This window comes from Neodiprion fabricii, chromosome 3 (assembly GCF_021155785.1).
Source record: "Neodiprion fabricii isolate iyNeoFabr1 chromosome 3, iyNeoFabr1.1, whole genome shotgun sequence".
NCBI classification, from domain to species: Eukaryota; Metazoa; Arthropoda; class Insecta; order Hymenoptera; family Diprionidae; genus Neodiprion; species Neodiprion fabricii.
The window spans coordinates 28939676-29074142 of NC_060241.1; the positions used below are offsets into that span (position 1 = coordinate 28939676).

At 37.5% G+C, this 134467-nt stretch overlaps 7 protein-coding genes and 1 long non-coding RNA gene across 18 annotated transcripts; 5 read left to right on the forward strand and 3 right to left on the reverse strand.

Annotated features, from left to right (window-relative positions):
- Nucleotides 1–881: 881 nt before the first annotated feature.
- LOC124177334 (GPI transamidase component PIG-S) lies at nucleotides 882–16944 on the forward strand. Its single transcript, XM_046559632.1, has 10 exons — nucleotides 882–1036; nucleotides 1192–1290; nucleotides 12185–12415; nucleotides 13788–13985; nucleotides 14390–14608; nucleotides 14852–15040; nucleotides 15148–15286; nucleotides 15375–15522; nucleotides 15741–16087; nucleotides 16233–16944. The coding sequence occupies exons 2-10, from the start codon at nucleotides 1245–1247 to the stop codon at nucleotides 16393–16395; spliced, it is 1680 nt and encodes a 559-aa protein (XP_046415588.1). The 5' UTR covers nucleotides 882–1036; nucleotides 1192–1244; the 3' UTR covers nucleotides 16396–16944.
- LOC124177333 (protein I'm not dead yet-like) lies at nucleotides 3173–10319 on the reverse strand. Of its 2 annotated transcripts, none has more exons than XM_046559629.1 (10): nucleotides 9490–10319; nucleotides 8132–8222; nucleotides 7910–8027; nucleotides 7530–7795; nucleotides 5663–5777; nucleotides 5513–5577; nucleotides 5292–5417; nucleotides 4655–4984; nucleotides 4148–4526; nucleotides 3173–3968 (listed from the first exon to the last, which is right to left on the reverse strand). In XM_046559629.1, exons 2-10 carry the CDS (start codon nucleotides 8197–8199, stop codon nucleotides 3714–3716), a joined length of 1722 nt encoding a protein of 573 aa, XP_046415585.1. In that variant the 5' UTR covers nucleotides 8200–8222; nucleotides 9490–10319; the 3' UTR covers nucleotides 3173–3713. The 2 variants fall into 2 exon arrangements, with proteins under 2 accessions (XP_046415585.1, XP_046415587.1); XM_046559631.1 differs by lacking the exon at nucleotides 9490–10319 and adding an exon at nucleotides 9149–9229.
- Nucleotides 16945–16994: 50 nt separating the features above from the next.
- LOC124177342 (sex-lethal homolog) lies at nucleotides 16995–32207 on the reverse strand. Of its 5 annotated transcripts, XM_046559643.1 has the most exons (7): nucleotides 32076–32196; nucleotides 30095–30356; nucleotides 29555–29730; nucleotides 29278–29391; nucleotides 28012–28172; nucleotides 20576–20804; nucleotides 16995–20179 (listed from the first exon to the last, which is right to left on the reverse strand). In XM_046559643.1, coding segments are annotated over exons 1-7 (999 nt in total). In that variant the 5' UTR covers nucleotides 32132–32196; the 3' UTR covers nucleotides 16995–20178. The 5 variants fall into 5 exon arrangements, with proteins under 5 accessions (XP_046415599.1, XP_046415597.1, XP_046415601.1 ...); XM_046559641.1 differs by having other exon boundaries at nucleotides 16995–20804; nucleotides 32076–32198; XM_046559645.1 differs by lacking the exon at nucleotides 32076–32196 and adding an exon at nucleotides 30773–31219 and having other exon boundaries at nucleotides 16995–20804.
- A 2684-nt stretch (nucleotides 32208–34891) lies between these two features.
- On the forward strand, nucleotides 34892–76638 carry LOC124177335 (beta-1,4-glucuronyltransferase 1). Its single transcript, XM_046559633.1, has 6 exons — nucleotides 34892–35346; nucleotides 46502–46547; nucleotides 64703–66187; nucleotides 70784–71119; nucleotides 71326–71568; nucleotides 71687–76638. The coding sequence occupies exons 3-6, from the start codon at nucleotides 65435–65437 to the stop codon at nucleotides 71882–71884; spliced, it is 1530 nt and encodes a 509-aa protein (XP_046415589.1). The 5' UTR covers nucleotides 34892–35346; nucleotides 46502–46547; nucleotides 64703–65434; the 3' UTR covers nucleotides 71885–76638.
- Nucleotides 76639–82060: 5422 nt separating this feature from the next.
- Nucleotides 82061–85799, forward strand: LOC124177349 (protein obstructor-E-like). Its single transcript, XM_046559667.1, has 5 exons — nucleotides 82061–82215; nucleotides 84127–84432; nucleotides 84535–84729; nucleotides 84820–85018; nucleotides 85179–85799. The coding sequence occupies exons 1-5, from the start codon at nucleotides 82158–82160 to the stop codon at nucleotides 85231–85233; spliced, it is 813 nt and encodes a 270-aa protein (XP_046415623.1). The 5' UTR covers nucleotides 82061–82157; the 3' UTR covers nucleotides 85234–85799.
- A 3952-nt stretch (nucleotides 85800–89751) lies between these two features.
- Nucleotides 89752–97431, forward strand: LOC124177347 (1-acyl-sn-glycerol-3-phosphate acyltransferase alpha-like). 4 transcript variants are annotated; one of them, XM_046559659.1, is made up of 7 exons: nucleotides 89752–90027; nucleotides 93750–93937; nucleotides 94096–94229; nucleotides 95077–95258; nucleotides 95906–96080; nucleotides 96618–96844; nucleotides 96933–97431. In XM_046559659.1, the coding sequence occupies exons 2-6, from the start codon at nucleotides 93750–93752 to the stop codon at nucleotides 96812–96814; spliced, it is 876 nt and encodes a 291-aa protein (XP_046415615.1). In that variant the 5' UTR covers nucleotides 89752–90027; the 3' UTR covers nucleotides 96815–96844; nucleotides 96933–97431. The 4 variants fall into 4 exon arrangements, with proteins under 4 accessions (XP_046415615.1, XP_046415612.1, XP_046415611.1 ...); XM_046559656.1 differs by having other exon boundaries at nucleotides 89752–90075; nucleotides 96618–97430; XM_046559655.1 differs by having other exon boundaries at nucleotides 96618–97429.
- An 11171-nt stretch (nucleotides 97432–108602) lies between these two features.
- On the reverse strand, nucleotides 108603–109694 carry LOC124177358. The gene is made up of 3 exons (XR_006869594.1): nucleotides 109638–109694; nucleotides 109179–109441; nucleotides 108603–108654 (listed from the first exon to the last, which is right to left on the reverse strand). It is a non-coding gene; the product is annotated as an uncharacterized LOC124177358 (long non-coding RNA).
- Nucleotides 109695–116395: 6701 nt separating this feature from the next.
- LOC124177345 (1-acyl-sn-glycerol-3-phosphate acyltransferase beta) lies at nucleotides 116396–130060 on the forward strand. 3 transcript variants are annotated; one of them, XM_046559652.1, is made up of 7 exons: nucleotides 116401–116510; nucleotides 116591–116811; nucleotides 125370–125555; nucleotides 126202–126335; nucleotides 126780–126961; nucleotides 127117–127282; nucleotides 127562–130060. In XM_046559652.1, exons 2-7 carry the CDS (start codon nucleotides 116747–116749, stop codon nucleotides 127723–127725), a joined length of 897 nt encoding a protein of 298 aa, XP_046415608.1. In that variant the 5' UTR covers nucleotides 116401–116510; nucleotides 116591–116746; the 3' UTR covers nucleotides 127726–130060. The 3 variants fall into 3 exon arrangements, with proteins under 3 accessions (XP_046415610.1, XP_046415608.1, XP_046415609.1); XM_046559654.1 differs by lacking the exon at nucleotides 116591–116811 and having other exon boundaries at nucleotides 116396–116510; XM_046559653.1 differs by lacking the exons at nucleotides 116401–116510; nucleotides 116591–116811 and adding an exon at nucleotides 124589–124938.
- The last annotated feature ends 4407 nt before the right edge of the window (nucleotides 130061–134467 follow it).

Genomic DNA, 134467 nt, shown 5'->3' on the forward strand with positions numbered 1-134467 from the left:
GTTTTATTACGACTTAACGATCATTGATTGCGTCATTATTGGTGGCAACGTCTGTGTCGTATTCGTTAAACATTAAAATATTCACTTCTCGGTGAGATCGCATAATTAAATAATTGGTATGAAGACTACACAGCGAAGTTAGATACTCTGTCTAGGTCTAAAGTATATTTTCTCGCGAATCGCAAACAGAATATCCGTTTTCCTAGAATGGTACGTGTTGACATTGATATCCATTAGATTTGAATATAACTGCGGATTTCTATTATAATATGTTAAAAGACATCTGTACAGTTAATTGAACCATAATTCCGATGTGATTGACTTTGTTCCATACTATTAAAAAACAAATATTCGTTTCGATCTGACATTCTTAGCAAATAATACGTTGACCGAAATTATTATTATATATAGCAAATATTGATAAATTAGTTCATCAACGTGTTCTGTTTATGCTTGCGTTCGTTTTTCGCAATATGAATGCAATTACACCGAGTGAATTAAATAGTGCGTTGACAACATCACATGACGCATTATAACGTAAAAGTGCAATTGAGCTGCGACGAATCGAACCTTATTACAACAAGCGTTGTATATTCTGCAGTCAACGCACCAAGGCTTAATTTACCGCGTTCAGATTATATCACTCAGTCGGTACGTTTATTTGAGCTACAAGGTTTCACGGGCGACAACTTATCGATAAAGCAGACGTGATAGGCGCTGTCTTGAGATTTAATGATCTGAACGTATCATAAAATTTATATTAGAAAACTTCGTAATGTGACATACTAAAATGGCAATTAGCAATATTTCGAGGTGTTTTCATTTTGCACCACGGATGTGTTATAGGCAGACCTTTATAGGTATATCAGTATAGCACCGGCAGGCACCGGTTTGCAACACGAATGTGTGCCAACTCTTAGAATAAAAAGTCACCAAGTGCAGTCTGCTTACCTCTGCTTCATCAGTGGGTAACTAGGTTTACGGTGTTGTTGAGTGTTGTGTTAGGTTGTGTATTCGCATGATGGACTAGTCAATTGTACGTGAATCTAAGGAAAACACTCATTTAAGTATTTCTGGGCATAAATTAGAGCTCCTGAATATCTGCATTTCTATTTTAACGATAATTAACAAGTAAAAAAATGCCCATCTCTATCAATCGATTAGTTAAAATCTGATTACATACATTTATAGGTTATCTGTACACCGCTCCAAGTCGAAATCTATTCATTGAAGCTTTGATAACAATGAGTGATAATTCGGGATCCGTAGGATACGATACGCCTTCAGATGGTAAGATCATGCGTCTCATTTTCACCCTGCTTGTGAGAATCACTCGCTCTATAATTAATTGTACAGATATGGAACGTACCCTCAGCATAATTCAACTCCGATATAATCGCTCGACGGGCTTATTCTATTGCTCTACTACTGGCACCTAGAGCAGATTATAAACATGCAGAAAGCGTCGATGTCGAAAAAGTATTCGAGTCGGGGAGAGAACGGAACGTAATAAGACTAGATGCTCTTTCTTTCTACGTGTGCATTAGACAGAGAAAGGAACTAGTCTTACTACTTTTCTTTCTATGCCATTTTCTACTTACACGAAAGTGTATACCAGGAATTCTCCATTTTTCTATGCCCTAAGCATTGACACTATATAACCGCAATGCCTAAAATTCTAATTACTTACTGTACTGCTGATATGGCGCCAATTAAAGAAAATTGTAATAGTTCTCCAGGTCACTCCAACATATTAGCACCGTTGTAATTATATATAGAGCAGGCACATTTGATCAGATTGAACTAAACACAGTACTATAAAAACTATGGAACAGAAGAATTTTTTCAAACTCATGCAACAGTTTACGGAAGCAGAAGTAATTCTTACCAGTACTTTACGACTCCAACGCAACTCCACTTCGGTCACATGTTCACACCAATAATGATATTCTTCATAATATAGTGTTCACTTTTTTTCATTCACGGTAGAGTGGGTTATCTTGCATTAGGAAGGAAACTGTAACAAGTGGAAAAAATCTAGTACAAAATATTCTTTGTTTTAGTCTCTGTACTGAATTGTATATTATTACTGCATCATTAAATGAGATTAATGTAACATTACTTGTAGCCTTCATCTGACAATATTAAAAACTGGGCAGGCAGAATTGTGAATTGTGAAATCAAATACTTGCATTTTTTAGAAAAACACATGCATAAGCACCGAGTACACGGGTGCACTTTACTGTTTCCATTAGACAGAAGTAGCTGTTTCTAGACGGTTAACATTTATTCAATTTCATGATTTCTTGAACCTGAAACTTGAGTAATACTTGCAAACTAGTCTGTATACCAGCTTGTAACGTAAATCATTCACCTGGATTTCATTTCATTCTTTCAGTCTGCATCTGCCATTGATTGGAATAGTGGAAAATCCTATTCTACAACTTTTCTGAACGCATTTAACTGAGTCAACAAATTATTAGCATGTTATAAAAAAAAAACAATTTCAAGTATGAAAGAAAAGGCGTTGGTCTTTAAAATATTTACGAATTAAATTTTCTCCTTAATATCAATCCCTTTCTGTTTAGTTTATACGCAATAAATGATGATTGGTCTTTGTCCTTTGGTATTGATAATTTATTCTAATCATTTGGTTCTTACAATCTTTTTAAATCACGGTCTGGTAAGTTTCAATACTTATTATTTTCATTCAAAAATTTCTTAAATTTAATTTCTACCTGTTGTAACGAATACTAAAACTGTTATCTTTTTGTCATACGAGTGTCAAAATGAAGCTATTACATACGAAGTCGAACGTCTAGCTTAAATTTTTTTCAACGTTCGGTTACGTTACCGTTAAGAACTACATTGTACGTGATTTATATTAGGAAATCTTTCTCGGTTCTTTCACCATCGAAAAGTATATCATATAAATACCTTATAAACTGTGATGGGCGATTCGAAACTATAGTAGAGTTTCATGGAACGAAGAATTTAGTCTTTCTGGTGCAGACAAACATCTTGCGTATATGTACCTGTACTAATCTAGAGTTCGACTCGTATAAAAGGTGATAAACGCTACGTGTTTCCTACCCCAGTAGTTGGATTTATTTTAAGTGGATGTAGAAATACTTATTTCTAATTAGATACATTACGTCTACCAAAAAAGCTTTTTAGGTGCTTTGACATCCCAATTTACTCCTCCCTTTTTGAACAGATTTATTTCAAATCTAATCCAGAGACCGGTCAGGACAAGTCCGATCAGGTATTGAATACATAAATGTATTATCCTGGGGTTCCACGCTTAATAGAGTGAAGTAAAAATAATATATTGTGAACACGCACTGCGTACCTTCATACAACCGGAATTGTATATGTCATTCATGACTGTAATCGGATATTAGATATTGACGTTGGCGCTATGGTCTTACTAACTACACTAACTTGCTTTAAAATTCTAATTTGGATATACAAACAGGATAAACAAATTGCGAGGCTGTCGAACTAGATCGTTGAACCATACAATTTGCTTATGCAAACTTTTTGATGAAAACATAACGCAACGCGTCCCGACTTGGCTCACTGAGCGTGCGCGACAGAATAATCAGGTATTAACGTTTGTCAGAAAACTTAAATAGTCACAACAGTCGTCAGTCTACTCAAGCTTTTATGCAAAAAAAACTAATGTCTACCGTGTTTGTCCTCGATGGCAGTTACGATTCTGCCCAAGATGGGAATTCGTTGGCGTTGAAAATTACATTTCCCCAGGTCGGAAATGAAACAGTTACCACAATCAGCGTGATTAGAGTTGGTCCAATACCAGCTACTATGAAATCTTTGGTTTTTATATGCCCGGCAGCACTTACAATAGCATTTGGCGGTGTTCCAACTGGTAAGTGGAACGAAAACGAGCAACAAAAAGTAGCTGGTAGCATCAGATATAACGGATGCAGCTTTATCGCTACACACTGTGAACATGAAAAAGAAATGATTGTTTATCAAGCTTAAAGTTTAACCTGAGATAGAATTAAAAGTTAGTGAGTTACGTCATAATCTCATTCATCGGCAATAACTTTCCACAGTCCTGATAAATCGGTAGTGTTTTAAGATTGAAAGATAGAAATTTTCGTCACGATTCTTCACTTACCAATTCGGCAACTACAGGTAATACAATGTTGGCAATAGCAACGTTGGCGGTAAACTCTGTAACCGTCTGAATTATGAGACAAATCACAAATAAAGTAGCTACTGGGGGTAGAGACTCCAAGCCAGATAATGCGTTCCCTAGTAAATCCGAGAGTCCCGAGGATGTACTTCCCTGGGATATTGCAAAACCACCGCCAAGAACGAACAGCAAACCCCAATGCATTTTTGTTTGAATTAGTTTCCAAGTTATTAAACCCTGACTTGACTTTGTCGGATATTTGCTTGAATCCTTACTGAATGCATTGAGAAACTCCAATTTTGATGGAAGTATAAACATGAGGATTATGACTAACATTGCTGCGGTAGAATCTTTAACAGACCTGTAGTACGAAATTAAAGGAAACATTACTCACGTAATACTTATAATAGAATATCAAGTATACATAGCTGTATCAAAATATAAGGAAATGTAAGTTTCTGATTTTTAGAAATTTCCTTCGGCACTTACATCTCCGTGATATAATCGGGCCACCCTGTAACAAATCCGGGATTCCTGAAGAACCACAAAAGAATTACGAAAACGAATAAAACGGCAACAGATAATTCGTGCCACGTGATCGGCCCTAGGTCTCTGTATTTTTGTTCGATAATTCTTTTCGCAACTTTTTCACCCTCTGGACCAATATTTATTGCCTTAGAGTCTTTGCAGTTTGGTCGAAACATTCCCATGTACATTACTTGCAGCCACAACCAGACTAAGAATCCGGAAAGAAGCATAGGCGGAATCGCGTAACACATCCAATCAGAAAAATTGATTCCTGGGCTGTCTGGAAAACGGCTACAAACAAAATAGTTTTCCAATGAAACCTTGAATATTCACAAGGTTGAAGTTAGTTACGTGATAGCAACGAAACATCTGGAAGAAAATGCTCTATTTTGCAATTTAGAACAACTTTGAAAAATGCAAATTTACAAAATATGACCACGCCTCGCTTGCTTTACTACGGTTCACTGAATTTCAGACAGTTATAAATTTGCAAGAAACGATTTTCCTCAATAACTACTGTTAAAATAACGCTACCAACTTCAACCTGATGAGAATTCGCATTTGGCAATATAACATCAATGGAATAAGTTTCACTTACGATTCATAAATTCCTTTAAGCGTTAAATTGGAACCAGTGGCCACCATAGTACCGATACCACCGATGCTAGATGCATAAGCCGCGATGAAATAGTAAGTCATCGTAACATTCGTCGGTTTTTTTGCGCTGAACATGATTTTAATTAAATCCATTAATCGCTTATTAATTACTATAGTATTTGAAAAATCTTATTGATACGGATATTACTGAAAACTACTCACGGTTGACCGTCTTCATTGCCTTCGGTATCATTTGCGTCTTCGATAAACATTTTTCCCAAACCTTGCTACATTAGGTAAAAGTAGTTGAATTAGAATTTCATACGGATATCAGTTACTTATCGATATAACAACACATCAATCTGTACTTACAGATTCTAATTCCATTAGTACAGTTTCAATAATTGGAACCATCATGGCCGTAGTTGCAGTGTTTGAAATCCACAACGAAATGAACATAGTGACCAGAAAAATACCAAGAGTTAATCTTGAAAAAGTGAAATTGATTTAACTATAAAAAACATGGAAAATCAAATAATTGAAAGAGGTAATGTGCAGAATATCAGAAGCACTGTTTCTATAACAACTAAAATCGTTGTAAGTAGGGTGAAGTAGACAAGGCCCTTTGGGCGGACTTAGAAAGTAAATGAATGTATCCATTGTCTCATGCTTATTTATTCTTTTCTCTTCTCAAAGTTTTGAACCATTTGCACGGATTGTCAAAAAACAGAAAAACGTTACATGAATAAGGTGAACGAAAAATTAATTTCCTGCAAGTGCGCCGGAATAGCGTTACAAATAGTTGATTATGTTGTATTCCAAAATTTTATGGAAAAATGTAGAGGGCCTAGTTTTGATTTTTTGCGATTTTTGGAGCAAAACCGTTTTCGTCCGAGTATTGATTTGTAGGAAACTTTTAGCACTAATTGGACCCTCGGAAATTTGAAAACACCAACTACAATTTTGAAAGATGTACAGCTACGGAGATGCGACTATTCAAACTAATTCAATCCCAAAGAATGCAAAAAAGAGAACTAGAACTTCGTAGGATCAACATCTGCACAAATGCGATAAAATTTCTAACGAATTCAATTGTTTTTTGGTTTCTTTGCGACGTATTTTGAAATCTATCCAAATTAGGCGATAGAAATGCAAAGGGCTTAGCGTTAAATTTTCCGATCCCTTTCTGCAACAAACGTCGTGTCCCAAAACTGATTCTTACAAGCCTTTCACCACTAATTTGACCCTCAGGACCCTTTTTAAGACAAACAGAGTATCGCAAAAATCAATAGCTAAGAATATATGACTTAATTTTCGGTTTTTTGGCCGTATCATCTATAGCACTAATCCCAATGACACAGGAGTTGTCGTAGCCCCTTTCCGTACCATTTAGATCGACGAAACTCGGACCCAAGTGGTAACTCGTGACTAACTCTCGCGGCGTACCGATCGGAACTGACATTGCGACCGTTATATTACCATGTTTCGTGATGTTTATGTTTGGCCCGATTATCCGTTCACGAGCCTGGCTCGTCATATTCATGTTTGGGTCAAAATCTTCATCACAAGTCAGACTCGTTAAAGCACGGGAAACGGTTAATCGCTTGCTCACCCCCAACTTCTTTAATATCTCGTAATCCAAAATTATGATTCAGTTTCCTATATCGACCATTCGAAATGAAGAAACTGAGGATCGACTATTTCTATACGTCATAGGATCAACCTCTGAGAGAGAGAGAGAGAGTAAAATACCCATTTTGTCAGTGACTTCAGACCTCGTTCAATCACTTTCACACTATTAATTATATCTACGAAGCGTTCGGGGAATTAGAGTTATGTGGTTTTCAAATTATCATAATTGTCACGTAATCCGGAAAATCTACCGTATGTCCTATTACGATACATTCTACGCGTATAAGAAATCATATATCCAATCAAATGTCACAATTCACTTCAGAATTATTCTAACCATGCGGGGAAAAGACAACTGGTGGACACGAGGAGAAGGTGAAAAAAATTTCGAGACTGCAAGCATTCAATCACCTTGTTACGACGCAGAACGCTTCTTATCAATATTCGCTTATTATCTGGAAAGAAGTTCAATATCGTGGCTTACGATTAATATTGAGCCGAATGTAATACGGGCAACTTTTAACTACTACCGCCTGAAAATAAAACATTACTGTAACTGAATTGCGGTGCATTTGTGAATGTTGAAATATGATAAGATAATTATTACCTTCTATGGCTACACCCGACAAGCCGAATAATGGTGAATGCGACGCGCAAGTGAAGTCCCGAATGTTCAATTGCAGTAGCTATAACGATACTTGCTATGAACATCATCGTTGTATCGTTGAGGTAACACGTGGTTGTGTCGCTTGTGTTCAAAATTCCCATCAACGGGAAAAGCACAATGGGTATAAAGGAAGTTACCGGTAGAGGCAGTGCTTCGGTTACCCAGTACAATGCCATGATTGCAACGACATACATGCATTTGTATGCCTGCGTAAAAAAATTCTCATTTTTTAGTCGCTCTAATGTAATCGAAGACCTTGGAGAATGCTAGCATTATAGTTTAGGATTTCAAATTAATTAAATTTCAGAAATGGAACCTACCGTTGAATCTTGATATATAAGTATTGGACACAGAATTATTGGCCATAATATTACAATCCACGATCTCCAGTACATTCCGAAAAAACCAAGCAGAAGTCGTCCAAAACTTACATCTTTCCTGAAAGAAACAACAATGCATTGTAAAAAATGACGCCAGCAGATACAAGTAACATCAGTTACAATTGCAGAGTGTATTCCTTGAGGTAAATTCTGTAAACCAACCTTACAAATTCGGCATCACTTCTCGCGGCGGGATCCACCTGGACGGCATCCAGTTTTGTGGCACTCATAACGTAGTCTAATAAAGTTTACACTGGAAACAGAATTCACAAAGTTCATACAGTAGTTAAGTTCATACTTCTTCTTAAGCAAACAATGAAATAAAACGGTAGAAATGTTACTCACTTCCATTAAACATAACTGAACTATTCCGGAATTACATAAAAAAAATTCATTATTTTCAAATAAAGATCGACGCTTGGTGTTCTTGACTTCCATTTTATATCGATCTTAACGACGTATTAATCAAACTTACACTATAATAAATAAAAATGGAACTTTTAAAAACGATCCCACCATGTGTAAGAATGACAAGAGAATAAGGTTAAATCAGTATCGTAGATGTTGCGCAAGACACAAATTAAAAAAAAAAAATGAAAATCTCCCAAGAAACGCATGAATGTTACTGTAGAACTGTTCGACCGATTATCATCTGATAACGGAGGTTCTGAAAATTTTACTCGAATACTCCGAATTTTGACAAGAATTCGTATCTAGTATTCAAATGCATTTTCGACCGGTGAAGTTGAATCTCTGTTACTGTATCTCATACTTCAGTGTCTAACAAAATTAGCAGTGCGAAGAACGAAAAAAAATATCAATGTACACTGATAAACAAATTTTTAATCATAGGCTACCAGTTTATCTGAATCCTTAGTGTCGTATTAATAACATGATGTACAGCCAGGCTTTTCTGTATGTTATCCCCAAATTACATGGATTAAAAATAATGCAAAACTAAAATATTGCTTATTTGGCTTAAAATCCAGCTCGCTTGGTTAATAGAGTTTTAACCACTGTTGGGTAATACTTGAAATGGTTTCATTTAAAATAGGCATTTAAAATGTAAATGAAATTTTGTATTTAACATTTTAAATTTTCTCAAAGTAACCATTTACATTATGTTTTTGAAATCGTTTTCCACTTTTTACTTGTAATGGATATATTGAAGCATTTCACCCAGCAGTATCAAGTACAATAAGCTTGCCGTCATCTGCACCAGTGGAACGATTGTCTACCTACGGTTTTATGATCATGCAAACCAGAAGGAGGAGCATGAATGACGACACGGTCCAGAAGCAGTCGCTCCTCAAAGCGAATACTGCATACATAAAGTAAAAAGAAAAGAGAATCAGAAGGATAATCAACATGTTTGATTTTCGTGTAAAATTCGCATCTCCGAAAATAACGATCCGATCTAGTCGATCTGTGTACCGTTGTCCAGTGTTATGACATTATGAATGTTATGATCGCACGTGCACCATAGAAAAACACTCTACGAAGAAAACAGACCACCTTACCGTGAGGATGAAAATTCAAATTCTGTGATCGTTGACCATTCACTGTGAATCCTTTACGTTCCTCAATTTCGCACTCAATTGGCAATAATACTTTGTAAAATTCAGACCAACTGAAACGGATTTATCGCATCGGCGCTTAAGACCATTAACAGGCGCCGGTAGACTCTGTAATACTTTCGGGAGCAGCAGAAGCCGCTACCGATCAGGTCTCTACGTTGCAACAATATCCAACGATATCCATGTATCTCACTGGTCTTTAAGCTTCTGCCCAATAACGCCTCCCACCTTTATTTTTTGTACTCGCTCGCTTGATATGACACCAAAAATGTGGGACGGTGAATTTAACGCCGTTCAGGGTTAAATCCTGAAATAATGTAAATGTGTGCTTTGACATGATCCAAAGAGATTTCACATACGCTTTAACTAAGTAAAGAATCTGAGACACTGCGAGAACTTAAATTAATTCCAGTTTTGGCGTAATCATAACTTTTATAAACATGATCGGTATCGGTCTGAAACCCAATGGAGTAGCTGTTATTTGTAACTTATTTATATTTATGAATAATTTGAACAGTTACCTAACTTTATCTACGATAATGATCGGCCAAATTATGTAAATACGTATTCCAGATGCCACGAATGTTACGATGGCTCGTGATTTTATGAATAAGTAGAGTAAATACTACAAACAAGTATTAAGTGAGGATCTAACCCTCATGGGACTTGCATAAGGTGGGTTTTCAATCGATCAAAATGATCGCAGAGATTAACTTTCGAGTCTCATTTGATCCGCATGGTAACCATAACAGAATTTAAAGACGAGGAAAGAAAACTCATCTTGACCAACGCTATTTCACATTTTACCGATGGATTTTGATCGGAGATTCATATCATTGAGAAAAAATGATGTTGTTGATGTTGTTGTTACAATATCTAATAAACGTACCTAGGCGCATGTGTAATTACTTAATTATCAATATCCAACGGTATGTATCCGTTGGGGTCTCACATAGGTACTAGTATCGCCGTCGACGGCAAAGATATGAAAATGTTAACCGCACAAACAGATGCTCGAGTAGATACTCAAAGGTAGGATAACGATCAGAAAAGAATATGTTGAGTAGGTACCTTAATCTAAGAGACCAATTTAAAGGGATTAACTACCGGTGTTCCAAGTCTTACATTAGCAGCAATAAAAAATTGATTGAATCAGGAATAGTATCCACGATAAGAGCTGAATTTGTAACCATATGATGATTCTTTTTAAAACCAAAAGTTATGAGGAAGCATCTACAAGACCGTAGAGCCTCGCAGATGGGGCCGTGACTATATCGATGTCTGCCTTATGATTATTGGAATTAAACTTTCATTCCATGAACTCACATCAATATATTTACGTACGTGATGTGTACCAGAAAATTATTTTCATCTAGTCGTTTCCATCTAATCAACCGTTATATGTTAGTTTGAATTTCTATTGTTGCTGAAAGCTAGAAGTTCTGATTTGATTGAATCTTCTGAAAACCGATTGCAAGTTTGTCTCTATTTCATAGCGAGCATTTCAATTTTTCAATTACGGAACTTGCTAAGTTAACATTGAGAGGGACTATAAATTGTGGTGACGAACGTATCAATAATTCCCACCCATCGCTCAGCAAAAATCCAATCATTTATCGTCGGTACTCACGGAAATAATCTTACAGGATTCCCGGACATGAATATTACTCAAGTATTCTTCTACAAAGAATGAACAATCTAGACCTTTAAGGATTTTATTAATTCAATGACACGTATGCCTAAAATAGAGTCCCTCTAAGAGCTGTTTACAAGATCTATTATTTATATCTAGGGTACAGGAATGGACGTTCATTTCACGCATCGCATAAAATGAAGAAAATATCATTTGTGCAATAGATGTGTACGGGTGCTCGTTTTACACACAGGAACATCACTTTCCGCAATAATATCCAAAATAAGAGGTTGTAAAAAATTGCAAAATACGCATGCTGGGTTTTTTATAACCTCTCGATTACAAAAAAAAAGGGAAAAACATTATTTACACAGCTTCCAATAGTTATTAACTCTATTATACAATCTTGAAAGATAAATGATTATAATTTACGTATTAACAGTAAGAAATTTGACTGACTTCAGGCAGTTCTATGACGCACGCGATTAAACGTGAACCATGGACGATTCGTTTTGTCTTTTTCTTTTGCCTGACTCTACCACAAATATACACATATTCAGATAAACATCGCGGAATCAAGATCAAATGTGAAATTCTAATATCTTTCACGAATGCAGTATGAATACGATTAGATTACTTTAACAGGAATTGCACGTTGATGTTATCAGTAAATGCAGGGAAAACCACATAAAAAATATATCGTATTAAATTGGAGTAGATTTAGGTACAGCTTAAAAAATGTGTTAAAACATATCAACGATTACTCATTAGTATTAGGTATTTTTAATCCGAACTCCAATGCAAACTTGCAGCCATGCCGAGAAAACCCCATAAAGGCATAATACTGGATTCCCTTATATTTGTGCTTCAGTGTTGAATTTTTGTACCTTCTTTATAGTGAATTACGCGTATTGTAAATGCTTCAAAGGCAACAGACGTAAATAGAAGCTGCGGATTACAAATCTGTGCTGTTAGTTATTCTTCGTCATTAATTTTTACATGCAGCATCGTACAGAATCTACGCCAGTATTTCCTTCGCGATCCTGCTACTTGGCGTTGGCGTGCCGTTATGGTGGCACACGACGGCTGTACCGAGGGTGACACTTCCCTACGATGGAATCGCACAATTGAGCAACTTGGACATCAAGATCAGCACGAGAATTTTGGTAGCTGCCTTGACTGAAAATCGTGCCAAATTATTAGTCGAAGAAATAAATCGCGAGCTCAAGTCAGCCGGTAGGTATAATTTATCGTGTAGAAAAATCAATACCACAATGGGAATGATTTCACTGCCGAAAAACTATTCTGCATGCAATACTCAGCGAATGCAGGTGATAAACGAAATGAAACGGTTGAGCTGCGGTGAAAGCACGAAGTACGGTGTTTAACTTTTATCAATATTTAAACCAGCAAAAAAAAAAAAAACAATTGTCACTAGTTCATGAGCAATCTTAAATATCATCGGCGTACTGACAAACCAGATACCGTATCTAGACACATGATCGCGGTGAGCCTGAAGCAATTTCGAAGATGTCTAAACCTGATTACCCAAGTATAATGTAGCGAAGATCTAAATTTCGCGATAAGACGATTCATCAACAATTCTCAATGATTCTCAATGAGCTAACCATCCGTCTACTTATCGACATCAATAATAAACCTCATACTATGATACCTAGAGATTATATCACTGGACGAACACTATATCGACAAAACACACAACTAATACTCATGCAGACCTCGGATCTAAAATTGTTATAATTCAAGGAGAATGAAAAAAAACTTCCGTACATTCTCGACCTTATTTTTCAGGTAATAACGAGGACGATTTGTTAAACTCCATTCACAGTTCAATTCGATAATGCCTGCAATGTCCAAAACAAAGGAAATGTTTCATGCATAGTCTGTTCATAGAAATACTCACAGGAATGACAATGCTCACGAGTAATAATAGAGCTGTATGATATAATTATATATCTGAGTGCAACATGCAGTGTTTTTTCCATCGCTCTTAACTTTGAATGCAGTAATATCAGTAAATCACGTTTTTATGTTAGAAGCATGAGACAGTTTTAATTGCAATTTTTTGCTGGGCCCACTGTCGTTACGGTTGACTTTACGGTAACAGTATTTTACCATGTAGAGTGGCGATTGTCGGATTCAATCACCAGCCCGTGATTCCGAAGGAAAGCGTATAACCACGTTAACCGAATATCCTGCCAATCACTACCATGGGAGTAGAGTACAATTTTTCCTTGCGAATTCTCAAATCCTTGTCAGATATCTAAATAAGACTTGATGTACGATGTACGAACACCAAGTATTTTCGTTTTACATTCTGCATAAATATGTGCGAGCGAATCAAGTTAATCTATAAGTCGATTAAGGATTATTATTTGATAACAAGGAATTGACATTTTATCATGATAATTATTTGGGATGAAATCTGAAAAAAGTCATGTTACCTGATCATCACATTTCATCGTGAAAAAGTTTACAGATCGGTATTGAAATGATTTTCTATCCATAAAAGCTTACACTATTTCTTGTTTTTCATTTCTTTTTAAACCATAATGGTTTAATATCAATGATTGTTTTATATTTTCAGAACTCTACAATCTTCACATCTCACATGCCGTAATTTCAAGTAATTTAATATCCTCGGCAATTACTATACACGATCTTGAAAAAATAGCAATTAATTTCAACGTTCAAGTCGGCGAATTGCTTTTACTCGAAGTACCGAATCTGAGTGATGGTGTTCTCGCAGGATCTCACAGAACAATATTCTTCTCACCTGAAGCGAGTAAGTATGATGATTAAGAAAAGTAAAAAATTTCAAATATCCATAATCGCTGATCGTTGTGTAAGTGTGAACTTTAGAATATACTTTCAATTATCCTCTTACGGACGTTACATTGCTATTATGATCATGATCAAGAACTGTACATCTTTCATCGGTACAACAGTTAATTTATCTCAAACATTTATGATGTTTCCTCCTTCCTACTTCGTCTTGAGTACTACAAATGGTCGTGGACATGATCAAATATATAAATTATCTGTAGTTAGGATAAAAGCTACAATATTATTTGATCACGGCAATCAAAGTAGTAGGTATTGGTTTAGGTGTATGATTCTCGGGATATAAGAAAAATCAAGATGACGTACAAGTATAATTGAAGATGGTGATATTCTGATAACTTACAGGTGGGTTGAAACTAACTCAAGTACTATCTAACTGGATCTTACTAAACAAATCAGTGGCTTTGACAAGGAACGCGTTGGCTGAACCTACTCAATTCAGCTTGGATAAACAAAATAGAAGACGGTTTCCCGCTAGTTCAGCCTATGATGTTCTCCTTACTCTCGTCAACCCATATCCGGACAAACTGACAGTCGATTGGCATTTGCCCAATGTCATAAAAGGTAAATCAATAGTTAATGGTATAGGAATGTTCGACCGATTGGGATCAAACGTTTGTCAACAGCTCTGCCTTGTCGAGAATGAACCGACAATTACTATAAAAATCAGGAATCAAACTCGAATATCTGCAGTTTATGAAACCTAGAGTTTATCGTCAAGATTATATACCCAGTTAAACTCTGATATTCAACTTAAGTACATCGAAGGAACTGTAATAAACCAGAATCATTTATTATGCTGTCCAGAATACATCGAACCATTCCTGGATGAACTTTCGGTGGTGGCGAACTTCACGGTTAAATCGCAATGGCTGTACCTTGTACCATTGGATGTAACGCCAAAACAGATACCTGACAGTAGTGTGCTTGGCAGACACTATGCGTTACCAGAAGATGTGTTGCCACAGATTATAACACCACTAGAAAAGAAATTAGGCAAGTCCTTATTATTTGAGAATACACTGTTAATGAAAATTACTTTACACATTTCTTAATTACATTAGTTGATTATTGCTATATTAATTTACTTATACCGATTCTAGCATCACAAGTCAGCCTCAATCCATGTATCAATTTGGTGATGTATACACCTCCGTGTGACAAAGCACCGCTTCATATTTACACACGTAGTGGCCACCGATCAAAAACGTCAAGCAACGTTGAGGCTTTTCTCTCCCCGAGGTCGAGGATTGACATTTTTTTTAATTCTGGACAAACTGGCAATTAACGATCTTGTTAGAAACTTCAAATAACGTATTCATACTTCTAGGTGGGGTGGCGTTGTGATAGCTAATCCTCCAATCGAGTCTTGTATCGACGTGGAAGATAATCAAATGGTTACATTCAGTCCAGAAGCATCCAGTATTATGGGCGTATTCATTGCCCATCTCAGACTACTACTAGGAATCCCAGACAAGGTAAAACTGTAATCAGAACGTAAATTACACAATGGGAAAGGCGACTGCGACGTTTCGCCGCGACGGCGCCCCTGTGTTTTCGGTTATTGGGGTGGTGATACCGGTAACGTCTTTCCAGTCCACCGTAACCGAAACTACAGTGCTGCCCTATATGATCCGGTTTCCTGTCGCCATCCCCATTGAATTTATTTGTGGTAACATGTGAAAATTTTCTGAAGGAACCTATTCCTGGAGCAGCATTGGTCCGACTAGACAATTCAAAACCACGTGAATGGGAATTAGATGCTCTGCTTAGAATCCGAGCTGTAGAGCAACTGACCTCAGCTAAACTTACTTTACAATCTTTGGCTCAATTGTTGGAAGAAATTAGCAACATTGTGATCACAGATACAGTTGGCGATAGAATAAATGGGGCTCTAAAGTGGGTCGAAGATTCCGCCGACAAGCTGAGACACGGTAAACTAATGGAAGGTTTCGCTTCAAGTAAAGAAGCTTTTGTTACTGCCGAAGCTGCGTTTACCGACCCATCTCTTTTGGCTCTACTGTATTTTCCCGACGACCAGAAGTAAGTACGTCAAACGATGTTCGTTTTTATCAATCTTCATTCTTGTTTCCAATTATAGTTCAATTGGTTTAAAACCACGTGAGAGTCAATAAGTCGTAACGTACATACATATAATTTATTAAATTATATTTTTATGAAATTTCAGGTATGCAGTGTACATTCCACTATTTCTGCCTGTCATGATACCCGTACTACTGTCTCTGAGAAACATATGGAGGTATTTTTTCTCAAAAACCGAGGAAAATGAAACCAATAAGGGCGAATTGACTGAGGAAACCAAAGAGATTGATAAACCTAAGACTGACTAATATTTTTTGGATTTTTAAATAACGTTAAGTCAGTCATTCGGATAAAGATGCATGTCAGTTAGAAATTATTGACATACCTTTGTATAACTGGAAACAATGTTCATATTCAGAACTAAATAAGACAACTTCGGACTCCAGTTTATCTGCAGTTAAAAAATTTGAATGCAAAAATTCAACAGCCACTAAGACTGTACTTGCTTGGCAGTTGTGTGAATTCTAAATAGTCACAAAATCTATACGTTTTTTCCTTATTGTCTATTATTGTTCCCGTGTAACCAATATAAGGAGTATCCCACGTGAAATGGTACGGGTTTTGGCCGATAGTCAGCGAATGTGACATCCGGCTAGCATCTTATCCCTTAATATCCTGTGAAGGGTCTTCCATAGTTTTGAGTCCCAAATAATTCTCGACTTCCCGCAAATCGCGATTGTAGAATTTTCCTTAGGATCTACTCGCTTCACTTGAAAATTTTACTGAACATAATTCGAATTATGAAAAAAGTGTGATATAATTTTCTTGTTCGCCTACAATAAAGTACTGAAAAAAAACTTATTGCCGGTAAACAAAAAAAAAAAATCACACTTTTTTCGAAACTTGAACTATGTTTAATAAGTGAATCGAGTAGAGCCTAAGCAACATTCTTGAATCACGATTTTCGGGGACTCCAGAATTATTTGGGACTCAAAACTATAGAAGATTCTTCACAAGGTAGTAAGGAATAAGATTCTGGCCGGACGTCACGTTCGCTGACCATCGGCCGAAACCTATCGCGTTTCGTGTCGAATACCCCATAAGTTCGTTTAATTTACATGTGAAATGTGGTACATAATCGAGTATATATATGCTTATAACCTAATTTCAAGCGGATAAACACGTATTTCCATGCTACGAATTACATACCTACTCCGTTTTCATAAAATGATATTGAAGGGATAATAACTGGAAAATTATGATCAAATACCCGAATAAACCTTTTGTTAACCTTTGATATTATTTATCACTATGCTACCTCACTGCGAATAAACTAAAACTCCTAAGTCATTTAAGCATGTGAAAAATATAAACCTGATTTCTAATTTCTACTTTAATTTGTATTCAACTTCTTTTTCCTTTTTCCACCATTATAAACGCAAAACATTCAGAGAAACTACAGATAACACATATAATTTTCGAATGATTTGTGAATATAATTACTTAGTTTGAAGATTGATTTATTGAATCATGTTTGATATTGTACAGGTCTTTCAAAATTTTAGTTGGTGTCATAGAGTCAATACAAGTATTGGCTGCATTTTCTATTACTTTTTTTTTTTTGTTCACGTATTAAGATTTCCTGTATATCAAATATTTCAAATTGCACACAAGTGATTTAAATAACATTACATCTAATTGTACATAATATAATAGTTCATTTAAAAAGAAACATTTCTTTCATTTAATACGTAAAAAGTAAAAGCTACGCAAAACTTATACTATATTTAAAATTTATTCATTAACTTTTCATTTTATGAAATGAATTCAGTCTCCTTTTTCTAAGGTCTTAAAGTGGGACTTCTTTTATAAACTGATTTTTGAAATTATTTTTGATTGTTCTACCTATTGTGATTTACTTCAAGAATACTCCTACTTTGAAAAGAAGCAGGTTCAAGGCAATTGAATCATATGGTACTACCAAAAAAGTATTATAATGATGCTGCAAAAATCATGAGCAAAGTAAGCAAACCAAAATGGGTATTTCAGATCAACATACTAAAGGTTTTTGGTCAAACAATGGATGAACATAAATCCACAAAATTACTAAACAAATAGATGAGAACATAAATACAGGTATAATATGTATATTTTGTATGCCGGAGGTCACATGACTATCTTTCAATACATCGTAATATTATTTCCCAGGTAAACTAGGGCCAAGTAAAACAGCAATAGTTTGTTTGGACATACCAGAAATACATTTGATTAGAAATGTCCCTACTGAGATATTAACCTTCGCTGCTTTTCTATGTAATTATCCAGGAAATTATATCAGCTCTTTCATTGAAATCTACTGTACTTCCAACTGAACTTGTGAAATCAAATTCAAGTTCATCTAAGAATTCCAATTCAATGCAATTTTTTGTCTAAGCCTCTGACTCGAATATTGACAATTAATTATACAAATTCATATTTTGTGGAAATAATTTTCATTAATATTAAATTCTGAAATAACACGAATCAATACTTATCATGGCGAGTAAGAATTCATTATTATAAAAAAATGAACGGTTCGTTACATTTCATGGAAGGTATCAATGACAATGGTACATATTCTATTATACTGGAAAATGATGGAAACAAAGTAGAAGTGATCATTTTTACTCTCTAACTCATTCCATTTTCTCTATTAATCACTACCAATTGGGTGATTTTTGAAATATGATTTGAATCAGGCGTAAATGCCAGTTTTTGATAAATAGTTTGACTATATAATTCAATATAGTCTGGTAAAGACTCTGAACAGTAATCTGCAATATATAGATATCAATATTAAAAAAAAAGAGATCTCAAAGAGAGATTTAATGATTTTATTAATCAAGAAATTACTAGAGTAGAATTCATCAACCAAGTAGATAAGCTAATTTCTGGCACTATTGACGGGACATCAATTTTAAGATGAATTTTACATTTTTTCAATACGAGTTCGCTTCTTCAGGAGTACAAAATAGCAATGCGATTAATCAATATTTTTTTGATGTTTTTTTTATTTCATTTTTTATATCAATGTCACATCGCTGCATTGACGTAGCTTAGTTGACAAAGTGCCAATTTCATCTCCAAGTGTTTCATTAAATGAACTGCGCTTATTCCGCAACTGTAGTTGAGGAGCCTTTATTTACAATTATTATATACCAAATTTACGCTTCTTACAGTAATATACGGGGATAAGAATCCACCAGTAATTGTAATTTCGATTTATTCGCAAATTTACGACATGTGCCAAGAGATATTTGAACACATGCAGGATCATACTTTTTCTCAACTTCTCATTGTCGAACAAATTATTTTCAGTGAAACACACAGTCAGGCTTGTACAATGCTGTGTCATAGTTTTCACTTGTACATTTCGTTGTTACAGCCAAACTAAATTATAATAAACAAAGGAGACCAAGAGTCAATGCACAAATACATAACTCTCTGTGTAGAAACGGTACATTGTTTCATTTTCCTTGCACATTAGGTAAGCTTAGGTGAGAAAATCATGTCTAATTAATTGCGTGAATACAACTTTTATCTTTCATCTGAGAATAACATAGATTTAGCAAAGCTGAAAAACCGTCTGTCATTTCTGTTTATAATCTTTGCTAGTTAATAAATGATAACGAAACTAAAAGCATTTCATCCTCGCCACTATTCATTCATTATGCAGTTTGAAAGCCATCTAAGACGGAATATTATTCATGTTTGTGTCTGTTGGATAAATTGATTATTGGTCGGACAATCAAACGATCACTCAAAAAGTTGCGTGACTTGCAATAAATACGTAGTTATGATACTGTGAGGGTAAGTTTTCACTTTTTGCAGTTAGGATTAAAATTTTTTTATTAAAATATAGCAACAATTGATTCAAAAATAGCACTTACATGCACATATTCTTAGATCAAATGTTCGACACACTTTTATTGGACATGACATTTAGGAAAACAAAACTAAAATTTTAAGATTCATGTGAAATTTTCTATTAAAAGTAAACTAAGATTACTGTGTGTTTATTTTCCTTCCTCGTTACGCTGAGCTGTTAGAATTCTGTGTGAAATTGAAAAAAAAAAAAATATTATTAGGTATATTAAACCATGGATTATGAAGCAGCGAAAGCCGCACGATAATCGAACTTTACAACTAACTATGTAAATTATGGAACTGCACATGGCTATTCAATTTATGCATATACCCTTGGCCTACCTATCATGGTAACACCATCTTAAGCTAAATCGATTAAAATCCAATGCTCAAAGTCGGTGAAATTTAAAATGAAATGTACAACAAACAACATCTTCTTAATCAGTAAACACTAAAACTTGAAACAACTGTTGAATCATCTAAACCAGGACAATGATCTTAGGGTAATTGATTATTGTTGTAAATAGAATGCCATAGCAAACCTAAACTGATTACAGTAAATATTCTGTTATAGCAGATCACCAGAAATGAGGTTGCACGTAGCCTCCGCCCATTCCTATAGGATTGAACCGATGCGGGTGTATCTTTTCCATCCGCATGGCACCAGGACCCCCACCAATGAATCCTCCTGTATGGTGTCCGCCTCTCGGCGCAAAGCTCCCTCCTCTCCCCAGCACTCCTGGTCCGTTAGATCCAGTCATAGTAGCACCTGACCCGCTGCTGCTACCGCCTCGTCCGCCTCGACTTCCACCTGAAAGCCAAGGAACACACCCTACTCTTACAAAAAAAAAAAAAAATCAAATTCCAATTGCTATGTTACCCGTAACGTCAAACTTTCACTGAGACGAATCCAAGTCTTGAATAGATAGGCTTGAAACTAATTCCAAACAGTTTCGATCACATAAAATGATGTTCTTCACTCTTACACTACAGAAAAAGGAGATCAGCGCCCAATAAGCGTTGTGTGGATTCAACTTATTCAAAACAATTCGATGTGACAAAAGTGATTGGAATATTTGTTCAAGCCTATTGCTGTAGATGGGGGGAAAAAAGATGTAGGTAATTTTTAAACCGTTCTGTAAAAACATATAAATTAGTGCTAAACGTGTGCATTGATCACTTGATAGTTATTTGATGTTTACAGTTTTAAACCAATGGTCACATTCGAGCAGTTCATCATATAATACAATTGTTTTTCATTATACATTTTTTCTAAAATGCGTCAAAATATTCCTTGGTAAGTTTATTCATCATATAAAATGCTCGATGATTATGCTAGGTACACTATTGCAACCACACATTTTTCTTACCATTTGTCAAGTGTACACAAATACTAGCGTATCTATCTGATTCGGAATTTCAAATTATGGTATACATACTATACATAAATTTTCTAGCCTTGACAAAGACAGTGGCTTTTACAATATGAATGTTCCTTAATAATTAATGCTCTACAAAATTTCGTAATGTTAATCCTTCCAGAGATTTAAAAGCAACCCATTCTAATACTTAGAACAATATGTTTTATTATGACCTATCTGACATCAAATAATTTTTAGGAAATAAATTGTGGTTATAGTTTAAATTGTCATGAATTCATTATACAATTCAATATTATTGAAAAGTATATGTTTCACTCATTGGTTGAATTTGCAACAAGTTTTATTACCTATCAAATGTTACAACGAATTAAATAGACTCGTAATTCACAAAGCTGCTTTCTTCAAAATATTTGATATTTGATTTATCAATTTCAATAGGTTTATTACTCAAACACTGGAACAAGAATTACGAGATTTGGATGCAATGTGAACGTGTGAATAAACACGTGAACATTGTGTCAAACTTGGTATTCGATGTTAAATTTTAGCATCTAATTCTAACACATGTATCGCGTACTCAATCAACTATAAGTGATTTTTCAGTGGTGTCTACTGTGTAGAATAATCGGTGATCATTGCAAAACAGTGAACCACAAATCTTTATAAATTAATATTTATACTGTGTGTGATTCAAAATTGTTATTACTACAGAAAAGTTTTAAGAGAAAAAAAAACACAAAACCGTAGGTTATTGCGTCAATATGGCATTTATTGAACTCAGCAGTGATAAGAACATCGCATGCTGTATTGGTAAATAAATTCTAAACATATTTTTTGTAAGCTGAATAATTACGAACAAAAATAGTCAAGTTATGCTTTAAAAAAATGACACCACGTTGCAATCCAAAAGCGTCGGGACATCAGGTTCATAGAGAAAGCAATATTCTATTTGTAATAGTTTAATTAAAGAGAAATAAGTAACACGATACACGTCTTCTGTTAACATTGGGGAACGTTATAGATTTAAAAACGCGTTTCTAATTCATCTAGGCAAATATTCTCTGCCCTGGAAATTTTTTTGAAAAATTAATCTATGAGAAAGTAATACCGACAAAAATTGAGTATCTCATCAGATATCTTTAAGACCTACTATAACAAAACTGAAGCAATCGAAAATTGCCAGCACAAATAAGTACAATTCACAATTTTATTCAACACTCAACAACATGTACGTATATAAACAATTGCACAGACCATTTCTGGTATATTAATGTATTTATAATGAATTTATTGTTTACTTTAATATTTTAGTTCAGTTGAGTTCAAGTTTATAGAAGAAAAAGAAAATTTGAATATATTATTGGAGGCTATAAATGATATTATATCAGGCATTTCTCTAAATTTTTGTTATTTTTACTTCGCCAATTCTCTAAGCATTACAAGAATCTATCAGTTTGAAAAACTGTCCGTTTCAATTTAATCAACACCGAGTGTCACAGGCTCAAACATGGTTGGAACATCAAAGGTATCGAGAACATAACTCAGGAACAATTATACACAACTTTGATATATCCATGTTTTCAGTAACTGAGAACTCAGAGAAACAATTCTCGATACGAGAATAAATCTTTAGAAATACTCCGTAGTACACAGAATTTTGTTAATCGTTAATGTAGGGGCACCAATAAATGAAAAGACCCAGCAATACGTCACTGGTGAATAAAGTATGGTTCACACGGTTTCAACGTGACTTTTAGTAATAAAAATAATACTGAATTGAAACTGCCAATACCCTGAGGAAAAATATCAATGGGCGTGGACAAATAAGCAATCCGTACCGATGTTCTTTTAACAATAATATCTAATAAATACAAGTACTTCAAACTACGACTAAAATGCTGTAACCAGAAAATATCTTGAAGGTAAAACAAAAGATAAAATGTTAGAAGGAGTGCAAATACCGATAAGCATCCTTGATTAAAATTCCATAATCGTAGAGAGAAAACTCACGAAAGTGCCTAGTTCAATGATTAAACAGGCAACTCCTCTAAACCAATAATATATGTTTCACCTCAGTTGAATAAAACCTAAATGTTTTCAGATATTCAGAAGTAGTGGATAATTGAAACAAGTAAAATGAATGAATCTTACTTCACAGGTTCTGTGTTCTTAACATGGTGACAGTACGAGGACGTAACTGTTTAAAATGAAAAACTTTTTTTGAAAAGTAACTCTACGGCTGAATTAAAAAATGATTATAGGTTTCAATATTTCCCAAGTCGTTGATATTATACTAACCAAACGTCTAGATAATAGCAATGAAGTTCAGTGAATGCCATTTTACGTGACGAACAAATGATTGTGCAATAAACTGTTAAACTTCACTTTCGAGCCACTATATTTTTTCTCCCTAATGGAAATGAACAATTATCCTTATCACAGCCATTGTTAACACTACAAACTTTCAGGGTTGCTTCCATTCACCATATCAAGTTTTCAAAACCTCAATTATTTCATCCTTACATCACTACTTACGTTATTTTATTTTTATATTTGACACCATATTTACAAGAACTACTTCATTGGCAATCCTATGGAGAATGTGTTTTAACTAACAAAGATACAGAGGAGAAAAGTTTTATCCTGTTAGCGTTAATCGTTAATTCTCGTGGTTAATAATGTTGTAGAGTTTTTTTCGTGCATTTTACAGGATAAAAATTAAACGGGTATGATAATAGAAGCCTCCTTGTTAGTTAATACACGCAGAAAGAAACACTGCGACCACGTAAAATATTCCAAACACAACTTCCCATCGGATTATAAGATAAGCATGTCGAAACAAAACGTTTGACAAACTTATTAACTAAATCAGTTCTTCCCCAATAACACTAGACTCTTAGATCAAACTAGCCTAATCACGATGTATTTAATTTTGAGCACCAATTTTACTATTATACTGATTATGTTTAAGAATAGGTTAAATACGAGGAAACATTCGCAATATTAGATTCCTAGATATTTTTAGATAGTCTGAAGTAACTTCTACAAATCTAAAATTCTATGCGCCGACAAGGTGGACTTTACTGATTTAATTTTTCATTTACACAAAACAGTAACTGTGGTCATTTCTTGAGCTTCGTTTCCATGCAGCACGAAATGAAATTGATTGCATCAAAGTTGCTTGTAAGTGACTCAATGTGTAGTTGAAAGTAAAAATTTGTTCTTTGAGACAAAGAATTTAAATTTAACAACATCACCGTAACAAACTCATCCACCTTGAATGTCAGAAATCTTACAATTAGTGACAAGATAATATTTAAGATAAAACAGTAAAATATTATAACAATCAAAAATACTGTTCAGTAATCTAAGCAAGCAAGGCAATAGCCTCAGCTTGTGCGCTGTAAAGGTTGTCGATAAATTTTTATATTAAATACTTAAAATCCCATCAGATATCATGGTGAATTACTCTGGTTATTGATATAGAATAGTCTGATTATCTTTGAGCTCAATTAACATTAACTCGGAACATTTCATTATGATTTTGTAAGTAGAGATAGTATGAACAATAATTAGTAAAAAGGGCAGAATTGTGTTATAATATATATTTTGGAATATCATAAATATCTATCTTGATTTCCAATTTGTACCATACTGGTAGCAAATTTGGTACACTCGCAATGCTTTTGCCTTCGTTCGGTTTTCTGTAATTGTTATAATGTAATATCTCTTCTCAAACTGGCGATACCATAGGGTATTTCATCGTTTATCTGCTCTATTTGTTTTTGGACGTACCCTGTTCGCGCAGTATTATCAATCAAAATGGGTGACACTAGAATTTTCCAAATTCGCAAAGCAAATAAAATTACTTTACATGTGTAGAACTAATAGATTGAAGTCTATACAAAGAGAACAATTGAAAACGAACGCAAATCCATAAGCTATAGCCAAGATATTTTTACCTTCTTGTTTCAAAAAAAGAAAGAGTGTGTGACAAATTGTTGGAATTACATATTGGAAGGGACTGTAAGCAAGATGACAAGAGCAAAAAGGCTTTGACTTGAAATAAATCATATTTGTAACCATGAATGCATCACAAGATGGTCAAGTATTTACACGAATTAAAAATTTCCGAAATTAGTGGTAATTTTGATTGATACGCGCTCGATGCACTGCGTGGATTTGAATTTTTTTTTTTCTAACAGTGTTAGGTAAAAGATGACAGTTTACTCGTCAGTATATGCAAAACCAAATTTACAAGGGATACAACATGAGAATAAACACTGCGAACAATTGATCATGAACGTGTCGTTTCATATTATTTCAGGAATTAACAGCATTCTGATGAATGTACACTCCAAGGAGACATATTTCATGATTTGCAGCATTGTCCATTGCCTATTAAGTACAATGTGCATCTGGACAATAATCTAACACAAAATCCTTTAGATTTATTACAATCTATAACAGTGAAATTGAGGCAAACAAATGGCAAGCTGCATCAACATACATTTGTAATCATGAATTTACACTTTACTGGATATTGGTAAAGCAAAAAATGTGCGTCGTTAATCAACAACTGGGAAATGAACCATTAACTGTTCATTCTATTAACATCGTAACCATTCTGCTTGCCTGTCTCCTTGGAAACTAGCATTCTCGATAAAAATCTTTTCGAAATTCAAAAACAAATTTAAAATGATATCTGAAAGATACAAAAATTATTTTTAAATCTGAATTCAAATATTTATAGAAACATGTGAAGTTCAGTGCATGTATGTATTGTGAAACGCATTTTGGATTAGTGCAGAAGGCAATAATTACATTGACTGAGTGATAACTATAGTGTTTGAAATCCAGATAAAAATTTAAAGGTATTGATTACCAAAATTTTATACTCTATCCATAAGCTACTTCAATTAATACCAAGAGCAGTCACATTGAAATGACAAAATTCGACTTGTTTTCAAAAATCAAATGTTATAATTTATGCTGAGAGGAAAAAGCTCCAGTGTTTACACTTGACCGAAGTATGTAACAATAATTTGGTACATAGACATAGTGCGAAATACCCTAATCAACGACAAATAAGAATGTTGATCCATCTTGACAAAATTGATTTTTAGATATAAGCTACCACAGTTAATACTGATATGCCTTTTTCTTGGCGGCATACAAACATTCTCCTTCGGTAGGCATTAAACAGAAATGCTAATTTAGTTTCGAGTCGAGTAATCAACTGCAGTGCAGCAGGCAGCCATGCGCGTAAAAGATAAGCACCACTTAAATTATGATCGAAATAATGATCCAACCAATATGTATACCAAATAGAGAAGAAATATACTTTAATTCGACTAATATTATCAGAATGCTTTTGCTATTCAGTACGATAGAACATTATTTATCCTGAAGGAAGAGGTGGAAAGTAGAAGCCTATGTAGTAATCACGTAAGGTGTATTTCAGATATGGAAATAATTACAATACCAATTATATAATACCTAAGATAATATATGTATCGATATTGCATCATAATAGTAATGATAAACAAAAGCTGTTACAATAATTATATCATAACAAAGAAATACTAAATACAAACACAAAAAAAAAAAAAATATGAACAACTGCATACCATCTGAATGTTAGTCAAACAAAATTCTATGCATTTATCATGGTTCATGATGCACTCAACACAACACTTTTACTAATTATATATGGAGTTTCTTCTTCAAAATTTAGTGCTTAATCAACAAGAATTTTTGGGATATGCGTAGTACATAATGTTTGGACGAAATGTAGTTGCTCAATTGTTTTCGTCTTTTTCTTCTTTTAAACTTTCAAAGTCCTTACATACTTATATCTTCTCTTTATCAACCGTATTCACAATTAAGTAGTATAAAAAAAAAACAAAGAAAAAAAAAACTAGCCAATTAAAACTCAAAACAAAAAAACAAAGGAAAGCACTGGAGAGCTATAACCGGCAGCTGCATGAAAATGAACAATCCCAAAAAAACAAGTGAAGGGGGTTTATTCTAAAAGCGAGTGCGAGAAGCCATTAGAGTCGGACCTTGAGGCGGTCATCTTATCTGGTAAAACAGTTAATGGTTAGAAAACTGTTCATTCAAAATACACACACATTGTAACAATGCGGTGAGTCAACCTTCTACACATCCATAACTATGCAGGTCATATCATATGATTAAGATACAAGGGAACCATAAAGTTATTAAAAATGGAATTAACACAAATAATTCTTAAGCAAACTTTACAAAGAAACTAAGCACAATCACTTAAACAAAATGTAGTACCGGACAAGTTTATTGGCTAAAGATATTGAGTACGTAATGAAATATGAGAATTAAGAAATTTTCATTTACGACGCAATAGGTGTAACATGTTTGTATTCCGTACCTGATAGCAAAGTTAATTGTTTGTTGCCATTGTGACCGATCAAAATTGAAAATTTTGCAGTTTTGATGCTCCTTGTTAATTTGCATTGACCGTGCGCACATATGTTGATAATAAAACGGTATGGTGGAAATTTTAATTCTTTTTCTATTCTTCATTTTTTTTCTTTGCTCTCGGATGACGAAAATCAGACAAATAAATACCAAATACTGTTGAGATATTGCACTTACCCCGACTTTGGTTGTAGCCTGCCTGCCAGCCAGCATAATACGCGGCCTTTTGTTTCCCGTGTTCTTCAGCAATTTTGACACAGAGAGGTTCAGAGCCTCCTTCAGGTATCGTCCCATGTAGACCATTAATTGCTTCCTGAGCCTCTTCACGTTTGTCAAACCTAAGAAAATTAAATTTTACGTCAACACAGCATTCAAACCAAAGATAAATATTTTTTTCAACCTGAGCTCTCATTTGTTGCAAAGGATTATATAATTTACTTATGGATATGAAAGAAATCTATTTTCGCATTCGCTGTTCAACAAATTAATGATTCGCAAGAAAAATTACGTAATGTTGCATTTACTGCGATCTAATACACCTGTTTACATCAATGCGATCAAGATTTTATTTCGAATAGCTTTACTGTTCAGAGTACAAAACTCTAAAAATATATTCTGCAAACTTTGTGATACATTTGCAACACACAAAATTGCCTTTAGCTACCAATGATGCTGAAGCTAGCAGCCAAAGTTGGCAGACAAACGTGTTAAAGTTTTTGAAAATAGAAAAATGAAGTTCAGTTTTATTTTCATAATTAATATATAAAAGTATCAGGGATTCAAGATGTGTCGCACAATTTCGATTTTCGGACTTCACTACCTAATTCGAATGAACAAGAAAACGTTTGACTGATAATTCTGGCTGCTGACTTCAGCCTCGTTAGCTACCACCGTAACAAAGAATTATGTTCATAACTAGTACCACAATTGCAGTTGAGACTGTGATTAAATGTCAACTAAGCTTTTAAGAAACATTTAATGCAAGCAGAGATATGTCACTAATATTATACTTTTTCACAGGATTCGAACACACTTAATATTCGATAATTACGTGTAAAATCAGCTTTCAGAATACTTCACGAAAAATAGCGTGTATTTCCGAGAATAAAATCTACTTATGTTATTCAGTTTTGCCACCAACATTTGCCAAGACCATTAGTATATTCTACAATAACAAAGCTATGACTGCATCATCATGAATCTTGCTAGAGCCAAGAACTAAATTTAGGTGCAGTGCTCATTTCCGTTGAAGTTGAGTCAAGATAAATGCCTCACATTTTCAAAAAAACAATTGACAAAATACGAACACGGTGTGGAAAGTTTTGCTAGGCACCTTGCACAGTTACCGATTATCAAAGTTTTTGTAAACGATTTACTTTTTATTGGTTCACACTGAATTCAGATCCCATTAATCTGTAAAATAATTAACCGTGATGTATTTACCTGACAAATGCAACTCCACGTGGCAAGCCTGTAAGTTTGTCTTTCAGGATATTCTTTTGAACAATTTGCCCATATTTACTAAATATGTTGTCGATCTGACTCTCAGTTATGTTTCTGTAAAAAGACACGAGAAAAAGAGATTATTAAAATATTGAGATCACAAAGGTAATGCTGTTTCATCTCAAGAATAATGGTAAAATAAACTTGCATGAAATATAATGAAATCATATGTGCACTTGAAGAGTATCAATTTCAATGCAAATTTGAATATAAATACCTCGGAAGATTGGTCACATAGAGATTGGTCTCCTTAATCTCTTCGCCGGAAGGTCGGGCCAAGGAAACTTTGAGTCGTTTATTTTGAACTTGCAATCCGTTGAGCGTCGCAATTGCCGTTGCAGCATCATCCGCCTTTGCATAGTTGACAAATCCAAACCCATAACTGTACCCCGTCTACGATAAGAACAAAGGTACACTTATCAAACACGACTCATTTTGGAAACAACAGTAGTGGAAAACATTTGCCAATACAATAGTTAGAAATTACATTCATATAAATCAAAAATTTTATGGCTAATCTTCTTTCTCAAACAGCTTCTTCAATATCATTCCAGAATAAATTAACAGCAACGTACCAACCATATATTTCAGATTAGTTGTCTTTTATAGAATTGCGGATATAAGACACGCGATTGTTTAGTTACAACGATACACAGGCAAACTTGGGAAATTTCGGCTCATTTGTAGAATTGAAATATTTAACTTTAAATGTTGGATCGAATAAAATGATGCGTTAAGATACGTAGAGATGAATTACCTTGTAGTCCTTCATGACCCTACAAGACTCGACTGGTCCGATGGTAACGAACATACTGTAGAGTTCTTTTTCAGTCATGCTTTGGGGTAGATAATTGATAATGAGATTTGTTCGGGGTTCATCGGACTTGGGCTGATCAAAGTCGGTCATTTTGCGATAGCGTGCAAAATCACGCCCAGCTGCAGTCGAATATTCGGTAGGGTTTTGTAACGCCGATTGATGAAGCGAGGGCTGAGCGTCAACTGATGGCTGCGAGGTCCAACTGATATCGCCAATCGATACCATCAGCAAATACAAAAAATATAAACAAATGTGTTACTACCTCTGTTCCTCGCATAGCCATAATAGTTTTAAATGTTAAAACAAATATAAAATAAATATCTGACAACATGTTGCCCGAACCTGTGTGGGAAAACAAACGAAAATAATGATAACTGAACGAGGGAATCGAAAACTATCAGAAAAATTCAACTAAACAACAACTTCGGAGTAAAATTTACCCGACCTAGAGTAACGCGGAAACAAAATTAAAAATAAAATGTACACGTATATAATATATCGCCATGTACATAGAACTACCACTTGTAAAACTACGTAGAAATATATATATATATCAACCAAAATTGCGATGTCATTTTAGCGACAAAGTAAATCTGTCAGAACAAAGAAGTGACGTACCTTACGACGCTTGGGTGATAAGTCCCGGTGTTAAAAAGCAGGTAAAAATGCTTTTTATCACGTTAAATTAGCGTAATTAACAACCAGAATTATATAACACTGGCGATCGTAATTAAGGCTAGCCGTTGCACTGAACTGTTAACACCAAGACCCGCAGAGAGTCAGGAGCGAAGCGTCGAGTGAACCTTTCTCGCGGAGAGCCGACACAGAACTGCGAATAATTCGGCGACCAAAACTCAGCTGGTCGATCTTCTCCCCTATCCAGCCGCACACCCTCTTACGTTAAAATTTGGAATAACCAATTCAAAATTACAACCGCCAACGACGAACTGGTTCGTGTACGCGAGATACGAGCTGACAAAGCGAACAGAAATCCTAACAACTCATCGCCATGTCGACACTGGAGCAGAGCGGCAAGCCGGGGACTCGACTCGTTGCACGCCACGAAATCGTCGGCGTCTCCCCCGTCTCGCCCCTTCCTCCCTCCCTTGTTCCCCCCCACTCGCCAATCCCCCTTCCCCTCACAATGCCGCTTCCTCTCTGCGCCGTGCCTATCGTACGGTCGGCTGGTCGGTCGGTTGGGTCGGTTCGACGCGCCAAGCCAGCCAGCCGCCGTTTGTCGCTGCCGCGCACAACGGAATGAGCCACGGCAAGGCAGCAACGCGGGGAAACGCAACGCCCGCCGATGGCAATAAATAATCAATTTCAATCACCGGCTCGGTCAGCGTTAGCAGTACCGGAGACGCGTTACCCGGGTGCAATTTACGTATGCATGCATGCATGTATGTATGTATGTACCTATGGAGATATCGCGTACCTTGCGTTCCAAGTCGAACCTGTGAACATCGCAGGTCACCTCGCGGTGGTTAAATTTTTTTTTTCCCTACTTTACACTGCTCTGGTTATTAAACCGCAGCCGGTGAATACGTATTACGTACGACACTTTTTTTTTGTAATAGACTTATTTTATACACGATAACGGCGATAGGGACAACAGGAAACTGCCAGCGTGCTTTATCAATTGTTATTTTTTAACGAATGCGTTATTCGCAACGAAATAAATAAATATATAAACATTAAGAAAAATAAATGAATTATATAAAAAAAAAAAAATTGATAGCGAAGGTAATTTACAAATAAAAACCCACCCAATATTTACATTTCTCGTTGTCGACGCGAAATAATGCAGTAATGTAGATAAAATTGAAAATTATCTGACAAGCTATAAATTTTTATACTTTTTTTTAAACGCCTCTATTATCCACACAGGTAAAATAAGTGGCCAAATATCGATTTACATTACCTTGTATGTTGGTTTACGTAGTTGTCCGAATTCTGCTTTTGGTAGAATCCGTCCATTTTGAATTTCCGCTGCACATAATTATTTGCCGCAGTGTCGGATTCTTTTTGTTTTATCTGGCTTCCCAGGCGCAGTGCTGCATTCGGATTATCTGCGACTGCTCGGGAACCTCCGAATCTCTTCCAATGCAGTTCGCAGTCCCAGGGTCTCGTCTAAACGGCGTGGTGGTAGAATCAAACTGCATTTCGAGCATGTCGAAGTGCAGAGAATCCTTTTGTAGAACAATCTACCGCATACCAAGCGTGCTTATCTCATATTGATTGCCGCTCAGGCTGCACCGTTTGTCGCGCGACGCAGCATTTCCAGTCAATATCCAAATACCTGTAAACTTCGTCAATACGCATTGTGTATTTTCTATACTCGACACAACTCGCCCTCGTATCCCAGCTCACCTCGACAATGGTTAGTCATCGCCATTCATGAAAATTGCTTTTACTCCAATTTTTTTTCGATTGTACGTTCGCGGTGAACGCAAATATTCAATACGTGTAGGCTGATCTGTAGCGTAAATACCGTCTTCAATGATGTACGCAGTTGTTATGATACTTTCAATACCGCGTGTACACGGTAGTACCTAAGCGGATAAGCAATATCTTTCAATTGCCCTCGTACTGAGGAGATTCAGCGTACAAGCAGTGCCCTACAGGTGTACACAAAAGTCGTAAACAACCCAGCGAGATCGCTGACGGTACAACTGCAGCTAATTTCGGAACATATTGTTGGCCTAAATCTGTGCCCATCAGTGCCGTAGGGGGCTTGAGGATGTCCGTGATTTCGGCAATTGAATTATCAAGCTGGATTTACTGTTGTGGATGAAAAGTGCATACTTTAAATTCCATTCGTTATTCGCATATTCTGTTCAAGGGCGTTGCATTTGTAGGGCCGAGAATATATAAGCAATGCGATTCGCCTTTTGCATTTTTTTTCTGTCTGTCCTACGCGTGGTGAGAGAAACCGAATGAAACCTAAGAGAAACGTTTCTGTGCTACACGAGAGGGATGAAAAACAGATTCCTCTGGGTCAGACAAGGAACCCGGGGAGCTCGTACGAGGACTGGAAGAAACGTTGTCACGTTTGGTGACAGCGTTGCCGTATTTCAGTCCTATACCCTATATGCATTAACTGTGCCACCCGGCCCGCATGTTACTACGAAGTTGCGGCGATTTCGTTGGGGATTGATCACTGGGATTGATCGACAGGATCGAAGATATATGTATAATTTTATTACAGTACTGGGCGGAAGATGAAGTCACATTCAGCGTGGGCGTACAATTTAAATAAAATCGTTGTCCGTGTACAATTAAAAGTACCAATCAACTCTACTTTCGACACTGACGTTTCCATAAAAACTCGAAAGGATCAGAATATGACGCACAGTAAATACCATAGCTCGGCATCAGACTCCTATTACGATTCTCTAATTTTTCTATTAGCCGGATACGCACGAAATTATCTCGGCGTACTCGCTCCTCGAAAAGTTATCACGAACGGGACATACCGAATAATATTCCCGTGAAACTCCCAAGTCGAGATTTGCCACAACAGCGAAATTGAACGGTCTGTTATACCGACTAGTACGACACTTCTCTGTCGCATATAATCAAATCCCAGATCATGAATTCATGAAATCAGGCTTCTGCCTTTCAAGAATGTGGCTGCATAATTCTCCTCACCATCCCGAATATAGCATCCGATGTCAATTTGAAACCTTTTCAGCAGCAATTACGAAATGAATGCCGGTTCTTTTACCGCAGCTGACTGCAGCTAGGCCATGCAGCGTTACAGCATCACATTTCTTGAGAGGGCGCTACTTTGCGATATATCACGCTTGGTAATATGATTTATTCAGCGTTCCGATCAGTTTAGCTGCCACGGATCGTTCAGCAGGAATCGCTTGTACTGATTGCGGTAACGTAATATTTCTTCACATCGCCAACAGAGGGCGACAAAATCGTATACTCGCGCGCTACGTTTATTTACGCATATAACTTACGATGAGCGTGAATTCATTAAACTAAAATAGTGATCAAACGAAGCAGCATTGAAGCAGGTCTTGTGAATAAAGTAATGGGTGAAGATTGAAATTCAATGATTTGTATACTCTCACACTTGACGCTATTCAAAATGAATTAATAGCAGTTTTACAATACGATGATTTTCGGATGGACGTAAAACAACCAATTAATAATTTTCCACCCTACACTTCGTTTTTCAAAATTTTAAAAACAAAATGCAATAGGTAAAGTTTGATACAACAAATGACTCCGGCGGGAAGAATTTTTGCCGAGAAATATGCAGCGATGACAGATTTAAGGGGACAAATGTCAAATGGTCAACAGGAAACCTATGGCCAGATTCATGATTAATTCCTGGCTACGATAATGAAAAAATGCATAAGTTCCTCAAAAGCTTGGCCGAAGTACAATATTTGCCTAGCCGCTGGTAATGCTTAAATTCAAAAGTCAACCGCGTGCACAGATTTTTCCTTTGAACATCCAAGTGCATGGGCTGGATTGAAGAGAAGAATCAAAAAAATCTGGGTAATTTTTTTTTTTTTTAATTCCAAGGAAAAAATGACGCCACTATTGCACGGTTTTTAAATTCCCGTCTTCAATTACATTACAGACTCGAAAATTCGACTCATTGTCAGCTACGGCCGAGCTGCGCAAGAGTGACCTGCGCAGTATGCCGAAGCAGCCGGAACACGGATTGGCCCAATCACCCAGCATTCGATATAGAGGAACGCATACTTAGGGACCAGGGTAGGATCAGTCAGTCGCTGTCTTTTATGCAGCATCGTTATGCGCGGTGGTGGAGCCGGAGCTCTGACTCTGAAATTGGCCGAAATGTCAGCTCTGCATCTCGGATTAGTAAAGACACTGACAGTTGTGTAGTTGGCGCCCGTGCCGTGCTCCGTGAGGCGTTCAAAATCACGATAACAGTAACCCAGTTCCGAATTCTCGTATCTTATTGTACACATATTACCGTAGGACGTATGTACGTATCTACAAGCATATATTTGAAACGTAGCGCGAAATCAATCCTCGTCAATCAGTGAGTGGCATGTGAGCGAAACAATGAAGTTTTTCCAATTTTTTACCTTGTGATTCTAACGGGCCAATCAAAGCGTTTACTGACAAAAAAAAAATTTATTCATGGTACCGTCATTCGTACAACGACGTCGTCTTTCTTCTGCAGTGCGAATAAATCAAAGGTAAAAACTTCCTTTCCCACAACTCTTTACATCATCGAATGACGACCAGTTTTTGCGTTGATCGATAATACGGATTAAATGTACGTACCTGTTTTTAAGGCGAATCAGGACGTTATCGAAGAAAAAGTATTTAAACAATCTCTTACATTAGATGTATATGAAACGTATATATCGATATTATTTTACACCGATATTATTTATCATTGAAATAATTTTGATATTTTTTTCGTACTAACGAGAACTGAATTTTCCATGTAACAAAACTTGACCAGCGATATCAGATGATTGTGGTTTACGGTTTAACTTTTACGCCATCATAATATATAATTAACATATACTGGTAAATGAAATGATAATATTTTACAGAGGGCGAAATGGTGAGAATTGCACCAGCTATTATTAGTCTGGTCGAGAAGTGAGTTCACGGCGAAAAATCGTTAGAATGGTCTTAAAAATATGGCGATTAGTGCATTGGATTCAGAATTTAAAATGATGAAACCGGTATTTTTTAATTAATCCGCCATTAAAAATTTCAATTGTTATAAACAAAAAACGAAAAGAAAAAAAGGGAGTCTCCGTTTTATAGCTATAATTTCAAAAATATAAAAGATAAATGAATTTTGAAAAAAGATCCTAAAAGAGGAGGAAATTTCCGATGAAAAAGTCCCTACTCCCGGAATTCTAGCTTTATTATTTATAATTTTAATTTAACGTTGAATATAGGGCTCCGCGCGGCCGTTTCGGTGCCCAGGCGTCACCGCCTAGCGAAGCATGCAACACGAAACAATTTTTTTATAACATTCAATATTAATTTAAAAATTTGAATAAATTATAGTGTTATCTAGACACTTGAAGGAATGTAGTCTTACCAAAAAAAAATTTTTTAACTCGATTTTCGTTTAAGTTATTTAATTGTTAATTAACTCATTTTTCGTAGACTTGACTTTTCATAAAATCACTTGTAAAAGTTTAAAAAATGGGTCTATAAATTTTTTTTCTTTTGCGAGCTCTTCTTATATAAATAGTAAACAAGATTCAGTGGTAAAAGTTTATAAAAGTTTTTTCATTTGTTTATAATGATTTTTCAAAGTTATCAAAAATGGAAAAATCCGGCTAATGTTATGAAAAAAATTTTTTGGGGTAAAGTATTTTAAAATTCCAATAATAAATAGAGAAAAATTTTTTTTACAACTCTGATGCACATGGCTGTATTTGTAATTTTTTGAAGCAACGAAAAAAAAAATTTTTAATGGCGGATTAATTAAAAAATACCGGTTTCATCATTTTAAATTCTGAATCCAATGCACCAATCGCCATATTTTTATGACCATTCTAACGATTTTTCGCAGTGAACTCACTTCTCGACCAGACTATATGCAGTTTTCAATAGTACAATCGGTAGAGTTTTGACCCCGAGAGATCGATTTTTGCCACGGTATAACTCTTATCCAAAATGAAAGCTTATTGATCTTACCTGATGCACGGAACCACCGCGTTTCCGTATTCCGTTCACGTGAAAATAAAAAATCCCTCTCCCGCAATGGTTCGTAAATTTTCAGCCGATACACCTGCTGCATGTTCAATTTTTCACTGTCACGATTCGTTTCCGAAACGAACAAGTGAAAAGTCACAGCTGCTTATCGCACGGTTTTTCCCTTCCGCCAAATAGTTCACCGTGACGAGAAAATAAATTTCTTATCTCATACAACGTGATCATAGCCACATTACACAATTACATATACGCGGACTATTAACTGAAACGACAAAAATGTCGATATATGTTCAGAGTTAATTTTTTTCTCTGTAACACCACTTTGAACGCAAAAAAACACTGCATTTCAGTTTACCAAAAACTACCGTTGATATAATGATGCCGTATAATTACATACATATATTCCAGTATTAAGTTCAATAAAAACAAATACAACACGTCGAAGGGTAAGCCGGAAATAACGTGATGGTATATTTGTTGTAACGTGATCAGATGATATCGTCATCTTTGTCAAAAAGCGTGGGAGAATTTGGTTCTCTGTTAAATCTACACGGAAATTGAGGCACCAATTTTACCAGTTGCTTAAACCGCGGAATATTTACACTGAACACACATGCATTTAAAATAAACATTGAAACGCGCACGTGTCTGCTACTATAGATTTCTATGTAATCTATAAGATTATACACGCATCTATGCTTCTTTAAATTTTTAGAACGCGGTTATTTCAGCTGCGGCGTTCGTTCAAACAACGAATCACCGTGTGGATAAGGTTGAAGTTGATAACGTTAATTTCACGAAGCACTTTCAGGAAAATCGTTACATCGCAGCCTTAGGATTGTCTGAAATTCAGCTAGTAAGTCATAACAAAAAAAACATGTTCATATTTTGAAAAGTCAACTGCTTAAAATTCGTTTAAAAATTGTAAAATGATTTATTCTATGACGTTTCGTTACGTTAACGTTACTAACTTCAACATGATTCACGTGGATTCTATTATAGGAATTAGCCATGCTGTTTTTCGATTTTATCAAACTTATTAATATATTATTCAAAATTTTCATTCGGCGCCTAACCAAATGATAACCGCACTTCTTATACGGACAATAATAGGCCGATTGCCCGTTTTCATGCTTCTATAACCCCGCGATAGATCGCCGTGTGACTAATCTTATTCGAATGGCTCCCTTACACTACATATTTGGAAAGCGTAAATTAGCGGAAGCGGACAGTCGTAATCAGTCAATGCATATAACGTACAATTACGCGTCTCGACAACCCGATGAAAAGGAAGTCACAGTGCTCCCTCATCCTACGCCAATCAGAATGAATTTTTGTCAGCGTCCAACAGTAGGACATCCGGTGTCGTATCAAAAGGCCGGTGAAGAAGCGGCGTTACATTTGTACCGAGATCCCTGAAAGTTTAAACAGTGGTTCTTAACTTGAAATTTGCACGAGCGTTAATTATGTGCGGAATAATTTTGTGTACTCAGCTGGATTGACACGCGATATTCTTGTAACATGTTGAATATTTACATTGTTTTTAATATCGGTAGTCTGCCTTTGTGCAAACACAATTACTTACACGTGTGGAACATTTGACTGCACCTGCTGCTGAAAAGCGAAAACATCACGAGATTGAAGTTTGTAACGTTATCGTAACGAAATATTTGAGAAAAATTCACTATTCTCTTGTATTTACAACTACTGAAGGAACTAGGATTTCAAAATATGAGTACATCTTGATTTATTACGGTTTACTGAATTTCAAACATTTCCAAAATCGCGAAATAACGATTATTCCTCATCATAAATCGTTGACTGATCTCAATCAACTCACTTCGCATATGTGCGAAGCGGAAGTTCGACGCTTCGGTTCGCCAGTCTTATTTGAAGCTAGGGATAGACACGGTGTGGGTAAAAGTCTCGAAAGGTATCAAAAAATTCCGACGAAACATATAACTTTCATTAGCAAATACTAATTTTTACATTTAGAATCCAGTTCTCTCTTACAGTTGTTCATTCGGGTGTATCGAATGGAGATAAAATTCTCTAAAATGGATTTCACGCAGAGACGAACCACGACCATCCGGTGTCCCCTGCACAGCGTCGTTTGATACGGACATTGCCTGGCTTTCACTCCAAAAATCTGTGAACGCGACTCGTTCAGCGCAACGTGCCTTCATTCTAGGGACGAAATAATCGTCGTTGTTCACACCTCTTACACCGATGATCTTCCGCAGTGCTTTTGCCCTGCTATGTATGAAAGGGAATGGTCGTCTCGTCACGTAGGCCCGCGCTTGAAACCTTGCGAAAAAGGAGCCTCGAGACGTGATGCAAAGCTCCGGTAACCGAGCAAAGGTCAAGAGTCACGAGTCACGGCCCTAGCGCGTTCCGTAGGGCCGATTGTGAGTGTTTCTTGGCACTCTCGACTCGGTTGGCTTGCTTCAGACTGCATCGCTCCGCCGCATCGCGGTCGGCGAAATGCGAATAGACTCGGTCCTTCTCCTGGAATAGAGGGGCTGCCCGGCCTTGTCCATCGGCCCAGGTTAATCACTCCAAGCGTAAAGCCGATCCGACCTTGAGGCAAGGAAGACACGTGTTAACGTCGTCATCGCTCGCTCGTATTTGACGTACAAGTATGATACCACGCTCGCTTTCAGTCTGCTACTGCATGCGCTGACCAACGTCATTCGACTGTTGAAATCTCGGTTGAAACAAGAGCGCTGTTGATTGTTTTTTTATTTTTTTTCTACAATATGTAATATACTCAAATTTTATCGAGGACAGTACTGCCCACCATGTAAAGAATAGTGTCAAAGATAGAGCAGCTTCTCTGCGTCGGCAACTCTGATTTAACCCTGACTCGCAATATCAATATGGCCGCCGTTTGTCTCACTTGCAATCGTATTTCTGTTGTAAAATCGTTTCCAGCATCTGATACTTAACGATTACAATTTCATGGAATAAAACCTGACGGCAAGAAAGGATTGGTTGTACGACCCCACCGACTTAATAAGTCTAAAGAAACAAAATTCAGATTGCGGATTTTTGCATTGCGTCTTTCATGGTTGGCACAGCCTGTTCGAAATAAGAGTAAGCACAGCACCGTGAAAAAATTCGAAGAATACAACTGTATGGTAGTTCCAAGATAGGCGATCTTTTTGTGTCTTTTCGAAAAAAAGTAGAAGGAAATGAAAAATAAATGTGTGACTGTAGTTATAATTTAAACTGTGTTCTATGTGGCGAACTGAATTTCGAACATCAAATATTTTCAGAATTCCCGATAATTGAGTTCAAATAGTAACATTGTCTCTACCCTGGCGTGTCCCTCCAACAAATTTGTTGATTCCAATGACAATATCTGGTAACCTATCGAATGAGTTGCGATGAAAAATAGATTTTTGATACCTGTATAAACGTATAATGGTATTTCAGTAACTAATTTGATTCCGTATTTCTATTTTTCCAAATTCCGCTTTGTTCCCGTCTTTCAACGTCTTTTGCTTTAGCATTTTTATGGCCGTCATTTTTGAATTAATACAACAAACTTGTTCATTATTACTATGTAAGCGTGTTAAGAGGTCGGGACAAAGTTGGCAAGACGGGTGAACGCCGTTGCACTTTGTTTTCACAGCGGGGTGCAACTACCGCGTTAGATACCTATGTGAACCTAGCACCCGACTTGAAAAAACCTGAATATTTTTTGTTGATTCTTGTAGGTTTTTGTGGGTAGTTGTTTGTAGTAACAATGATTTCGTTTGTAGTAGTGCCAAAAAAAAAAAATATAAGGGCTTGAAAAAATGTTAGCACCCTATTTTGAAAAAAATCGAATTAATCGGTAGATTTCCGTACAGAAATGTTGCAATTAGTGATCTATTCATTTTAGTTTTAGACAACATCTATTGTAATATGAGTAATAGTCGCTCTGTCCAAATTGAGAACCGAAAACAAGACTTGTCTCCATACTATCAACGATTTTCTGCAAAAACATCTCTCCCCTGGTACATCTCCTCCGGCACATGACAAGGGAAATACAAAATGACCAGGAAAGATACGTATGTGATAAGAAAATATTTATGTACAATCCGAGGTACAATCCAAGAAAGGAATGATTTTATGTTGCGTTATGTTGAGGAATCTTTCGAGTTCAAAGATTTTCAATTACTTTTATACATTTTCATCTTTGGTAGTACGTGGAACGACAAGACTAATTATTATATGTAATTATACAAAATATATGAAGACGAATTAAACGGATCATACAAATTAAAGAAACATAAATATTCGTATTTTGGAGTCTTTTGTTTTACTCATTCATGAGTAACCTAGTCTATACCCTGCACACCATATCTTACCCTTGGTCAGTGTGTATTCCCTGGCTTCAAAGGAGACTGTGAATATTCCAGGGAATATGAAATTGACCGTAATCATTACATTTTTTATTCTGCTACGAATGTCAGGATTGAAGACGGAATATCTTGGAACTAGTCATATAAAAGATTTATCTGTGTTTTACAAAAAAAAAAAAACGTAAAACTAAGATAACTTTTTTTTGTTCCCGACCAAAGCCTGTAATCTTTTGCAAACATGTCCATACCTGTCCTGCATATTTCTTGTAAAAAATATCCTTGTCAACGGGTCGATAAAGCGGCGGATGTAAAATTAATCATATCCCCAACTATAGTATAATGTACGGTATCACATGTTACATTAAAAAGAAAAGAAACCCTTATTATAGGTATCTGCATTATAATTGCTTAAATCAATACGTAATATAACTGGATCGCGACGGCGGCACGATAAATAGCTCGGAAACTCATAAATAATCCGCGAATCGAGCTATGAAAAAAGAAGTGCAATGGAAATGGTGGCAGTTCGGTGTGTCTGCGGTATCGCCTCTGACGATTGACTGTCACGCAATCTCCTTCTCGATCCTTATGATTTCATATTATATCTCATCCTCTGACTATTTCGTCGCAAAAAATGCGGGATGATCTCATAAACATAAACGCGATTCTCATTTGTGTATAAAGGTAGATTACAAGCACCGTAATTAATCCCAAGTTTCTCGTAATGCTTCTTGCAGAGAGACAACGTACTGATTAAAATCAAGAATGGAGCATTATAATAATTAGCTTGGTGCAAAATCGTACGAATTTCATTACTCTTATATACTTTAGAATATTGATTCAAGCGCTATATGTATATTAGAAAGTTTGAAGTATATCTAACAACTTTTTATGCTCCACAAAATTTCAAGGTTGTTATCAGACTTTTACTATTATACGTGTAAATCTTACTTATATATGCGCTAGACTGAGACCTATTTTGATTAAATAATTTTCATGCAAAGCTTGGTTCTTGTAAAAAATTCTCTAGGCTATTTGCGAACAAGCCTCAACGTAATATTCGATTTAAAAAAATTTTTACAGCCTGTAGTAACGCTTGGAAGTGATCCAATATGTGAACATCAATCTTCCAAAAAGATTGTGCTCGACATAAACTTGTCGTGTACTTAATTTTGGTTTGAAAACGGGAAAGAAAAAGATAAAATAAGCGCGTGAACTCTTGGAGCATGAAAATATGAAGATATTCGAACGAATGAGTACAAATTTTCTTACGGCGCGACCGGACGGATATGATTGTTAATAACCGAATCGATCGCGTTCCAGTTTCGCGATTTGAGAGTCCCTGAAACGTGTCTTTTATACCTGCCACCTGTAACTGTACATGCGTGTGTATTATTAAACACGCGTATTCTATGCTATACTGTATACCTAATGCATAAATTGCTTCTACCGTCTTCTACGAGATCGTGCGAACCGTGAAACCGGTTGCAAGTTGCCGGGGAGAACCTCGCGGTTCCTGAGACAAAGTTGACGCATTGGAAAGGCCCAGAACTGCACTTGCTCCACCTGCACGATAGAATGTATATGCACAGGTATAGGTGTAAGTATGACGTGTCAAACCTTGCAGGGTAAATCGTCGTGACAGTGGGACCAAATTGTCCACACGATGTGTTTCAATATCGGCCTCGCCTTTAATTGCACAAGCTGCTGCAGGACAAAGCTGTAACTCAGGTTACAGCCTAGTGTTTGGACTTGGTTTCCTCGTGTAATGCTGCTGCATGGCTAGTGTACTCGTATAAACGCCTACTTGCACTTCATGCTTTGGTCTCGGAAGTACCGTAAAAAATCGACGAATTGTATAAGACTATTTTCGTATACTACAACCGGTATTATATTTATCGCATTTCGGTAGGTGCCTCGATATTTAAAAATATATCTCAAACGTCGATAAAAAAATCCACATTTCCTTTACCATATTCGATTCGCTTCAAAAATTTTATTTTCAATCTTTTAACGCAAGGGCGCAGAATTTTTGGGAATTTTTTGAGAAGTTTCGGAACGTTGGAACGTGGTATTTCGTTCCTTTGAAATGTTGAAAGTGCTATAAAAAAAAATAAAAGAAATCGTCCCATCATTGGAGTGGTGTCAGAATGATCGGGATGAAAATTAACATTTTTGAGCAGTTTTCGAGATTTTGAAAATATATGCCAAATTTTAGATGGGTTTGCATAATCATAGAAAATTAACGGTTGGGGGAAAAAATCTGACAACATTCACGAGTGTTTTGTTGAGACTATAGAATCGTATGATAAATCCTGAAGTGAATGGAAAATGGTGAAGGAAAATCATTGCTCGAGTTGACATGGAATTCCCCATATATTGGTCATTGAATTTCAAGGATGCGTTGTTAATCACTTACCGGTCTTGTAAGCCTTCGTTTAATTTTTTTTTTTTTTTTTTTTTAAGTACGCAGCCTTGGCTCGCCGTGAAAAGAATCGAGTTCAGTTGAACTGAAACAATGTTTCCTTGACAATGAAAATATTCAATAATCTCAGATAAAAACGTGCTCAATTATGGTAAATATATTATGATAATCATATTCTTCAGGGAGATCGCACAGTGCTTTACCAATATTTTAACACGTACAATGCAATGCAGCAGTGTTGGAAATTAATTTCGCAACAAATAATAACAAAACAGTGTTGTTCGAAATTAATTTACGCCATCGCTGAAAATGTATAATCGGCGCGATGAGTTGACGGCGAAGAAGTGCGTTTTTGTGCCCGCATCTCACAATCGCCGTTATCGCTTATAATTTAATTTTTCTCCCTTCTTTTCTTTTTTTCCAAAACAGTAGAATTCCTCCAAAATACCGCCAACGCTGTCTATAACAATTTTCAGCCTGGACGTCGCGTCTTTCACTTGACCTAATGTCATCAAACCTTAGAAAGTTTGTCGCTACTATTTGGGAGCATTTTTAGCTGGTCGACCTTCCCCGATGTCCCAAATCCTCTTGAACAAAATATAATATCCCATTTTTATAATTTTAGTGGTCTAATGTTTCTTCTCTTCTTTTCAGTCTCAAATTCACATGGGAAATATTAATTCTAATCTTCGAAAATCAATCAATCGAATTTCAATTTGCGCATTGCATGTTGACGATGACTGTGGCTGTACGGTATTCCTAAAAATTCTAGGCAGTCACTGACATAATTTCGCCACAATACATTCCTCGACAACCTAATTTCCTGCACAGAAGCGAAAATAACCAACTAACGAACGAAAATACAGCTATAGGTGTTTCCGAGGTACACGTTCACTTATTCGCCTCGCTCAATTGGCTGTGCATAAAATCAGTTGAATTGCAAATCTCGAATTTATATTATACAATGTCGAAAATAGGACGTCAACATCTTGACAAAAGAATTCTTTCATTATTAATTATATAATTTTCAGAATAGTCTCGATAGTGCTATAATCTTTCCAAGCTTTTTGTTCGCATAATAATTAGATGTTCAAAGTAGTTTTTTTTTCTCAATTATTTCAGTCACTGGTTAATGCGCTACCATTACAAATAACACGCTGCTCTTAGGGTTTGGAATTGAATTTCGTCGTTCGTTTAACCGCTGATAAAATATTGATACAGACACATAGTAATGACGCATGAAATGTATTCAGTAAATATAATACTTTGACAACGTGAATCTGGATTTCCGCGACTTATCAATTTCCTATCTCATTACTGGTATCAGTTTCGCGTTGCCAACAGACGGCAGCAAGAACTGTTCCGACACAATCGTGCCTGATAATATACGTGATATTTGCAATGGTGGGCAAACAAAACGCACAAAATATATTGTTGCACACATGCAGTATAAGTATGAAAGTTTCGTACCAGTCTGTATAATTTATCGAAGTGATAAGAATTGTTCTCGTAATTTTTTTTCCGATAAAAGTGTATGGTGTAGCAAACTCGGAACACATCTATCAATCGGCATGTTTTGTTTGGTCTTAATCGATTGCACCATTGTATAAAGAAGTGAACTTAAACCTGTTTCAATTCCGGGTTAAATAGGAATTAATTTATAACGCGCGCGGAATCAATTAATGTACATTCGAACACTGTTATTTCAACTCAAACGTGATAAGGCCTCGTTTTCGGAATTTAATGAATTAATTAAAACTGGGACGAACATATTTATCAGTTTTGGTTTATGCAGCTGGCGTATATTTAATGCGATTTTAATGAAATTACTCACAATTTCAATTACACGTTTGCGGAAGACTGCGCAAAACTGATTATGACTGTTGCACTTACTTAATCACGAAATTTGATACGTATATGCGACTCGAAAAAAACTTTTTCCTTTTTTTTTTTTTATACTCTCGCCAGCTCATACTCAAATTTGCGACCCCAAGCAACACCGTGCACCGTTTTAGACACAGTAAAAAATTCTAAGAGGTCGCAAAATTGAGTTATCGATTTGCCGTTTAAATAACGCATAGAAAACTTGACTTGTAAATAAATGTGTGCCTTTCAGCGCATTCAAGGTAAGAACGTGTACTTACGAAGGTCCGTTCACGTAGTATGATTTATTTATCGAACGTGAAGTATATTTTGCCATAATTACAAATCATGCCATCCACCTTCCGATTTATATTGTTTAAAAACATATTTTCGCGCTTCAAAGGTGGTGCATGCCTTACATAGATCTTCTATTCCTCCTTGAATGTTGTGTATATAAGTTGTGATGGATCTTGAATACGTAGGTCATGTATTAACAACAATATTTGAAGTCAATGTTTCGACTCTGATCAGAGTCATCCTCAGGACAATATTTAATACATCTATTAGAAACAATTTTTTATCGTTTTATTTTTTATTATTTTTACATATTTTTGTGTATACATATAACTCAGTTATCGTGTTATTTAAATGGGAAATCGAAAACTCAATTTTGCGACCTCTTAGAATTTTTGGCCGGGTCTGAAACGATGTGTGGTGTTGCTTGGAAGGAATAATAATATTGTACTATAAACTTTGTTCACACAAATCGTTCTCAGCGATCGAGGAAAATCGACTTATGCTAAATTGTTCGACGGTTGAAACTGCATGAAGCTGAAGCTTGCAGCCACGGTTATCAGCCAAAACGTGTTAAATTTTTTGGAAATATAAAAATGCAATTCAGTTTTATCCCCATAATTCTATACAAGTATTGAGAGTTCAAGGTATTTCACAAAATTTTTATTAGCGTGGTGCCGTGTAACGATACATGTGTATTACAATCGGCCGTTATTTTTTATGTTTCAGGAATACGAGGGAATACAAGCCATACGAAGGTTTTCGAATAGTAAAGGTGAGTGAGCAAGAAATGTTTTCTTGATTTAAATTCTCGCTTATTTCATCAAACGTGAATTAATTATGTCCATGCATCGATCAGACAAGATTTACAGAAATATAGCGAACAGCACGAATATTTCCTTGTTGCTGAAGACCTTGCGACGTATTCCTTATAATTCGACTCGTTCTGTAGCTTCTACGTTGCGTGACGTGCAACCGAATGAAAGTAATTCAAGAGACTCCCAAACCGTCGGCGACGTTTGGAGATCGAGTAACTGACTGACGGGATTTATAACAATAATTTGGGAATCACGCGATCTAACTTCATTTCACGCGGCGCGGTGCAAAGACTCCGGTTTTATTCCCCCTGACACGAATTTCATCAGCCATCTGCACGCCTACAATTGCCACGCTGAATCGTTGAAATATGTATGTACTGAAATAAATGCATACCGTGATGATAACTCGCGTTATATTAGAACGCCATGAATTACGTAAAAACGTGATAGACTCTTGACGGTGAAAGTCGTTTCAAAAATATCTGAAAACATCGAGAAAGTCTAATCCGAATAATTTACGGCGACGTTGTTTTCCCGAATAAATTCTCTCCAGTGACGTACCGGCGATTTTATCTTTTTTTTTTTGTTACAAACGGATGTAACGAAACGATCAAGTTTTTAATTAGATTTCATTTATGAACTCGAGATCGATTTACGGTGCTTCGCAATATCGTATAGCACAAATCGTACGACGTAGCTGAATCTTATAATTTTCGCATCGAAATAATTTTGTAGCGTTCCGTGAAAATTATTCGTGACAATAATTAATGTTAGTATAATGAAAAGTGATAATGCGAATCGACGAATGTTCGCAAATTTCAATACAATAGTATTTCTTTTTTCAAGATTTGAATTGCTATTGATTTTTTTTTTTTTAGCTGCATTTTTTACGATCTTATTATCTGCTCGTTATCGCAATCAAGCTTCGTTCATGCTGCTCGCTGGTGAAGGTATGATTTTTTTTACACTCGATAACTGCTATCTACCTTCGATAACCTCACATAGGTAGAATGTAGAGGCTTTACAAATTCGCAATAATCTTTCCAGGGCGAAAAATAGGCGCGTTATTTTCAACAATAAAAATGATTTATGAAGATTGATAATCGGTGGATCGATCGTATAATCTAACAGTTGATCAGATTATGAGTTTAGCGTCAGAAGCTTTGATGTCGGTTTTGCCAGATGCGAGTGAAAAAATAAGTGGAATATCAAAACAAAACTATGATTCAATGTTCATACATCGGAGGATATGTGTTTTGATTTGTTGGTGAATGAAAATTATGAAAGAGTTTGTCAGTGCTGCATTTTTTATTCAAAGTTGAAAACCTTGAGTGACGCACGTTCTTTGGGACTTCGACACTTGTATCTCTAAAATAATTGTCTTATTCAACGCGTGTTCTCACGTACGATTAAAAATAATTTCCGACTTGTGGCAACACGCGAGGAATTCGTTGCCGACAGCGGAGACAGTTTCCTGTCCGTGCCGTTCGATGGATGTATTCTCTAGAGTATTTAACGATCACTACCATGCCAATTCGTGAGTACGAATTTATTTATCGATGAACACCTACTAGTCTGCACTGTGTACCTACTTAATTTGAAAAATCATTCTACCTTGACGCTACGCGTTGAAGCGTGGCTGTTTGTAAAAAAGGAGGTACAAATACAGGTTACGTATTATACACAAGCGTGATAATCATCTAAAACGTGTTAAATGATGCGTGTGAAAGTGTGACGCAAATGAGATGGATGTGTATTTGCACAACTGTATAGTTAGGTAAGGTCCAAGGCCGACGAACGTAGATGCGAGAAATACGGTAATTTCATACCTGATTTACGTTATAAAAATCCTCTCATATCCTTCTTTTCGTCATTCCTACCAGAATTATCTTATCAACAACTTTCATTTTTATTTATCTGTCTTTCATTTACTCAACGTTATCCACTTTGAACGGTCGTTTTCTCAGTATGTAATCTCTGCCGTGTCCACAAGCTTCATAAATAGGTACAGTACTAAGAAATCGATACTTTTATCGCGTCCCTTGCTAATAAAAAATTGATTGCTATTTGTAAGAAGTAATGATCCACACGGCAAGTAATTCAATAATTAATTATTTGATGGGTTTGAAAAATCGTCATCTGAGTGAGATAGATCTTTGAATCAGGTATTTTGAGCAGATGGACGTCGTCCCTTGTTCTGTACTCAGATTAACCATACACAAAATGCAGCTTTGTATAAAATTAACGTATGCATTCACGTATATTTGAACTATTTTTCACATGGGCGTGTTTTCTTCTTTTTAGTCTGATTTGCGCGAAAAGAATCATTATGCATACATACATAGAGGTGTATGATACAGTATACGCAAAAGATGTATTAACGAGGTGTTATCTTGTTATGATACGATAATCGGTGATCAATCAAACCTTGAGTCTTCGCTATGTACGGCAGAATCGAAGTGTACGTATTGTATTGATCATGTATTTGCAACCACAGTTGCTAATAGAACCGTACACCGTGTTTAAAGGAAGAAAAAAAGTGCAAGTAAAAATTGAAAACGAAAACTAAAGGTTGCGCAAATTCGACAGCGTTGGAAAGCCGTACATCCTTCCAATTATTCACAAGGCCGTTACAGATGTAACGACCAGGGGACTGTAGGGGACCACCACGCACGCGGTGATTATCATTCGTCCCGGTGATGGTTCCGAAGTATGTATGAATTTACATCTAACAACAGCGACCTCCGTTCGTCTCGGCTTCCCATGCAGGAGAGCCGGTGCTAAAAGCCGAATCATTACCAAGAGACTAGTGTTATTTACAGCTCCGAGGTGCGTGTATGTGTGCACATCGTTATACATGACATCTCTGTATACCAGCCAAAATCCAAATCGAGGCCAGTCGGCTTTAAGCAATGCCACTTTCGCCGAGCACGAGAAACGTTCAATTCATGTACAACTTTACACATTTACATATCTGCAGTAGGTACAAACAATTTGGTCTAATGCAATTTTAACAAGCACAACGTGATAATTATTACACACTCGCCAAGCCAGGTCTAAGTGCTTTTGACCAAAAATTACGCAGTCCCTGTGTGTCTATTTAATAAGGTACACTTCACTCCTTTTTGCAAGCGAGCGAGCACGTCCTTTGCTGCCTGTCCGCTACAAAAGTTTTCACCATAAAATCGTGTTCATATTCTAATATGCCGAATATACGGTAAAATAGATAGACCCTTTTCAATAACTCTATTAATAAGCAATTATACGGATCAATATCTAATTCCGTTATATTATTATCTCGTTTGATAATATTATAGGTTATTAAGGTCAACGCACACTTGCACGATCAATTTTCTGGGTTAGAAATGATCACTTTCTCTCTCTTTGCCTCTCGATTGCGAATGGAAGTATGGCTTACCGCGTATTGCACGTAAACAAATTGCTCGAGATTAGGGGAGATTATAGTTTCGACGATAAGGTGACCAAAAATCTGAATCTAGCCCATACCTGTACCTATAAATATATTTATGAGGTGTACTATGCGGATGTTTACTTATGTTCATACGTGACGGGTATAATTCATGCCAGAATTATGATGTTGATATTTTTTTACATCACCTGTAAATCGGCTGGCTGATTTGATTTATTATCACGTGTTCCAATGCTATGTACAAGTTGAATTTAATCTATAAATATTTATCAACTTTCAACGTCACTGTGCACATTGTACATACAAAGAAACATGATATGCGATTAGTTGCGAAAATGGCGCCGCCACGTTACTGATCGTGGCGTACCAAAAGTTGATATTGGTCGACGGGGGGTATGCTTAATGTCATAAAAGCGTAAACGGTGTATCCATTAATCACTGGAACTCTCCCAAAGCAAGAAGCCCTCCAATCCCTGCTATCTCCACTCACTATGCGAACAAAAATCTACGTCACGTAGGTATGTATTAATAAATGAAAGGACGTATTTGACAAAGTCTCATGTGCCGAAGGAAAAAAAGGGTGATTAAATTTAAAGTCTATGTAGCGAAGAACGACTGTAAATTCATTTGCGCTAAAGTAGTATAGTTCAGTGGTATTAACGAACGAGCTGTTTCTGCACGCAAATGTATATTTCAAACGCATACCGTCAATTATTATACGTATGCATAAATTATAGCGGCAAGTCTCGATTCGAAAAGACGGTATCATCCACGCGAATAATCGTATTCGACTGTAAATGCGATATCGTTGAATTGAAAAAAAAGTAGAAAAAACAAAGAAAAGAAACTACGAGATTCTCATCGTTATAATTTGGGTTGTCAATAGTCAATCGATGTAGTAAATTGTACACGTGTTCAGGGTACGATTCGTCAGCAGCGACTATGATAAAGAGTACCCTATACATTATATGAAGAAAAACCGAGGAGAAAGAATTGGATTAAATTTTTATAAAGCATAAAATTTTAACCCCCGTATATTATTTACATATACGTTCTCTGCACTTTTCTAAGCGGAGTTTCAAACTTCTCCTACAAGTATCTAAGATTAATATCAGGTATTACGCGTCTATAGCTTGTATGTCGCTGCTACCAGACAGTCGCTATTATTGTAAGACCCAAGCCATTGAATGCAAACATATGTACAGGTACACCTAAAAAACATATAATGATGAATGGTGATGCCGATGATACATTGCTTAAGCGTTATGGCGGCTGTTATCGAGGAGCTCCGTCACTTGAACAATTCTACAAAAGTATTTTTAAGGAACATTACAGAATGTTCGAGGTGTCGGTATAAAGTGGTTTGAAAATCTGATATTTTCATCTTCCATACGTACGCATAATCAATTGCTGGCAAAAGAAAAAGAAAAGGGGGGAAAAAAACAATTAATACAATTGTCTATTTGAGAAAAATTTTTTTTCCATGTACAATTGAACGGAGCGACTCTTAGTTTTCGCTTAGCAATCGCTCCTTCCTATGGGTTCGTGATAATTCGTTCATGATGATATGAGGAACTGGGTCAGTGGTCAGTCACATAATCGGTGAGTCAGTTCGTAGTTGTCGACGCCTACACTTCCGTTATCTTTTGTCCATTACGTGTATGTACAGCAATATTCATTAATGGGTTCCCAGTGGTTGACTACTTTTTTTGGATTGTTTCTAAGCAAATTTTATGCGTCTATGACTAGCGACGCAAGTGAGAGGAGAAACAAACGAAACATCGATCGCAGGCACATAAAATTTCATAGAAAGAAAGCTTGTTTCATATTTGATTCCAGACAAAAAAAAAACATTGATCCACTGGGACCCCATAGTTGAACATTACTGTGCATACAAAACGAGTCTATGTGTAGTAAAAAACACAGGTCTTCCGCTATTCACAGACCTGTACGTAAAGCCGGCGAAGAGGATTCAACGATAAAAATTGACGTACGTCATTACAATGAAACATTTCAAAATTGTAAATCTGTAACGTTCATTCACATGCAAAACATAATCACGTGTGAGAGTAATTCAGGAATTCATAAAATTCAGGCGAAATAATTTTCTAACGGTAAAGATTATATCGTCAAATACACAGTACATATATAATGTATATAATACATTTTGTACATGATTCGAGGTAAAGTTATTCCTTTGCGATTATCCGGCTGCGACGCTGTATCTACGAATTTAAATCGCAAAGTTTTAAGGACCGAATTTGTATTTTACAATCAATTGCCGGTACGCAGATTTACTTGTACCGAAAAGATCGCACGGTATTCGCGATGTCGCGTCGATAAGTCACGCGTGGTACAAGAATAGCAAGCGAAAGTGTAAAGACTGTAGAACTCCTTGAGTGATCATGAGACTGAATCGACTCTATTATGTGGATCTAACATACCCATACTCAAGTGCCTTGTCAAGTTCAACTCTTCGTACACGCAGAGATGTATAATAGTTGTGTTGTTACATACTCTTACTATACTATATCATTGCAGTTCATTAACCTTGCGTCAGATGTTGTGCTCGGAATAGTAATACATACAACTTGACTGCCGAGAGCAACCGTGTATAAGCGCCTAAAACACGAGACCAGTTTCGGGTTCGCGTGATTGGTGGAAACGATGAAGTAAGATTTACTTCGCTACGTCTACGAAGGACCGCATCGTGCTTGACCCCTGCGATACTGACTCAGTGGTCATTGACTCACGCATATTCGGCATGCTCAGCCGATACGATATGTATGGCAAAATAAACTTAGAAACGTTCAAGGGGTCGCGACAGTTTTTTAATATTACAATTAGCCAGGGAGCTAATACACTCGCGTGACCCAGACGGGCGACCCACCCCATTTTTTCCTCTAAACATGAGAGGCGACGACGAGGTTAACGATTATGAATCACGACTGAACAAGACGACGAGTAATTAGAGGGTTATTTATTTGCACGTAACTGGTTGTCTAAAGAGAGGACAATGCGTGATAACTTCAGCCCCGCTTTCTTCGCTCGCAACATTATGGGATACGTGAGTCTATTCGACGTCGGTTAGTCGAGGGGTTAGGTACCCTTGAGAGTCGGAAAACAGACCTTTTTTCAAACATTATTTCCGAAGTCATGAATAACGATAGGCACTTGATTTTTTTAAAACTTGAATCGTCCATTTATCAAATTTATTCAGAATTGAGAAAAAGTCATTCAGTTTCAGTAATCGAAAAGTTATTGACAATAACGTGCAGCGTTACGCGCGGTGCACCATTGAAAGATAAACATGAAATCTCTAAAACCGCTCCAACGATTTGGATGAAAATTTAAACTGAGATAGACAGTGACATTTATTCGCTATAGCCTATTGAGAGCAGAATGCCGGAAAAAAGGGTTTTGAATTTGTTTTTTTAAAATCTGCTCCCAACAAGTTGTAGTGAATATCTTTCAGATTGTAGTTTTATTTCTATTTTGTTTTGTTTTATATTTGTGCCTTACGCGGAATCACGTTTACCATTTAATGGTGCATCGCGAGCAACTCTGCACGTTTTTGTCAATAACTTTTTATTACTGAAGCTGAATGACTTTTTCTTGAATGTGAATAATGTTGATAAATGGACGGTTCAAGTTTTAAAAAAAATCAATTGTCTATCGTTATTCATGACTTCGGAAATAATGTTTGATAAAAGGCCTGTTTTACGGCTCTCAAGGGTACTTAACCGCCGCAAGTCGTGAAGATTAGACGTGGACTACACAGTACAACAAAACGGAATTATCTACGTAAAATTCATCGCTCAGAAATTAGTACAGCATGTCATAGTCGTGTCTTTATCTTCAGTCCGTGACCCCTTGCGTGGGTGCCAAGCACCTATCACTTTAGCCTATTACAATGCATGAGCTGTTTAAAATTGATGGCTTTGTAGCACGTGAAAACTTCGGCCTAATATTTGAGTGTACAAAGCGTTCATTTTTCATTGATTATGGACAGATAAACGATAGGCCGAAGCAGCGATGACATTTTAATTGACCTCTCGTACCGACTGCCAGAGTCGTACCGCTCTATTAGTTCTCTATTCATTTATAACACATCTCTCTTTACAAATATACATCTTTCTCTCTCTCTCCCTCTCTCTTCGTACTATTATCGTCCTTCGCGTGGATCGCCCCTTCCTACCTTCGTAAATAAAAATCGCATGCAGCTAGTAATTTTCCGCCCCTCTTCGTTGACCGACTAACGATTGGAACGGACACGCATTTGAACACGAGCGACGCTATAACCCCGAGGGGTGGAATGACGCATATCCGCTTGTGCAGAATTAAACTGTGTGAAGTGCGAACGTTGGTATCGTAAATAGGCATCTGCAGGGTAGACGCTTGTTTGTACACGACAATACCATGGAACAGTTTGTACGAAAGTCTAGTTGCACGGAGCAGCCGTTTGGAACGAATGCGTTTTGCACGGACGTTGCAACGCGGACAAACGCCAATTTGCAAACATATTTTTTCATTTACCCCGTAGCTGATTTGCAGTTCGTATTATGGCGTGTACCTACATCACGTAATTACATGAATGCCAATTTACACGCTCGACTTGCCGGCATAATCATTTTGGCTCTGTTACAGAATAGTAAAAAGAAACACATCCACAGTACACGAGAAGTACAGCTAGGTATAAATATTACTCTTCGAGATGAAACTGGAACTTGAAAGTTAATCGTTGGTAGTGCGAAGCTTCATGTCGTAGGTTAATTCATCTCGAGCTCCCGGCTTTTTCTCTTCGAATTATGCAAATCCGAGAGATCGTGAATCTGTCGGGAGGTGTAAAGACCAGATGTATAACGGAGCTTTTTTCAAGTCAACATTTTACAACCCATTTTTCACGCTTATACAACTGCTCTAGATTGTAAGCTTCCTGTGTTTTGCACGCGATTGTGTGTGTACGCGACTATTCCAACTTTGCACACTGAACGGATAGAAGTTTACCTCTGTAAATGAAACGAAAGAAAGCTCTGACTTTAAACTCAGTCACTCCGACACACGACTTATAAATTTACCTCCACTCGACCGGTATGCCAAAGGCGCGTTATAACGGAAGCCAGAGGCGTACTCTAGGTACAATAACTGTGTTCAAGCTGCACCGTTGAGAAATTGCCATCTCCGTAAGGTATATCGGCTGATATTTCGCAATATATGGGATGCTCTATGCGCTGCAGGTGTATCGAAACTGCTGAATCGGTAATTAATTTGATGGTCTGAGAACTTTTATCCGAGCTCAAAAGTTCCTCACGAATATACATTCGATGATCCGATTTAATGGCATTATATTGGTTTACATGTGACTTGATAAATTAAGGTCTGATTGGATGGATATTTCCAACCAAATATGAGTTTCGGTGAGAATATTGAACACTTCGAGATGCGATAAAAATATGAAAAAAATCAATCATAACCAAGTTGATAGCATAATTCATTTTGAATAATAATAATGCCAATACATTGTTAATAAATTGTTGAAACAAAAATTTCTGTATTTCTGTATTAATGCATTTTTTTAAATTTCGTATAAAATGAATTCATTGATTATTCCGAGTATCTGTGATTTTTTTTTTTTTTTTGAATTTTCGGTGATTGCGAAAAACCCATTTTCGAGAGTAAAAATTTTTTTTTTTCAACGGGTCAAAAGTCTTGAATTTTTGGATGGTGTTTCATAAATGGTTGTAAATTACATTGAAGAAGTTTCAGCCGAGAATTACAAAAAAATTCATAGGTATTTAGAAAGACAATGAATTCATTTTATATGAAATTCAAAAAATTCACTAGAGATTTGTTACACGAATTTTTGTTCAAACAATTTATTAACCACTTCCGTTGGCATTATTATTATTTAAAACGAATTATTTCATCAAATGGTTATGATTGTTTTTCAGATTTTGATCTCATCGCGAAGTGTTCAATATTTTCACCGAGACTCACTCTGGTTGGGAATATCCGTTCAATAATATCTCAAAATCGTCGCGTAATCTAGAATTGCCGTTACCACCTGCCTGCGATGTTTTTGACAGGAAAGACCGCCTCGTGAATTAATGCTGCTGAAATCTTATTTTCTCTATCATACTTGACCACACTTTCTATTGGAGAAAAGTGAAAACTTGTCAATCGCGATGTGGGTTTATTTAAAAAAATTATACACGACGTTCGGTTAATTCCTATACATAGGTATAACCTTTCGTCAGAATCCTGAGACTTGTTCGTCATACGCTTACGTGCACAGCAATGTAATTAATTATTGGGTAAAATGATCTAACGATTTCGCGCGGTTCGCTTCAGTTTATAAAAAATAACTTTTACAACATTTGTATTACACAGAAGATCAGAAATAGCTCTCCAACTATCGTGAAGTTTCGAGATTATCGAATGAAAATAACGAAACGTTAATTCTACTTACCAGGTGACGCGACGAGCCGGGACACGAGGAGTTTGTCATACGAAGTAAAATTGTCGTTGCGCACCAAGTAGCTCCTGTAGCTCCTATTACCGATAAATTGAGTTCGTCCTGGAACGATGGCGGGTAGGCGGCTGAGTATGAGCCGCTGCCGCTGCAAAAGAGTGACGATTGAAAATAAAAAGGAAACTTTGCCTTACGCTTGTAACGTAACAGTGAAAAGCCAATTTAGGAGACAACCCCTCACGGACTAAAAGTTACGTCATTTTTGTTTCGCATCGAGTTTTCCCCTCTAGGCTTGGCAGGTACTCGTGCAGACGCTGCATCTCGACGTTCCACCATTATCAATGTAATTACTAATGAGTTCTGGTGCCGTGATGAAAACAGATGCGACGGGTTTCTTACTGCGGGTCGCCTCGCTTCTCTGCCAGCATTTATTGCAGAGGCGACTATTACTTGCCGGGCATTAACGCCGTAATATTACAAATTACTTGACGATAATTACAGCGCGTTGCGGAATAATAACGTTACACTTCCAGATCACAATTTAAACTTTATCTGTATATATATATATATATATATATATATATATATATATATATATATATATATATATATATATATATATATATATATATATATATATATATATATATATATATATATATATATATATATATATATATATATATATATATATATATATATATATATATATATATATATATATATATATATATATATATATATGTATATGAAACTACTGATGATCGGTAAAGCTCCGGCGAAAGGTGAACTTAACGAATATTACGTGACGACGTTAGATGACTAGGTTGGTATAATGATCGGTTAGTGGCTCACGATGATCCAAAAGATAAAAATTGTAAATAGAAAATAACAGGTAAGAAAACATGTATGTTTCTAGCGAATCAGTTTCAGACTTGCGATTAATCGATTTCACACGAGGGTTTATTTCTGGTATAGAAACTTTTCATTCGCCGATGTGAGGTATGGCTTATTGAAGGTTTTACTGCACAGTTGCAAAGGGAAAGTCGAAACGGAATGAAAGCATCTTCGATGTTCTACATTTGCCTTGATGTTGAAACGAGAAATCTAAATAATGTTAAAGTGCAGTGTATGTGAGTTTAAAAAATATTAAAAACAGAGTGTCACAGGTATTTCTTTACTTCGCACAGTTGAAGCTTTACTAGGTAAAAAAAAAAATTAATTAAATTTTACTTTTTAATACTAAAAATAACTAAGAATGAGATTGTTGTCGAATGAACGAAAGTTACAGATTCAGTATCTCTGATAATTCAATAATACAGCTTCTACCGATCGCGTTCATTTCCCATATTTTATATTTATGCAAGTTTATCACAACCATTTGAATTACCTGTACCGTGAGTGATTTGAGCAATCACTGACATCCGTTTGATCACCCGCTAATTATTAATGACCCTTGTGTCATATATTATATTGTATTTCAATGAAACAACAGAAATTTGACATTATTTGCAAATATATATATATATATATATATATATATATGAAACGAAATGATGTGTATGATTTAAGGAACTCTATTTTCTCGTACGAAAATCAAAGAAGAAAAGTGTAATATTATACAAATAAGGTCAATATTATTTGTGACTTTTCAGCAGGCAGCTTAAAATGAAGCTTTATTAAGATATAGTAATCGCAGAACGAGAAGACACTCAAATTTTCCTGCAATATAATCATTCTGAGCTTTGCATTACGTAGCTACGCGTTCGCCACTGCATGTCGTTTTGGTTTTTATTACGCTATTACACGCGATTTTGCGGCACAGGTATGTCGTTTCCGAATACCGTACTATCGATCGGAATAATAATAGTAATAATAATGTAAACGTAATCTTTTTACGGTAGGAATAAACGATAATCATTTTTCACAACGCTGTTATACACCAGGCTTACGAAATTTCTGCAAATGGAAGCGTTGTTAGAGGTGATGTTCATGGATTGGGTATGTAGGAAGCTTTCCTACTGTACCGCAGACGTTGCAAAAGGTGAAACAACGATTTGAAAGGCAATTTGACTTTCAGATTTAAGTAAAATTCATTCGCTTGTCTTTATTCGAGAGTCTCGCGGTTGTTGAATCCAAGATCGTTGCTCGGTTGCCGTTTGAATACCTTGTCCGAAAAGGTGGAACATGCTATATATGCGAAAGTTTAGAACGTTCGCTGTATTAGTCGAAAAGATGATCAACTTTCGAGAAACCCAGACACTTCTCGTTATATTATTACGCTGCAAAAATACATCATGCGAGTCTTCGAATAACTTCTCTTCCACATCCGGATTTAATTTCAATTTCCTGCACTGCGTTTCTTCATGAACCAGCAGCACCAGCAGCAGCAGCAGCAGCAGCCGCTGCTATCGATCTCATCTGGACACGTACGTCAGGCTCTGGTAGCGTTGCCTATTTCCGTGCTGAAAATAGAATTCGCCTGGCTCTTTTGTTTACGGGTGGCCGACCACCCTTCAGCATCCCCTTTGCACAGGTATCGCGAATAACATTGCTCGTGGCAGTGCAGTCGAAAAATAATTATCCAACAACCGTCTGTCCGACGGATCGATGACGTTATTGTAATGTTTCGACGCAGAAATTCCCTGACATACATCATCGATACATCGACGATTCCATTCCTAACAGCCGATAGTATCGCGTGAAATGATCTGCAAGATGTTTCCCAACTTGGAGGCGAAAATTCATAGCATTACGAGCATGATAATAACGCGACAGACAAAATGATCCTAGGCTACAGAAATTATTCGACGTTGCATGACTTGACGGGTTATTTGACGTGTCGAATAATTTACCGAGCCTCGAGGCTGGTGAACATTAAACCACTGCGCAACGGAACAGTTTAAAGTCACTCTCCGTACCCTCGATTTTATATCTCGTTACTTAGATCAGAACGAGTTGTCTGGTGCAGTAAAAAAAGAGACCTCGAGTCCTTGTTTCGAGAGATTGTATAAATTTGTGTAAAATATGAAATCGGAGCTGTTTTTTCACGAGTAAAATTGCTCTAATTTGCACCTTTTTTCACGCTTCGTTACTACTGCACATTCGTCTTGATCGAAGTCACCGCAGTTACTTTCAAAGCAACTCTGCCCGTTCTCTGAACAGAAAAGATGGATGAAGTATTTTCCGCCGTTCGAAATTAGGTTTTTTTTTCACCACGCACATCCTTTGACAAAGTTATCAGCAATAGAATTTACAAAAGTAAAAAATTGGATATCTTTCATATTTCTGCATAAAATATCTGCATAATGAGACGTATTTACTGGAAATCATCGATATAACTGCGAAGTGTAACCAGCTGAAACGTGCAAGGTTTTTTCACGTCGTTAGCCTCAAGCCATTCCAGCATTTTGTATGTCGCATTAGCTGGTCCTACTGTAGATGTATAGAACTATAGGATGTGAGGTCATATACGTCAATACGCAATTTTTATTATCCAAATCAAGTATCGAATAGGTATTTAACGATGGTAATGTGGTATAATGATAATAATAGGTTTGATGCTATTAATTTTACTAAAGAAAGATTTGCAGTGTGACGGCAGGTTTGAATTTTATAGAAGTATTTCTTTATTATGACAAAGTGACAAGTACATCTTTACAGTAGTCCCGATGGTCTTAGACTGACTTTTTGCTTAGCTATTAGGTACATGCAGGGCCTCTTGGCCTTTTCTCACCCCCACCCTCATACACTTACTTACTTATACTTTGTACTCCATACTTCATACCTGGCTCTCTCTCTCGCTCTCCCACGACTCGTATCCATCTCAATTATACAATACTTTAGTGACCGAGACTCACGAACTAGCCACGTTTCCTCATCTGGCAACAGCATGTTGGATAGCCTTTGTCACAACACAATCCTTAAATTTACGACACTTAAAAATAAACACAACCTTATCTTAACTTTAAAATATAAACTTAACATAGAGAATATTCTTTACTCCTACAGTAATTTTAAGTCAGTCGTACGATGAAGTTTATTACACGACTTTTGCGATTAGATTGTTTTAGTTACAGTTACTTGCCTGCATATCCAGCTGATCAACCATTTAGAATGTCTGGCGAATGAATACTCATGTGCGCATTAGAAAAACATTCAAAGTAAATAATTAGAGAAATAAAAAATTAGAAAAATAATTAAGTACTTTTATAATTCAATGTTACATCATTATCTTGTTTCGATAAAAAAAATTTGTATTGTTACATTGAGCAACGATTAATCAATGCTAAAAGTTAGCAGTGTCGGTAGAATGAAAAAAAAAAAAAAAAAAAAATTATCAACGGAAGGTCTTCTCTTTGTTGCATCATTTTCCCCGGTCACGTGGTTTAATCTGACAGGCCTACATACGTAAAGCGTACACGGGTAACGGACATACATATGTACACGTACGGCCTCCATATTATACATATATGCGAATACGTATCTTTATTGTATGTGAGTACAAATTACTCATGTACTAAAACCTACACACTGCAATCTAGTCATAACATAAAATAAAAATCTGTAAACGCTTCGCTTTCACTGGAACAAGGATGGAATTGTTTGGTAAAAAAAAAAAGAAGAAAAATGTAAAAATAAAATACAGGCATTCTGTAATCTGCAGATACCTTAAATTTCACATTAGAATAATAAAATCAGTCGACTATCAGAGCTTCCGTTCCGCTCAACGGCTTTTAAGCTGATCGAAATCGCCGAATGTTACCGCAGGATGATTGGACACAAAACATTTCGTAGAATTATGCGCATCGATCGACTATCATCGGTATCTATGTATGTACGTCGTAGGTCCGTACGTACATAATACGAGAGGAGCGTTCGAGCAATTAATTCACGCGAGCAAATCCGGCGAACGCTAGTCTGCCGGATACGTGCGCACTTACATTGCCTTCGAATTTCAAGTAAGAGGTACTGGGTTAACGGCTGACAAACCTCGGGTACCTTAAGGCTTTTGAAGTTTCAGCCTTGAGGCGGGAACGCGAACGCACGTCAACGGTATATTGTGCCAAAAAATATGCGAAAAGAGACGAGTTATAACGGGATGTCCCTTTGGCCGAGGAATTCACGAACGATTCCTTTTTTTACACACCGCGGGCAATTTTGCCAATATTCGAGTCCGCCACTTGGAAAAATTGAAGGATTTTCTCTGTGGCTGCTGTTATATTTTTGCTTATATTTTTAAGGATCAACAATAAGGAAATTACAAAAATTTTTGCTACACGGATTCCTGATGTATGCATTTCACTCCAACGGATTTCCTTGTGAACAAAATTTGAATAACCACGAGCTCGACGCTCGGATATAATGAGTCGGAATGAAATAATATGCAGATTTTACGATGGCGTCAAAATTACGTGTCGTGTCGAGGTTGTTGCACATCCGCTGGAAAGGATCGCCCGTCAAGTACGAATGGGCGGAAATAGTGAAATTTAATTACCCTTCGTTCGCTAAATTCAAGCGTTTATTTATATATTCGTGTTACGGCTAATTGACAAATGCTGTCGCTAGAACGACGGGAAACCAATAAAGGGGAATGTATTAAATTGTTTCTGATGGAAAGATAAGTTAATTGAATAATTGGGTAGATCACCGTGTACGAAAATTTTGTATTTTTCGACAGGATTTCGCTACCATTTAAAATATTCCCGAAAAAGATTTCTTCGATGCTGCTGTTATTGAAAAATTGGCATTCCCAATCCGAATCACATACCATTCGCGCAGGATAAAGATTTTATCTTGATTCTCACATGTTTAAATTAATTGATTTGAATAGTTTGTCACAACTTATGTATCGGATGTATTTATACTAATGATATCATCTAATTGAATGGCTGACGATAAACGGCATCGAGAATTAACAGGCATAAAAAAATACCTAGGCGGCTAGGTGGTCTAGTGGAGTAAAGCTCCGGTCAAGCATCTCTAGATACCAGGTTCGATTCCTGGCTCCGTCGTTAATTTTTCGAAATCACCAATTTTTCAAATTTATATCTCAATAAAAAAATACCGCTCGATATCTTCAGTTTCTTTTTTGTCGTTCGTCATTTTGCGACGGTGATCAATCCCGGGAAAAAATAGTTTCCTATTCGATCTCCGCAGCATCTAATGGATATTCGGTAAACTGTCTCTCGATTCCTCTCGTACAGCATAGCCAAGTATCGCGTGCATGCAACGTATTATACCTACTTTCCGAATCGGTGCCATCTCCCTCCCGTGTAAGCGAGATCATTGCCAATGCCGTACGCGCTGGGAAATAGTCGGAGAAACGTGATGCAAGCTGCGTTCGCGATGCACATAATTCGCACGTTTGACGTGCTTCTCAAGGCGGCTGCAGCATGCCTGCCAGTCTGTGTCTGCGTTTAAACAGTTTGCAAAAAGATCCGTCGAATTACCAACAATTTGTAGCGTCACTGTTCAACAGTACCTATACTACGCATGTCGCACAAAGAGATCTCTGACTTACTTCCTGCACTTTGTGTGAGGTATCGGAAGAACAAGAGGGAGGGAGGGAGGGAGAGAGAGCAGTAAGAAAACCAACAAAAGGATTGGTTGGATATAGTCAAGTCAGCTTCGGCTTAGGCGTCAGCCTAGATCCTCCGGCCAGAGAGATTCAAAAACAACGTCGCCTGATTAAGCCCAATTGTAAAATTGTAGACAACGGGCGAATTTTCGTACACTACTTCAAGCGTGCCCACCGCAGCGGGATAAGTCATGAAAAAAACCTCTCCCAATCCACGGAAGCTAATCATCATCATTTGTACTCCATTATCTTCATCGACTAATGTACGGTACTGTTAATAAATCATTGGAATGTTTGAAACGAACTGTTTAAACTCCTGCACAAGGTGCAAAAGTGTCGACAGCGACTAGATTTAAAATCTCAGGCTGACGTATGTAATACATGTAGGTATGTAGATGAATATGTTGTGTGTATTTTACTTTGATTCTTGTTATGCCACGAATCCCAGATACCAATAAATCTAATTTCACCGTATAATAACCTCCAACATTTCGGTGACCTCTCTTCCCCGTTTCTCTCGTTGTATTAACTTCCGCCAATCATCTAAGGTATATACCATATCTATCGATCATTGAAATCAAGAATTTGTAAAATAAAATCTTACAACTTGATGGATCCAGTGCAGTTACAGGGATTAAAAATCGCCAAAGAGATTTAAAAAATGACGCAAAGCTTTCAGCACACAGAGTTTGATGTCCTAGTCAAAGCGCGTTGCAACAGCGCAACGTAGGCACTGTTTCTAAGGAGATTCTATTTTTGTCGTACTGTTTTCTGACCCCCTTCAACCGTTGAACAACTGCCAGTGGATCAGTCAGACGGCCTGCAGGTTTTATCTCTTTCAGATCTCTCGAGCTTCCGTGTACCGTGCTCGTTGAAAAAATCCAATACTTGGTCCTCGTTATTCGGGTCACATTTTGAGTAGGTACTGTCCATTTGTACGTGTGTTTTTTGTTCCCGCGTGAAAACAGAGGAACGAAATTGAATTAGTAAAATCGTCGAGGGTTCTTCTCTCGGTTTGTTCGATCTTTTTTACTCATTATGATCCGTTATTCGTATTATACATGACTTGGGAAAATGATTTTAAAATCGTCTGTTTTATTTTTTTGTACTTCCTTGTTGTCTTTTCAGAATAGACACGTATAGACGGTAGCGATGCTTTTTTAATAGAATCGAACCAACCTGCAGACATTCGATAACTGTTAGACGGTTAAGAAACTCACCCAACGTGACTTTAATGAATACGAAATATCTATCCGTATCGTACGAAATACATTCTTGAAAACCCGAAATCACGTCTCAGATTTATACAACGATAGACCTATTATACAGACTTGGCCGAGGTGACGCCTTCAGTGAAAACTATTTGATCGAAATGTCTACATAGCATATAAATAAGGATGTCACGTGTTCATTGCTTGTTCATGACTCAATATCAAACCGATCGATCGCCCGATTCGATTGCAAGAGCAAGTGGTGTGTATCTCGTGATTTGTCGAATACAATAACAATCTCGTAACACCGAAACGCCCGTAGACTTTCAAACTGAACCCGAGAGTATTGAAATTGTAAGTTTATTTCCTCCCAATTGAATATACAAATTGTAACGAATCAATTTTTCTTTCTGTTGCAGACTAACTACTGGGAAGTGAATTGGAAATCAGCCCTTCTACGCACTCTGAAAATATTTCTTCGTCATTCATAAGATGATACGAAGATAAGAAAGAAATTTGTGGAGAAAATTATCGAATAGTTTAAATTAAAGTTTTCTACCGTTGTTTCATCGAGAGTAGTTTCTTTTCTTCGGATCGATGTCTGTTCCTCATGTATACGCGTCAAATTTCGAGTTGATTTTATACAATTTCAATTTCATATAGATTTCAATATTTATTAGCTAGTTAAATGGAGCTGAGGAAAACCTCTACAAAGAAGGCAACAGCGCTAGCAGCAACAGATGTAAACTTTCGCAAAAATATACATTTCTGAAAGTGAAATTGTTTTCAAATTATACGATTATAGCATTAACGTCAGAATGCGAATTAAATTCTCGCATTATCTGTACATACGTTGAGTAAATAATATAGCTTGCCGGGACTTGAATTGATAAGTGATAAAATACAGTTATCGTGTCGTTTATACAAATTCAGTAAAAAAATGATACGAAATAAACGGAACTTGTGATACGAATAAAGTAAGTTAGAAATATATCGAAAACCAGTATAAATAATGTATCTAGGCGTAGGAAACGTAAGGAACGATTTAAAAGTTGAAAACAATTAGACGAGACGATTCGTACGGTTGGAGCCAAAAATATAATAAAAATTAGAAAAAAAAAACTAAAAACACTAAAAAAAAAAAGACAACAATGACCATGCTGGGAATAATACGGCGCAACTGGGCGCTGAGACTCTCGGTGGTTATGAACGTTTTCGTGCTCCTCTACGTCTGCGTGCACATCGGATCGTTAGGGCCGTGGATCGAGGAAGCGCCGACGAGTTGGGCCCAACCCTTAGTCGAGGTGTCCAAGGCGACGGAGCTGTCGGCGACCGCGAGTTTACCGGAGGGTTCAAAGGCGGGGTCGGCGAGGGAGACGGGAATCGGTTCGATCCAAGATGGTAAGAGCGCTGCATCATCCGCGGGGACGAAGGAAACGGCGGCTCTGACAATGAGGGATAAAACGGGGAAGGATAACGAGGAAGTGCAGGGGGGTAAAAGCGGAAACGCTACGACGACTCAAAAGCAGCAGGAGTCCGTCAGCACGACGATGGGATCGATGACGCTGGAGGAGGCGATACCCTGTAACGACAGGTCGACGACGCCGAAAACGGCACTGAGGGGCGACTACTGGGTACTTTACAATTACGTCCCGATGTCCACGAAGGTGAGGTGCTGGGAAAGCGTGACCTACACGACCCACGCCGATTACACCTTTCTCGACAACCTCGAGCCACTGCTGGAGAGGTGGCAGGCCCCCGTTTCCGTAGCGCTTTACGCGCCTGGCACAGACTTTCAACCCACGGTCGACACCATAAAGTACCTAAGGATATGCGGAAGTCCCCTGGTTTCCCAGCTCGTCACCTTCCACGTATTCTTCAGCACCAAACATATACCGAAAACTGTGAGTAGATGTCGCCTTATTCATTCTTCACTCGACATCTTCGTAGACTTAGATTTGTGTCTTGGGGACATCATGTTTTCACCCCAATGCGCGTTAAGACCATGTCCATCGTCAGTCTTTACCAACCGAGTTAAATGTCGCTCATTTTCACTATCACCAAGGCTTTCGCAACACTGGCGTAAAAATGCCACAGTCAGTGCAATTCTACGTGGAACAATGAACAAAAATATCAAAAAACTTTTTTTTGTTCCATGTGTGGTCGAAGTAAAGAATTGTATTTCTACAATAAGTGGTAATTCAATTACAGGAATACATTTCTTGGCATGATTACACGTAGAAATGTGCTGATTATGGCATTTTTACATCAGTGATGAGTAAGGTTTGGTAATAATCGAAACAAGTGAAACTTAACGCGGTCAGTGAAGAGTGACTGTGACATCCTGTTGAGAGTACTTTAAGTTTTATTCAGAGAAATTAGTATCTCCTACGATTAGTGTAATATAGTCGTGAACTGTTACTTTGTTACAGATCCGTAAACAATTTATAGTTCAACGAATAAGGATCAGGTTCACCTTGATTTAATATAACCGTGTAGAAAGTCGTTTGATAAGTAAGGTAAATGTTCCGCAATATAGCGCCAGAATGAACTTCGTACTGTATGACCACGCAATAGTATTCTTCAAACTAACCTATAAGTTTTAGCAAAAAACGACGGTTAGTTTAGGTTTGAGATACGTTTGAAATGATCCTGTTAGTAGTTGTGAAAATATAGAAATAAGAATACCTTGCAGTGATCAAACGTTATTTAAAAACATGAACGATCGCGCTGATTACAGCTGAGTTAGACGAAGTACACGGGGACTCTGTTCCTTCGATGAAAACTGTTTATTTTTAGAATAAACGAATTTAAACATGGCCGAAACACAACTGGAGATAAAGTGTACTCCGAACAACCAATTGAGGTTACCACATCGGATATGGTGAAAAAAATTCATTAGGTACATGGTTAGGAAAAATCGCCGAATCAGAGTGGGTCAGATTTCTCAGGCTGTAGGCATCTCCGGTAAATACATAGTCATAGAAAGAGACTGTGTTGAGAAATACAAGTAAACTTTTTCAAAACGGCTAATCTTCACTAGCTTTATTAACAAACTTATCAAACGACTTTCACGAGACCGTTTGAGGTGATTAGACTTAGCATTCGTCCCATAGGAACACGTCTGTGCGAAACTAGGTGAAGAGAAGGATTGCATGAAGCTGAAGCTGCCAGCCGGAGTTATCAGCCAAACGTGTCAAACTTTTTGTAAATAGAAAGATGCACTTCAGTTTTATCCTCGTCATTCTATAAAAATATGGGGGTTCAGGATATTTCACAAAATTTTGATGTACAGATTTCATTGCCTTATTTGAACGAACATTAGAACGTTCAGCTGCTGATTCTGGCTGCTAGCTTCAGCCTCGTAAACATTGCGTTTCCTTTGTTAAAGAGTTCACCGCGCTTGAGGTGTCAATAATTCATCGAAGTCCGGGGGTATGAACTCTAGAGAATATCAGATTCGCCAAAGTGATAGAGACGTCTAATAAACAACTGTGTAGTAACGCAACGCCAACGAGAATATATTCTGTATTTCGACTGGTCGATTATTCCAGTTGTTATTGTGAGTTCGCGTAAGTTGATGATGTTATATGTACTCCAAACTCATATCAAAGTCGATAGTATTCAATGTAAAGCTTGCGGTGTATCATTTAATTTCGAAAAATGAGTAATTTCCAAAGTAACGAAGAACTTTGCGACGCGGATTAAGAATCGAGAAAAGTTGGAGCTACTGGTGATGGTTATGGTGAAGGGAAATGGCTCGGTTCTCGTGAGATGCCAAGTATATCGTTGATATAACAATTCAATCGTATTGTTTTCCAAATATTCGTACCATAATCTTTCATAGCTGTTAAAACAGAACATTTTTGCCAATGAATTTCTTACCAACAGTCTCTTTACTTGTATCATAGAAGTATTGTTTCTAAAGACTCGGAGACCTAAGCGGTTAAGATGATCTCAACGATAGATTTGGTAGCTGAAGAATATTGCAGAATCATTTTGTTGGAAACTATCGATTTGAGCATTTATACGTAATTACCGTTAATTACTATTAATTTATAAACTAAAACGAGAAAGCGTGGATCACCATTGATTTCACAGTTTTCTTGTCGTTAGTCTAACACATGTTCTTAATCATTGTGACGCGAGCAAGTTTTTCTGAATTGCTCAAATTACCACGTACTGTATCGCTTAATTCAATTAAAATGATGCAGTAGTATGGAAATGACTACTCTTCGCAATTTGCGTAATACGTACTTTAGCCACGTGCACGGCAGGCGTGCTGAGATAATTTAATACCTCCTATTTACCGACGTTTATATGATTAGTGTATACAATTGAAAACCGCATGAGTTGACAAACCCTCAAGGGAAAGCTTTAAACAACACATTATACAAATTCCAACCGTTCTTCAGCGTTAGTAATTGTCGGCAATACGGTATTATATCCTATAAATATCTAAGCATATGCGAATGCGTCACGAATTGATTAGGTACAACGAGATTCTGCGTTGATTGGAAATTCTTCGAACATATAACGATAGCCAAGGTACCTTGGTTCTTACATAGAACTGGTTACCTCTTCTAAGCAAACTTCACTTGTAATGAGAATTGCCGAGGTCATGTCAGTCTTTCACCTTCTCCTATATTACAGTACGGTACAATAATTGTTGAAGTCATTATATCCCTGGCAAAATCTTACTTTTCTTGAACTTCGAACTCTGCATTACGGTCTATAAAGTCTTACTGACGGCCACCTTTGTGAGGTGGGGATGTAAAAATATCTTTGATGTCATCGCCTTACCAGATTTTATCCGCTCATCAATAGAACCAATCTTCGTCAGGCAATAAACTTGATCAGTGGCAATTCCGTCTGTTGGTGAGCAAACAGCTTTACATCCGGATCTGTTCCTGTGCTCAACACGACTACTAATATAGTATATTATCATCTTCCTGTTCGGTTATAATTTTTTTTTTAATTTGCGGCCAATTAGCATAACAACTCTGAATTATTATTTGGAGATGTCTTACCGAGCTACATGGCTTGGTGCGAAATAGAGTTTTCGAACTCCGAACAGGATTATATAGGACTTTATACCGTATAACTAGCTATACTACGCATACTATGTATAGTACCGAGAGTTGCGTAAGCCAATAATCTAAACTCGAATAACATAATTTTGCTTCGAAAATTTATTACGTTACTACTGCCAGGAGATATCGTGTGAAGATGTTAGGCGGTATCTATCTTGCGTAGATAAACAAGGTGGAAGATTCCCACGCTCGCAATTTGCTGTTATATCTTATACAGACGAGACTCGGTTTTGATTGTGAATCCGGAAGTTGTTTGAAAGAAAATTTATTACGCAACAGATTGAATAGGTATATGAAATTTCGTAATCGACAAAATTTACGTTACGTATACACTTATTTCTTTTGTGGGAATTTTAACGAGCCTTTACTCGGTACGCAGGCGGTATGTATTGAGACTGAATTTGCCTTGCGAAAAATCATTGCAAAAGATCAATTTTCTGATTTGTCGCGTTGAATACAAAAGCAAGGGAATATATACAACGTCGTGGTGTTTGTTACCCAATGTCGGCAGAATACTTATTGAATGAGAAAACATAGAGTAAAGTGAAATAATTAAATCACGTTTGCCCCGTCACGATTGTGCATAATTACCTTAGCGGACAAAATTACCAATTGTGAAACCGATTTGCTCCTACCCAATTTCCTTTCTATGTCGAATTTCGTAATCAGCGTTGTTCCTTCTATGATGATTCGCGGTTTTTTCACATCAATTGACTCTGTTCATCGGAGACGATGAGTGCCGATACGTAATGATAACACATATAGATAATAGCAAAAATAGATGAGGTTGAAGATAGTTATGAATTAATGTAACGAAATTTAAACAAAAAATCACCATCTCGCAACTTAAAAATTACTTCGAAGGAGTCAAATTTGAAAAATATCTTTATGTTTTGTTGTTTTATAGTTTGTTGAATTTAAAACAAATCTAAAAAAATACACCGTTACCGTAACGTTACTAAAAATCTCGTGAATATGGTGTCAGAAGTTGGAGAATCCGATTATGTATTCTATACCATATGCAACAGCAATATATCGACATCCTCGAAAATACCTGGAATAACTCGGCCTTGTTCCGATTTGTCTGAATTTTTCGACGGCTTAACATTGAAGGTAGCATCATTGTTTTCCAAAGGACGCCCAGCGTCGCGGTCGGTGTTGTAACTGCTTTTTCGATTCACGGAATGGTAGTTTCTTAAGTTCGCCGTCTTTATTTGACACCGTGCAGGTTTTATTTTCACCTTTAATTGGAACGGGTTTTTCATTCGGTACGGGCGTATTTTAATGTACTTTACGTGCAGAGACCTCGTTTATAATTACGAAAAATTTAACGAGAAATAAAAATAAAAATACGCAGCTGCAAGAATTCTGACGTTATTTCATGATCTGATATTTTATAACTTTCAGGTACCTTCGTCGAGCAAGGTGCTCTCCGAAGGTTGGAATTGCACGCTGCCTCCACCTTGGGCGAACGTGACTGTTTCCAAGATGTATAAATCTGAGAAGAAGCTTTTGTATCCCGTCAATGTGGGAAGAAACATTGCGAGGGAATGGGCTCCAACGCATTACGTCTTGCCAAGCGATATAGAACTCTATCCGAGTCCAGATCTGGCGTCGCGATTCCTTGAGATGATCAGGCGGAGAGATCAGCAGCCTCTTTACAAGCCTAATCCCAAAGTCTTTCCACTCTCTATATTTGAAGTCAGTGCTGACAGCCAAGTACCGCGGAACAAAACTCAGCTGGTATGCGTTATTCTCTAACTTGCGTGTGTATGCATGTAGATAGTTACGAAAAGAAATGTAGGAAACTAACAAATACCTCAGTTTAAAAATACTTTTTTTCTGCACCGCTCTCTGCGGTGCTGTTGGGTACATTCGTACAAGATTTCTAAAACACTATATGCGTCTTTGGCCGGCTGAACTACATTTTCTTGTTTTCCTTACGACAGCAAAAAATGTTGAAAGCAAAAACGGCGATACCGTTCCACAAAAAGGTTTGCTCCGGCTGTCACAATGTACCTCGAAGCAAGGAGTGGCAAGAGGCCCCAGAAACTGAGGGACTGCACGTCTTTCACGTCGGGAAACGAACCGGAGCGTTCGTTCACTGGGAGCCAATCTTTATCGGGACAAACAACGACCCTCTCTACGACGAAAGGCTCAGTTGGGAGGGGAAAAGTGATAAAATGACACAGGTGAGATGAAGAGATAAAACGACAGCGAGGCTGTAACTTCGATTACACCAGCTCTCGAAGAATTTCGAACCTGATGACACACCCATGAGTGTAAAATGACACATCATTCTCATTTCAGGGTTACACTCTCTGCGTACTGGACTACGATTTTTTAATTTTGGACAATGCTTTCCTTGTTCATAAGCCCGGGATAAAAACCTTCAAGAAAGATCCTGTCAGGGATATGCTTACTGGAAAAACGAATGCATTGATCAAGAAAATCATCATGCCAGAGCTCAAGGTGATTTATGGAACGCGAAAAGGTTGTGCGGTGTAGCCCAGCGCCATTCGGGTCCAGCAAGTTGTTTTAAGTTGCTCCGGCACCCGCTTACCGGCCCGAATAAAGGCGGTTTGTTCGAGTCGTAAGTCGTAGTCCAGTGTGAATAATTCCAGAGAGCGGCGAGCCCGGCTAACAAAGAATCGAGATCCCGAGTCACCTTTGTGCACACGTCAGTGACAAAACTGTTATTAAAATTGTTAAGAACGTTGAATCCAGGATTCTAAGTTTAAGTATTTTCTATAAACTTAGTAATAGTATATGGATGCAATTACTATTTTCATTACTAATTCGTATCTAATGAAAGGGAACATAATATTTGAACGGCTTCTATGGCATTTTAGCTGTCAGAAAACAATGCTGATCCAAACAAGACGTGATTTTATCGAAATATTCTTGTTATTTGAGTAATGGCGTCAAGCAAAGTCAAGCATATATCACGTACGCGAGATAAATCAGAAATCACTGTGCTGTTCCAAGTTTGATGTTAAATGGGATACACATTCGTCAGTAATCTATGTAAAAATACGAGGGAATTTTCGAGGAGTTGGTGCTTGGTAAAAAAAAAAGTTCACCTATTGCAACTTGTTTTTGTCCATAAGATTTACTTGTACGATAACACTGATGATTATTGGGAGCTCCTATACAATCATGACTGCATCGAAACGTCTTTCGATCGAGACATAAATAATCTTCAAAATATGAGTACTATGACAGTTGATTAAAATTGTAATTTGCTTTTAGGCTTTGAAAGTTACCTCGTATTTGTCAGGATTCCGATGTTTCGTTCTCTCCTAATCTAAGTAGCCAAAGTATTCATTACATTAGTTTTGAAAATATTTTACATTATAGTTCGGTACAGAGAATATTATTGTTAATATGGCCAATAGGTTATCTTCATTTTTTATTTTATCCTTTATATCTTTATCCTATAAATACTATAGCCGAATTGTATAATTCCAAACTTCTTATCATGATTATTTGGCAAATATAAAGAAAAAATATTGGCAACAAGTAAATTAACATTAAATTGACAGCTGACACGTGGCCTTTTCCTAAATGGCGCATAAAATCCTAAGGATATTAAGAAAAAGATTATGGGAAATAAAACACCTCGTTCAATACTTAGAGAATGTCAACGGATTATCAGTAACGGGTGACAATTATGACATCAAGAGCTGTAGGTAACAATGTCAACACCTCTATGGCAAAATAATATTTTAAATCTGACGCTTCTGAATATCCAAAGTGAAACATTGTGCATACGTTGTAACACAGCATCTTAGCTTCAGTAAGCAATATCGGATAGAGGTGGGATGAAACGACTATCCCATAACAATTGAGCTAACGTTTTTTTCTGGATACGGCCAAAGTGCCTACCATAATGTTTTAACCTTTTAACCCTGCTGAATGGTAAAATTGTGCCAACAGTTAGCGAATTATTGAAGTGATTAAAAAGATGAATGAAAATTCTAGTAATGTGCCAATGAGCCAACAGCCACTTCTTGTTGTTGATTTTGTTTTTGTTTTTGTCTTTTTATTTTTAAATTCATCTTCTACTAAAATTATCGGTGAACAGATATTTTAAGATTTTGAAAAGGTTTTTTGTTACTACATAGTATAATCTTTAAGTGGCAAATTCGGCATTAAATTGAATGACTACTAAAGTTAGAAAAACAGTGCAATACACTGAAATCTAGAATCCGATAGAGTTAACTGTCAAATTGAACTAACGTCACGTTGCAGTTCCTAAAATTACGGAGATTTCCCCATCTGTATTTATTTATATAGTATATTTTAATTCATGTAAGCATCGTACGATTTTCTACACTAACAAAACGGACAACTTCGTGATTTCTATTACTTTTACTTTACACTTCACTAAGTTGATCAGACTATTATAAATATGCATTTCATATTGCAAAAGATGTATTATACGTAGTACCATATATATATATATATACATATATATACCATACCTTACGATTAGACTAAACTTTTTTCATGTATGGACATGGTTGCTATCGATTTACGTTTTATCATACATACATATTTGTCGTACATTTCGAATAGCTGGTTGATCTGGCAACTGAACAAGGATGCTGCGAAATCGGCTTCCTAATATTATTTATCAAAATAGATTGACTCTTTATCAAGAAAATGGTCGTACAATCTTGAATCAATTATTGGGATTTCTACCATGGGTACTTACTGATGGAATTAATTTTCTTACTTCTCAGCTTGATTTTAACACGATAACGTTCTTCCAATCACTCGCTAATAAAACCAATGAATCTGTCGGCATCACTGGTTTGTATTTCCTGCAAAGACTTTTGAAGTTGAAATGAGTGGGCATATTCATCACTGAGCTCAATTCAATCTAAAATTAAATCATGGCAATAAAATTAGGTATAAATTAGCTGTGTCCGCTAATTTGTACTGCTGAAATGTGCGACTTAGTGGCACAGTTTTGCTCTAACAGATACAAATATTGGAACTTTTGGTTGAAATAGATTTTTTGAAAATTCATGTATACGATCGGTGAAAAATATCAGAGAAATGATTATAGTCAAGCTATTTTCAAGATTTTTTAAGATCGAAGAATATTGAAAAAATCTCTTTCACATTCCTATTTCAATATTTCACATAAGTATGTCAAGCTTTCTTTAAATTATATTTCAAGTGATTGCCGTTTACTTTTGCACAAAGTTCACCGAACGAATCTGTACAGAACCAGTTTTTTTTTTTATCACTCGTTTTTGCAATAAAAAAATCATGTATAGACACTTCGGCAGGATCTGAGATAAAAAGAATATTATGAAGCTGAAGCTAGCAGCCAGAATTAACAGCCAAACGTGTTAAACTTTTTGGAAATAGAAAAATGCACTTCAGTTTCATCCTCGTAATTCTATAAAAGTATCGGAGGTTTAAGGTATTTCACATAATCTTGATTTTCGGACTTCACTACCTCGTTCGAATGAATATTGGAACATTTGGCTGCTAGCTTCAGCTTTGTAGAAAAATTTACATAATATTTGTCTTGCTTAAAATATATATCAAGTGCAGTAGAACTATGTTTTATTGTAAGCTTAGTTTTTTACAGTATTGCCTCCAAATTTTTTATACGATAACAATTCTTTAAGTATTGACATAAAGACGTATAAAAACTTTTAAATGCAAAAGCAATGAAATTATAATTCATACTATGATTCTTCTTTCGTTATAATCATCATATTATGTACATAAAATGTGTGGTTTTGACCGGCCACAAAATCTCAATCGATGCATTTCCAATTGTTGTCAACTAATTTTTGTTCGTTTTTTTCTTGATATTACTTGTATCACTTGAGAAATTCAAAGTTTTAGTTCTTTTAGTGTATTTCTTACTTTTTTGTTTCTGTCGAAGGTTCTGTTGGAAAGCCATATTTGCAATTGGAATTGTGTTTCTAAAATATCCGCATCTACTAATATAAAAGGTAGACTCCTGCAAATCTGAGGAAATTTTGTACAATGTTTTTCGATAAATTTTCAAAAAAGCATTTCGACAATATGAGTATAAAATAGAAATATCTGTTCCTAAGTTTATTGAAAAATGCACTAAATACACGCGACATTGCTTCGGTCAACGCACGCCAATTTGGCTTGGTCAATTCGAGCTTGCCGTTCATTAAACAACTGCTTACCTGTAATTCATCAATTAATCCAACGTATGCTAAAGGGTAAATCAAACTAACGAATATACGGCCACCTAATCTTAACTATAAGAGTCAATTTATTTCAGATCTTGCTGTATTCTTGCAATGTTACGCGACACGGTGCCATAACTGTACACATATTGAACATACACATATATTTATATTTATACATGCATGTACGAATTTATGTATGTATGTATGTATGTATGTACATGTATATGTATGTACATATACCGAATATGTATCTACGATCCAATGTAATGTTAGGAAAGGTACTTACGTCTCTATTGTCACTATGCTAAATAATGTGCTTTCAATAAGTTATAACCTATTGAAATTATTATCGTTGCTACGACACACCTGCACAGTATATACATATATATATTATACATGAATAGTTGTAATCTTGGTGCGAAATCACAGAACAATTGCGTAAATCATTCCGTAGTATTTATACAAGGTAATTACCTTTCGTAAGAAAATAGGTAATAATTCGAATATACCTAGTTTTTACCATTTGACTAGAAGAAACCTAGTTTTTAAGTATGTCATAATTTTACCTCAGTTCATTTCAATAATGCTACGGGGAAACCCTTTGTGACAACACATAGGTGTGATTCTTTTGTGGTAAGCCAAAAATAAGTGTAAATATTTAGTTTATTTTGTATATCTATAAAATCGGATTTCAATTATTCTTTTTATCATTATTTTTATTATTATGATTTTTTTTCCTGTTTCATAAAATTTCATACATGATTATATACATATATAGTCAATGTACACAATAAGCATGTATGAGTTTGCAGTTGAATCATGAAAGAAACAAACGAAAAAGGTTAATCTTAAAAAGAAAATTTTAAATGCGCTTAAGTAATCTAAGATTTAATATATAGTACTACACTGATTAGTAGATACGAGAGTAAATATATATTGTATATTGTATGTATATCACTGCCTCAGTGTCAAAGTTAAACAGCTTTAATTTAAAAAAAAAAAAAAAAAAACGAGAAGAGTAAAACAAAACTTACTATTTCAGAGCTTTAGTACAGTTAGTTAGAAGTTTTCGGTTCACCCCGATCTGTATATAAATTAGAAAATGCATACTTTTGCAGTATTAGCAATTATCTCATGCACGACGGCAGTGATATTAAATGTAATTAAACTATAATATATTCTGTGCCTTAATGCCTATGTTCATAACATATGAAATCACTTGAAAAATATTTGATATACCGTTCCGACATCCGATAAAATGAAAGCAGTCCATTGTAAAATGTCGAAAAAATATAATTTCAAACTGTCGGTAATTGTCATTGCTATTTGATAAAAACTCTCCAATCACCGCGCATCTAATTTGAACGCTTCCACGAGACGTGAATACCGGACTACGTGGAGATTCTACACCCTTAACGTGACTTTTGTTTCGTGCAAAAACTCCCTGCTACGTTACTTTGCTCGCAACCATAATGCTTGTGGGGAATACGCACATTAACGCGTATTGAACGATATTTAATTTACCTCTTGGCGTGCCTGTGTATACATCATTCACGGTTCTGCACCGGCTGAACAACTCTTCAAATTCAACTGTCTCACAGCCGCAATTAGTTCTTCACATTTATATGAACGTATTATAAAAAACATCACACACCGTACGAGTTTCCAACTGTTGGAACGACTAAAACACAATTGAAAAAATTGAGAAAATAGCAGAATGAGTAACGAGGAGGCAGACACGGTCTTATTGGGCCGAGCGTAAGTTTGCAACACGAGTCGTAGGTGAGCACGCATACAAGCCGAAGACGATTATTGTAAATACGCGACGCGAAAAGACCGTTAGCTCCTTGTTGCACACGATTCTGTATAGACCAAAAGTATGCTACACATTTTTTCACAAAGCACAAAATTGAGCTTAGGATCGCGTCACGTTAGATTTGGTCGCGAACGGCGTCTGCGCGTAGTACCGAAATGACCACTCTCAACTTCTAGGACTCAAAAGTTGTCTTTTCAGTACTCCGCGCATGCGCATTTGCAGACTCAATCGACCGTCATAGAAATGGGTACTTTGTGTACGGGATACATGTACGGAAAAACACGTAAAGCATGCTCGCGTTATATAAAAAAATCTTTACAACTATTTAGTTTTCAGAGATCTGTTTCGTTGCCACGATTAGTTGTTGAAAAATATAATTAAACAAGATTTAGAAATACGATTCAAGATGGTAAGTCTATCGTGTTTTTGAATCCCATTCTATACGAATTTGCAAACGTAAAAGTACTTACGCTGAAAATGAAATTTAGTGGATCAAATATGCGGGATGTTAACTAAAAGTGGACGTACTCTTAAGTATTACTATTTTTTGACTAGATGGCTGCGAATCGCGTACTGAAACCTGTTTTTTCGATAGCAACGTTTTTTGTAGCTTGTAGCAAATTGAATTACCGTAACGTCATATCAAATTTTGAAAGTTGGACTGCTATAAAATTCTGGAATTCCTTGAACTTTTTCCATCTAATCGGGCACCCGAAAAATCGATAAAGCCATCCGAAACATCGTGGGAATGACAGCTGTGGAAATAAGACGAAATTTTTCCGTTCGTTAGCTGTAATTTTTGAAGCGTCAATCGCAGCGACTTGGGGCTGGGCTTCATAGTTTTATGGCGCCTGCATAAATCGATTTCAGCGTTTTTCAATATCTACTATAATTTTGCCGGAAAATGTCAAAGGGATTAAGCTAGCGTGACGATTCCTACCGATCTTCGGAGCCAAATACGTTTCGTCTTAAAATCGATTTGCAGAACCCTTTTCCCACAAATTGGATTCTTAGAAATTCAAACAATACCCCCAGAACTTCGGTTAGGTATTAACAGCTCAGAAAATACTACAAGATTCTCCCGCTCTTAATTTATAACTCCATTTTTGCCATTTTAGCGCTATCGTTATATTTTATTTTATTAGTCTCATCCCATGTAGTACAGTAATCGTCGGTTTCCTCGCAAGTCACACAACAAAATCAAATTCGAGTCACGCGACTTTTGACCTTCACTTAAAATTATTATTCTCTGTGATATTAATTGAACGTCATCGACCTTGCCAGAAATACCTAGCCAGATTTTCAACGCGGTTCAGAGTTAACCTTTTCCTCGTTCCAGATGAGGCGGTTGCATAACTTTACCGGCTGCCACGAGAACTTGCCTAGACGAGTCCAAGTAAAAGATCGCTGCCACCGCGTGTCGTCTTCAAACTAGTGAGAGTGTTGCTTCTGCATGCTGTTGCCCCGGGGAAAACCTTGACATTTTATAACTATGACAAGCTACTTGGTATAGCATATCCGTATAGACTTTTCTACCTCGTCTTATCATTTTATTTTCATCTCCTCGTGGATGGTAGACTGAACTTTTCTTACGATTCATCTTGTTCGTTCTAAATCACTTTTACAAGCACTACCCGATGCAGGCTTTGAATATTGAAATACTGTATACACTTAATATACGGAGATATAACTTTCAGTGAAGCAATATTTTATTAGGTAATATGGAATGGCATTCTTTCCATTTTACAATCTATAAATTCAAACTACAGGACATAATATTTAGAATTGGTGATTGAATTAAATTCAATTTTTTACAACAAATATTCGGTAAACTTTTGACCAATTTCAGTCTAACAAATGTAAGTTGAAACGGGAATTAATGATCGCTCTGCTCTTCGGCTACTTCGATTAACAATCGCTGTCTTACTTTTACTTTGCATAGATAGACCAACGAATACCTGATTTGAAAATGTAACTGACTGACTGTAAAATCGAGAACAAACAAACAATTCTTTTCTCCCTGTAGAACTGTACTCATTGTGTGTAATAATTCCACTTCTCTGTCGTATAGAAATTAACACCGTTGATAAATATGAATGGGCACTGTGGGCGACGAATCGATCTTTCGTGTTATGTCCCCGGTCCCACCAGGAGGAATACTTTCACCTCGTCTGCATGTGCAGGGAAAACAGTTAACCGCGGTGGCGTTCGCCTCGGGGTTAATTATGGCCGGCAATCCCGAGGTGAAAAAGTACGCGGGATAAAGGTTTTCGACTTGTACTATTCGGATTGTGCCGCGTGGCTTATGCCATGGAAGTCGATTTTTGTTCATGCAGGGAGATGCGCCTCTGCGCGGACCTTACATCAGTAATGTTAATTAGCCCCACCTTGGGACTCCCAGTTTCATTGACGAACTTTCCCTCTTCGAACAAGACGAGATTCCAATTCACCGAATGTATTCCGTTGTCTAGAATCCGAAGCTCAGGCTTCAGAAAAATATATAGTACATCTGTTACACCCCAAGACCGAAAACTCTCACTGAGTGAGCCAGACAAAAAAAAAAAGGGCTAGAATGCGTCATGACGCGGACCACACAACCAAAGAACGAAATTCTATCGTTTTTCGTTTTTTGGCCGTTGCATTTCGACCGCAATGCGTTTTGAAATTTTGAATTCTCTTAGTAAACGGACACGAAAATTAAGAATATATACGAGCAAAGTGTATTTTTACTTCTATTCTGTAAAGTTGTGAATATAAACTAATCACCATCACTGTCATTAACTGATAAAGCAAAAGACGTAAGTGATGGATTTCGATTCTTTTATAATTCAGACGATTTATGCGTTATTATTGGAAATGTTCTCATAGCGATGGGACAAAAACGAACAAGAGGAGACAATTTTGAATACAAGCTATTTGCAGAATAAACCAGGATCCAAAAATGAAAAATAGATCTATTAGGGAGTGACAAACTTCTCCAGCTGTTTTCGTCAAGCAATTTCAAAACTATGAAGTACATGAGATGATCTTGGAGCTTAAAATTGAAGCGACACTTTCCATCTCGCTCGGGTTGCATGTCACTCAAATACACTCGAGAGCGCGATTTAATGTGTGATTTAACGAAACAGGTGCAACAGCCAAGCTTCTTCCTTCAATTTTCGCTTTCACCTGGCATTGCTGATATAACGACAAATAAAGTTCGATAGCTGTTCTCGTCACGTTACAATATTTTTCGTTCAATTCTACTTCTGTAACTGTAAATAGATTCAATCGTTTCGCGACAGCATTGCCAAGTATACAACGGTCGACATACAACGAACAGCTTGTTTTCAAAATTTTCACTTCTTGTTCATTTGTGTCACATTGCTATCAAAGCATTTTCTATAATACCGATTAAGTCCTCTAAATTACAAAATTATCAAAATTCACCACTTGTATTCTTTGGTTTATCAATTAATGCCAGTGATGCTGATCAACTTACATACTTATAACTATACTGGATACATGTCAAAATACACTTCGTTTGTATCGACAATGTACGTGTCTGTTTACGAGTGAAACGTGTATAACGCGTCGTGGTCGAAATTATAACGGCCACAAAGCGAAAAACGATGGAATTTCGATCTTTCGTTGTGGTTCGAGCCATGACGCGTTCCAGCCGTTATTTTTGCTCACTGAGTGAGCGTTTTTGGCCTTGGAGTCGTAACACATCTACTAACTCCTTAAGTTGCTGCTATAACATTTTGGCGATTCGCAATCGAGAATTCGAAGTTAAAAATTGTTTGGATAAAAATACAGCTACCAAAAAAATGTATATTTTACTTCTCCTCCCTGATTCTGTTGTTACAAAAATGTTGTTTACACGAAATCTGAAACTCATTGCTTAGAAAGAAAAATATCTTCTTGTTAAATTGCGCGTGTGAATCTCATGCAAATTCCACGAGTACAGGCCTACCTACAGCATACAAACGAACCGATCTTATTTTTCGACAACTTATAACTAGCGTTAAAAAACTCTTGGTAGTGGTTTGTTTTACAATCACGCGTTCACTGAATCGATGCACGATGGTGTTTAATTTCGTTTTGGGAGACTATAATTTTTAAGTCACGTTTCACGTGGATGACCATCGAGTCTGTGTAAAATCGTATGTAAACGAATTTACTCCGACGAATTGTACTCGCTTGTACATAATTTTTTCTCCCAGATTTCTTACCTTTCGTTGTGCACAATCCCCACTGAATTGCTGACATTTAATTATAATTTACTGGCAAAAAAGAACTCAATATTAAACAAAATTAAAAAAAAAAGTGGTCGAGTATTTTGTCCGCAGACTCACGTTTAGATTTATCCGCTTCAGCCTACGGACATTTCAACCAGTAAGAACATATTTCGCGTAATGCGAATTTTCCTTTGAAGGATACCCGACTCTCAGCCCATAATAATCTTCGAGTGTGAGATGGATAGCACTTCTCGCTACCCCGAATCGTGATTCGTAGCCTCTTCCCATTCAAGCGCACGCATACAAATTCCCGTCGATGGAAGCAAAGCATAGACGCAGGCACGAACAACTTGAAATTTCAATGAAGCATCACGGCACATCGGACCTCGCGCAGGTCCTTGTCATTTCGACAAGGTAGGAACGGACTCTCTCTCTCCCCATTTCCGAGGTGATATAAGCTCGGACAAGTGAGGCTCTCGTATAGTTTTGGTACAGAATCGTGAAAGAATACAACAGAGTATAAGGTGATCAATATATTTCCGATCATCATGGCTCGTCTGCCGATCGTGACCTTAGCGATATTCGTTGCAGTTTTTGCTGTATCCAGTGAGTACCGATTCACCAAAGTATTAAAGGATTAGTTTCAAACCGGTTAAACAACGCACGATTACTTATAGTTTTCCGTTAATCAGTTGCAATTCGTCCAATTTCACGATGACGCTTTTCGATATTTCGTCGAGTCAACTATTCCAAGTTCGCACAGAGTGCGAGGTCTATCGTAACGACGCTCGACTAAGTTTGAGTCGTTGGAATTGTAAGATAACAAAACTGTTAGCTTTATTTTACATCAGAATTAGCCAAAGTTGGAGATTGAAGATCTTTCATTTTTTATCATTTCAAATTTTATAACTAGAAAATAAAATCAAGAAAATAAAAAATAGCACGGAAAATTTTGATGCTGATATATTGAAAATTCCTTTCGCCTGAAACGGTTCTTTACTGTCGCGTTGACCAAGTTGGATTTTCTCATAAAATCGTTGGGTATAGACCGATAAAACGATATTGCAAAAAAGCAGTAATTTCAGTTACTAATCGTTGCATAGAACAAAAATGTATTGGACGGTATAGTTTGTTCAATATTGGAGAACACATTGAACTTGTAATTGCTATAGCTTACCTATTACTCAAGCCATAGGAGAACGACTAGCTTGGGTATTTCCATCGTTCTAACGTCATAGGTTTCAAGAAACGTTTTATATTCAGTCGAGGTGTCCATTAGTGACTGTGGAACTTGCATAGGTGCACGTGCATAGCGACCTTCAATTCCGAATTGTTCTTGGCCGAGCTCAACGTATATAATACTGCGGTGAAATATCGTAGTGAGTTTTGAGAATTTCGGCTGAAAATATGCATGAATTCAGTTAGAATCTGTTGTTTAAACAAAATCCTCTATACGATAGATTCATTCATCGACGTATGCTCTAAAAATTTTGTGTGCCCGTCGAGGCAAGATTAACTCGATTTAGCTGTCGAGCATTCGCTCGTTCGACTCGGCCACTAAACTTTCCTGCAGTCGATTATGCCGTAATTTGTACCAAAGGATTCAAGAAGGCTTAGACTCGTGGAAACTCATAAGTTATCTCGAACTGAATTTATAACCGAAGTGAATAGGTACAAATCCTTGCAGATAAATCAAAACGTGAGGTATCGCGATAGCAGATAAATTATTTAATATTTCCTGCGTCTGGAACGGCGTGAGAATGTTTCAGGGAAATGGAAAATTTTGTATTTCCGAACGGTTGTCTGTACTTGGAATTCACTAATATTAAATACTTGCCGAAACACGCATTGCGTTGTGTAATCGACACACACGCGCGAAGGTTGCAAAGATGCGCAACTTTCCCTCTCGTTACGCGGGGCACCTGAATTCTCGCAGACTCTTCGTTTCGTAAATGGTGGCTTAAGAACTGATCGGTACGCTGTTTGATAACTGTTAACGAACGATGGAACTTGTGATGTTTTGCGATTCTGTCATTTCGCTTTCTTTCGCACGATTATCACACGGACTTGTGTCCGACGTACGAGTAATCACATGGACTGTCGATTAAATTTCCATAAATGACACACGGTACAAATTTTATGATTATTCAAAATCGAAGTTTCAAGTAACTATCCGCGACGAGTTGATGAAATTGAATAAATATTCTTCTCCGCCTCAAGTTAACCTTGACGTTTAGCATTTTATTTCTTCGATTCCACCTCGCAATATAAATATAAGCTATTAATGATATTCGCATATGACGCACATAATTTAAGTCATCGATCTTTATAAACGGTCTTGTTTACGCGATAATGGAATTGCTTTTGAATTGCGAAAATGTCGTGCGTTCAAGTTGGTACCAATAAAAAAAGAAAAAAAGAATTAAACCGGTACAAGATTGAACTATTGCTTCGATATTTTTAATTCGTATATAAAAAAAAAAAAAAACATTTTTTACCCGCGTGACGTGATTGCAGGCTTTGCTCAGCGTCAATTCCAGCAGCAATACTTCGCTCAACGTCCCCAGGTTCAAAGCTCTTCCCAAGTACCGCAACAGTACCAACCGACTCCTTCGACCGCACCCCGGGCGTATTCGGGCAGTTGCCCGGAGAAGAACGGAAGATACCCCGTCCCAACGCAATGCGACGCTTACATCGAGTGCATCGATGGCGTTCCCGAGGAGAAGCTTTGCCCCGAAGGATTATTATTCAATCCTGACGCTCGATTCAACTATCCTTGCGGCTACCCCATCGACGTGAACTGTGATGGTCGACGAAGCCTCCGTAAGTATCAGTTCAAAATGATCTCTGAACGATATATTTTAGAGGAGATTTCGAACTCCGAGATAAATCGATCGCTTTTTTTTCGATTTCGGTCTACCACAGAGCCCCCTCAGCCAACCGAAGACTGCCCTCATCAGTTCGGATACTTCAAGGTCGGCGACAGTGCCAACTGTGGAAAATTCATGAATTGCGCCGATGGCAAAGGATACATATTCGACTGCCCAGAGGGACTTGCCTTCAATGCCGAAAGCTACCGTTGCGATTGGCCGGATCAAGTGCCTGATTGCGACGTCGAAGGTAGATTTCCGGTTTGCAAGCGTTATGGGATAAATTTCATATCCGCAACTGTGCAGGCGATCTTTAATGCGGATTTTCTCCTTCTCTTAGCGTACTTGGGTTTCCGTTGCCCTCCACCCGGCGAAGGAATTTTCGCACAAGGCGAGATTCGCTACTTCAGAAGCCCGCAAGATTGCCAGCGTTACTTCATCTGCGTCGATAACAGCCCCCGCCTTCAAAACTGTGGCGAAGGAAATGCGTTCAGCGAAGATATCAACGCCTGCGATGCAGCTGAAAATGTTACCGGATGGTTAGTACGATCAATTTTACATCTGTAATAAAGCTACTTAAAAGGCATAGTTAATACAACCTGTGATAATATTCTGAGATCTTAATCAAATTTTCATCCAAGCAAGAGTAAAAATTTATCAAAAATCTCACCTCTCGTATTCACTGTTTCAATTTTTCAGCGAGCCGGCGGGCTCTATTTTGGACAGAGGTGTCGGTCAAGTGAAGTTGTTTTAGTCATCGAGGCGGAAGAGAAGATGCGGTTGACACTGGGCTCGAAGAACATTGTACTACGTGCCGAAGAAAGCCATGAGTTTGACACAGTCGTTACATGACATGCACATTATCGAAACAAATACTTGACACTAAAACTGTCTGATACCATACAATAATTGGGATTATTTTAAGTCGTTTATTTCACACCTCCATATATGTTATCTTGATTGAGGACTACCACAGATTACTAAATCCCATCAAGTTATCAAAGTGACTCAACACTTATTACTGACCCATTTCTGAGCCATTGAAAAGCATAGGACATTTCCTCAAGACACGCTCTGCTTTGGCGAGATCAGAAACGTAAGCACTAGATGTTTCGCACTATATTATACATTTAATTCTTCAAATTTCAATAGCTATTACTGTGGCCGCCAACTTGGACCATGTAAATCTGATCAAAACCAATACCTATGAGAAAAAAATCCTTCAAACGAACGTACGTTCAATGGTGTTATTCTAGGATGAACCTATGCCACAAATTACCGTGAACTGATTAAATAAAGGATTTGAGATTTCCGAATGAATTTTGACGTTTGTCAGTTTGTATATTGCGATGAATCGAAAAGGATCGGCGAAAACGATACATGGAAGAAGCTGCATCATCCCCCAGTTTGACGGTTTTTCTTATATTGATAGCTTTGGCTACGTCACACACAGCCACATCTTTTATCGATAGTTTTTAGTCAAAATGAGCGGAATTGTTATCAAAATAATAAAAATCGTCTCTTCAGAGCATTATTCCATTGCCCATTCAAGACTCAAAGGAGACACTGGAAGGTAAGACCGGAAACTGTAGTACACGTAACACGTTATTGTCAGGAACGTTATTGTTTGAAAGTCACAACACAGGCGATTAATCACATAACGTACCAATTGAAAAAATCTGTTGCAAATGCGGACGGTTATTGCGCCACCCCAAAGACCAGAATGAGTTAGGTTTCAAGTAATCTGTCGTACTGTTAAGGCTAGATTATCTCAGGCCTCGACACCGGCAACAGAGTGAGGCACGGAGCGATACAGGTAAATCAGAGATCAAAGGCGTTAAAAAGCCTGTGATAAATTTGTCATAATCCATATCACACGCGCTGCATAGAAAAATTGCAAGTAATACTTCCTGTCTCAAGCTGTAGTCTATCAGTGGCTCGGTTAATCAAACGCGATGTTATTTCGGTGTAATATTCAAGTATGCACTTAAAAAGTGTTCAAAAATTTATAATTCTTTTTACCGAAAAGATTTTTTGCGCGCATATTTCTTACCATAATTATTACGAAGTCGTTGAACTCGTTCTTTTTGCCAATAGAACAGGTAACGTTCTGCTTCGGTTAATTACATCGATATAATGTTTGAAATCTAGTTCAGAAACAGATAGTGCTAGATAATTTATCGTCTGTAAAAGTGGTATCGATATCTATGAAAATCTAGCGTATGTTAGTGAAATGAACGATGAGTCTGATTTCAACGGATAACTTACGTAACGCTTCAACTATATCTTGAAATTGATACAATATGACATGTTTAATTGCGCACGTAATTCTGATGTACTCGAAAGTAAATACCGATTTGAATTTTTGTAAAGCAAATCGGGCGTAGAATAGCTTGAGACGAGAATTCAAACCTTTTTCAAGTTTTGAAATAATTTAAGCTTTCATACAACAACTTGAAATGGATATCACGGTATTTAGAAACATCGCAACGTATCCGCTAACTACATATACCTATTAGTTACCATTTAGATAGATCAACTGCAAATTTCCTGTTCAATCAAATATGAGCACTAGTTTCCTCGTTTCCTCTGGAAACTTCGATGCGTAGGAGTCGAATTTTTATCAGAGAATGGCACATGCGATACAGGTGCCGTTGATCACTTCGCTACGCACACATGTAGAGCAGTAATCAATAACTATGACCGTGTTACCTTGCTAATGTGTTTCAAACCAGAGCTTGATTATCAAGCCTGTCCTCTTTTATAATTATAGTTAATCACTCTGGTCGAGTACAAAGGCATAAACAGTGTATTATGGATGATTAAATGATGTAAACACTGTAAAGAGTTCGAGCTCTACAAAAACTACACACGCAAACAAGCACTACAAACGGATTTGAATAGTACATGAATTCAAATTCCCGGCGTTTTGTTGGCAAACAAATTAACGAGAACCATTTCACGAGTCAACAGATTCTGATTTGGTTTAAGAATTTTCTTTTCCCCCAATTGTCAATCGTGAACCGCAAAATAAATTTTTGCCAATAAGCTCTACTGATCAATGTATAAGTGAAAGTCCGTATTTTAAGTGGCATTTTTGCCTACTTATCACACTCATTTCTAATCAACGAACGTTATCGTTTTTCCTCTATTTCGCTATATCGAACAAGCAGCGTTATTCACATACACTAGTCAAACCAGTGAGTCACCTGATTTCGAAAAAGGTATTAAATCGAATCCTGTGTTTTGTTCCCAGTTTGAGATAAGGGGACCTTGCGGTCTAGCGGGTGAGAATTTGACTGCTTTTCAAAATTTGTTTTTTTAATGAAAGAAATGAACAATGTTATTTAAATTTTGTAGGTATGTTTTATTACTTATAAATTTTACAAAATTGGAATTAAAAAAAAAAAGAAATTTTTTTTTATTATTTTAAAAATGGCGCTGAAATCGTCCCTTCGAAAAAAGTTGACCGTGCTGCTGTTGATCGTTTTGGTTCTTCCACTTATCTGAAACGAAAAAATTAAAAATGACCCTTAATTATTATGAGTATATCTATCGCAGGAACTGAAATGAAAAAAAAAAAAAAATGACAAAATGGCGTATTGTCAAAATTAGAAGTCGGAAAACAGCCGGATTTTAACAATGTGTTGTTTATAAAAAAATTATAAATATTTGATGGAAAATTTTCGTTCTAGTCCCTGCGATAGCTGCCAGTGTACTTAATAACATATTTTAATTTGAGATGAACCGGTCGAGTATTTTTTTTTAATTGATCAACATAAGACAGAAAAAAGTAGTTTCGAGATAAACGCGTTTAAAATTTCTCAAAAATATTAGACCGTTTGTAGACCGAGAGTTATGCTAACCGATTTAACTGTCAAAACTAAAATATTTTCACTACAACTCAGGTAGACAACTCAGGTAGCAGCTGCTTTTCTACGAACAATAGAACTATTCACTGAGCGGACCGACCCTTCTACTCACTTTCGCGCCGACCTTCAATTGGCTGTAAAACTAAAAGTACTGTGAATATCATTACCAAATTTTCACAGTATACTTTCGAAATATTGAAAAAAAAAATCGATTTTCTGAAAATTCTAAACCCAAGGTCCCCATAAGGTTGAAGCAGGATTTTTTTAAGCTACTTCATTCGATCTAGACACTTCCGGTGATATTCTTCTGCTACACGAATAATCTCGAATAAAGAGATTAAAAATTACGATGACAAATCTCTCGTATTTCCGATATACCTATAAATACTTGCAGTAATGACGACCTCGACAGTCTAAAGTTTTAGACTACAGGTTTTATTTCAGAAGTACTGGAAATTTCCCAAGTTATTCAGCTATCGTTATTATACCGGTCAACACGTATTTTGAGTCTGAGTTATGTATGTCGAATTTTGATTTTTTTCACCTAACTAATGAAAGAAAAAATAGTTTTATTAGACAAAGTTTGCTTTCGTAGAAAACAGAACGATATTTCGGATTTTAAGAAAAATCACCTATTTTCTAAAACATTTATTGTAAATAACGACTAAGCAAACTTGAGTTTCGCATTTAAATCACTTTTATTAAAAAATTCAAATGCGAATCCGAAGTTTCTTTAATTCTTATTTACAATGTTTGTTTGAGAAAATAGGTAATTTTTCTTAAAATTTACAAAAGCGAACGTTATCTAATAAACCTATTTTTTCTTCTATTAGTTACGTGGAAGAAAACAAAGCTTGACATCTAGAATGCTGAATCAAAGCTCGTGTTGCACCGGTGTTATTTATCAACGAAACACAAAAGCAAACTTTATAAGTATTACACGAAGATTTTGGTCATTATTAGATGTATGGAATCAAAATTTATTTATTTAAATATAAACTTGAAGTAAAATAAATATTTTTGTGTTCGCCTGTGTTGTTACTCTTATAAGCAGCGGGGCACGCTCACCTTTTCGAATCCTAGAAGTAAATAAGCCGGAATAGATAACTGATCCGTATCGTAGTAACACACACACACACACACACACACACCATCCGGGCTCGTATTTCCGATCGTAAGACGGCACAACACACGCTTAGTCCAATTGTTGTCCAATCCGCGCCTACGATAATCGTACTAGCCTGGAAGCTTATCGTTATCTTGGGATGGAGAGAGCAAAATAGAGAAGGACAAAAACACTCCCACCCACCCTAGCAGAAACGCACACACGTGAAACCGGCCTACCAGCTGTGATGTTCAACCGTTGAATTTCTCGGGTAGCCGTCACCACTGTATAAAGGGCTTTGTCAGTCGGAGGCTCAACTTGGCCCGGTGAATGCGTCGCGCGCGCAGAGCTCGTAAGCCAACAGCTTTCGGAACTGCGAATGGAATCAGCTGTGCCAAAATATTTGCAATTAGTCGGTTACTTGAAAATCCTTCTGTTTATCAATTTTTTCGAGGTAACATCGGACTCACATTTGTGACAATTATTCATGGAATACCCGAAGGCGTTTATCGAAATCTGATGATCACTGAAACGCAGTTCATGGTACCTTAGTCGACAGTTAACATCCAAGGTGAATTGCTCATCCAAATTTGATTCTTCTAATACTTGTGGCATCTCGGTATGTGAATATAAACTTACGGTTAACTTGGATTCTTTTCCTCTAACAATTTAAGCTTCCGTGCTGTCGTGCGGTATTTATATGTAATTAATATTCTGTAATCGTTTTACAAGCGGTATGAATGTTATACGTACACCTGTAAGTTGGAATGTGTATTTACATTTACGAGAGCAAATATGGCACAACGAATGCGAATACGTACCAACTTCGAAATACACGGTAACCTTTCAATTTCTTACAACAATCACCGTGTAATTTTAACATTATGGTATATGTACAAGATTGTCAAGCGGGGCTAAAACTTTTAACTTGATTCGTGGTTTTGCAAAAGTCACATCAAATAAGAGATAGAAGAAAATGTTGTATTTTCATCATAGATTGAGTCAGCGGTTGTTTCTTTTTACCAACCACCTAACTGCCAGCTTCTGTAATCGTACATGTTTATTACGGTTCAATAGCAAGTTCGTCGGTGAATTAATTGCACGTTTTTTCAGTTGTAAAATTTCTGCAAGCATGCTGAATTGCTAAAACCGATTCTACGTCTTCCTAGGAACTAGTTGTATCATATCGTATCGTGATCATCGGCCCGTTATTTTTAAAATAGACAAATATTATCATATCTTCTTGGGTTATCGTTGACTAGAAAAACACGTGTAACTATATTAAGTATATAATAACGGTGCTTGTAAATCGAGCATGTGCTCCTCATTGCCATTTCCGTAAACTTACCAGTTATCTTGCTTACCCGAGTTAAAATCTCCTGACGTGTTGAGCAATTTGCAAATATCCTTGCGTCGCAGCTTTTATGGTTACCGATCGTGCCAGCTATTTTTGTCATTAACTTTATAGGGACTTTGTGCGAGATGTGAGAACAAAGCTCTCGAGGACAGCTGCATGGGACGTGAGCGGTATATGACTAGAAATAATATTTTACAATGTTTAATCGGTATTCCAGAAAAAAGGGCCGACGTCCGGGTAGCGCGATCAAATTTAACCTGACGCTAATCCGCTTGATCCCAATCTTCGATTATCTCATATCGTTATACAGTCATTGGATTAATAAAAAGTAGAGCAAAACGATCTTCGGTAAACAATATTATTTTCAATGTGTCAGTCACACCTGCCTGAGGTTCAATAAGTTTTTAATCATTGAAAATGTGTGGAACGTGGATATGCGTGCATACGCGTGACTTTTCCTAATGAGAGTCTGGTCGTTAACATAATTCCAATGGAACTAACGAGTCTGTTTACTAATTTATTTAAGACTCGCATCGTTTCGCCATTTGACGCTATTTCAGTCGTTCACGGCAGGTGGCAGACGCGACTTCGTGTTAGTTAGAGCATGTGAGAGGTTTGATTGCGGTAATTGATAACCGTGCATACTTACGTTGTAAAGTGGGGAAGTTGATAGGCGTGTGCGCCACACTTCTGAAAAACAAGTATCTTATCAAGGCTGTACATTAATGCGTTGTTCAATATCTTACGCACATTGTGTCCGCGCGGAAAATGATTTCGGAATTTGTAGAATATCCAATGAGAATCTGGAACAAATTACTCACCCATTGTGTATTACTGACGAATTACGTGCCGTTAAAAGAATCCGTCAAGCCTGAGCGCTATTTGGTTGAATTCTGCAGGTCGGTAGGTCTCACAATCAGTGCAACGGATGTTTATTCAAGGGGATTTTTTACGTACGTTTCTTTTATCGAGTGAAAATTTCAGGCTCAATTTCTAATCGATGATCGATTTGTCGGACGGAAGGCCAGCATCTTCTTTGCTTACTTAGATCGGGACAGTGAACTCTATAGATGCACTTAACGGCGCAGGCGGCTTCGCGCGTCTAGACGGAAACAATGCATCCGAATGTGCGTAGGCGTCATGGAATTCCCAAGGTCAAGGATGAATCACGGGCACGAGAGGCGCTCGAATACCTCGTCGTCTGCAGGAGTCTGCGAAATGATGGTGCAGATACGCGGTGGCAAACCCTTCTTCGTTGAACAATTTCAGAAACAGCCCCGTACTGTGACAAACTAACATTTACATCGTCGAAACGATTTTTTGGGTGACTTGAAAGAGAAAAAAAAAAAAATCTGTAATTACTCAACTGCAATAACGTTTGGTGCCTAATGTATCCAAATTTTATACGATTCAGTTGAGACATACGTACATAAGTCGTTCTAACTTGATGAAAAATCACTTTCGAGCGATCGATATTTGTCTATGCGAGCAAAGTTCTCGTTGCCTAGATAAGAATAGCATTCATCGTCCATTTGAAAACACTTCAGTCGCTCGACCGCTTGCCCAGGCTATGTTTGGTGGGAAAACGTATCTTCGAAAAAACCGCCGACTATACGAATCAATAGAATTTCATTTGTTGGAAGATCCGTATCAAGTCAAGGGTGAGTTTTTGCTGCTTCTGTGCTCGTCTGATATTTGTAGAATATTGAAAATATTATATTTAAAGGTATTTATGTAGTTACAAAAATATCGTCATATTAATCACATGCTCGAAACGGAGAAGTAAATTGATGGAATAAAATGAATCAAGTACACGTTGAAAGAAAACTTTTTATCCGGACAAAGAGGAATATTAATATTTTAAGCGTACTCTACACACGTATGAGATATACGTATATGAGTTTTATATATATACACATGTATACATAATACATATACGTGTATACGGTTCGGCTTATCTACACACTAAATAAATATTTAAATTCTGTCTGTTATTTCAATGTTCTGCTGGCACAGACGTTATCAGACCAACTGTTTCACCAAACATTTATTTATTACGTATATTTTCGGAAACTTTGGCTAGCCTCGAGTATGCGGAACATCTTTAGTACGATTGTAATGTGTAAAAATCGATGTGGAGTGAAGGAAAAAAAAATTATCACAAACAACATGATACGTATAACGTATGTTATAAATTCAATCAATGTAACCCGTAATGAATTATTTGGCTTTAAACTAGCCGCCGTGTTATTATAGAATTCACTTTTACAACCAAATTGACTTAAAAATCTGCAGTGCCTTTGTGGAAATATACTTCTGAGCATGAATTTTCTAAGGAGTACATAAATCTATATAATAATTATACTATAAATTGATTCCGTCCATTCAATTGAAGCTATATTCTAAAATTGAAACGTGATTCGTTTACTTTCCTCTGTACCCTCTCCAAAGACGTTGAATCTGGATTTCCACGAGTACACATGGTGCAGTGTGATTATCTTTTGTTTTCTGGGTCATTGATCAGTGTTCCAGACAGTGTAGAGATACAGAGATTAAAGTGTCACCCACATGTAAACAGACATAATTAAATAGAACCAAAGCCTATTATCGCGGATATTTAAGCTGCCAAAATCGACAGCTAACTGTAACCCGATTACTTGCGAAATGTAAGTAGCCTACCGCTGGTGTGGTAAAATGTCAGACTGTTTTAAATATTTTAAATACTAACGCAGGAAGGAAGTAATCACGATTCTATTTATCCACACTGCTAATCCTGTAGTTATAGAAAATATTTGCCCACTGCGAATTTGCGAGATAAGTTATCCTCACCCGAGTAGAGATGGATTTTTAACGAAGAAACGACACGTTAGCAGTAATCTTCTTCAGAGCCGACGTCATCCGAATCAATTATTCTGACGTTTTAATTTTTGTTTCAGATGACTACTTGGCTGCTCTATTTTTTGGCCATCATTTTCCTGCTGGTAGCTTTAATTCTGACATCGGACAGCCATGACGTGGTTCGTTTTCACGCCAGGTTCCTTTTGTACTACATAGTCTCCTCTACCATCGCCGTGATGGGCATACCTTACATCATGCTCAGACCTAAAGATGTCAGGAATTGCCGGTAAGTTGAAACGCCTAATGTGAATGAAAATCGTTTGAAGAAATGGTCTTGAAATTTCAATTTTTATGTCGTTTCATTTCGAATATGTTACGAATACAATGCAACCAATAATAACATACCGGCGCTGACGAGTGTAAACTTATTAATCTCTTTTGCAGGGATCTGTCAGCACTGCTCAAGCAAGTTACCAAAATCTTGGGTATTCAGTGGGAACTTCGTGGTGCGGCTGAATTGAGTGTAGAGCGGGGATGCGTCGTAGTCGCCAATCATCAAAGCACACTCGACATTCTTGGTAGGTATCCAAATATTCACGTCTAGGAAAAATTGCTGCGTGCAAGTTTTTTCATGGCATAAAATGTTACGCATTTAGTTAGAAAAAGCCCTACAGGGTTATTCAAATTTTTCAATTCTTTGTTACATGTAGGGAAATTTCGGATGAAATGGCGATAGATAAGAACTGACACATGGTATAGTCCAATAGAGTAAAGTACTTGAGAAACTGTACTATGAGCCATCTCTTACCTAGCGCCATTTCATCCGGAATTATCCTAATTAAAACCAACAATTACCATTTTTTTTCGATTATCATAACCATCCAGAGATGGTAAATCAACCTGCGCAAGAATCAAATTCAGCTAGAGAGATATAGGGCGAGTTCCAAAATCGCACCGATGGTTCTTCAGTAAGAACTGTAACATCCTCAATTCGGTTTAATAATTTATAACCATTGAGATGGTAAATCCACCTACGCAAAATTAAGCCCTAGGTTTGTATAAATGTATCAAGTGATTTCGCAATTTATTATACTTGGCAGCGCTGTGATACCCGAACCTCTGTGCAGCTGGCTGTTGAATTATGGCGTTGTTCTTTCATTTTCACACTTCCGGAGTTTTATCCTTACGTACAATACGTACAGTCCGTGCATTCCCCGAATGCAAGATGCACTGGAATCCTCGAAAGTTTTCATCCTAATTCCGGCATTGTCGCTATAGATCTTGAACAAGTTCAAGTGTTTTCATCATACAAAAAATTACACAGGGTGCTTCGATATTAATAATCTCCGCGTTTAGTTTTCCATCTTCAATTTATACTTCCATTATATCGTTTCTTTACACGGCTAACTTATTTATCTTTCAAAGGAATGTTCAACATCTGGCAAGTAATGGGAAAATGTGCACCTGTGGCAAAGCAAGCGATTTTTTATGCCTGGCCCTTCGGCTTGGCGGCTTGGCTGGCCGGGGTCGTTTTCATTGATAAGCGAACGCCGGGGAAAGCTGTGGCGACTCTCAATGAAACGAGTAAACTTGTCAACACTCGCAAGGTAAGAACGAAAAAAGCTGTTTGCGTTACGATTAAAAATGAAACGCCCTCGTCAAACTTTTCTACACTCGAATAATTCCAACAATAAGTCACCAAGGTCATGCCGGATCTCAATGACTCGTGGGTGGGACTGTACGTTGGTAAATCTGTTCATTTTTATAAATCGCACTATGACTCATGTACGCTACATCTCCGTGTCTTGTACAATTTTATTGCTGGCTTAAGTTCGTTTCGTTTTAAATATTTGTCATAGCATGATTTGTATTTGGCCATACCGTTTGCAATAAAATTTTGCTCAAAAAGCTCAAGGTACAAAGTATGGCGTTTGATAACTTAATTGACAGTGTCGTTTGCGAATCGGTACACAAATTATTTTCTTCATTACTGTGAACGTGCCTGTGTGTGGTTACAGTGATTATTGCAGTATCAATATCTTATCCCCAACACTGGTGATAATATTTTCATTCATTATAAAACTCTCACTAATGTCGAACTAATTACGTTATGCTTCTTATACGATATTATACCGTAGCGAGTGAGTCATTCCGTTTCATTTTCTTCTGGTAATTAAAAAGTAAATATTCGTACAAAACGTTGAGGATATTTTTTTTGGTTAGATTCCGCGATTGACCACGAGTACTGTTGCAGGTCAAGATGTGGATATTTCCTGAGGGTACGCGAAATAACAACATTATTGCGAAGGGTATGCTGCCCTTTAAGAAGGGCGCCTTTAGAATTGCAATCGAGAATCAAGTTCCGCTTCTTCCAATAGTCTACTCGCCGTACTACTTCATTAATCATAGAAATCACTACTTCGGCAGAGGTAAGGGCAAATACATTAGTTTTCGTTTGTGATTTGAAGAAATGAATTTCACCCACCGAGATGGTATTGACTTGTTCGTCATAAATAAGTTACGAGAACTTTGAATCCTACAGTTCAGGTATAATTGTCCAGCTGAAAACTGATATGTTTTTACTAATCTTATTGCACAATAATTGTACCTTGCGTATTTATCATATTATTGCATTCGCAAGTTTATACGAAAAGTGCTTTGAAAATACCAAAGTCTAAAATACCGAGATTACAAAAAAAAAAACATCGATATCGCTACATCGTTTCAAGTCACTACAAAATCGTTAAAATCTATCATATTCGTTCGATTTCACTCTATGATGACTTATTCAGAAAACTTCCTTAAGAATAATAGGGTTAATAAGAAGTATCGATTTTTGGTTAGCTAATCTTCGCAATATAAAGTGTCAACCTGACACCCAGCATAGCTTCAAAAAATATGAAAAAATAGAAACCAATGTATGTTACATAAGTACTAATAATACCTGCTTCATGAATTCATTGCAGGTAAAGTGATTGTTCAAACTTTAAAGCCTGTACCTACAGAAGGTCTGGGATTGAAAGACGTCGATGATCTGATGGAAAGGACGCAAAAAATGATGCGAGAAGCTCTGAAGGAGTTGACGAAAGAAGTCCTTGCACCATTGCCACCAGATTATCCTGGACTCCAAGGGATAGAAATCCCTAAGACTGAAATGAGTTGATGAGTAAATCGTTGCCTTCATGTTAATCATGTAATCATTCGAAGATGATTAATTACTGGTAATCATATATTGTTGCGATCCAATATCAGCGTAGTATATGCTGTTCGTTACTTTACAGAAATCTATCAGGATACCGAAGACTGATCAATTTTTAGTGAATTAGTAGGCCAATTAGCTGCGATGTGAAGCTATAATTATTCTACCAAAATATCAATTGTGAAAGGAGAATCACAGTCGATTCGACAAAGTAAACAATTCGTTAATATCATCGATATCTTATTTGTATTTTACGTATAATGTGCCAGCAATTTTCATTATATTTGTAACAAGTAACATATTTTATGCACATGTAGTGGATGCGACATTTGTCATTTAATGATACATAAGTAATAAACATTAGAAATTTACAAATGATTATTTAAACTAATAATTTTTCGCAACCCAACTGCAAATCTTAGGTGTGTACAAAGAATGTGAACGATATGCTGCCTTGTGAATATCTACGGCAGGCATTTTCTGTACCAACAGTATACGTGCATTTGAAGTTCGGTTTACATATATTACCTGAAATATTGTAAATTAAAGTGTTAAAAAGTAAAGTGATAAATATAGAGTTATCCAAAGAGCATTTATTGTCTACAAGGCTTGTCGATTGGAGCATAAAAAATCTGCATCAAATTAAATCCCGTTTATAATTTAAAAATAGCTGAAGATAAATCTGAGTGACTTGAATAATTTGTAATTAATTTTACACAATTTCTCTACCAGCCTCGTTATAACGCCTGACTAAAGGCAACACGACTTAAAACTCGGTGAGTCTTGACGTTAGCTGAAGAATATGAAGACGGACACCCCTGGGTAAATTTTTGTGACCAGTTTTCGGCGGGCGAGTGGGCCCAGGTGAACCTGGGTGCGTAGGAGGGTTCTGTCTATCGACTCTACCTGACGGTCTCGCACCGACATTCGTAGCAGCCAAAGTAGTGTCAGTATGGAAGCTTGAGATTGAGTCGGTACAAAGTGGGTACGTAAGATTACTTGTCGACTGCGACTTAGAAATGTCGATCAGCTCGATCATCCCCGTGAGTAGACGCGTAACCGCGTCCACCGCCAACCACCGTCAGCTACCCCCTGCCGACTCCGACCACCTTCGTCCTCCTCGTCCCCCTGCTCCACCTTGTATTCTATAACATTAATATTCATAATTATTACAACTTTTCATTTGCTCTCTCGATCTTAAATTTTCGTAGGCATAGAATCGAAACGTTGTTTTAGCTGGTCGCAAGTGAAGTATCTGCGTTGGGTAGAGGAGCAGAATTGTTTTTCGAAAAGTATTCGGATGGAAAAAAATTCAGAGTAACTGCAATACATAACGGATGCGCTAATTCTGAACGAGATGAAATGGATGCTTTGTATATGAGACAGTATTTAACGCTGCGTAGTGATTTAAAGACCTAGAAAGGTGATAGGGAGAGAAAGAACGAAGCTGCTTAAAACTTAAAGTGTATTTTAACACACATTTGAAGGATACGAGCGAAATTTTTCATCATCCAACTGTCGCAGAACGGCAGCGTTATTAGCCGACCCGTTCATTGAAGAATATATCTTCAGTCAACGGCTGACCATCGAAGGGCCTGGCCGCTTAAGTCTGAAATCGGCAGGAGAGATAAAGTGCGTATTTCTTGTATGAAATGTGAAAGCTAAAATCATTATACATCATATCATATCATCATACATCATACATCATACATCATACATCGTACATCATACATCATCATACATAGTATCAAAGTTCGAAACCATAGTTTGGATGTCGGATTTTCAGAAAGTGACGTCACCAATTCAACATCAGCCAGCCGAATTCCTCAGTCGGGAAACAACCGCGCAGTAGAGCGGACGGATCAGAGTCGCGCTCCGCAAATTTCGAGTACTGGGTTCTCAACCTCCCGGATCCTCCGCTTCGGGTCCGCTACGCGGTGAAACTCGACTTCCAGGATAAGCGCTCCGTGGTTCGTCGTTCATGTTTACAATAAATTATTTCAATTCGTTTTTCGCGCAACCCCCAATTCGGTAGCTGTCAGTCCGCTGATAAAATTTCTCGACTTCCAGGATAAGCGCTCCGTGGTTCCTGGTTCATGTTTGCAATAAATTATTTCAATTCGTTTTTCGCGCAACCCCAAATTCGGTAGCTGTCAGTCCGCTGATAAAATTTCTCGACTTCCAGGATAAGCGCTCCGTGGTTCCTGGTTCATGTTTGCAATAAATTATTTCAATTCGTTTTTCGCGCAACCCCAAATTCGGTAGCTGTCAGTCCGCTGATAAAATTTCTCGACTTCCAGGATAAGCGCTCCGTGGTTCCTGGTTCATGTTTGCAATAAATTATTTCAATTCGTTTTTCGCGCAACCCCAAATTCGGTAGCTGTCAGTCCGCTGATAAAATTTCTCGACTTCCAGGATAAGCGCTCCGTGGTTCCTGGTTCATGTTTGCAATAAATTATTTCAATTCGTTTTTCGCGCAACCCCAAATTCGGTAGCTGTCAGTCCGCTGATAAAATTTCTCGACTTCCAGGATAAGCGCTCCGTGGTTCCTGGTTCATGTTTGCAATAAATTATTTCAATTCGTTTTTCGCGCAACCCCAAATTCGGTAGCTGTCAGTCCGCTGATAAAATTTCTCGACTTCCAGGATAAGCGCTCCGTGGTTCCTGGTTCATGTTTGCAATAAATTATTTCAATTCGTTTTTCGCGCAACCCCAAATTCGGTAGCTGTCAGTCCGCTGATAAAATTTCTCGACTTCCAGGATAAGCGCTCCGTGGTTCGTCGTTCATGTTTGCAATAAATTATTTCAATTCGTTTTTCGCACAACCCCAAATTCGGTAGCTGTCAGTCCTCTAATGAAATTTCTCGACTTCCAGGATAAGCGCTCCGTGGTTCCTGGTTCATGTTTGCAATAAATTATTTCAATTCGTTTTTCGCGCAACCCCAAATTCGGTAGCTGTCAGTCCTCTAATGAAATTTCTCGACTTCCAGGATAAGCGCTCCGTGGTTCCTGGTTCATGTTTGCAATAAATTATTTCAATTCGTTTTTCGCGCAACCCCAAATTCGGTAGCTGTCAGTCCGCTGATAAAATTTCTCGACTTCCAGGATAAGCGCTCCGTGGTTCCTGGTTCATGTTTGCAATAAATTATTTCAATTCGTTTTTCGCGCAACCCCAAATTCGGTAGCTGTCAGTCCGCTGATAAAATTTCTCGACTTCCAGGATAAGCGCTCCGTGGTTCCTGGTTCATGTTTGCAATAAATTATTTCAATTCGTTTTTCGCGCAACCCCAAATTCGGTAGCTGTCAGTCCGCTGATAAAATTTCTCGACTTCCAGGATAAGCGCTCCGTGGTTCCTGGTTCATGTTTGCAATAAATTATTTCAATTCGTTTTTCGCGCAACCCCAAATTCGGTAGCTGTCAGTCCGCTGATAAAATTTCTCGACTTCCAGGATAAGCGCTCCGTGGTTCCTGGTTCATGTTTGCAATAAATTATTTCAATTCGTTTTTCGCGCAACCCCAAATTCGGTAGCTGTCAGTCCGCTGATAAAATTTCTCGACTTCCAGGATAAGCGCTCCGTGGTTCCTGGTTCATGTTTGCAATAAATTATTTCAATTCGTTTTTCGCGCAACCCCAAATTCGGTAGCTGTCAGTCCGCTGATAAAATTTCTCGACTTCCAGGATAAGCGCTCCGTGGTTCGTCGTTCATGTTTGCAATAAATTATTTCAATTCGTTTTTCGCACAACCCCAAATTCGGTAGCTGTCAGTCCTCTAATGAAATTTCTCGACTTCCAGGATAAGCGCTCCGTGGTTCCTGGTTCATGTTTGCAATAAATTATTTCAATTCGTTTTTCGCGCAACCCCAAATTCGGTAGCTGTCAGTCCTCTAATGAAATTTCTCGACTTCCAGGATAAGCGCTCCGTGGTTCCTGGTTCATGTTTGCAATAAATTATTTCAATTCGTTTTTCGCGCAACCCCAAATTCGGTAGCTGTCAGTCCGCTGATAAAATTTCTCGACTTCCAGGATAAGCGCTCCGTGGTTCCTGGTTCATGTTTGCAATAAATTATTTCAATTCGTTTTTCGCGCAACCCCAAATTCGGTAGCTGTCAGTCCGCTGATAAAATTTCTCGACTTCCAGGATAAGCGCTCCGTGGTTCGTCGTTCATGTTTACAATAAATTATTTCAATTCGTTTTTCGCGCAACCCCAAATTCGGTAGCTGTCAGTCCTCTAATGAAATTTCTCGACTTCCAGGATAAGCGCTCCGTGGTTCCTGGTTCATGTTTGCAATAAATTATTTCAATTCGTTTTTCGCGCAACCCCAAATTCGGTAGCTGTCAGTCCGCTGATAAAATTTCTCGACTTCCAGGATAAGCGCTCCGTGGTTCCTGGTTCATGTTTGCAATAAATTATTTCAATTCGTTTTTCGCGCAACCCCAAATTCGGTAGCTGTCAGTCCGCTGATAAAATTTCTCGACTTCCAGGATAAGCGCTCCGTGGTTCCTGGTTCATGTTTGCAATAAATTATTTCAATTCGTTTTTCGCGCAACCCCAAATTCGGTAGCTGTCAGTCCGCTGATAAAATTTCTCGACTTCCAGGATAAGCGCTCCGTGGTTCCTGGTTCATGTTTGCAATAAATTATTTCAATTCGTTTTTCGCGCAACCCCAAATTCGGTAGCTGTCAGTCCGCTGATAAAATTTCTCGACTTCCAGGATAAGCGCTCCGTGGTTCCTGGTTCATGTTTGCAATAAATTATTTCAATTCGTTTTTCGCGCAACCCCAAATTCGGTAGCTGTCAGTCCGCTGATAAAATTTCTCGACTTCCAGGATAAGCGCTCCGTGGTTCCTGGTTCATGTTTGCAATAAATTATTTCAATTCGTTTTTCGCGCAACCCCAAATTCGGTAGCTGTCAGTCCGCTGATAAAATTTCTCGACTTCCAGGATAAGCGCTCCGTGGTTCGTCGTTCATGTTTGCAATAAATTATTTCAATTCGTTTTTCGCACAACCCCAAATTCGGTAGCTGTCAGTCCTCTAATGAAATTTCTCGACTTCCAGGATAAGCGCTCCGTGGTTCCTGGTTCATGTTTGCAATAAATTATTTCAATTCGTTTTTCGCGCAACCCCAAATTCGGTAGCTGTCAGTCCGCTGATAAAATTTCTCGACTTCCAGGATAAGCGCTCCGTGGTTCGTCGTTCATGTTTACAATAAATTATTTCAATTCGTTTTTCGCGCAACCCCAAATTCGGTAGCTGTCAGTCCTCTAATGAAATTTCTCGACTTCCAGGATAAGCGCTCCGTGGTTCCTGGTTCATGTTTGCAATAAATTATTTCAATTCGTTTTTCGCGCAACCCCAAATTCGGTAGCTGTCAGTCCGCTGATAAAATTTCTCGACTTCCAGGATAAGCGCTCCGTGGTTCCTGGTTCATGTTTGCAATAAATTATTTCAATTCGTTTTTCGCGCAACCCCAAATTCGGTAGCTGTCAGTCCGCTGATAAAATTTCTCGACTTCCAGGATAAGCGCTCCGTGGTTCCTGGTTCATGTTTGCAATAAATTATTTCAATTCGTTTTTCGCGCAACCCCAAATTCGGTAGCTGTCAGTCCTCTAATGAAATTTCTCGACTTCCAGGATAAGCGCTCCGTGGTTCCTGGTTCATGTTTGCAATAAATTATTTCAATTCGTTTTTCGCGCAACCCCAAATTCGGTAGCTGTCAGTCCTCTAATGAAATTTCTCGACTTCCAGGATAAGCGCTCCGTGGTTCCTCGTTCATGTTTGCAATAAATTATTTCAATTCGTTTTTCGCGCAACCCCGAATTCAGTAGCTGTCGGTGCGCTAATAAAATTTCTATAACTTTACAATCTTCTCATAGTCTTTTTGGTAAAATATGTCGATAAAAAAATTATATCAAACCTCACACATTATTTTGGATTTGTTCTCACGCTGAAAATATTTATTAGTATTCGAGGCATAACTCGAGGTGGTTGAAGGTGGTCGGAGGTGGACGAGGGGGAGGACGAGGAGGACAAGGATTTGTGCTGGGTGAGTAAAACACTTTTATAATATTTGATGGCGATTGTAATTATATTTCATCTGAAATATTACAAACTTGTCACGTTTACAATAAATTATTTCAATTCATTTTTCGTGCAAGCACATATTCAGTAGCTATGAATAATCTTATACAATTTATAACATTATTAATTAATTGATTAATTACATTAATCTTTACACAATATTTTTGACGTGTTCCTATACTAAAAATATTCATTACTATTCCAGGTATTACCCGAGGTGGCCGGACGTGGACGAGGAGGAGGACGAGGTGGACGAGGAGGAGGACGAGGTGGACGAGGAGTCAGCGGGGTGGGTCGTGGGAGAGGACCTCTCCTCTCCTCAGAGGAGGGGAGGGGGAGGGGCAGGGAATGGGGAGAGGTGGGCGGGAAGGGGGAAGGGTTGGGAAGGGAGGGGAAGGGTAGGGTGGCGGGGCGGGGCGGGAGGGGGGAGGGGGAGGGGGGAGGGTGGGCGGGAGGGAGGGAGGGAGGGCGGGAGGGAGGGCAGGCGCGGGAGGGGGGGGGTGTACTGCTCTGTCAACTCTAACGGGCTCGCATCGACATCCGTCCTCCACTCTCTCCCTCCATCCCGCCCTCCCTCCCTCCCGCCCGCCCTCCCTCCCTCCCTCCCTCCCTCCCTCCCTCCCACCCGCCCGGCCACCCTACCCTTCCCATCCCTTCCCAACCCTTCCCCCTTCCCGCCCACCTCTCCCCTTCCCTGCCCCTCCCCCTCCCCTCCTCTGAGGAGAGGAGAGGTCCTCTCCCACGACCCACCCCGCTGACTCCTCGTCCACCTCGTCCTCCTCCTCGTCCACCTCGTCCTCCTCCTCGTTCACCTCCGGCCACCTCGGGTAATACCTGGAATAGTAATGAATATTTTTAGTATAGGAACACATCAAAAATATTGTGTAAAGATTAATGTAATTAATCAATTAATTAATAATGTAATAAATTGTATAAGATTATTCATAGCTACTGAATATGTGCTTGCACGAAAAATGAATTGAAATAATTTATTGTAAACGTGACAAGTTTGTAATATTTCAGATGAAATATAATTACAATTGCCATTAAATATCATAAGAATATCAATTCATTAATTAATGATATAATAAATTGTATAAGATTATTCATAGCTACTGAATATGTGCTTGCACGAAAAATGAATTGAATTAATTTATTGTAAACGTGACAAGTTTGTAATATTTCAGATGAAATATAATTACAATTGCCATCAAATATTATAAAAGTGTTTTACTCACCCAGCACAAATCCTCGTCCTCCTCATCCTCCTCCTTGTCCACCTCCGACCACCTTCAACCACCTCGAGTTATGCCTCGAATACTAATAAATATTTTCAGCGTGAGAACAAATCAAAAATAATGTGTAAGGTTTGATATAATTTTTTTATCGACATATTTTACCAAAAAGATTATGAGAAGATTGTAAAGTTACAGAAATTTTATCAGCGCACCGACAGCTACTGAATTTGGGGTTGCGCGAAAAACGAATTGAAATAATTTATTGTAAACATGAACGACGAACCACGGAGCGCTTATCCTGGAAGTCGAGAAATTTTATCAGCGGACTGACAGCTACCGAATTCGGGGTTGCGCGAAAAACGAATTGAAATAATTTATTGCAAACATGAACCAGGAACCACGGAGCGCTTATCCTGGAAGTCGAGAAATTTCATTAGAGGACTGACAGCTACCGAATTTGGGGTTGTGCGAAAAACGAATTGAAATAATTTATTGTAAACATGAACGACGAACCACGGAGCGCTTATCCTGGAAGTCGAGAAATTTCATTAGAGGACTGACAGCTACCGAATTTGGGGTTGTGCGAAAAACGAATTGAAATAATTTATTGCAAACATGAACGACGAACCACGGAGCGCTTATCCTGGAAGTCGAGAAATTTTATCAGCGGACTGACAGCTACCGAATTTGGGGTTGCGCGAAAAACGAATTGAAATAATTTATTGCAAACATGAACCAGGAACCACGGAGCGCTTATCCTGGAAGTCGAGAAATTTTATCAGCGGACTGACAGCTACCGAATTTGGGGTTGCGCGAAAAACGAATTGAAATAATTTATTGCAAACATGAACCAGGAACCACGGAGCGCTTATCCTGGAAGTCGAGAAATTTTATCAGCGGACTGACAGCTACCGAATTTGGGGTTGCGCGAAAAACGAATTGAAATAATTTATTGCAAACATGAACCAGGAACCACGGAGCGCTTATCCTGGAAGTCGAGAAATTTTATCAGCGGACTGACAGCTACCGAATTTGGGGTTGCGCGAAAAACGAATTGAAATAATTTATTGCAAACATGAACCAGGAACCACGGAGCGCTTATCCTGGAAGTCGAGAAATTTTATCAGCGGACTGACAGCTACCGAATTTGGGGTTGCGCGAAAAACGAATTGAAATAATTTATTGCAAACATGAACCAGGAACCACGGAGCGCTTATCCTGGAAGTCGAGAAATTTCATTAGAGGACTGACAGCTACCGAATTTGGGGTTGCGCGAAAAACGAATTGAAATAATTTATTGTAAACATGAACGACGAACCACGGAGCGCTTATCCTGGAAGTCGAGAAATTTTATCAGCGGACTGACAGCTACCGAATTTGGGGTTGCGCGAAAAACGAATTGAAATAATTTATTGCAAACATGAACCAGGAACCACGGAGCGCTTATCCTGGAAGTCGAGAAATTTCATTAGAGGACTGACAGCTACCGAATTTGGGGTTGCGCGAAAAACGAATTGAAATAATTTATTGTAAACATGAACGACGAACCACGGAGCGCTTATCCTGGAAGTCGAGAAATTTTATCAGCGGACTGACAGCTACCGAATTGGGGGTTGCGCGAAAAACGAATTGAAATAATTTATTGCAAACATGAACGACGAACCACGGAGCGCTTATCCTGGAAGTCGAGAAATTTTATCAGCGGACTGACAGCTACCGAATTTGGGGTTGCGCGAAAAACGAATTGAAATAATTTATTGCAAACATGAACCAGGAACCACGGAGCGCTTATCCTGGAAGTCGAGAAATTTCATTAGAGGACTGACAGCTACCGAATTTGGGGTTGCGCGAAAAACGAATTGAAATAATTTATTGTAAACATGAACGACGAACCACGGAGCGCTTATCCTGGAAGTCGAGAAATTTTATCAGCGGACTGACAGCTACCGAATTGGGGGTTGCGCGAAAAACGAATTGAAATAATTTATTGCAAACATGAACGACGAACCACGGAGCGCTTATCCTGGAAGTCGAGAAATTTTATCAGCGGACTGACAGCTACCGAATTTGGGGTTGCGCGAAAAACGAATTGAAATAATTTATTGCAAACATGAACCAGGAACCACGGAGCGCTTATCCTGGAAGTCGAGAAATTTTATCAGCGGACTGACAGCTACCGAATTTGGGGTTGCGCGAAAAACGAATTGAAATAATTTATTGCAAACATGAACCAGGAACCACGGAGCGCTTATCCTGGAAGTCGAGAAATTTTATCAGCGGACTGACAGCTACCGAATTTGGGGTTGCGCGAAAAACGAATTGAAATAATTTATTGCAAACATGAACCAGGAACCACGGAGCGCTTATCCTGGAAGTCGAGAAATTTTATCAGCGGACTGACAGCTACCGAATTTGGGGTTGCGCGAAAAACGAATTGAAATAATTTATTGCAAACATGAACCAGGAACCACGGAGCGCTTATCCTGGAAGTCGAGAAATTTTATCAGCGGACTGACAGCTACCGAATTTGGGGTTGCGCGAAAAACGAATTGAAATAATTTATTGCAAACATGAACCAGGAACCACGGAGCGCTTATCCTGGAAGTCGAGAAATTTTATCAGCGGACTGACAGCTACCGAATTGGGGGTTGCGCGAAAAACGAATTGAAATAATTTATTGTAAACATGAACGACGAACCACGGAGCGCTTATCCTGGAAGTCGAGAAATTTTATCAGCGGACTGACAGCTACCGAATTGGGGGTTGCGCGAAAAACGAATTGAAATAATTTATTGTAAACATGAACGACGAACCACGGAGCGCTTATCCTGGAAGTCGAGTTTCACCGCGTAGCGGACCCGAAGCGGAGGATCCGGGAGGTTGAGAACCCAGTACTCGAAATTTGCGGAGCGCGACTCTGATCCGTCCGCTCTACTGCGCGGTTGTTTCCCGACTGAGGAATTCGGCTGGCTGATTTTGAATTGGTGACGTCACTTTCTGAAAATCCGACATCCAAACTATGGTTTCGAACTTTGATACTATGTATGATGATGTATGATGTACGATGTATGATGTATGATGTATGATGTATGATGATATGATATGATGTATAATGATTTTAGCTTTCACATTTCATACAAGAAATACGCACTTTATCTCTCCTGCCGATTTCAGACTTAAGCGGCCAGGCCCTTCGATGGTCAGCCGTTGACTGAAGATATATTCTTCAATGAACGGGTCGGCTAATAACGCTGCCGTTCTGCGACAGTTGGATGATGAAAAATTTCGCTCGTATCCTTCAAATGTGTGTTAAAATACACTTTAAGTTTTAAGCAGCTTCGTTCTTTCTCTCCCTATCACCTTTCTAGGTCTTTAAATCACTACGCAGCGTTAAATACTGTCTCATATACAAAGCATCCATTTCATCTCGTTCAGAATTAGCGCATCCGTTATGTATTGCAGTTACTCTGAATTTTTTTCCATCCGAATACTTTTCGAAAAACAATTCTGCTCCTCTACCCAACGCAGATACTTCACTTGCGACCAGCTAAAACAACGTTTCGATTCTATGCCTACGAAAATTCAAGATCGAGAGAGCAAATGAAAAGTTGTTGGAATAATTATGAATACTAATGTTATGGAATACATCGAGCGCGCGTCGAATAGAATCCCATTTCGAAATGAATAATTCTTCTCTTTTCATATCACAGCTAATCTAGTAATATAGGTCAATAGGATGGTTGGAGGTGTTCGGAAATGGTAGGAGGTGGTCGGCGCTGGCAGAAGGTGATAGGGGGTGGTCGAAAGTGGCCATTGATGGTCGGAGGTGGCAGGGGGAGGTAGGAGCTGTTCGAAAATGGTAGGACATTTCAAAAGTTAAAGTCGACGATGATTCGGTGCATCAATTTTATCGTCACAGATTTTCTTTTCCCATGAGCCATAAAGTATTCAACGACGATAATGCAGTCCTTAAAATTCATCGTTCATCTCTGTCTGGAAAGCTAATTCGCAAGGCGTGGTATTCTATTCTATTTGCATTATTAGAAAAATACCCGTACTCTACATACACTGTTTCTAATCTTCTGCTACATTTGGTTTAATCCCCATGCTTCCACAGCACGAATAGTCGGAAATGTTTTTGATTATCCATAATAAAATAAAAGAAGTAACAAAGCTTAAATTTATTGTTAAAGCTCCAATGAATACATCAAACTGCGGTCGAATCAATCCATTTATTATTTGCACATGACCTCTGTATATTTGATAAATTATTCCTAAATACATTGAAACGTATGTATTTATAATGAAATATCATGCAATGGGCTGTGTAAACTATAAACTATAATTTCTATCGAATAGCTGCTTTTATGTCAACAGGGCTTTGAGACTCAGTTCAGTTCGTCCTCCTCCTCGTCCACCTCCGACCACCTCCAACAATCGCCAACCACCTCGAACAACCACCGACAACCACCTCGGGTTGTACCTGGAGTAGCAATAAATATTTTCAGTATAAGAACACATCAAAATCATTACGTAAGGATTCATATAATCACAGGTGTTGTTTTTGGCTGTAACTTTCGATGCGTTGATCGCAGCGAATTGGAACTGCGCACAATCGATTTCTCCCGCAAAATTACGTCGGAATAGTGCATAAACCAATTTATTCTGGCACTTTTCAAAATCCCAGAAGTTTTTGCCAAAAATACAAAGGGGTGTAATGGTTCAATGGTTTATTCATTCATTTTTCCCATGACAATATCAGGAACGATTATTACAAACTTAAAAATAAACAAAGTCTTGAGTCCAAAACCTTAGCCTAGTTCTAGATTTCTATTTAAGATCTAGGAATACAAAAAATCAGAACAGAGAATTAGAAGACACATAGACGGCGAAGACAATGTCAGAAAAAAAGAGAAAAAGGAAAGAAAAAAAAAAAACACAAAAAAAGCAGAATAAAGCGATGAAAGCAGGAACATAGAAACGTGGGAAGCAGGAAGTTAGCCTTACTTTTTCTTCGATCTTGGAGTCAAAAGTTTTTGGTCTCAGATTCGAGTTGAATGAACGTCTAGTTTCACCCGGTAGCGTACCTGGAGCGTAAAAACTACGGAGCGCTTGTCCTGGAACTCAAGTTGCACCAGAAAGTGGCCCCGAAGCGCAGGGTCCAGGAGGTAGAGATCCCGGTACTCAAAATCTGCGGAGCGCGGTTCTCATACGTCCATTCTACTGCGCGGTTGTTTCCGTACTGAGGAAATCGGCTAGTTGATTTTCGTCTATATAGATCGATGACGACAAAAGAAAAAAAAATTTGAGTGACGTCACTTTCTGAACATCCAAACTTTGGTTTCGAACTTTAATACTATGTATGATGATAATATATGATATGATGATGTATGATGTATGATGTATGATGATATGACATGATGTATAATGATTTTAGTTCTTACATTTCAGACAAGAAGTACGCACCTTATCTCTCTTGCCGATTCCAGACTCAAGCGGCTACGCCCTTCGATGGTCAGCGTCCGTTCTGCAACAGTTGGATGCAAACAATTTTAGCTGGTACCTCTCATATGTGTGTTAAAATACACTTGAAGTTTCAAGAAGCTTCGTTCTATCTCTCCGCTTCAAAGAAAAAAAAAATAATAATAAATCGCCGACAATCACCTTTTTAGGACTTTAAACCAGGACACCGCGTTAAATACTGTCTCATATAAGGAACATCCGTTTCATCTCGATCAAAATTAGCGCATCCGTGATGCAGTTACTCTGAATTTTTTCCCATACGAACACTTTTCGAAAAACAATGACTGCTTCTCTACACAACGTAGATACTTCACTTGCGACTCGCTAAAACAGCGTTTCGATTCTATGCCCACGAAAATTCAAGATCGAGACATCAAATGAAAAGTTGTAATAATTATGAATATTAATGTTATGGAATATATCGAGCGCGTGTCGAATAGAATCCTATTTCGAAATCTGTAATTCTGCTATTTTCATATCATAGCCGATTAGTGTAGATAATCTAGTTTGCCTCCTGGAAAATTATAAAATTTAGAGGATGCATCACGTATTGATCGCAAATGGATCACATGTATTAATATCGTACATGGACCGCATATACATATATACTATTTGGTCTCAGCATTATTATTACATCTGATCTATTATTATTCACGATCTATGTATACATTCTTCTCTCGGGTGCCCTTATACTGTATACTTTAAATAAATTACTGTTTTGCTACGAATTTTCAAAGAAAATCATTTTCATCATTAATTTCTTGTATCGCCGACAAGTCGGTAAATACACACAGGCTAAGTACTGGCTTGAGCTTACCATTGCGAAGACTGCGTTACTCGGAAGGTGAATGTAGCCAGCATCATGTCGAAATCGGCAACTCTCTAATGTTCTGCAATAAGTTTTCAACTCTACCATTGGAACATCTCAGGGGGCGCAAGCGCACGACCATTTTTGGTTGTCACACCAAAGTCCAGTGGGGCAACTCTCTATCTTCTTCAGGTAACGGTCCTGACAAGTAATTAGTCAAACAGATTGGGCGCCTAGTTACAAACAACCCAACGGCATTCGTCTCGTATAATACAAATCAATCGTTTGATATTCTATTTCAATGTGTTACCTCCAACTAAACGAATAATCGAATGAACTTCCCCCGTAAGCACGTCATATTTACCGTTAGCGAAGGTAGTGAAAAAATATCAGTCATCTAGAAAAGTAATTATTTTTATTCAACAATTAGACCGTAAAAATAATATTTCTCGCGATAATGCTTATCACTCTGCAAATCAATAATTACTGAAAGTATCATTAAGTAAGATCAAAATCTCTTGTCGTTAATATTCTCTTTTCTTCATCAAACATACGCTTCCCCTGTTTTTTTATGAAATTATATTCTACTGCATTATTTTATACGTTGTATAGCAATTTGTATGAAATTTTCTGTAAACTTTGTATAATAAACTGTGTCAAAGTCCAGAAATCAATATTTTTCTTATACATATTACCGTAAGTGATGAAAAGTAAAACGCAGTGCTTGAAATAAACAGATATATTTGAAATCAAATAAGGAAAACTGGTTTGAACTGACTTTATGCAGGTTAAAACACTAACCATGTCACACGACAATATTCGTTTTTCTCTTGCTAAACAACGTAACTCATCATATTCCGTTATTGTCGTTTTAACTTACCATTTCCTGCTTCTGTCCGAATCGAAATTACAATGACCAACGATAAAAGTTGTTCAGAATCAGAATTAACCATCTGGACTAGCAAATAGTGGGTTTTAATTACTGGCTCAACAATCGGAAAGAATTGAAAGGGATTGAGATTCTTGAATTCGATCCAATACGGTGTCTTTGTCCGGTAATTCATATAAATTTATACTCAGATGCACCCCGAATGAAAACGAATTCATCGATTAGTTGACTCACTCTAATAATTGGTTCGAATTGCACATAACATAAAGAAATCCGAAACGTCGTATTAATTCATCGGTTATTCTTTCGTATTGAAAAAAGAAAATTCTTTGGAGAGAAAAAAAGATGGTGTCCATTGATTCATATTCTTATAAAAAAATTCATTTCCATACATAGAACTAATCGGATTTGGAATTGTAATAACCTATTCTTAACCAAGAATTGAAACGAATAAGCAAGTAAAAACAAATAGAGTTTCACTAGAAATACGTATACTCAATTCAAAAATTTGAAGAAACAGGATTGTGACAAGTGTGATAATCAATACCATTAAATTACTTACCGTTTGTTGGGAGGTTCCAGTCGGTGCTCCGTGCCACTCGTATGATTAATGCGTCGCGTCACACCATTTAAATTGAACTTGTGTGTTTTCACTCAAGTATAAACTCGTTCGGTTTGTTATCACCGTTCGTGCACGCGAATCATCTTATTGTTATTCATCGATCGAGCTGATACAAATTTTTACAGCGAAAATCAATGCGCAATTTCTTTTTTTTCGAGTTTCACATTCCTATCTTTTAGCGATTTTCACTAGCCGCTAACGATTACGAAATTACGATACAATAACCGCGTTATGTCATACCATTGACAATGCCCTAGTTGCGACTGGGAGTCCGAGGTTTCGTCACCTCTCCTACATTGCCGCACTAAGACATGGCAAACAATAGAAATTTCTGATCGCTATCAGATCAGGTCAACACACCTTTTATGCCGGTACCCAAATGTTAAATACTGAATATTCATACAACAATTCACGTCCCAGCTGTTACGATCATTCTAGTCATACGAGAATGAAGTTGTGGCAGCGTTAACGTAACAAACGGCTGGAGAAAAAATGGCAGCTTTGCAATTTTAGAATGACTTCAAATGATTCAAGTTTTCGAAATATAGGTATGGTTTGCTTTATTACGATTTCTTGAATTTCACACAATGTTAAAGTTGTGAAATAACGATTTTCCCAAAAGTTCATCGTTGCAATAACATTACTAATGACTTTACAATTCCGTCTCATGTACTCATTGGATTTTATAAGCTAATAGCAATCCAAATCTGCAACTTCTTACAATTAACGTAAGGTCAGAGGTGCCAAATCCGTTCAGTATTTTGTGTGATTTTGTAAAATATATGCATAAATGTAATTGAAAAAATAGGTATAAATAAATGTGCTATCGGATGTCTTGATCCAGTCCGATTCGAGCATGAAATGTACAGATAGAATTTATAAGTCAAAGATTTCTAGACGAAGATATGGAAAGAACGCGGCCCCACTGCGCAAGTGTTAATCATTCGCAAAATACAAACTGTGGAACTACCTTTCACCCGACCATCGAGCATCGGAGCGAAACAGCGACTGGGTTTCCTAGTTCCCTAATAGTGAACTTGCCGCCTCGGCAGCATCGCGGCTAAACCGGTTTTCCTAGGTCGGTGACTGGAGCCGAGATCAGCCAGCTCTCCGTGTCTCTAGAAACGATTATCCAACCTGAAATCACTAAAGTGCCGCTATGCTCCCCTGGTATTCTTGTCTAGGCGCAGGAGCTATCCCCTGGCCATTTGCCGTTGGCAGAACGTCCTAGAGACAGTAGACTAGAGAAACACTGCAACGGAACGTAGGTGCAGCTGAGCAATCAGTCCTGCGAGTCGTAAAAATATATGTTAGGAAAGAACGGTAATTTGAAATTAGACTAAATTTCGTGTCAATTTCTATTTAGCCTAGGTCAAATTTTTTTAAACATTATTAGTACGAAGTATTACATCATGATAATTCAGATCTACGGAGCTACGAGCTATGAGAATTATAGAGGACACACTTTCGAGTGCAGCGCTATTTCGCTTCAGCTCTTCGTAGAGGAGAGTTTAAAAAAATCATTAAATTACGCTATCAAGCGTGGGCAGATCTACACATCGAACCGTTTAAATTGAGCGTGTAGAAATTTTGCCTAGAAATATCAATTATAGAAGCTTTAAAGTACTAGAATGTTTGAGGAACCCATTCGAGCAATTTTCGTTCGTTCGGTAATTTTTATGCGTAAATAATGAAGTACACCATGGTACGATGAATGCTGAAAGTAAAAGTCATACCTATACATATAATATATACGCGGAGGACATGAGTATGCTACACTCGGGTGATTAGATGGGACTTGCTAATTAGTTCACGAGTTCTTGATTACTTTGCACTGATGATTCAAGGGGCGTTTAATTAGGTTTTATACGCCATGAATATGTAACTACCGAAGATCAAAAAAGTACCGAGGTGCGTCGAGTCTGAAGTCCTATCGTGTGCACTTAAAAGTAAAAAGCATACAGTAAGTTTACTTAGAGAGAAACTGTACGTATCCTGATTAACAAGCTCACTTTCACAGCAGACTCGAGTGGTTTGGCTACACTGAGAAAAAAAAGTTATTCGATTTAATAAGTATTAATTGATCCAAAAAATCAGTGCACTGAGAGCACATTTATTTAAAGCGACAATTTATCTAGTTTTTAATTTAAGAAATACGTATTTAGGTCCAATAAAAAATATTTTAAATAAATTAAATAGAGATTGAGCAACATAAATCACTGATTGTGAGTTGCTCTTCTGGTTTGATATTTTTATCCAAGCGCTGCACTTTTCATGTAAAACAAATTATCCCTTGACTCGAATATTCGGTTTCAAAAATAGGACATTCTCTTCGGATCAAAGAAGATATGGCAATTGTACAGAAAAAATTAAAATCTTCCACTAACCCCGTATGTGAATTAAAAATGTATTTAAATAATTCAATGACTCCTTTAATATTTGTCTATTATCCCAGTTCTGCGAACGTAAATGTAATGTATAAATGTAACGTATAGTAGCGTCACTCCGAAATAGTTTTTGGAAAACATTTTGGTTTCAAAACCATAACCCAGCATATCGCATTATATATATTTATTTGGCAGATTCGTATGAATCTAGATTTTCGCAATGCGAAGGATTCGGTTATATAAACATCTTTGAAGCTGCTTTTCAAACGGGAAAGCTTGCGTCTAGGGACCGAAATTGGCAGTATTTCGAATGAATTATCGTTTCGGTTTAAAAACATGAAACATGTTCATCAAAGAATAAGAAGACTATCGAATCAGCCAAAATTTAATTTCAGTAAAATACTGTTCATTTCGTAGAAACAATGATTCATTTGTTGCAAGCTCGTATCAAATGGTATCGAAAGGTCTTGAAATCAATTTCAACTACTCGTGATTGTTTAAAACTGAGAAAAGTTATATTTCATTCTATCAGCCAATAAATTGAATTAAATACGAGTATGGTACATATAGCAACTCGAGAACTTTTTCTTGGCTCCACTCAAACATATCCGCATTAACTTAGAAGGTTTTTTTTTTATTTGAAGTAGGTATATAATCTGATGAACAAAATAATTTTCCTGAATGAATATTAAAACTTGTCTTGTGAAACAAATTATTGTTTCAACATATTGCACATTTCGTTGATCATAGTTATCATTGATTACGTCAGACCAACATCACATTGGGCCAAATATACTATTTGACGATAACGTTAATATTTCAGCAAGCATGGGATTATTGTTTCCAATCTCTCGGTACTTTTGAACCGTGTGTTCAGCGGTTAAAGTACTACTCTTTCACGAATTAAATGAGATTTGCTGATTCAAGTGAAGTTTTCGTTCCGAAAAGTTCTAGTTTAACCCTATGAAATACATATATGTACTTGTTTGGAATATATCGAACTCGAAAGCATACAGCACTGAAATCAATGCATCAATATTTTTCTTTCAAATAAAAAGTGGTTGGTCTAAGGAAAAATTGTTTAAACCAAATAAAATGGAAATCAAAAAAATTAGCTGTTTAGTTCGATAACTTTTTTCCTCAGTGTACAGCAATAAAATAAGCAAAATATTTACCGACCGAAAAATGTTCAAGTCCTTCCACTGATTGTGAGTCTGGCTTATAATTTGTTATACTCACAGTGAAAATCGATTTAGCCAGAGCTACGATTACGACTTTCCTGTGAGAAAAAGAAGGAGATCATCCTCTTCAAGAATCATCCTCATTGACGGTATGTTACTTCCGGAAACGAAGTATCGGCAAAGCGGAATTACTATTACGAGCTATCGAAAAGGTACACGTACATATGTTCAAACACAAATAGCTCGTTCATTTCAAATGCCAATGCCTTACTCCCCCTCATACGTGGTTTCAGGGTCCTCGATCAACCTAATGAACGTCCCTATCCACCGGCACCGAATCGACGATTGCTTGACATCGTCGCTAATTATGCTAATTACAGTAATTATAATCGGTACATGAAATTAAGCTCGTTTCCTGCGTATCCGTTATCCTTACAATATAATTACGTCTATTTCTCAAGTACCGCGTGCCGTGAAATTGTATCACGAATAACACTAGTTATGAAATCACAATATATTATCGTGCGTGAACACGACAGGTACAGATAACGCTTATGGCTGATTAGGTTTTAGAGGCTGATTGTAAGTGTGCGACATGGAGGCCGACCGTGCAACGGCGTTCGAATGCGATCGTACATGTCTTAAACTTCCGACTAAAAATACAAGATGAATCTGTAAAATGGTAAAGGATCATCAATATCACTTCGAAAATTGAATGCTGGCGTAATCAGGCGCAGGAGAGCTTTGCCTGAGTACCGAAAGCTCCCGAAGTCACCCGAAGAACTCTCGCTCGATACAGCGCACGTGTCTGTCGGTTCGTGTCATTTTAGTGAGGAACTACACCGACTGCGGAGTGAACGGTATCGCAAGTTCGACAGTTGACGGTAGTGATTGTTAGTGGTTTTTATTTACTACTGATTCTTTATAATGTAAGTATCAGGACACGTTTAATAAATAGTAACGCGTTTTAAGTGCACTGACAATAAGAGCTTCTTTTATGTACCGCCAGCTAATGAATACGTCTGATTTAAACCTACCGAATCTAATTCATCGCGAAGAGTCCGTGATAACAATTTCAAGTCAAGTTTTACACATCCAGAAGGTCTGAACATTCATCCAATTACGCAGAGTATAAAGTTGTCAAACTCTCGACTACTTGTCTATCATGCTGGATAAAACACAACCAATCTCTCCCGTTATACCTCTACGTTTTTCAAATCTATCTTGTCGGTACGTATTGGAAATTTTGAATTCATTCTGATTCATTGTTCATAAATGAATTGGAACAATGCGAATCTATCAATATCTGTAAGCATATTTAAAATACGGGTTGTATTTGGCTACGGTCGTTTCTAGTCGATATTAGGTTTTGGAAAAGAAAAAATCTCGCGACTTGCTTCGACAGTGATTGACCCCTAGAGATATTTACTAATATTCAAACTTCGAAGTTAGGTTCTGATTCACCCGCCTAGCGATTTCTCGCGGTTTCGATCATCTAGTGGAAAAATTATATACTGTAAAGGTAGAGTACCTATCCTGATAGTATAGAGGGATGATTTTGTATCGGTTAAACAGCGAAGTAGCTACGCTAAGGAACGTTTTAAATCCAAATCAAAGAACACTTTACAGCTAGAACGTGTTGCGCAATAATTGGGCAACACTTTCGCCGTCAATCGCCACACTTGAGTGTAGTATGAATTTCGCAGGCTCAACTACTCGACTTCATTCACTTGCAAATGATTGTACACACGTACATGTATTACATCTGTTTAACTTAAGATATTTAAAGAAATTGTTATTTATAAATATGCACAGATAGCGTTGAGAAGATTCAACGGCAGAGCTTGTAGATTATTGCGCAGTTCGAAGCAAGAAGTTGCATCGCCAACTGTCATCGACGAAAATTCCAAAATTCGCTTGTGATGTAAAAGAAATAATCGTTTCAATTAGCTCGACGAATAATTTTTGGGAAAAATTCTAAGTCTAGTCGTACGTCATTCGTCATATTACGATCTTTAGAAATAAAAAATGTGTATTCACATGATTACATTCCGGGAATTCATTTTACTCTACACTCTCAAGATACAACAATATACGATTCAGATTCATATTTAGGATACATTTTAAACATTTAACTGGGGGAGTATAATTAAATCCAATATCAGTACGCGGCCATCGTACTGACATTAGATTTCCGTGGAACGGAAATATTGCGTCTACTTCGATTCATCACTCATTCATAAAGGTTATACTCTTCACGAAGGACGAAACTTTCCTCCGAAAGCGGATCAGGACGCATTGATTATTCCAACATATATCCTTAGTCATATCTACCCTTACCCCCAAGACATAATATGTACATTGTTCACACCAAATTACAGACGTCTGTTTCACGATTACCGTTTAAAACAAGCGACTCCCACGTATATCGTCGATGCACGTAAAATATACATACCTATATATTATGTGCGGAAGTGTAATTGAAAATTTATCCGTAATTTAAACAATTCAACTAGATATGTGTGGGTCTAATATTGAACGTATTATGCCTGTGTAATACGTCGAGTGATTGTCTGGACTGAATCACGTGAGAATAAAAACGAGTAAAAATATAAGTCTCTTACCGATGAAGTTGGACCTGCGAATAGATTTAATCTGTTCAGCTCATTGATTACCGAAGAACAACACGCGTTGTGCTCACAGGGTCAGCGCACAGCACATCGGCAGATCTTATCGCACTGTACGTGTACGTATGACCATGTACGTACAATCACGCGTGTAACTCTTCTCACTGTTATTTCCTAAAGTGTACACACTATCGCGTCACGCACGCTATGTAAGAAGTGCGATAAACGCTCCACAGAACATGCTTGGATAGCAGACCTGAAATCACTGTCGCAAAGATTTTCTAAATCTAGACTAGACTAGAGTACAAATCGTTTACGCCGAAAGTAAACCTAAGTTTTCATTTATCATGGAAGGATGATGGAAGTAATGAGTATAAATACAAAAGTTTTCATTCGTCTCGAAGTGCCGTTCTGAAAAGATGTAAAGCGGAAACAACATCGACGGAAATTAAAATGGGTTCACAACATAGTCACGAAGAGTCGATTGCATGAAAAAATATTCAAAATCAGTATTTCATTGTTTCCCCGATAAAATTACACTTCTGATAGAATAGAATCACTTTTCGAGCGTGAGACGTGATACGAAGGAATGCCGATTGACATTTCTCCTTTCTACGTTAATTGCGTCTTTGGACAACATCGAATTTCGATTCCGGCAACTGCGGAATGTATAAATAATTGTTTACGCTTATTATCACATTTATTTTTTACTTAAATATATTTCAATTTATTTTCACATGCGTGTGCGTGCGTGTGTGTGAAAATAAACGTAAAAAATTCAACCTTGATCGGTGTTCTTATGGATTGTGAATTTAAAACTTGGGACTGTGATGTATTTGACATTTATACGTACAATGTACAATACAGGTATGAACATAACTATGCAAACGAACGGAACAACATATTCGCGAAATTTTATAACGCTATTTTATTCCCAAAACAGAAAGCATTTTATTCGACAGATGAACAATACAACGAATCGTCTTTTCCGCATATGGAGTATTACGTCAGTACCGCACACAGAACACCAAGTCAATTTTAGCGGCTGAACATACATTTCGTTCTCTTTGAAATACGGTATTCGAGTTCATCTTTGAAAAAATTTAAGTCACTGATTAATTTATGTACATTTGTACTGCAATTTTGGTATAGCGATTCTGGTTCCTCGGCTTGCAGATGTTACCGTAGCTGCGACGCTCTACCATTTCTCCGATTGACATGCGCTCGTAAATATGAATTAAATGAAATTGTTGAGATTTTATACATTTCATGTAATCCCAGCAAAACCTCTTGCAACAAGATAAATACGATATGAACGGAATATTCTTGATGATTATATTCGTTATGTCATAAGTACAGTGATCGACAACCTTTTTCCACTTTACGAAAACCAAGAGAAACAAAACGAAAAGAAAAAAAAAATCGTCGATAAGGTATCTGATCAAATATTATACCAGATTGCAAGCAGTTAATATGTGTATAGATATATGCAGCCAGCTTGATTAGCAGCTACGATAAAGTCATCATATTGCGGTGTTTGACAAGTGAGAAATGTGGGAAAAGCGAGCAGATCGCATAGAAAGTACGCCCTTGATACTCAAAGTCATATCCCAATATTTAGCAAAAATTTGAAGCAGAGACAATATTCTGTCGGTAGAACCGAATTATACAAGCCAATTTTTGTACAAAAAAATTTCACGCAGCTCTTTTGCCGTTCGGCGAACCGTGTAAAATCTGTCAGTAAATAACGGTACGAAACAAATTATACATTTTCACAGTTTCGCAAAGAACAAAGTGTGTTTTTTTTTTAATTAACCACTTACTTGGTCAGAACTAATTCGCTTCTCAGATTTCCTGCAATTTGCTAAGTAGGTTATTTAGTCTCGTTTCAGCGTCAGCTGCTCTTCGGAAATGATGTTGGGAAAGAGTAGGCAAAAAGAAATACGGGGATACCGTTCATCCAACAGTTCTGAGGTAGTTGTTAAAAAAAATGTTCAAGAATTATAATCCATCGCGAGCTCAAGAGATAGGCGCAGAGTACTCGTTATCTCAATCGGATGATTAAGAATTTTGTTTACTTTTAACCAGTATCTAATGGAGCGAGTGCCAGGGTGCGTCGGTAGATATCTAGATAGTACTTCATGAACTTTGATTTGAATGAAGCGAGCTCAAAAATATGCGAGTCGTATGATTGATCCCTACGATCAATACCACCTTTGTGGCACCATTTTATCACTTCAAAGAATAATCCCAAATTTGGCGAATGGCTGCAGTTTCAAAATAAGTCAATTTCAGTTTTACATATCTGATTAAAAACCGAGCAATGTTGTAAATTACATATTAACCGGGTATCTATTGATGTCTTATCATGCTACACGAGAACATTACGTCTTTTGAATCCAATCTTAACCTGTTCCAATCTCGAATGGTCTTGTGAACTAAATTCTGAATACGACGTAGCTAGTCTGGCGTATTCGTCTACATTTTTTAAAAAGTAACATACGCTCTATAGTCAGGAATATTGTAATCGCATATGTAATCGTCAGACCATACAGACCGAGGAGTCGACTTGAGTTTGCCTTGTGATGTGCATATTATTTGTACTTTCGTAAATTCTATCTTCAATCGAATTATCTTTAGATATTCTGACGAATAAGCAGCATAGAATTGTATCCGAAAATTTATTATTTTATACCGTAATAATTAAACACATTGAATACGTCTGAGGAACACGTTCTGCCTTAACTTCTTTCCTGTTTTATTCCTTTTCAGACTACCCAGCAACGATCTATATGTAATCGTTGGCCCTATTTTATATCTAGTACACGTGTCGCCTTTTTCACCACCAAATGGAAATGGCGTACGAAAAACTGATTATCACGCCTGTACAACTTATGGAATAAAACAGATTGTATTAGCAGCAACCGTGTGCGTATAACGTATCTATAGGAGCAACGATATTCAAACAGTAATAAAAGCCTCATCCGCACATATGAAGCTAGATTCGAACGGGTAACATGTAATTAAAGTCCATCCAGTGTTCATCATTCTGGTGATGTTCGTTACAAAGCATCGTCGCAACTGAAAGTTATTATTTAGTATCTAACTTGGATAACTGTATTGCAACTTCGCGTAAGATAGTCTGAATGCTGAGGGAATCTGGGTTAGAGTACTGCTGATGTGAGTAGAATTGATTAGTCGGGTTGGCAATTAATTATTGGCCTCTTGCCTTTGCAGAGATATAATTGTATAGTATGTCTCTTTTGGCAATTATCCGTCACATGCATTGACAAGAATTACATGCAGTTAAAATCCTGATTACCCACAACAGAATTACCGCCGCGATTGCGTTCGGCGTGATCGTATCAAGGGACTGATACTTTAATAGCTAGATACTTGAAACCTACGCTCGCTGATTGACTGATTCGATAATCCTGATTATCATCATTTCTAAGTAGATAATATTCAAACCTCTGCAAATATTTCCTGGTATCACATATTACATACCTCAGTGTATTGCCAGATTTCAGTTTCGCCGTCTTCCAATCCGCTCGGAGAAACGATATTCGATACGTGTGCATTTGCCTTTTTAATAACAATATTACTTAAATAATTCAGCGTAAATTAATGGTAGTAGGTTACACGAGTGATTCCATTTGATGAGGTATCGGCATATTGCTCATTCGAAGCTGATCTGTCCCACCGATTTTTGCACCTAATGTGAACTCTAGATACATTTATATCACCGATTTGTGGTCGGCATGTTCCGAGTTCAACTCTTTGACCCGAAGTCTGAGATAATGATAACGATGATCGTTTAAGCTTGGTAAGAGATTAAATTTTAATCTTTCGTCGCGTTGTACGTGTCATGTAACATAATTGTTCCTAAGTCCGGGTGATACACTTCGGTTTTTAGCATTATATAACTGAATATCAAACTGCAAGTACACGGTATGCACTTTCTGGCGTTTTAAAATTATAACGTCGTTAGCTACCGCAAGTACGATCAAAGGACAAATTTTCACCCGAAGTTATTAAACTGCGTTTCGAACTTTCGTCAGGGTTCAGGCTGTTTAAACCAGGCGATTCTTTTGACAGTCCGACCCTCTAATTCCCTGTCTCCTTATAAGTACGACTCTACTTCTGAATTATAATAACTTTCTCAGTCGAACTATAGAACATGATAACCAATCTGCGGAACCGTTTTAATTTATTGACTTTGTCATCGGGCAGGTTTTCTTACCAGCTGGAACAATAGACATGCAACGTATCTATATCTCTGCGGCTGCAAGCACTCGTCTCTTCAACGCTATCACTGCCACTGCGTCATTGTGTTCTTTTTGTCAGCTTTCTTATGCCTCGTATCACGTGCAATCATACCAACAACGAGATTGCTGTATGTGACGTTGTGTAACGAAGGTATACGAAATCCGTAAGGTTGAGAAAAATTACAGGCAATTTGTATCAACATTGCTCAATCATAAATTCGTTCTCCAACGACACTGGCGATTGCCTAGAATCACGACGACGATCATTCTCAGCGACGGAGATGTTCCAATGTGTATAAGTTTTTACGTCGAATATTACTGATGCGCGTACCACGGTTTTCTCGAAGGCTCGCGATAATATAAATCAGACACGGTATGAATAACTGTATTCCGTTACGCAAATGATTCGCTCCTCTGTAGCGAATCGGAACTGATCACAGCCGGTCGATACGTCTTAATGAGAAGACCAGGCACGGGTTTCTTCCTCTAATATCGGTTTTTGCCCTAAACGAAGTCTAGCAACGTTGCCCTGAGAGGACTCAGTTGAACAACTCAGACCACGGATATCTTCCGATCTGCGGTTTTTCTTTGTCCCATTAGTATCAGTCTCGGCAATACATTTCTACGTTTTGCGATTCCTGGCTCGCCGGATTGAAACTATGAACATGAAATGTAAAAAACTTGAATTCGAAACGGAATGTCAAACGGATGTTTTTTTTGGAGTGTCAAAGTAGTGGATGACAGGTGATATTGTAAAAGCTGGTCTGCAGTTGTCGTCGCTGTATGATTGGAGTCCCGAGGGTCAAACAATGAAGCATCAGGCAGAAAATTTGGCAACAATTCTACACTCTGAGACTCGCGAGTTGCAAACGAACAGTGACCCAGTTCTCGCGAATGATGACCACTTTGAAAAGTATCGATTCGTTATTATATATCGCGACGTATAGAACGTGGGGAAAAGAAATAAAATCTCAGATATGAAATGACATCTATGTGAATTCACTGAATGGTTTCTGCGGAGATACGGAACGTCATCTTGGAGCACATTTTTATACCGGCCGTAACGTACGAGTATACAAAGTATATTATACTACTGTATCCATAACGCGGTAGAAATTTTATTTCGGTATTCCGCACTCCTGTAATAGCAAATATTAAATGTAATTCCAGCCCATCTTGCTATATTCCTCCATATATATTTCTTGCGGTTAATCATATGTGCCCCGTTCGGCAAATTTCATACAAATCGATAACTCGTGCTGTCCTATCCCAAAAAAGCTATATAAAGCGCATTTCAGGGCGTTGAATAAAAGATAAGTCGCAAAAAAATGATCTGTTTATTTTTTATTGATTACGGTTTGCGCAAGAGAAGGATGACTTAAGTCTATTGACGCGAATCCATTACAAAGGACCAGTCGTTCTTCAATCGAATAAATTTTCACGATATCTCGATTTCATTCGCTTACTGATTTATAATGCTGCAGGCGAACAAAGTCGGAGTGAAAAATATCACAATTGTATAAGATCTTCGTCTCAACGGTCTTTTCACCGTTGGTAACGAAATGAGATGGACGCGATTATTATTGGAGCGGAAATCAGGTAACAATGCACGAGAGTCAGATCAAGGCGTGCGTGTTGTATGGTAGTGACGTCACGACGCTATTGAATCCTACATTGTCAGTAAATCTCGGGGGGCAATCAGCCTCAGGCGTCGTCCTGGTTTAAGTGTCAGATATAACAATACGCCTGTATATATTATATAACTGTCCTGAACTGCTTTTGCTTCGCGGTTCTCGACGGCGACGGCAGTTAGACTTGAGGGTTCAGAAGCTCTTTCAAATTTAGTTGCCACGACGTCAAGTATAACGCGTCAAGATCTCTTACAAAATTTCAATGGATGAGTGAAGACGGTAGCTGAGGGTGCATGGTGAAGATCTCCACTCAGTGGAACACCGAACCGATACGCAAACAATACAAACTTCAAGTTTTTACTTTACGTTAATAATTTTAACTTTATTCAGACCCGAAATTCAAAGTAAGGTGGAAATTGTATCCGCAATTTATTTAATCTTTTTTAGGAAACGGTGTTAGTTAGGTACAAAACGGATGCTACGGCTTAAATATTCTCATGAAAATCAGAGTTTTCTTTCGTGGGTTCGATTTTATACAAAAGTTGGTGTCGTCGTCAATTTGTTTTTTCTTTTAAGTATAACATTGACGCCGCAATGAATTTCACACCTTCACGAGGAATCCATGAATTAAGTTTCACATCGGCCTATTCATCCTCACGCAATATTTACTCATGGAAATGTGCTCCGATATTTATTCAACTCGCGTTACGGTGTCAAGATGGCAAAGCCTTAAGCCTGTGTACTTATTCGCGTTCGAAGTGATAAATGCATGCATGTTTCATCGAGGCTACGTGCACAATGTTGTCAATTATCCTTAGTTTTGCAACATAGGTAGGTAGTCTGGCTTTTGCACTATCTACACTATCGAAAATCAAAGCGTCAGCGAATGAATGAAGCCTTGACTGACTTTCACAGCTAACGCTGATCGGTGCAATTTCAAATATGTCGCACGTTAACGATGATCAGATTTGCGAGAATTCCGTTGCATGAACAATTGCGAGTAGAAAAAACGTTTCGGCATCAAAAGTCAAAATTGTACAATATTCATTTCAGGCGATAATTATTTGTAATTTTAAATTTCGAAACCTCCTGACCCAACGATGTCTGAAATTTTAAGCTTCCTATCTGCCTTACCAAATTATGTAAATGAAAAATACAGCACAATCGCGTCGTCACTATACTGCCTTCAGGAAACGTACATATAACCAACATGCTTACCAGATTTAACCAGATCCTGACGGTATCGTTCCTTTTTTTTTTAGGGTCCTGGGTGTTTCTTGCAGCAGCATCGGCGTTGCTCTCCTGCTACTCCTGGTCGTAGTTTGCGCTGTGAGCGATGCAGCAAGATATCGAATTAAATTTGTACTCTTTATTTTTCTCAGTGCAATAGCGGCGACATGGTGCATACCGATTATGCTCTTCCAGCCAGGACATTGGAAAAATGCGCTGTGAGTAACGCTCTTTTAGTAATTAACCGTGACACGTACTTACGACGTAACGTCAATTTTAATTTTCCACTCTATTACAGCGGACAATTCATACATGTTTTTTACACTAGAGTAGGCAGTTTACCGCTCTTAAAATTTTCCAGTTGAGTATACCTAATTGACTATTGAAAATGTTTCGACACTCGAATATAGAGGAAACTGAAAACTCAGAATTACTTACTATAAATATTTATCTAAGGTCTTAAACAACGTTTCGTTTTATGAGATAACAAAACCGTAGTGACTGACAATAATTACGTGTAACGTTGTTGCCAACCGCTAATGAGTCAAAGGTTCTCCCGTAATGTGTGCATTAATTTTTTACTAGCTACATTTTTTCTGTCGGGTGTTCGAACAGTGAATATTCAAACTAAAAAATATTCAGACTTGAAATGTTAAAAAAAAGAAAAACTAATTAAAAAATCGAGACTATAGACTTCCTCCCTCAGTATACGCATCCGTAAACTTTTATACCTTCGATGAAAAAAATCCAGGTCAAATCAGTATAAACTAGCTACAGCTTGAGTAGCAAGCACGAAGATTCTACGTAGGAACGGCAGTACGTATATTTATATGTATATATGCAACTGTGAGCTTTAATTTACAGCATACCTGCGTGGGGAGCACGACAAATTGCAAAACTCCTGGGAATACAATTCCATGTTCGTGGGAAGGAAAATATCGTCAAAGACACGGGTTGTGTGGTGTTGATCAATCACCAGAGCGGACTTGATCTTTGCGGTAAACCTTGTCATTGCTGTAATCAATTAATGTCAATGTATGCGTAACACCAAGTAGATGGACACGCCTTTTGCGTGGAACTGCGTAAGCGATTAGACTCGTCGAATAACTAGACGATTCATTTTTTCACATTTTTTTTTTATGAATATTTACAATCGTACGGCAATCGAAATACAGAGCTAGACAATTTAGTGCACTGAGATTGACTAATTGTAAGATGACCTATTTTCGTTCGAACAAGAACCATTATTGTTTACAAATTATTTTCTTGGTCAGAGTGTTGATAGTCCGGTTATTTTATTATTTACCCATAGTATCATTTTATATTTTCTACCGTAATGCCGTTGACGTAAACTGCATATTTCCATTGTTAAATCAGTTCCTGACCCGATCGATTTAACCCTCGTAACCGATTTTTATATTAAACAAATTTTGCATTCACAGTATTGGCAGAGTTGTGGCCTGTGCTGGAACGATGCACGGTGATTTCAAAAAAAGAGATTCTCTACTTGGGGCCGTTTGGCCTCGCCTCCTGGCTTTGGGGTACGATTTTCATCGACAGACGGCAAGCTGAGCAAGCACATAGCACCATGAACTCGACGGCGGACATTATCAATAACAGAAAGGTCAGTTCGGTCTACTCCGTTGAATATATACGATTATATTGTCAATTGAGGAATAATACAAGGAAATTGAACTTCAGTGAGCGCGTTGAAATAAGAGGAGAGCTGCATTTGTACGACTCAGCAATTGTCCAATAATGTTACAACTCTTCTATCAGGCAAAACTTTGTCTATTTCCTGAGGGTAAGCGGCACTCCGGAACGACGCTGCTTCCGTTTAAGAAAGGCGCCTTCCACGTCGCCATCGCCTCCCAGACCCCGATTCAACCGGTCGTCGTTTCGAAGTACTATTTTCTCAACGACAACCTCAAGAAGTTTGGCTCGGGTAAGTCGGAGCTTCATGTCGCGATTCGTATAGTTGAACTCATGGGAATCCAAAACATCGAAATACGTATTTTGGTATATCAAACGATTATTAATTACATCGGGAAATTACAGTCTGACGACAGAAGTATGGTTTTTATTCTATCTTCTAACATTCCCGAGAGCAATACAAACCCATGTCAGTTTTAACAATTGTACCTATAGTCCACGTAATTGTGACATTCGCCCGGACTATAATGGATACTGTGTTAAACTTCACCGATGGTTAATTAATTTCCAGGAAAAAGTTATATCACCATTTTACCACCAATTTCCACAGTCGGAATGACAAAGGACAATATGGCGGAATTGATGGATGAAGCCTACGATAAAATGAACAAAGTTTTCCAAGAAACCTCTCAGGAAGTTCTAGCTTTACATGTCGACAATACAAATTCGAAATAATGAGAGTAAGGAAACTTATGGGGAAAAAATTGTAGTAATGATAATCCAAAGAGACAGTGCACGAAGATCCAGACGAAATGGCAAATATATTGACTAATGCCAGCGTCATACTTTAAACACACGTAGAGTTGGAAATTCCATGGAAACTTGGATTACTGACCTTGGCGTCGGTACAGTAAGAATTCGTGTACCTAGTAGAATCGATTGTTGCCACATACAACTATTTTACATGAAAAATTCGAACAGTTGTATACGTGTAAACGCTATACGTATACAATATCCCGCACAACATTTTTTATACCGACTTTTAGATGATGTCGACACATTGTAAGGAAAGCAAAAAAGAAAAAAATATATAAGTCGTCTATCACGCACACGCCTGTTATATTGTATACGCGATATATGCATATAAATGTTTACCAACGATCGATTGTGAACTGAAACAAAACTAACATATCCAAATTACGACCGATCATATATCCAATTATAGTATTACGTAAAAGTCGTGTACAGCATATGAAGAAGAGTAAATGTCGGGTGAATTACGTTTTCTTTTCTATCTCAATTTAAATTCTAACGCGATTCATTTTTAAACATCTTAAGATTGCAAATAGAAATCTGGTAACATGTTCGAGTTTTGGTTAAAATTCATAGAGTTTAAATTTAGGTCGGCTATTTCATCAAGGTGAATTGATTTCCAATCGAATTGAAGGTATGGGTGAAATTGGATCCCAACACCATTTACTTGAACTGATTGTGAGATCTTTGATGTTTTTTTTTCAAAAGCGATATCTTTACATATGTAGATTATTATTTAAGCCTAACGCACATTCGCTGGTTAGTCCCACAGCAGCTGTGCACAAACTTTATTATTTATGTTGGTAACAGGGACTAATCTCATGTATATACTCCGACTACTTCGGATTAATGTGAAATATTTTTCTGGTGTTGATTGTTCATGGTCTCTAGAAATTTTTGTCATGACATTAATACGACGCATAGGAAAGACAAAAATGAACCGGCGCAATTCAAATAGTCTCGTGACACAACATAACTTCTGGTTCCCGAAATACGAATGTATTCGTACAGTTTCTTATAAAAAAAAACACCTTCTTCTGTTATATTTATCAAAACTTTGGAAATTTTGAGGACAAAACTTTACTAGTCCGAATGGCTAAGAACTTTGGGTGTTTTTAACCCCGTTTTTTCTATTTTTTTTTCGTTTTTCATTACAATAAATTTTTAAGATTTTGAATAATCAAGGTTTTCCGATGGTTCGTGGTTGTACATTGATTTTCGAACTCTGTAAATACGTAGTTTTTGTGTAAGTATTGGAATGTGAATTAGGTATCCTGAGCTATTATAGTGGCCTTAAAATAAATCTAGAATATACGCGCGATTGAGAACCTCGTTATTGTAATAACCCAAAGAATTATTCAGTGGTGATTGTCATTTACCCAAGTAACGCAGACATATCGATATTAATCATCTAAATGCAAATCATATATCCCAGTTGGCGGACGGTCACAAAACATGTTGTTTTTTGTAACATCGTGAAAAATTTTGCCCGCTGCCTTTGAATGTAACATTTGTAACGCTTTTTTTTTTTTTTTTATTTTATAAAGAACATTTTGAACCTGTTGGTGAACCGCTAATCAACAATTGGATCTGTGTTCAACTCATTCTATTTTCCAATAATTTCGGAATATAAACTCTCAGCTTCAGTACAATCAGTGCACTGCAACGGAATGCGCCAAATATTTTTATTCAAACACTTTCCTTTTGAAAGTCTGATGTCGTTTGATCAGCAATCAAAAACGGTTTAAAGTGTAAGTGAAAATATTGAGGAATTAGATTAATTACCCCGCACACAACGTGCATGACCATTGTGTAATAGTGTAAGTCGGTAATGATGAAAAGGCAAGTTGGTAAATAGTTTAAGAGAAAAATGTACAGAATAACTTTTTCCAATCTCCGCTGCATTGTTCCTGGTGTGCATACACGTATAAAGCGTGTATGCATCTACGTATATATGTAGTTATGTCTGTCTCATTAGGCGGTAACGACAAACTATGTATAAATATATAGGTATATTTTTTTCTGTACTAAATATCACGTCATACACTATTTCTAACTGTTGATCAACACGACAGTTGATGTGAGGGCTTATTTATTATCCGTATACGAATAGTTGATAATATTATACGTATATTGTACTGATACAGTTATGGTACTGATTATTGTAGTTTATGATATAATTACGTATATGATGTAGGTAGTGGCGAGCACGTGTAGAAATGTTGTTATTATTGTAATAAATTATTTTAAACTATAACTGCCGAGTACACTAGCCGCCCTCATGCTCAAGTCCCATTGATTGATACTGTATATCTAATAGAATCTCGAGTAATCACGTCTGTACAATGATTCGAACAAATACAAGTGGATTCACAGCATGTGTCACGTCGATAAAGTGTTAAACTTACCAGTTCGAGGACCCAGCTGAAGCTTCACTCAATCCAGAACAAGATGATCCAACGTCTGCGAAGGAAAAGCGTAACGCCTGTCAGACATTTCTATCACTCGTAATCCTCTGTCAGAAACGTGAGATTGTTCGCCGACGAGAACCGGCACAAGAGTGAAAACATTTTGCGATTCTTCGAAGTTCCGATACGATCCCGCCCTCTGCGTTAGATAGTTGCGACTATTTCGATCCAGAAGATCCTCTCTGCGAGCGTATCGTGGCGGCGATTTGGCGTAGGTAGAATAGTAACCTGCCGACTGAGGATCCGCACAATCAGCCACGGTTTGCGGATCGTCGGCATACTGCGAGGATTTTCTTGAGAGGAAATAATTAGCTACGCGTCGAAGGAGAGCCGGTCTGCTCGACGCCGTTTGCGGCTCTCTCGCATCCGAGGCATTTGAATGCCTTCGCGTTGAAAAATTTCCAAAATCTGCCGGAATGTAGAAATCATCGAATCTAGAGTGCGCGTTTTTCTTGTGTCGAGAACGCGATGACCGTGATCCCGATACTTTGCTGGTCGCCTCTTCGTCGGTTGTAATTTGCTCTAAATCGTTGGACGTCATTGAGCTGTTCGTCGGTACTGCTCCGAGCGGATTAAAACGTGACGAGAAGTGATTGACGGCAGGATCGAACCGCTGCTGGTCCCAGGGATGCGGCTTTTCGATGTATCCTCGCCGACCAGATTTTGGAAAATTAAATCCGCTCCGAATTGGACAAGGTACAGAATTCGAATGCGGATACGGTTGTCGGAAATCCGGTTTTGGTACCACAGAAGATACGCGATAACTGTGATAGGTTTTTCGATTACAGAAGGGAAGCTTCTCTGTTGGCGTATTAACTGGACCAGCAGACGATACTGGGCGCTTGTCAGAATTACACGATCGAGCCGAGGACGGAGTTACGTTCCGTGTATATTTCGATGACTGCCATGAATTACACAGCTTTCTGGGTCCGCAGCACTTCGGGCATTTTTTACTCTTGCGCTTGAATGGGATAAGCAGCTTTTTGTATTGATTCCGTTTCACACTCTTCTTACAATGATACACCGAAGGTGTATCGTTATCTGGAAACCACACCTCTGCCGGAAGCTTATCGGTAGCACCACACACGCTGATCGCTTCCTCTGTAGTTGTCCATTTGGGTACGGCAGCGGCAGCTTCGTCAGTATTCACACCCCTCGAAGTATCTTGATCGACTGAAGAGCTCTCCGATGTCGTGCCGGTCTCTATCGACCAGCCACTGTCACTGGTTAGATTCTCCGCATATTTTTCAGGCGCGTCAGTTACTTCTTGGGTACCGACAGCAGCATCGGCGATTTTTACCCTTCTCGAGCTCTCAAGTAAACCCATCTCCGTCGACTTCGAACTGGCAGGCTCTTCCAATGTTTGAGTTTTTTTATTAGATTTGAGTTTTGAATTATCATCAACTTCTCGTTCGACTGATGGCTTTGGAGATTTTTGTGTCTCTTTGTTGTCATTCGTTTTCTCTTGTGCAGTAACTATCGTTGGTACTTCAACAGAATCATACGACTCCGTACCATGAATAGATGTACTCGAAGATGATGAATTCTCTACCTCTTTGGGATGCTCTCTTCTTTTTATCGCAGGAACATGGGTTGTCGTTTCGACCGAACTTTTCGACTCTGTATCCCGGGTTGTTGTACTCGAGGATGACAATCTTTCCGAAGCCACTCGATGTCTTCTCCTTTTTTTTGTATCAATGTCAGGAAGCTTTCTCACTGATTTCTCTGATTCAGTACTAAGAGTGTCTATACTCGAGGGTGGAGATTTTTTGGTCTTCTTTCGGTTCTTCCGATTTTTCTTTACAGCTTGTATTGGTTCTTCAACCGAGGTATCTGATTCTGTGCTAACAGAATCTGTGCTGGGAGATGGCGGTTTGTCTTCTTTCATAAGATTTCGTCTTTTTTTATTAAAAATTTTATTCGGGACATCAGCCGTATTATCCGAATCTGTATCTAGAATGGCTGTCTTTGAATGTGGTGATCTTGCCGTCTTCCTTCGTCTCTTTCTTTCTTTCGGAGCAATGTCAGTCGATTTTTCAAATGAGCTATTCAACTCTGCGCCAAAAGTATCTGTACTAGTGGATGGTGATTTTTCCCTTTTATTTTTATTTCTTCTTTTTTGATTCACAATTTCAGTCTGTACCTCTTCCGTACTCTTCGATTCTGTATCTAAGTTAGCTGTCCTGGACGGTGTCGATTTGTTCTTTTCTTTTCGACGCCTCTCTCGTTTTTTCGTAACAATTTCGATTGGTTCCACGGCCGAACTATCCGACTCGTCACTAATCGCAGTTATCGTCGCAGGTAGTGATTTTTCTGTTTTTGCTCGATTTCTCGTTTTTTTCTCAACAGTTTTAATAGGTTCCTCCAATGAATGATCGAATTCTGTACCAACGGTAGCTGTCCTTAAGGATGATAACTTTTCCTTTTCCGTTTCTTTTTTATTCCTTCTTCTCTTCGTAGTAATTTCAGTTGGTTCTTCAACCGAATTATCCGACTCTCTGTCAGGGATAACGGTCCTCGGGGGCGGAGCTTTTTCTATTATCTTTCGTGTCTTCCTCCTTGTCGAAGCAGCTTCCGTTGGTTCTTCAACCAAACCATCCGGCTCAGTATCAATGGCGGTTGTCCTTGATGTTGACGATTTTTCTATTTCCTTTTGATGTCTTTTTCTTTTTTTTACAACCATTTCAGTTGGTTTTTCTACCGCACCATCTAACTCCGTATCAACCACAGCTGCTTTCGAAGATGCCGATGTTTCTACTCCTCTTTGATCCTTCACCTTTTTTTTCTTAGCAATTTCAGTTGGTTTTTCAGGCAATTTATTCGGCTCTACATCGATGTCAGCTACACTCGACGATTGTAATTCCGCCATTTCCTGTTTTTTTACTTTATTTAGATTATTCTTTTTCTTCGTGTTAGCATTTTCGATTGGAATCTCAGCCGATGTACCCGACACTGTAGCAAAGGTAGATGTACTCAAAGAATGCGATTGCATTGTTTCCTGTTTCTCCAATTTCTTCTTACTTCCATTCTTTTTTTCGTTATTTTTACCCGTAGCACGTTCAACGGAATTATTAGGCGGCACGGTAGATGTATCTCCAATCAGAGGTTGGGCTTCCAAAACTTCTGCTTCTACTTTCGAATCGGCTTTCGATGAACCTACCCTTTTACGGCATCTATTTAACGGTGTACAAAGAGATCCAAGATTCTGTTTGAAGCTGCCCATGCAGGTAGGAGTTGGTTCGTTTCTATTGTTCTTCGAAACAGTTTCGGATGTTGAAATGGTTTTTGGTTGCTCATCCTCACTCGGTTTTCCTGATTTGTACAACCGCTTTGGTTTTGTTGTTCGATTAGCATTCCTTTGCCCGTCTATCTCCGGAGTTTTTGCACCTTGTTCATCTCTTACGTTTTTCCGATCCAACGTTTCTACTTTAGTCGATACGACACTGTTGGATGTTTGACTCGGTTCATTCGAAGACAGTTCCTCTGATTTGATCTTTCTGCGATTTTGCTTAAGCTTTTTTTTAGCTTTACGTGTATCGATAGAGGCTGAATCATTCGATTCAGCAGTGTCCAAACCACCGCTTGGTTCTGATTTCACAGTTTGCTTCTTGTTCTTCTTACCCTTGCTACTATTCGCACCAACTATTGCATTCCCATCTTTTTCAGTGATGAGCTTTTTCTCTTCAGTTTTCAAAGTCCTCCGAGTTTCCTCGCTGTTTCTAATTTTTTTCCCTATCGATTGAACATTGGCACTTGCTGGCTCGCGTTTTTCCGCCGTTTTACTCGGCTCTTGTTTCTGCGATTTATTTTTGTTCGTTGGCGACGATTTTGACACCCACTTCGAAAAGGCAGACGAATTTTGCAATTCTTGAAAAAAGTAGTCAGACAATACAATATTTTTACCGGATGGCATGTAAGGTGGCGAATTTATGGCAGTATCTGTTGAAAAAATTTCACTTGAATCTTGGTTTTTAGCTATCTGACGACCAGATGTTTTTTGTGTCCCATTTTGAGATCGACCGTTCAGTTTTCGCAATGTTGCAGCAGAGTTTTTCCTACCAACATTTTCATGTATTATTGCTTTCCTTGCGGAAACTTCATTGTTAATCCTCTCATTTTTAATCAACAGCGATTTGACTTTGATCGTATTCACCTCTGCGCGCAATTCGTCAACTGCATTTGTTAACGCAGTCATT

Coding starts and splice junctions, on each gene's coding strand:
- LOC124177334 (XM_046559632.1), top strand. CDS start 1,245: ATGAGTGATAATTCGGGATCCGTAGGATACGATACGCCTTCAGATG. Junction 15,287..15,374: donor GAGGCTTTTCTCTCCCCGAG/GTCGAGGATTGA, acceptor TCATACTTCTAG/GTGGGGTGGCGTTGTGATAG. Junction 15,523..15,740: donor TACTAGGAATCCCAGACAAG/GTAAAACTGTAA, acceptor AATTTTCTGAAG/GAACCTATTCCTGGAGCAGC.
- LOC124177333 (XM_046559629.1), bottom strand. CDS start 8,199: ATGAGTGCCACAAAACTGGATGCCGTCCAGGTGGATCCCGCCGCGAGA. Junction 5,778..7,529: donor GTCGGGTGTAGCCATAGAAG/GTAATAATTATC, acceptor CACTTTTTCAAG/ATTAACTCTTGGTATTTTTC. Junction 4,527..4,654: donor CCCGATTATATCACGGAGAT/GTAAGTGCCGAA, acceptor TTCGTACTACAG/GTCTGTTAAAGATTCTACCG.
- LOC124177342 (XM_046559641.1), bottom strand. CDS start 32,131: ATGGACGGATTCTACCAAAAGCAGAATTCGGACAACTACGTAAACCAA. Junction 30,357..32,075: donor TACGTAAACCAACATACAAG/GTAATGTAAATC, acceptor TGGCGATATCAG/TTGGACCTCGCAGCCATCAG. Junction 28,173..29,277: donor CGTGGAGTTGCATTTGTCAG/GTAAATACATCA, acceptor TAATTTTCTTAG/GTTTGACAAACGTGAAGAGG.
- LOC124177335 (XM_046559633.1), top strand. CDS start 65,435: ATGACCATGCTGGGAATAATACGGCGCAACTGGGCGCTGAGACTCTCG. Junction 66,188..70,783: donor CCAAACATATACCGAAAACT/GTGAGTAGATGT, acceptor TATAACTTTCAG/GTACCTTCGTCGAGCAAGGT. Junction 71,120..71,325: donor CGCGGAACAAAACTCAGCTG/GTATGCGTTATT, acceptor TCCTTACGACAG/CAAAAAATGTTGAAAGCAAA.
- LOC124177349 (XM_046559667.1), top strand. CDS start 82,158: ATGGCTCGTCTGCCGATCGTGACCTTAGCGATATTCGTTGCAGTTTTT. Junction 82,216..84,126: donor TGCAGTTTTTGCTGTATCCA/GTGAGTACCGAT, acceptor ACGTGATTGCAG/GCTTTGCTCAGCGTCAATTC. Junction 85,019..85,178: donor GCTGAAAATGTTACCGGATG/GTTAGTACGATC, acceptor TCAATTTTTCAG/CGAGCCGGCGGGCTCTATTT.
- LOC124177347 (XM_046559659.1), top strand. CDS start 93,750: ATGACTACTTGGCTGCTCTATTTTTTGGCCATCATTTTCCTGCTGGTA. Junction 93,938..94,095: donor AAAGATGTCAGGAATTGCCG/GTAAGTTGAAAC, acceptor TCTCTTTTGCAG/GGATCTGTCAGCACTGCTCA. Junction 94,230..95,076: donor AAGCACACTCGACATTCTTG/GTAGGTATCCAA, acceptor TATCTTTCAAAG/GAATGTTCAACATCTGGCAA.
- LOC124177345 (XM_046559652.1), top strand. CDS start 116,747: ATGCTGGATAAAACACAACCAATCTCTCCCGTTATACCTCTACGTTTT. Junction 126,962..127,116: donor ACATTATCAATAACAGAAAG/GTCAGTTCGGTC, acceptor CTCTTCTATCAG/GCAAAACTTTGTCTATTTCC. Junction 127,283..127,561: donor CCTCAAGAAGTTTGGCTCGG/GTAAGTCGGAGC, acceptor ATTAATTTCCAG/GAAAAAGTTATATCACCATT.